Source organism: Bicyclus anynana, chromosome 7, assembly GCF_947172395.1.
Source record: "Bicyclus anynana chromosome 7, ilBicAnyn1.1, whole genome shotgun sequence".
NCBI lineage: Eukaryota > Metazoa > Arthropoda > Insecta > Lepidoptera > Nymphalidae > Bicyclus > Bicyclus anynana.
In genome coordinates this window covers 6,243,583-6,385,734 of record NC_069089.1, presented here as the reverse complement: position 1 = coordinate 6,385,734, position 142,152 = coordinate 6,243,583, and the positions used below count along the sequence as shown (strand labels likewise).

The 142,152-nt window shown below is 35.9% G+C and overlaps 17 protein-coding genes across 17 annotated transcripts; 2 read left to right on the top strand and 15 right to left on the bottom strand.

Annotated features, from left to right (window-relative positions):
• Positions 1–3,185: 3,185 nt before the first annotated feature.
• LOC112058194 (uncharacterized protein DDB_G0290685) lies at positions 3,186–5,163 on the bottom strand. Its single transcript, XM_024098903.2, has 4 exons — positions 4,814–5,163; positions 4,422–4,547; positions 4,166–4,332; positions 3,186–4,047 (listed from the first exon to the last, which is right to left on the bottom strand). The coding sequence occupies exons 1-4, from the start codon at positions 4,823–4,825 to the stop codon at positions 3,273–3,275; spliced, it is 1,080 nt and encodes a 359-aa protein (XP_023954671.2). The 5' UTR covers positions 4,826–5,163; the 3' UTR covers positions 3,186–3,272.
• Positions 5,164–8,008: 2,845 nt separating this feature from the next.
• Positions 8,009–15,088, bottom strand: LOC112058183 (cuticle protein 19-like). Its single transcript, XM_024098892.2, has 4 exons — positions 14,975–15,088; positions 13,790–14,050; positions 11,162–11,328; positions 8,009–8,180 (listed from the first exon to the last, which is right to left on the bottom strand). Exons 1-4 carry the CDS (start codon positions 14,981–14,983, stop codon positions 8,117–8,119), a joined length of 501 nt encoding a protein of 166 aa, XP_023954660.2. The 5' UTR covers positions 14,984–15,088; the 3' UTR covers positions 8,009–8,116.
• An 8,962-nt stretch (positions 15,089–24,050) lies between these two features.
• LOC112058178 (cuticle protein 8-like) lies at positions 24,051–27,056 on the bottom strand. The gene is made up of 4 exons (XM_024098888.2): positions 26,908–27,056; positions 26,198–26,422; positions 25,356–25,522; positions 24,051–24,320 (listed from the first exon to the last, which is right to left on the bottom strand). Exons 1-4 carry the CDS (start codon positions 26,917–26,919, stop codon positions 24,173–24,175), a joined length of 552 nt encoding a protein of 183 aa, XP_023954656.2. The 5' UTR covers positions 26,920–27,056; the 3' UTR covers positions 24,051–24,172.
• A 9,808-nt stretch (positions 27,057–36,864) lies between these two features.
• LOC112058213 (uncharacterized) lies at positions 36,865–40,354 on the bottom strand. Its single transcript, XM_024098921.2, has 4 exons — positions 40,236–40,354; positions 39,334–40,161; positions 38,772–38,938; positions 36,865–37,013 (listed from the first exon to the last, which is right to left on the bottom strand). The coding sequence occupies exons 1-4, from the start codon at positions 40,278–40,280 to the stop codon at positions 36,947–36,949; spliced, it is 1,107 nt and encodes a 368-aa protein (XP_023954689.2). The 5' UTR covers positions 40,281–40,354; the 3' UTR covers positions 36,865–36,946.
• Positions 40,355–44,766: 4,412 nt separating this feature from the next.
• LOC112058185 (cuticle protein 7-like) lies at positions 44,767–47,014 on the bottom strand. The gene is made up of 4 exons (XM_024098895.2): positions 46,892–47,014; positions 46,257–46,460; positions 45,575–45,741; positions 44,767–44,917 (listed from the first exon to the last, which is right to left on the bottom strand). The coding sequence occupies exons 1-4, from the start codon at positions 46,901–46,903 to the stop codon at positions 44,851–44,853; spliced, it is 450 nt and encodes a 149-aa protein (XP_023954663.2). The 5' UTR covers positions 46,904–47,014; the 3' UTR covers positions 44,767–44,850.
• A 2,999-nt stretch (positions 47,015–50,013) lies between these two features.
• On the bottom strand, positions 50,014–51,361 carry LOC112058188 (cuticle protein 7-like). The gene is made up of 4 exons (XM_024098898.2): positions 51,274–51,361; positions 50,560–50,745; positions 50,276–50,442; positions 50,014–50,160 (listed from the first exon to the last, which is right to left on the bottom strand). The coding sequence occupies exons 1-4, from the start codon at positions 51,283–51,285 to the stop codon at positions 50,094–50,096; spliced, it is 432 nt and encodes a 143-aa protein (XP_023954666.1). The 5' UTR covers positions 51,286–51,361; the 3' UTR covers positions 50,014–50,093.
• A 2,616-nt stretch (positions 51,362–53,977) lies between these two features.
• LOC112058186 (cuticle protein 8-like) lies at positions 53,978–58,112 on the top strand. Its single transcript, XM_024098896.2, has 4 exons — positions 53,978–54,043; positions 55,868–56,068; positions 56,991–57,157; positions 57,977–58,112. The coding sequence occupies exons 1-4, from the start codon at positions 54,032–54,034 to the stop codon at positions 58,041–58,043; spliced, it is 447 nt and encodes a 148-aa protein (XP_023954664.2). The 5' UTR covers positions 53,978–54,031; the 3' UTR covers positions 58,044–58,112.
• Positions 58,113–60,983: 2,871 nt separating this feature from the next.
• Positions 60,984–68,600, bottom strand: LOC112058177 (cuticle protein 18.6-like). The gene is made up of 8 exons (XM_024098887.2): positions 68,547–68,600; positions 67,827–68,024; positions 67,025–67,191; positions 66,510–66,564; positions 63,480–63,569; positions 62,385–62,612; positions 61,624–61,790; positions 60,984–61,118 (listed from the first exon to the last, which is right to left on the bottom strand). Exons 1-8 carry the CDS (start codon positions 68,556–68,558, stop codon positions 61,049–61,051), a joined length of 987 nt encoding a protein of 328 aa, XP_023954655.2. The 5' UTR covers positions 68,559–68,600; the 3' UTR covers positions 60,984–61,048.
• A 2,704-nt stretch (positions 68,601–71,304) lies between these two features.
• Positions 71,305–73,670, bottom strand: LOC112058211 (uncharacterized). Its single transcript, XM_052882644.1, has 4 exons — positions 73,626–73,670; positions 72,886–73,203; positions 72,356–72,522; positions 71,305–71,966 (listed from the first exon to the last, which is right to left on the bottom strand). Exons 1-4 carry the CDS (start codon positions 73,668–73,670, stop codon positions 71,498–71,500), a joined length of 999 nt encoding a protein of 332 aa, XP_052738604.1. The 3' UTR covers positions 71,305–71,497.
• A 6,152-nt stretch (positions 73,671–79,822) lies between these two features.
• Positions 79,823–86,466, bottom strand: LOC112058190 (cuticle protein 7-like). Its single transcript, XM_024098901.2, has 4 exons — positions 86,313–86,466; positions 85,192–85,353; positions 81,153–81,319; positions 79,823–80,000 (listed from the first exon to the last, which is right to left on the bottom strand). Exons 1-4 carry the CDS (start codon positions 86,322–86,324, stop codon positions 79,946–79,948), a joined length of 396 nt encoding a protein of 131 aa, XP_023954669.1. The 5' UTR covers positions 86,325–86,466; the 3' UTR covers positions 79,823–79,945.
• Positions 86,467–92,854: 6,388 nt separating this feature from the next.
• LOC112058174 (cuticle protein 7) lies at positions 92,855–98,443 on the bottom strand. Its single transcript, XM_024098884.2, has 4 exons — positions 98,284–98,443; positions 97,572–97,859; positions 95,319–95,485; positions 92,855–93,097 (listed from the first exon to the last, which is right to left on the bottom strand). Exons 1-4 carry the CDS (start codon positions 98,293–98,295, stop codon positions 92,917–92,919), a joined length of 648 nt encoding a protein of 215 aa, XP_023954652.2. The 5' UTR covers positions 98,296–98,443; the 3' UTR covers positions 92,855–92,916.
• An 11,051-nt stretch (positions 98,444–109,494) lies between these two features.
• LOC112058184 (cuticle protein 7-like) lies at positions 109,495–113,452 on the bottom strand. The gene is made up of 4 exons (XM_024098894.2): positions 113,315–113,452; positions 112,346–112,603; positions 110,589–110,755; positions 109,495–109,679 (listed from the first exon to the last, which is right to left on the bottom strand). Exons 1-4 carry the CDS (start codon positions 113,324–113,326, stop codon positions 109,631–109,633), a joined length of 486 nt encoding a protein of 161 aa, XP_023954662.1. The 5' UTR covers positions 113,327–113,452; the 3' UTR covers positions 109,495–109,630.
• Positions 113,453–120,207: 6,755 nt separating this feature from the next.
• Positions 120,208–122,224, bottom strand: LOC112058210 (uncharacterized). The gene is made up of 4 exons (XM_052882522.1): positions 121,987–122,224; positions 121,689–121,844; positions 121,166–121,332; positions 120,208–120,890 (listed from the first exon to the last, which is right to left on the bottom strand). The coding sequence occupies exons 1-4, from the start codon at positions 121,996–121,998 to the stop codon at positions 120,332–120,334; spliced, it is 894 nt and encodes a 297-aa protein (XP_052738482.1). The 5' UTR covers positions 121,999–122,224; the 3' UTR covers positions 120,208–120,331.
• Positions 122,225–123,882: 1,658 nt separating this feature from the next.
• LOC112058179 (cuticle protein 8-like) lies at positions 123,883–125,486 on the bottom strand. The gene is made up of 3 exons (XM_024098889.2): positions 125,435–125,486; positions 124,821–125,078; positions 123,883–124,224 (listed from the first exon to the last, which is right to left on the bottom strand). Exons 1-3 carry the CDS (start codon positions 125,444–125,446, stop codon positions 123,955–123,957), a joined length of 540 nt encoding a protein of 179 aa, XP_023954657.2. The 5' UTR covers positions 125,447–125,486; the 3' UTR covers positions 123,883–123,954.
• A 1,640-nt stretch (positions 125,487–127,126) lies between these two features.
• LOC128198239 (cuticle protein 8-like) lies at positions 127,127–129,822 on the top strand. The gene is made up of 3 exons (XM_052882521.1): positions 127,127–127,234; positions 128,697–128,921; positions 129,484–129,822. Exons 1-3 carry the CDS (start codon positions 127,223–127,225, stop codon positions 129,751–129,753), a joined length of 507 nt encoding a protein of 168 aa, XP_052738481.1. The 5' UTR covers positions 127,127–127,222; the 3' UTR covers positions 129,754–129,822.
• A 2,153-nt stretch (positions 129,823–131,975) lies between these two features.
• LOC112058173 (cuticle protein 8-like) lies at positions 131,976–133,665 on the bottom strand. The gene is made up of 3 exons (XM_024098883.2): positions 133,621–133,665; positions 132,760–133,146; positions 131,976–132,322 (listed from the first exon to the last, which is right to left on the bottom strand). Exons 1-3 carry the CDS (start codon positions 133,630–133,632, stop codon positions 132,053–132,055), a joined length of 669 nt encoding a protein of 222 aa, XP_023954651.1. The 5' UTR covers positions 133,633–133,665; the 3' UTR covers positions 131,976–132,052.
• Positions 133,666–137,725: 4,060 nt separating this feature from the next.
• Positions 137,726–139,743, bottom strand: LOC112058182 (cuticle protein 8-like). Its single transcript, XM_024098891.2, has 3 exons — positions 139,717–139,743; positions 138,578–138,802; positions 137,726–138,064 (listed from the first exon to the last, which is right to left on the bottom strand). Exons 1-3 carry the CDS (start codon positions 139,726–139,728, stop codon positions 137,795–137,797), a joined length of 507 nt encoding a protein of 168 aa, XP_023954659.2. The 5' UTR covers positions 139,729–139,743; the 3' UTR covers positions 137,726–137,794.
• Between the last annotated feature and the right edge of the window lie 2,409 nt (positions 139,744–142,152).

Sequence of the window (142,152 nt, the reverse complement as noted above, 5' to 3'; positions counted from 1 at the left end):
TTTTAATATTAAATATAACAACCAGTGCACGCAGGCCGGTTGCATTATGGTTTGGCTTTGTTTCAATTTGTATTTTGTAGAATAATAAAAAAAAAACATAAAATATATATTGTGAAGGTTTTTTAAAACTCAAAATATGTTTTACTACCTACTTTATTTAGAAATATATTTATTACATAATTAGTTATTAATGTGAAAATGTTGCTACTTCACTTTAATTTGTTAATAAACATTTTTAACTAAATAATTTTACATATCAATAAACTTATGTTTGTTGTGTGTGTTAATGTTATGTTACTAGTGGACGCACGCAATTTTGTCCACTTGAATTTCAGTTTTTTACAAATCCCGCGGATTGATGATTTCAGGATAAAAAGTAGCCTATAGATTTTTCCATACCCTCTTCTATCTTCCAGCGAAAGTTTCGTTAAATCGGTTCAACTGTTCCAAAAATAAGCCCGGACAAACAGAAAGACTGACCTACAAACAAGAATATTAAAAAAAAAACTCGTTTGTTGTAGGCATCATGTAAATAATTATAAACACTTGAGAAAACAGAGTTATCTTGAAATCACTGACGGACGTTTCAATTTTATTTAGGTATATGTATTGATGTATCGATTATGATGTTATAGGTGAGAATAAAGTTTCTAAAAATTAGAATATAAAAAAAAAACATCCACAATGATAAATAGCTGTGGAAGATAAACTAGTCTTTGAGTAAATTTATTAAATTTACGCATGATTCCATAATCTGGCAAAAACGAGCACTCGTAACACATAATTCTGACATAACACAATATAACTTGGACTTATAAGGAAGACTAGAACATATGTATTACATAAAATGATATTAGCAGCATATAAAACTGTCCAAAGAATAACATATTGGTGTAGATGGTATTGATAACGTTTATTTTAATAATTTATAAGACAAGTCTTACATTAAAAATCGGCACGTGGCAAGTAGATTTGATGGATAGCTAAAAGAGATTAAAAGACGACATTTGATCGTAGAATGATTACAAATTAAGTTATTTATTTATTTATTGATAAACTACTTCCTTGGTCTAGTGGTTAGCCTTTTGCAATGGTCTCAAAGCTGAAGGAACGCTCAGGAACGGATCAATCCGATTTTCAAAATACTCATTTTTTAGCTATTAAATAAATCGCCTTAATTACCTTTATCTGACGTGCTGGTTAAGTATTTCATAAGCTTTTTTTTATGTAACCATACCCACCAACATTAAGGGTTAATATTTGGTGGAGGTACGCAACAGCATGAAACTTATCTGACGCGCTCGAGTAAGTTTAAAATCCCCTCTCTTCCAGCTAACATATGGAACTCGTAAATCTGTGACTATGCATCTATGCGATCATTACGCCTGCTGAGTATAGTAGAGCAAATATCCACATTGAATGTCTTAGTATCAAATATACATGTTTTAATAATTAATTGTTTATAAGCCCCGACGTAAAAAAGAGGGATGTTGTAGTAGGGGTTATGTTTCACGTATCTGACAACGCAGTTACTAAACCAATGGACCGATTCTGATGCGTTTTTTTGACAGTATAGGCATTATCTTTAGATGTATGATCATCTGGTCTCATATCGTTATTATGACATACGTTGAAGATCCGATAAACCAAAATGAAGATATCGGCGTTTTTCCAGTATGATGAATAGGTACACGAATTTCTAATATAATAGTCGTTTTCTAGCTATATCGAGTTAAGCAGGATTCTAAAAATGAACCTAATTTCTGTAATAGTTACATACAGATTGAGTAATTGCTGCAAAATACGTAGAGGTATCATCGTTTAAGAAATATGAATTTTGTAATATCTAACTGTTTTATACATAAAAAAGATAATAGTGATCTTATGATATCAGAAGCTTTAGGTAAAGTGCTTTTAATTTAGTTGTTTTTAGCTTAGGTAGCTATTCCCTCAATAAAACTATAATATATAGGTAATAGGTACAGTATAATTAAGGGCCAGATTTTCCTTCTTCATTGGAGTTCAAGCTGCTACATGGCGTGTTGGAGGTTTAGAATGATAAGTGATGATACAATCTAAGATGGAAGCGGGCTATCTTGTACGGAGGAGGATGAAAATCCACACCCCTTACGGTTTCTACACGACATCGTACCGGAACGCGGTACCTACGTCTTTCTGGTAGGGTAGTAGTTAGCCATGGCCGAAGCCTCTTACCAGCCAGACCTTTTTTTTTTTAACGTGGGGAAATCCTCATGGATACCTTCTCGCCACGGGGAGGCAAGACGGTTATGTCGGACTTCAACTGAGTAAAACTCCACGGTGTTCCGACTCGCCGCCTGATGACTGAGCCACGGGAACATTTCATAAACTATCGCAACCTTACCTGCCAGACCTGGACCAATTAAGAAAACCTCAATCGGCCCAGCCGGGGATCGAAACTAGGACTTCCGTCTTGTAAATCCACTGCACATACCACTTCGCCACGGAGATCGTCAAAGCACTCATCATCATCATCATCATCATTGTCAGCCGATGGACGTGCACTGCTGGATTTAGGCCTCTTGCATGGACTTCCGAGCACAACGGTCTCGAGCATCTAGCATCCAGCGGTTCCCTGCAACCCGTTTGATATCCTGGACCTGCCTAGTAGGAGGTTGCCATTCCAGTACCTTAGAACCCCAACGTCCATCGGCTTTTCCAAAATTTCAATCTCCAAAATCGGCGGTCCAAAATTCCTCAAGACGAAAGTCTTCGAACGGTGCCTGTTGCCCGTGATGACCTAAGATCTGAGACATGCTCGCTAACTATGAGCCTTATTGGAAGGGACAAGGGATTCGAAACCAGGACTTCGTAATCTGAAGTTACATAGACTAATCCCTACACCAATGAGTTATCTATCAGTTATCAGTTAAGTTGTTAATAATAAGGACCGGGACCGACGACTTGACGTGCTCTGCGAGGCAACAACCAACTTCCTTGCTCCAGGCTGAGAATTTAACTGTAGATTAAAGCTCATAACCCGACCCAGGATTGGAATTATTAATAAGTTATATAAGTTACAGTATAATCAGTTATTTAGTAAACAACAATTTGTATATAACAATTTCTTATATGTGTTGTGTAAGTATGTGTATTGTGTAGTATGTACTTAAAGTTTATTCTGTCGATAAATAATAAATCAGTAATATTGTTTGGTCATATTTCTTTTATTCGATCCCATCATTAGGAATGTGCATCGAGAGATAAATCTTTGTGCATCACGCTTAGTCTACTTAGTACTTATATTTATACTTAGGGTGATGAATAGTGACGTGGTATTCAGTCTTTATTATTTTACCCTTTTGCTTATTTTCAGAATTCTCGTTGCCATTTTCTTCACCTTCTTTACCTTCTTCATTTTCCTCATTATTTTCAGCGTTTTCGTTATTTTCATTTTTTCGGTTTTCCTGATGGCGTTGTTCATTTCGACCTTCATTACCACGTTTATTGGACCCTTTACCTACGTTATGTCTACGTTCATTTTGTTTATATCCTCCTCGTTTATTTTCAGCACCTTGACCGCGCTCTTGTGCTTCTCCTTCAGAATTTTCAGCACCTTCATTTTCATTTTCACCACGATCTGTATTTTCTTCGTTATTTTCATTGCTTTGTTCTCGACGTGACTCCTCATTACCGTGACGATGACTCCAATCTTTTGGGTGCCAGATTCCAACAGAAGCTTGCAACTCACCACGATAACGCTTTTCACCGTGACCCTTCTTTGAATAATATCGTTTGTTGCCACGACTTGAATCACGTTCACGGTTCTCAACCTGTCTTTCTTGATTTTGAGATTCTTCTCCTTCACCTGATTCATTATTTTCATTTTGTTCTGCTACTTCCCCTTCATTTTCATTGTTTTCATTCTCTTGATTCTCATTACCTTCATTACTGTTTTCAGCCGCGTTGTTCTCCTCCTCGTTCACTTCTTGTTGTCCTTCCTCTTCACCTTCGTCTTTTTTGTTATTTTCTTCCCAGTGTTTGGTATAATCAACGTGCGCCTTTAATCTAAAAATAAAAGTAATCATTGCACATATTAGTAATTAGATAAATATAGATATTGCTAAAATCAATCTCAGTCAATAGGTCAGTTATTCTTTTAGAAATAAAACTGCAAGATACTTACCCGCTATGTTTATCAGCGCGATACTTGACGGTACGTTTTAAACCATCAGGTTGGACGAGCCAGTAATATCCTTTTACTTCATCGCCTTTTCGTTGTTCGTGATGTCCTTTGAAATCATGCGTATGTGGGTCCGACACTTCATATGTGAATTCATAGGACGGATACGCCTGTAAGGAAATAATATTATTTGTTTAAAATTACAAATCACGAAATATTATTGTATATTTTTATAAAATGATTGATATTTTGTACTCACATAAAATTCTTGGGCTTCAGATTCTTGAGATCCAATATGTGAAAGCCAATTCTCTATTTTGACTTTTTGCTCCGACGTAGGAGGTCGGCCTTCGCTTAGCGCAAAGATCGCCAAAAACGTTATAACCTTAAAAATATCATTGATTAATATTTGAAAAATCATGATAATATGTAATTGCAATCTCAATTTACTCGTAATTGTCAAAAACTTCACTTTTCACTTCATCAATAATCATATTGATCAATAACTACAAAAATTGTATTAATAATTTATTTTGTAAATATGTTTGCACATTCTAAACGCCATTATTAATTAGATGTGACGAGGAATTAACACTTTTTTTTTAACTTGTCGATAAGACTGTCATTTATTGGTATAAGAATTGAGAATACCTTCCAAGCCATCGCCTATGATTCTTCCAATAGGTGATGCTAATCTAAATGATATCACGCTATCTTGTGTATTTATACGAGTTTATTGCTATTCATTTTAATCTTCTGTTTCCTATAAGAAATCTATACAAGAGCAATTACGCAGTTTCACGATTTAGCCCACTGGGCGTGTTCGCATTACAATAATTAGTGTAATATATAAAAAAATAGGATGACGTGCTTAACCTTAACTTATTTATTTGTAATTTATTTCTATATAATTAATTAAGTATTGTTAAATTCAATTACTTTACACAATTGTACCGATTTCATTGTATAACTATAGACGATGCCCGCGACTTCGTACGTGTGAAATTAATTCTGTTTTATGTATGTATTCGGGATGAAAAGTAGCCTATATTTTGACTAATAACTTTCTCTATCTTTCAGTAAAAGTCCCATTAAAATCGGTTCAGCCGTTCCAGAGATTAACCCGGTTAAACAGAAAGACGGACAGAATAATATTATAAATGTTATAACATCGTGTACGAGCTACGAGCACTTGTACAATAGAATTTAAGTATCACGTGTCTTAAACGGTAAAGAAAAAAAAATGGTAAGGAACTACTCCTGAATTTTCTTAATTCTCTACGTATATGAAATCTGCCAATCCGCATTGTATTGGGTCAGCGTGATGACTATTAACCTAACCACTCTCATTCTGAGAGTCGTGCTCAACAGTGAGCCGAACATAGGTTTTTAATAATGAGGTCGATGTGGTTATGACGACGATGATGTATTAATAGTAATTATATAATGATTTATTTATTTTGCTATCATCCGCGAAAATTCGGCGAACCCATGCGACAACGTCACCCAGGTCCGACAAAATACTCTCTACGTACGTTTCACCCCGAAACCGGAGCATCCTCAGGAGATGTTGACTTTGCAATTGCACGTTGTAGAGTCAACATCTCCTGAGGATGCTGGTGAGCATGGATTCGCAGCTCTGCTCAGTTAGGGGTTCTATCATTTCTAAATTGACTCAGGTCTGGTCTGGTGGTAGGCATAGGCCGTTGTTAGTTACCACCCTGTCGGCAAAGACGTACCGCTAAATGATTTAGCTTTCCGGTACGATGTTGGGTGGAAACCGTCGAAGGCACGCGTTGTGCCTCTTCTAAGTAAGTCCATCTTAAACTTACACCTGTCTAGTCGCAGTCAAGGGTTTTCTTGTCAAATAATAAAAAAAATAATAATAACTTCATAACAATTTAACATTTTTTTTGTTTACTAATATTTTGTAGTTAAACGTAAAACAAAAAAACTATTGGACGTTCAATACGACTCAACAGCTTAACGCATGGGGAGGAAATTTATGTCCAAAATGGAAAAAAATTCAAAAAAAATACGGGGAATAGCTAGTGTGTTAACATATACAAGCAACCCCTCTCCCTAGTCGCACATGATCTTGAATGGCTATAATGAAATCATCAATACTAGTGTGTTTGTGAAGATTTTACTTTCAAAGATACTACGGACTTATAATCACGCAAATCTATGTAAACTTTAGTCTTTATCATGCAGTATATGAAACACGTTTCTTAAATGTATTAGATTTCTTATGTGGGGTAAAATGTTTTGATGCATTTTTCTTTATATCTATCCCTATTAAATACATTTAAACGATGAGTTCTTGTATATATTTTTCATATGTTATATGTATACTTAGGTACTTATCTGAATTTTGGAAACGACTACAACGATTTTCATGAAATTTAGTGCACACCCTGCACATACCCTGCTGAGGGCGCCGTGGAGTTTTTCTTCTGCAACACCGTGACGTTTTTTGACGGCCGTTTTTTGATTTACAATACGGATTTTCTGGGTTCGATACCCGGCTGGTCCGATTGAGGTTTTCTTAATTGGTTCTGGTCTGGCAAGTTACCATCCTAACGGCAAAGACCCAAGCGATTTAGCGTTCCGGTATGATAACGTGTAGAAATCGAAAGGGGTGTAGATTTTCATTCTTGGGTTCGAGACATGTGTCGGGCTAATAAAAACTGAGCTTTTTTCAGCTATTACGGGAGAGGTCTTGTCCGGGAGAGTAGTGGGCCGTTAAATACGCTGATAAAGATGATGATGATGATATCAAGATTGTTCATAGCCGCTTTTCCAGTTTCATATGCAACCGCTTGTGATTGTACCCATGCAACCGCTACAAAATTTTAAGCGGTTGCTTATTAAGCCAGAATAGTGGCTTGTGGAGCGGTTGGCCGCCCCCGCGGTTTACCGTTATTTCGCTGATAGCTTACTACTCGTAGCACTGGTTCCTATAGCTTAGATTACTGTAGGCTACTGTGGAGTTTGGTTAAAAGTAATAGGTTTAAAAATCGAGATCGTTTATCGTCAAAAACTACAAAGAATAATTGTAGTATATTTTCTTTTACTCTGACTTTCGCCATTTTATAAAAACTAAAATGATCCAGTGAACTTGAACATCTGCATAAACTTGTATTTTAGTGACAAAATCGACTTTTTTCAAATAACTCATTTCTTATGGGGTTTTCACTATTTGTATACATTATTAATATTGTAGAATATTAAATTCTCTACGTTTGTTTAAAACTTTTTTAAACGTTGACTCGTTTACGCGATGAGTGAGAACGCGTTACAGAATTTTGAAACAAAAGTTGAAATTATATTGGTAATAAAAAATAATAGCAAAAAACCGCCCTCTAAACTATTGAAAAGTTGTAATTTGTTGTTGTATTGTGGGCATTAAATTCTCTACGATATTGATAATATACAAAAAGCGAAAAAAATTTTGTAAAAAAAACGATTTTTGTGACATTAGTCCTCAAAAAAGACGCCCCCCAGAAGGCAAGATGTCACCTTACAAGATGTAGGCTTTGAGACCACTTTTAGAATGCCAAAACACAAGTTTATACAAATATTCAGCTGCGTATCTCAAATTTCAAGATTCACATCTAATTGTACTGGGTCAAAAGTCCGTCAGATCAGTACGGCAGACAATTATGGTCCGAGGGGAGTTGGAAGTAACCAGATTTTAAGGGTCAAGACCCTCAACTGTCCGAGTAAAAAACGTATAGTTTTTTATATTTTAATATTTTTTAATATAAGAAATCATATCCCAGTTACCAGTTAGCTTCATGGCAACCCTTTGTCAGAAACCGAAAGGCAATAAAAAAAACGTAGTAAAAGAATAGCGCTATCTTTATTCAATTATAAACTGAGGTATTTTGTGCAGTACATCTTTGTGGTATCTTAAGCTGTCTATTGAAAGTTTGTTGAGGTTGCTCTGGATCATATATGATGCGACAGATGGAAATGATGATGAGGCGACGAATGGTGGACGATAGCGTTGAAACTGAAACAAAACATATCTTTTATATAAGTGGATGCCGTGGTTTATGACGAATGTGGTACTATACCAAAATCCTAGGGAACCAAGGTATACTCCCGTAAAAGTATATGGTTTATAAGTATATGAGTATATATAATATGATTTATAAGTAAGGATCTGTAAGTGTAGTGTAAGTATGATAAGGAAAAGTATGTTTCTTGAAGATCAATACATTTTTTAGAACAAAATGATCGCCGGTGTACCAAAGGAGGTTCTTTTCCAACATTCAAAGTGAGGATGATATTTTCCTAAGCATGTGAAATTGAATTTTTTAATTGTAAAGGAGATGGTCCAAAATTGAATGGAGCCCAGGATCAGTTTGTACCCTGGCAGAAATAATAGAAGATATTTTTTTAACTATTATTGATTATACAAATCTACGAATTTACTTTAATTCTTTCGAAATAATATTAATTATGTCCCAAGAAATGCAACGTTATTATGGGTATTAATGGCGGATAGATGACGTTTTCAATGCATTAATCGATTTGACGTTTGCTGTCAATTGTCATGTCATAGTTGCTCTATGGGCGCCATCTCAAAAACTTGGGGTTTTTTTATTTATTTCTTTTTATTCAGTTAGATTTATACACTTTAATAAATATTAATAAAATCCTTGTTTTGTTTGACGTTTGCTGTCAATTGTCATGTCATAGTTGCTCTATGGGCGCCACCTCAAAAACTTGGGGTTTTTTTATTTATTTCTTTTTATTTAGTTAGATTTATACACTTTAATAAATATTAATAAAATCCTTGTTTTTTTTTTAATTTTAATGTTACGGGGTACAAGAGTGGACCTGAACAGGACCCTCCTTTATGTCACCCGGATTGTATATTTATCCTTCTGAAAAAGGTATTGTTCTAGTTTGTATCTACTTCCAATATGATTTGCTCATTCAAGCTTACTCATTGATGACAGGTTTGCGTTACCTACTTGTATTCATATAATTTTACAATTAAACGTTACGTTTACTTCACAAAAAAGTATGCATTACGCCTAAAACATGCGTAGTAATTAATTGATAACTATAGCTGATAACAAATTATATTTCACTATATGTAACAGAAGTGAAAGTAGTCTACTAGGTACATTATAAAATATTGATGTTTTAGGATTCCGTCCTCTACAAGGAACCCTTATAATTTCGCCATGTCCGTCTGTCTGTCCGTCCGTCTGTATATCCGTCTACGGTTTAACTAGAAATATAACTACTAGAAAGTTGTAATTTAGCATGAGTCTTGAAAAATGGACCCGTATGTAAAATATTAACGTTTTACGTGCTGATTTTTAACAGACTTCAAAAAAACCAAATCTTTATGATTAAAACGGCTTGAATTAATGCATCACTGTTTTGGGACCGCCTTCAAATTGATCAGAAGGTAGCACATACAATGTTATTTTTCACTACTAAAGTAGTGGAAACATTTATGTTATTTTGAAGTCGATTGTTTTTTTTATTTTTGGAGTAAAGTTTTCCTCCATTTACCAGGCAAGCTACTCAGAATTTTCTAAAACTAGAATGCTGAAATTTGGCTTGGTTTAAAAGAGAAAATTTGAAAAATATTTTTTTTGTGGTTCCTTCCCAACATTCAAAGTGAGGATGATTTTTTTATCGTCTATTCCATAGCGTGGGGTATCGTTATCGGTTTTTAATTTAATCTACGGAACCATACTATACCCAGCCATAGCCACGGTCGGAAGACCGGCGTATAATAAAGTCCGCAGCCGAAGGCCGCCCTATTTTTGCGCTTGAGTAAAATGCCCAGCCATAGCCACGGTCGGAAGCCCTATCATAAGTCCCCGGCCAAAAGCCGGTGCACAATAAAGTGCACCCGGTCGAAGGCAGGTGTACAATAAAGTGTATAAAAGTAAAAAGTAAAGTAGTGTAAAAAATTTACAAAGTTTCGTCTTATTTTATCCCCTTGACGTAGAATTGGTCAAAATCCTTTCTTAGCGGATGCCTACGTCTTATCATCTACCTGCATGCCAAATTTCAGCCAGATCCGTCCAGTGGTTTGAGCTGTGTGTTTATAAAACACTATGTATTTGTTACTTGCTGATAATATAGTTTTCCATCGGTGAAATAATTTTTCAAATCGGTTTAGTACTTTCGAAGCTAAATTCGTACAAACTTATAAAAAATAAAATCTAATATCTTTATAATAAAATATATCTAGATTTAGATTTGGTTTTACAGTTTAGCTTGTTAAATTATTCTGCGATTTGATCGATAACACACGATTGGGTGAAAGAGTATCGAAATAACCTTCTAAAGTAAACTTTTACATAGTACCTTGCTCTTGCTGCCTTGTACTCGGTTTCCCAATAGATATTTTAGAACATTTCCTATTTAAGTGATAAATCTTACAGGTCAAGGTCAATGTCACGTGTTATTTAGTGACTGTCGAAGAGATAGGCGGCTAGCGACTAAGTTTTATATTACATAGATCTTCTAATAGAGGTTATGGCTGAAGATAGAAGATTCCCCCGCCAAGTCAAGAAAAATGTTATATGCATAGAGTTATATGCAAGAATTAACAGCTTTTCGCTAAACTCTAGAAGAACGGCTGGATAGAGTAGTGGTGGTCTAAGAAAATTAATATTTATATACTAGCGGACCTGGTCAAGCTTTGCTTTGATTTATGTACACTTCTTACTTACCCCTACCCCCACCCTACACCTACCCTACCCCTACTTACCACTCCTATATTATACTAACCCTACACAAACCTTGTCCTAACAATAACAATAACGATAAAATACATAAAACCAAGAATTATCCAAATTGGTGCAGTCGTTTGAAAGTTATGGGCGCACATACATTTGCAGTATTTTGATGCAGGTGGTTCGAGATTTTAGTGTTTGGAAGTTCTTAAGAGCCTATGTCCAGCAGTGGACGTCCATCGCCTGATAATGTTGATGATTTCACCGAATATTCACTCACCCGGTGTGATCGTCAGCTTTGTACTCTACTTTCCTGGAGCGGCCGTCAGGTTCCACCAGTTCATAGCCTCCTTGTACTACGTCTCCATGCCGGAACTCATGCTGCGACTTCACGTCACCAGTGTGATGGTCGTGTACTGAGTACGCGAATTTGTACTCTGGGAATGCCTGTGGAGGTAAATGGATGGGTAATTTCAATTATAGCCTCTTGTACTATAGTTATGGGTTAGGATTTAAATCTGAGTCTTGGTTTTAATCACATCTGTTGTAGACCGAGATCCTGCGATTGTCATACAAACCTCATTCTAGCAAGGCTCAGCGAATGAATGTTTTATACTATACGTATGTTATGTTCCTACAAAATCAGCGCAGTAAGTGGTGCAAATTTAGCGACTCCGCTGAGCGCACACAAGCATAATTTTGTAAGCATAAGTTTACTAACATTATATATTTATGTATAAATAGTTTTTACACTTCTTATTATGGTATATAGGTATTATGCGTTTAAATAACTTTCGTTGTTTAATAAGCGACTAAATGAAATTAAGACAATTAATGCACATTTGTCCGCCTCAGTATTGATGCGCTAGTGCCCTATTTCTAGTATAAAATATCATTGTTATCAGCCCGTTCTCCTACCATAGTTAAGAACGTTAGCCAGTTTGGAGTTTGAGCAGTGGTGACTATGGAAGGTAGTAGGTAAATATAATTTGTACCATAAAAAAATCTCCGAATTATTTCACTGCGGAAAGTTGCCCCGACTGGTAACAGAAGGGCTGGCTCATTTTTTGTTCAAAGAACCAGTCTGGCTGTCCAACGTGGAAATGCAGCCAGCATTCTTGCCACTATTCCACGTGGGCATGATTAGGATAAGATAGTTTAAGTTCCCTGTTATATTATTTTGTGATATTTTCTACCGGATATCATGAGGAGTCTTGTCTAGTAATTACTAGTAGATATATATTTCGGTGTCAAGATAAACTTTATTGCCAGTAGGTAGAGCAGATGAGCCTTGTAACTAACATTGTTCTTCTTATTCTTAGGCTTCTACTTCTTTTAAACTGGCAATTGAAATTGAATTGTAGTTGTTTCGAAGAAGCAGACGCTCCGCTGTTTATAGTAGTTTGTAGTCTTCGCGTAGTTCCAATTCCCGAGGAAATAACTCGTATTTGCTTATTTATAAACTAATTAATTATTTCAATTGATAATCGTTTTGAAGAATCTTGTCTGATTGTACTATAAAGAAATCCAATAATAATTAATATCGATAAGTGAGGTCGTTGTACATCAATTATTCGGTAATCATTTAACTGAAAATAATTAAAACAATTTAGTGTTTTTTTTTAACAAATTATTCTATTTATTTATTCATCATCGAACTATTTATAACTGATAGTAAAGCATGTTTCAGTATTCAGCACCTTCCTCATTCGAGTAGTTAACTGTTACGGTTAGTTAATCATGCGTACAAACCGAGTATTGTGTCCATTGAAGGGATAAATTTATGTTAATTTGCTAATGAGTAATAAAAAGTGTCTACAGTAAGTTAAAATATTGAGAATATTGCATCCATTCGATCATCGATCATATTTTCATCGATCTTTTACAATCTCTTGTAATTATACTTCGGATTTACAAACGTGAGAAAGGAAATGATTTTTATTTTGTTAAATACTTATTTTTATTTATGAACTCTTAAATAGTAAAAATATTTACTTGGTAATTTAAAAGTGGTATTTTAAAAATTGTTAAATTGTTGAAACAGAAATTGAGTTTTACATACATGTACAGTACATACAAAAATTACGTATGTGTTACATAGGCTTATGTAAAGATACAACTGTATTTTGTGTGGTACTGTTTTTGAACGAAGAAAAGAGATGATGATGTCATAATTTCCCATAATTATATGTTGTTTTGTATCTCGATACTTAATTATTGTTTTTACACAACAGGTTGATATTGTTAAGTAAAAGTTATTTGCAAGCACTGTTAAGTATTGGTATGGGTAAGGCACAATACGATTTATGAGTTGTGATTTTTTTGTGATGTGCTTAATGTCTTTTGGAATGTCGTATTTGTGGAATATACAAAAAAAACATTAGTTGTAGTAGGCAACACAAGTGTAGTGCGTATTTCTAGTAGATAGTTACGATACATCTATGTGTTTTGGTAACGTAACGCGTTACAGCTGAAGTTGGCACGTTTGACACTTGCACTTGACAGAGCGATTTTAATATCACTGACTATTTTAGAAGTTTTTATGTTGTCGCTATCAAAATGTTCTTCACACCTCTACGACAATGTGACTAGACATTAGTGTCGCTGCAGTAGTATCATGGGGCACTAATTTATAATTAAAAAAAAAAAAAATTTGAATATTTATGTTAGCTTACTGAAATCTAGCCTTGCTAATACTGTAGCTTATAAAGTTTATCTAAATATATAAAAGTGAAATGTCACATTTATCGAGACTTACCAACAATTTTGAGTCAGTTTATAAGTTACAGTTAAGTTTTATAGTTATAGTTAAGTTAGAACGGATTTTGCGACAAAGAGGCAAAAAGGTAGAAAAAGGATTTCCACACGGATTTTTTTTTTATTACTAAGAAAAAAACATATTACTTACGTAATGGTCGTGATGCGGCACATGATGGTGTACTGGTATAGGCACATGGTGTATTGGGACGTGGTGGTGGATGGGCACGTGGTGGATGGGTAGGTGGTGATGGATGGGCACCGGGTGATGGATGGGCACCGGGTGGTGGATCGGTATCGGGTGATGAGGCCCGTCGTGCTTGATCACCTCCTGGTGGGATATCGCTGGGTGGTGATGGTGGTGAGGGTACAGAGCGTTACTGGCCGATATAAACGCTAGAATAGCTAATAGCTGCAAATAAACATTAAATATGAAACAAGTATTATGAAAATAAAAACAGATAGACCTTAAAATGTGCGCAAGTGAGATTATAAGGATTCCGTTTTTGTACTACGTACGTTCGGAACCCTAAAAAATAAAATTAACTTCACAAAACACCTAAAAGAGAGGTCAAAGGGTAACATAGATGATTGATGATTGGGTAACATAGATGATTGATGATGCTTCGCAGCTCCTAAAGAAATGGACTAACTATAACGGATTTTATATGTTTCGTAGCTGACGTCATTGATTATAATTTATGAAGATCAGTGCTAACATGCGAAGAATTGGTACTCTCGTAAAGAGAAATAGACAAAATTCAACCAATGGCGGTGCAACCTAAAATACGGCTAACTCTTTCATTGCGTTGGTATAAGAAAGATATGACTGGCATAACTGAGTCACTATTGAACTAACTAAAGATAGCTATGTGGTTAGTCTGTACGCCGTAGAAGTAGATGCCTCAGGATTACTAGCAAAATCTCCCTAGAACTTGCTTAAAGACCTTGGCCTCTCTAGAACTGCAACAAGTTTTATAATAGAACGGATGTAAAAAGCTGCTCTAATAGGAACTTAACAAATTTGACTAGGCAGGGAGAACAACACGAGCGGAGAAGGGGAGTTTTAATTGATTGTCAAGGAATTCCTTAACTCTACATCCGTTGGTCAACTGCTCGGGGTTTTTCCCTCTACCACTTTAATTTCATAAAATGCACATAAATAAAAAATTGGAGGTACATGACCCAGACCGGATTCGAACCTATGCCCTCCGAATTGAAGGCAGAGGTTATATTCACTAGTCTATCACGGCTCATCGATTTTATATAATCACGTATAAAATAATTTATTTATTTAGTATACATTGTTACTTCTATCAACTAAACAAACACTTACTCTATGCATTTTAACTAGAAAATTCAAGTCACAGTAAAGAAAATTCCAATTGGTATCCAAGACAATAGTGGTTGTATGCGACCTGGATCATTAGCTTATATAGATGTTGCTGTGGGAATTAATAGAGCAAAAATCAATTTCTCACCATTTGCTAACAAATCTATTGCAATATCTATATATTGCACGTGTCAGGAAGGCAATTATTTATTGCCTCGTTAGTCCTGTAACGTGAAAAAATTTCGATAACGGTATTTAGTACTTAGATGTTATTTCGTGAAAAACTGATAAACGCGGAGCGTAGTTCCGGTCTTGCCTTGAAGATGAAATATGCTACACGTGATGGCTCGGTAAAGTCCGCCAACGATAATTATTATCTGTACTAAGGATAATAAGACAATGTGTTTTTTGAATGAAGATACTTAACATAGGTACATATCGTCGTTATCAACTCATATACGGCTCACTGCTGAGCTCGAGTCTCCTCTCAGAATGAGGGGTTAGGCTAATAGTCCACCACGCTGGCCCAATGCGGATTGGCAGACTTCACACACGCAGAGAATTAAGAAATTTTCTGGTATGCAGGTTTCCTCACGATGTTTTCCTTCACCGATTGAGACACGTGATATATAATTTCTTAAAATGCACACAACTGAAAAGTTGGAGGTGCATGCCCCGGACCGGATTCGAACCCACACCCTCCGAAATCGGAGGCAGAGGTCATATCCACTGGGCTATCACGCCTCTCAGGTACATATACTGAGAATATATGCTCAATTTTTTTTTATTAACAATAGAACACAGAAAATGGCTTAGTAGTAGAGTGATGCCGTAATTGCACCCTATCGCCGAAAGTGGAGAAACATAACACAGAAGAGAGATCGAAGAAACCACGACCACTCTGTAATTATGTCAAGAGTGCGCCATCCAATGACTACGTTTTAATTGAATATACTGACAATTTATATACTGTCAATAAAAGGAATAAAATATTTTCTGTGTGGCTACAATGCTCTCTGGAAATTTTTAACGAAGTTTTGTGTTGATTAAATTAGGTCTGAAGCAATACAACTTATTGTCCCGATTGAATCAAACGATAAGAATAAAATATCCTGTAAAGCATGTCGTCAAATTCAAAAGATTAAATTAAAAAAAATAGTAAGTACCTTTATTAATCCAAAAAATACGTCTGGCTGTTTGCACTTTACGCAAGAGCGATGGTGAGAATTGGTATATACATTTTTATAATTATACTTTTATAAAGAATATTGTTAATACAATATCTAATAATAGAGAGCCGTGATAGCCCAATGGATATGAACTGTGCCTCCGATTCCGGAGGGTGTTGGTTTGAATCCGGTCCGGGGCATGCACCTCCAACTTTACAGTTGTGTGCATTTTAAGAAATTAAATATTACTTGTCTCAAAACAGTGAAGGAAAACGTCGTGAGGAAACCTGCATACCAGAGAATTTTCTTAATTCTCTGCGTGTGTGAAGTCTGCCAATCAGCATTGGACCAGCGTGGTGGACTATTGGCCTAACCCCTCTTATTCTGAGAGGAGACTTGAGCTCAGCAGTGAGTCGAGTATGGGTTGATAATGATGATCATGAATATCTAATACTAATGAATATCAATTAGCAATGATGTAGGTTTTGTACCTACTCTAAAACCACTATAATATAAAAAATATTTCCGACTGTAATGTTATGGCAATCCGTGTGAACTAAGGTAACGTATGGTAAAAAGTTCGAGAATGTAGGTCTGTACCTACCTGTACGTATACACAATTGTAAATTATGAAACCTTATTATGAATTTGCCAATTGACTCAGTGTTCTCGGAATACCTACTACTTTCTGTATGAAGAAAATTTTTTCACTTCAGCAAGCATAAATAATAAACAAGTACTTAGATAATTATTATTATTGTAACGTTTACTTAATTACATATTTAATAAATTTATGACTATACTACATCTAGTTATTTATTGGCTTAACAGAATTAGGATACGTAATATTAGAGTAACCATATGAAATAATTATAAAATGCAGTACAAATGTAAAAGTAAATCATTGTAGATTTACTTTTACAGTTTACATATAAAATATCATTTGTGCTTCAAAACAGGAAAATTAAAACAGGACAATTTTATATTAGTGAGCCTTTTTTCCTAAGATCCTCTAGGGTAGACCGGTGGGGGGTGCAAATTTGTTATGTTTTGAATTCTTTATTGATAACAACGTCAATCGTATACAATTATAATGGAATTTACGGAAGGTGAACCTGGAATATATGAAAAATGCATTGCAAACGTCAATGAGAAAAAATAATTGGAATTGATGGTGGTTTCAATAAAAAATTCAAAACATATGTACCCCTCCACCGGTGCTATGCTTAGCGCATTTATTAAAATCTTCTCAGGAAAAACGCAACACTTAAAATTCGGAACAAGCTAAAGCACAAACCGGATATGCATCTCATTGACTGCCATCAGAATTAACAAAAACGCCACACATTTTCCGAAAATCCCGTGATCCAAAAATATAATTAATAGGTTAACAATAAATAGGTTTACGAATTCAGTCAAAATCTGTGCTGGTATATGTACCTATTGTGTATAACTCCAAAGTTAGCCAATAAAGATCTTTTACCAAGTCATTATGACTCAACGACAAAGTGTTTCAATTTGTACCCAAATAAAAAAAGTACCTTCGTTATAAATGTGCGCCAGGTATTTTATCAAGTTAAGTTGAATCAAAAAAGGTTTTCAAAATTGAGACAATTTTTTGTACGTTTCGGTTTAATGATATTGGAAATAAATTTCCGCTTAAATCCGCCTTGAATAAAAAATTGTCTCATACAAAAACTTTCATTCGACAAGATTAATTTGAATATGTTGGAAAGAGACACCTAAAGCCGCCATTTGTACATTAGTTTCTAAGTGTTATTATAAGTTATTGTTTATTTTTGTTTTTAATGTACAATAAAGTATATTTCTTCTTCTTCTTCTTCTTCTTCTAAAGAAATATTTAGTTCTGAATACTAAATAAACTTTGCGAATGCATTGTATTTATTATCATTTCATCATTATCAGCCATGGACGTCTACTGCTGGACATAGGCCTTTTGCATGGACTTCCATACAAAACGGTCTCGAATCGCCTCTTTCTCAGGAGATTTTCATAAAGATATATTAAGCGACGTCTGGAGTTTTATATATGATGACTTTATGGCTAGATAGTGATGTATGTGTATTTTGTTTAAGTATATTTAGATATCTACGAAAAAAGATAGAAAAGTATGAGGTAAAAAAAAATATCATGCAATTTAAGTCGGAGGCGTGTGATAGTACAATAATAAATAAGTAGTAGTTAAGAGCGCGCAGCGCGTTGGTACGATATGGATAAAATTCGAAGCGTAAACGAGACGCCGAATTATGACTTTAACGTGAGTGAAAAGCACAGAGCGCCAAAACCATTTTTACCTAATTGCAAGTAAATTAAACAACATGACGAAAAACAAAATGGCCATGTTCAAGATATATACGTAATTTTCTATACAAAACATAAATTTAAGAACATAAGTTTGCTTTTGATTGAAAGTAAAATGTGAGCAAAACATGTATTTTTCAAAAAAAATAAACTATCGAGAAAAGTTTTACAAATTGTGTATTTTGTATAGTCATAACGAAGCTAACACTTTGAAATATCATTTACCTAAATATCAGGCTCCTAACTTTTCCAGAATCTGAGATCCAGAACCATTTGTAACCACCAAATTATATATTGCACACTCTTAAGCAGATATACTAGCAGACAGTTGTAGTACAAAATACATAGAGACAAGACTTTAGGTACCTTCACTTTGCTTTTGTAACGATTTTAAACTTTGTGCGTATGTACCAGTATTGTGGGTCAATGTCTAAATTAAAATGAGATAAAAAAAGAACTGTGGCGGTCGATGCCTTTAATAATGCAAAGTCTTAGGCAAGAACATTTTATTCAATATAGTCTATTATTTTTCGTTATTTAGACAACAACATATCGGGTTTATGTACTTGCAGGTCAAAATTCTGTATTATATTAGCCTATTCGGTGCTGAATGGCGACCCCGCACCGCAGTGTTGGTCGACCCCCCACTAGGTGGACCGAGGATATCAAGCGGGTTGCAGGAAGCCGCTGGATACTCGCGGCTCGAGAACGTTTTGTTTGGAAGTCCATGCAAAAGGCCTATGTTCAGCAGTGGACGTCCATCGGCATTTAATGATGATGATTCGTTGTGGCAAGCTTTTTTCACAACATCACAGAAAAAAATCAAAATTTCACGATGTATGGAACATACATTTTTTTTTACTCTTTACAAGTTAGCCCTTGACTACAATCTCACCTGATGGTAAGTGATGATGTAATCTAAGATGGAAACGGGCTAACTTATTAGGAGGAGGATGAAAATGCACACCCCTTTAGGTTTCTACACGGCATCGTACCGGAACGCTAAATCGCTTGGCGGTACGTTTTTGCAGGTAGGGTGGTAACTAGCCATGGCCGAGGCCTCCCACCAGCCAGACCTGGGCTAATTAAGAAAATCTCAATCTGCACAGGCGGGGATCGAACCCAGGACCTCCGTTTTGTAAATCCACCACGCATACCACTGCGCCAAGGAGGCCGTCAAAGAAAATTCCGTACATAGAAAATTCCAGTAACCATTTTGGTCCGATTTGAATCCCTACGACCCCCTATTTACACTTATATACTTAACCAACGCAGCAGTGGATTAAAAGAAAACATGCCATGTATTGTCCCCTTTTATTTGTCGGAGCACAGTAAATTGATACGTCAATAGGTCGTTTATTATCGTCGATGAGAACCTGCGATAATGAAATAAATATATCAATGTCGTTGTAAGTAATTGAGTTTGTCATGTAGCCGTCAACATAATAAAGGCATATAAAATAATTGTAAACTTTATCTGTGTATTTTATTTGTTAAGTTTTACGAATCTAGTTCATACTGTCATTTAACTATATTGAGTTTATTAATTAACAAGTCAGCAGGCTTATTCACTATCTTTGACGTATGCGAGTTTACATATTATACGAAATTGAGATTTTATGTAACAAACTTTATCCGGTGACTATTGGTGCATATCTTATAAATATCTTAGGTAGATGACATTTTGTCAATAATTGATTTGTTGTTTATTTCACAGAACAGACATCGCTAAGAGCTAACGCTTTTAGGTTTATTTTTATAGGTTGTTCATAAAGACTAAAATAGTGAACCTTTTCTTATATTTAGCGGAGCATAGGATGGAAATCTAAATTTCTTCTACTTTTAAATCAAAATTAAATGTTAGATTTCACAATCTTGATAGATTCGTTTTGTTACATTTTAATTTTATTAAAAATATCTATTAGTTTAAATATTTTTCTCTCTTTCTCTTTTTTTTCAGATTTTTTTTTGATTCTCAGAATGAGAGGGTTTAGGCCTTAATTCCCCACGCTGGCCCAATGCGGATTGGCAGGAAATAGGTAATGACTTAATATGATTTAATTAGAAACGGATCTAAAGGTGAATAATAATGGAAATGCTACGTTTATGTCTCAATTAGAATTAGTACTTATACGTAACCTTAAGTTCTCACGACGTAACTACAAAAGGTAATAAAATGAGAATAGCAAGAATGTTATCCATACCGTGTGTAAATACTACACGTATCTGAGTATGTACGTACCCGAATTGCTCTCACGCTCGGCATGTTACGCTGGTGACAGTTTAAACATAACTTATAACTATATTTTTTCAAGAATATTCACGATAATCTCGAGATCCGTGTTTGGAGTTTGCCTGTAAAAAAATAAATAAATACAAAACAAAATAAGCCTACTGTGAAAATTTATAAACTTCAAACATGACAAACACGCACCGCCAAGCAATTTAGCGTTACGGTACAATGTCGTGTAGCAACCGAAAGGGGTGTGGATTTTCATCTTATTCCTAGCCCGCTCCCATCTTAGATTGCATCATCACTTACCATCAGGTGAGTGATTGTTGTCAAGGACTAACTTTTAAAGAATAAAAAAAAACCTTATTAGATAACGATTGGACAGAACTCCTACCAGAGCTGCTAGTATGTATGGCAAAGGTTCCATAAGATGTCATTGCAAAACCTGATGAATTTTACAATACGTCGAGATAGTATTATATCATTTTATATTTCAGTAAGCCCCCATTCGCAAGAGCGCCTTTTCAAAGGACTTTTAAAAAGCGTTCAAATAGAACAAATGCATTCCTAAGAATAAGTTCACACGTAAGCGTATTAAAAACGCGACGCTATTTTTCACGCTGTGTTACATTTTCAAAAAAAAAAAACGCTCGTGTGAATGGGGGTTAGACGAAGTCGCGGGTCACTGCTAGTTATTTATGATAGGGCAATGTAATGCACTGTATCAATTTTGTGTTGTAAATTACATTTGTCAACCTTCCATGCAATATATTATATACGTCAATCATATAGCATTTCGAAACATAACCTCCGAGGAACGAAGGAAATTGATGTAATTTGCTCCATGGTGATTATGCACCTAATGCGTTTTGTTTGTGTTACTGTGCTATGATTACGTTTAAATTGCCCTCGCCCATTGAGGAAATCATCCTTTTTATTAGCGAGTGACAAGACATGCTACTTAATACATCTAAGTATGTGTTTTGCATATTATACGTGCTTTTACAAGCTTTTACTTATCTTAATTTATTTTTTATTTAATTGACCGGATTTGTATATATGTACTAGTTAGTATATAGTTTGTAGTACAGTAGGGGTAATCTCTGAATCTACCTAACCGATTTTACCGCCGTTTTTTTACGGGAACGGGAACTACGCAGGAGAAACTACGCGGGACGTCGGCTAGTTTTAAGAATGCATAAACAAACGTACAAGTGCCAACTAAAGTCTATGGCTTGGCAAGTTCGTTGATGACACTCCCATGATATGCAGGCGACGGGGGGAAAGGAATGCGCGGGTGTAAGGTCGTACGCCGGGGCAGAGGGAAGGACTGCGCGGGGCATCGCAACTCCCCTCCCAGCCCCCGCGAACCCATCGGAAGTGTTATGTACGAATTTGCGAAGCTATATTTATTGATTATATGATCGTGTTTTATTTAAATTGTTTCACCTTATCGCCAGTATATGACAGCCTCCGTGGCGCACAATTAATATTATATTTAATTATTCTATATAAGATAGTATAAATAGGTAGGCAATAGATCCCTATAAATTTTATACATATTTCAGGTCAAGTTTCAATGCCCCCCATTGCATTATTCCAATAATTGTACAAATTGCATAATCACTCATAATTAAGATATTATATTGTGGTTATAAATCATATGTGTAATCTAGATATACGAGTAAAATTAATAAACTGTGTATAAATTAAAAACCGTTTACCTCTATAATGATAGAACTTGGCCTGCAGCCATGTGGTATACCGATTCTCTTTCTACAATCGCAATCGCTTCGGAAATTAAAAAAAATATGCATGAGGATGACATTCATTATCGACAGGTCACGTGATCAAGTTATCGATCGGATCTGTCATTCCCATATATATATTCCGTTTTCAAAGCGTTTGGTTGTAGAAACATGCGACAAAACTGTAATAGGTTATAGGATACTTTTTGTCGCGAAAATTAAATCAGTAGAGGGTGAAACAGGGGTTGAAAGTTCAAGTTACATTTGGTACGTGTACTTACTTCAAAAAATATTCAAAAAAACTCATAATTCATTAATTACAAATAGGCTAGTTTAGGAGCACCTTTGAAACGTCAAGTTTGAGTATTTGTAAAGATTCTACCACCGGTTCGGAAGGCACATAAAAACAACTAAAATTTTTCAAAATTATACTCCTAAAGAGTTAAAGATGGGTTGAAGTGGTTTTAATATAAATGGTTCATGTTTTGAGTTATGGTTTTGTAAAATGATTAGTGGATTTATTATATTTGTATAAAACTTGCGTAATTATTTCGTTGTCAAGGACTAACTTGTCATTCAATAAAAAACAACTTATCTATAACAATATTTATGTATGTCTACAAAGTATGTTGCGTAAATTTTCATATAGCTAATTAAGTATGGTAGTTATTGTACTAAAACAGCACTGCTACACACGCGAGCGCGCGTGTTCGCTTGATTATACTAATTATTATTTTAGGCCGATGAATAAAGTAACATTTCAAGGGTAACTTTTGAAGTAAATACGTGGTCTAAAAAGAATATAGTTGAATATTATAGTTAGTCGTTCTAGCCCAGAGGATATGACCTCTACCTCCGTTTCCGGAGGGCGTAGGTTCGAATCCGGGGCATGTACCTCCAACTTTTCAGTTATGTGCTTTTTAAGAAATTAAATATCACGTGTCTCAAACGGTGAAGGAAAAACATCGTAAGGAATGCATACCTGAGAATTCTCCTAATTCTCTATGTGTGTGAAGTCTGCTAATCCACATTGGGCCAGCGTGGTGGAGTATTAGCCTAACCTCTCTCATTCTGAGAGGGAACTCGTGCTCAGCAGCGAGCCGAATGTGAGTTGATAATGATGAACATGATTATAGTTAGTTTGTATAATATAGTTGAAGATCCTGTTAAATAATGCAATTTTATAAGTTTCATCTGTGAATTGTATACAGTTTAATGTTTATATTAATTTAAAATTTTATAAAGTATTGATAACCACTCAGCACAATTGACTGATTAAACATCATTCGGATACAAAAATGCTACAATAATTTTTTCTTAATATTCTTAGACTAGTTAAAAGTCATTATGTGGAATGTTTAACAGTAGCTTATTTTTTATTCTTTTATATTTATTTTAACAGATATTTTATCGGTATCGGTATTAAGTCTAGTCAATTTTTAATGAAATCAAAGGTTTATTGTCCTAAATTAATTTCAAAATAGGATATATTTTTTTAGGATATAAAAATATCTAATATTAGATACTCTCATCGTTTCCAAAATGACTAGTAGGTTGTATTTTAGCAAAATATTCTAAATTTATGAAAGTGAAATAATACAAAAAAATACTGATCAGCAATGAGTATTTTATTTACAAACGTTTATTACATTATAGTTACATACACATACATAAATATCCCAAACATCAGTCATCCATCACGAGTACACCAATATTACAGCTATATCGTTTAGTAATGGAGGCCATGATGTCCATGCGCTAAGGGTGCGACGGCGATGTGCGCGACGGGTGCGACGTGCGCGACGTGTGCAACGGGGGCGACGTGCGCGACGGGAGCGGGGTGGTAGCCGTGGGTCTTATGCACAACAGCGTTGAAACTGTGGATGAACAAAAATTGTTACTAATTCTAGTTGCAGTTGAATTATCGTTAAAGTTTGTATAAAGCCTCGATTATTTAAAGCCACGGTTATGAGATGGACTCAAAATTGAGAGGTTGTAGGTTTGATTTCCGGCCAATGGACTACTGTCGTATCGACTCTTAACATAAGGAGGTATGCTGGTCTTATATGCACATGAAAAAGATTTGGCAATATATCGACAAATATTCTTAAAAAAAAAACATCGTGCAAACAAAATTACCTTACCCACCTACCAAATTAATTTTCATTAATTGATTTGTAATTAATTAGTTTAAGTGATTGAGGATTTTTTTGAATCGGTTCAAGTTAAGGAATTAATTCGTATTAAACGGTTTTAATTTTAGTTTCCAATGTAATGATGAAATAAATTTTAACGATTGGTAAATCAAGCGTGACAAATGGTTTTTTTGAAGTGGAATGAATGGAGACAAAAGAAAAGTGTTCCTTTGGCTGTAATTTTGTTATTATTTGATTATGATATGTGTGTTAACTGCCTCGTTGGATCAGTGGTTTCAGATCACGAGTTTCTGTGTTCGAATCCTGAATCGGGTTTTGAGATTCTGAATTTTTCTTTCTTGTAAGAAATTTTCAGTAAATTTTTCTCAGCCTCCTGAGGAAGGTAGGGTTACATCCCTGTGCCTCGGAGAGCACGTAAATCCGTCGGTGCCCATCATTATTATACTGGTTGTCATGAGTTTCATATTATCACCCTAACCTTTCCGCACCGGAAAGCGCAGTGTTGGTCGACCCCCCACTAGGTGGACCGAGGACATCAAGCGGGTTGCAGGGAGCCGCTGGATGCTCGCGGCTCGAGACAGTTTTGTTTGGAAGTCCATGTAAAAGGCCTATGTCCAGCAGTTGACGCCCATCGGCATCGAGCCTAACCATCTCGTATTGGAGCATCGAGGTCTAAGCTTCATATCTCCTCTCCTATAAGTAGTGGCACCAGAGCTGTTCAAATAGGCTAATAATGATGGATGTGGTGTAACTTACCCGTGGTGGTCGTCAGCGGTGTACTCTACTTTGCGGACGGAACCGTCGGGTTCAACCAGGGAGTAGCTTCCATGTACGGCGCCACCGTCGCGGCTCTCGTGCTGGGACTTGTGGTCACCGGTGTGGGGGTCGGCCACGGAGTAAGAGAAGTCGTATTTGGGGTGAGACTGCAATAAAGGGATTTGTTATGAGTATGAAAGTAAAGTAAGTAAATTTAAGATCCTTCGCTCGTATTGTATTGGATGGATGAATCAACTTAAAACAATATAAAGACAATCCTTATACGGTTTGTTTGTTCTTAGATTAAACTTAATAATTGATAGTAATAGATTTCCATTTAATCTGGTAAATCTCATGATTTTAATTAAAATAAAAAACAAACAGACAAAAGTTACTTTCAGGTTTATAAATTACGTGTAACTGAAATAAAAAATAGTCTATATTCTTTATATATCCTTATTCTTGAGTTTCAGCTGTTCTGTATTTAAAAATGGCGTAACAATCTCAACTTTCTTTTATGTAGATTATTAATGTATTGATATATAATTTAGTACTATATTTTTTAATGAAAAACTATTATGTGTATGCAAGGGAGGGTGTGGATTTGAATCCGGTCCGGGGCATGCACCTCCAACTTTTCAGTTGTGTGCATTTTAATAAATTAAATGTCACGTGTCTCTAACGGTGTAGGAAAACATCGGGAGAAAACCTGCATACCAGAGAATTTTCTTAATTCTCTACGTGTGTGAAGTCTGCCAATCCGCATTGGGCCAGCGTGGTGGACTATTTTCCGCATATGGGTTGACAACGATATGCAATATACTATGTATCTTTTTACTTACATGGGCAACAGCGATAGGGGCGGCGTGTACGTAGTGGGCAGCGTGTACCACGGGTGCAGCGTGTACCACGGGTGCGGCGTGTACCACGGGTGCGGCGTGTACCACGGGTGCGTAGTGCACGGGAGTCTCGTGGCGCACGATGGACTGCGATGACACCGCGGACGCGTGGTGGTAAGGCAGGAGGCCAGCGTTGGCGGCGGCCAACACAGCGCTGAGAGCTACGATCTGAATTAAAAAAAAAAAACAATTTGGTTTCGTCTTTAAGCCTTCTTTAAGATATATTTTTATCTGATGATAGTGGCTACTACTCAAACATGAATTGGTTTTTGCACAGCATCGTGCGAGAACGATGAATAGCTTGGCAATATAATTTTATCCGTACAGTATTAGTAGTTCAAAGTGCCAGATTTGAACTGATTCGTACTCAATCTCCTATAGTTAACAAAGTCAGATTAAACAACAGTTCTAGAGACTTCTTTATATAAATTAATAAGTGCTTAAATTTACTCAAAAATTAAAAAAAGGCAAAGCTTTGGTAACACATAAGTATCTAATTAATATAGTAGCCTTAATTAATTTTATAATGAATTTGTTTGTATAGTTAATTCTAAAGAAAACCATTTGTATAGTTAATTATCATTGATAATAGTTTTAAAATTTAATTAAAATGCTCTATAAAGTTTTATGCTCAATACCAAAAGCTCACTTACTTTTGAGAACATTTTGCTGTTGTTAATCAGAGTAGGTGACTGATAGCACAATCGGGTTCGGCTGGACTTTTATATGAAAAGCATAACAGTCGTAGTCCCATGTGGTGGGGCTTGCGGTCACTTTAGTTCCGTAACTTTGACACGGCGAGGTCGTTTGTCGCGCCTTCTGAAACACTCGCCCTCACTTCGTCGCCTGCGCCCTGCGGATACTATCTGCGTCGTTGCGTTACTCTAATTGAACGGACTTTTATGCTATCGATACAATTACGCAAATAAAAGTTTTTATCTCTAATTTAAGTTTGGAAATTCATTAATTACTGGCTGACATTTGCGACTATAAGCCTCATAAGAAGGCTCAGAGTCACACAGCGGGCGATGGAACGAGCTATGTTAGGAGTATCTCTGCGTGATCGAATCAGAAATGAGGAGATCCGCAGAAGAACCAAAGTCACCGTCACCGACATAGTTCAATGAGTTGTGAAGCTGAAGTGGCAATGGGCGAGGCACATAGTTCGAAGAGCCGATGGACGTTGGGGTCCCAAAGTGCTGGAATGGCGACCCCGCACTAGTAAGCGCAGTGTTGGCCGACACCAACCAGATGGACCGATGTCAACAAGCGAGTCGCAGGGATAAGCTGGATGCAGGTGGCTCGGTATCGTGATGTTTGGAAGTCCCTACAAAAGGCCTATGTTCTGCAGTGGACGTCCATCGGCTGATATGATGATGACGATGATTTGCGGTTATGTCCATTGGTTGAGCATTTTTTCGGATAGTTCAATAATAACATGAAGGCACAAAAGTCAAAGTTCATTTATTTCAATTAGGTTTTCGATGAAAACTATAAGGCGGTTAGACTTTTTCCAAAACTTCCCATAATTGCTATTATCGTATTCCTACCAATTTACACAACACTTCTACAAATTTTATACCCTTAGACTAATAACCTATAGATTCGCAACACCTATCAATTTTTAATTCTGAACGTAAGCCACTTCTGTGACTTTGTGATGTGTAACTGCTAACCTAATAGGTATGATGACATTTTTTTAAAATTGTATATAAATTAAGAGTATGGTAATAGTAAAGCTCGAGTCTCCTCTCAGAATGAGAAGGGTTAGGCCAATAATCCACCACGCTGGCCCAATGCGAATTGGCAGACTTCACACACGCAAAGAATTAAGATAATTCTCTGGTATGCAGGTTTCCTCACGATGTTTTCCTTCACCGATTGAGACACGTGATATTTAATTTCTTAAAATGCACACAACTGAAAAGTTGGAGGTGCATGCCCCGGACCGGATTCGAACCCACACCCTCCGGAATCGGAGGCAGAGGTCATATCCACTGGGCTATCACGGCTTATTCGACTATCACTGCCGAATATGGGTTGATGACGACGAATAGTAAAGCAATTTTGTAAAAGTAAAAGGGTATCTGCGATCATTACTTTCGGAGCTACAGGGATTCAAAGGGTCAGATTTGCGGCGCTTCCACGGATACCTGAAAAACACCCCATACAAAATGGTACAAACTAATGACGTCGTAGGTACATAATGATAGTTAGATTTGTATGGGCGTTCAAACAAAATTACTAATATCTTTGTTATTTGTAAGGAAGCTAAAACTGTATGAACCTTCATCTAATTACGATAGAAGATTTTTTCGATGCTTCAAGTGCCCCGATCTCAGGGCACATAAAACGGTTTACGAATCCGACGACTGCACACTATCTATATGTTATACACCTACATTTTTGTAAAGAATCATCTCTTTATTTATTTGTGAAAACCGTATTGAAAGCTGTTCAGAAGTTTTTGAGTTTATCTTATATTATCAGACAAATATACATACAGACGCAGCAGAAGACTGTTTTATAATATGTATAGATGATCACGGCTGTGATAGACATACATCTAGATAGTCAAATCAAAATTACACTATCTAATTACCGACACATATGATTTGCGTGTAGGTAATTTGACAGTTCCAGATTTAAATCTTACAGCTTATATCGGCTCCATCTCTATTTTTGGTACAGTTTAGTTAATGTATTCAATGAGAGACTCCAAGGATATGTATTAATAAACTATGTATATCTTTTATATTTAAAAAAGACAACAGAAACCCATAGTCTAAGCAATATCTAATCTCTAATACTTTTGTTTGGAAACAGTAAATCATTAAAAAAATTGAGAAATCCCCGGAGGTCATGAAATTATCTATAATAAATACTTTTATGCCAGAAATTATTCCAATCTTCAAATGTGAGCCGGATCAAATAATATTGTTTATTTTTATTCCAACAGAATTTTCATGCCCCAATTTTCCCATCACCAATTTTCTCATCCAACAAAGCTCTCTTCAAAGAAAGAACACGCTCTATCAAGTCATCAATATTCTCTTTCAGTGCGCCCTACTTCATTTGAAACCCTCACATTCATTTGAGACTCGAGTATTTTTGCAGATATTCTTCCCCACATTCACCCCCCACAACTTTTAAACTGCTCAACACATTTTCATCATACATGTCTACAAACACTCGTACATATGACATCTATATTATATAGAAAAAATTGTAAATTGTAATCGCTTCATCCGTTCGGGAGCTATGGTGCTACAGACAGACTGACAGACAGATAGATACGTTAAACTTATAACACCCCTCTTTTTGCGTCGAGGGTTAAAAAGCTAGTATAGGCACAGAAAACATATGTACATAACCAATGCAAAACACCTTACTGCGTTAAACTTACTTTTATTAAAGTGTTAACAAATCTGACAGAGTGCAATTAATATAATAATTTCGAGTTGAGAGCCGTTAAGTGGACAGATCGTATCAAAATAAGTGGCGTACAACGTGCATTGCTCGTGTAACGTGTTATTACTACATTGAACGTGTGTAGCGCGCCTTTTCATTGACGGCGTGTTATGATGGTTATTACATGCCAGTGCTCAAGTGTTCATTTCAACCTTAAGTTGGAGCTGTAACATTTTTTTTATTGGTGTTTGCTAAGAATTCCCTTGTAGCCATAGGCAGCTTTTCTAAATGTAGAGATGAAAGTCAGTGAATACAAAATCAACTCATTAATACATTTAATTTAAGGCCTCCGTGGAATTTACATGGCCTGGGTTCGATCCCCGGCAGGGGCGAATGAAGTTTTCTTAATTGTTCCAGGTTTGGGTGGTGGGAGGCTTTCCCCGTGACTAGTTATTTTACAGGCCTAGACGTATCGCCAAACGACTTAGCGTTCCGGTACGATGTCGTGTAGAAACTGAAAGGGATGTGAATTTTCATCCTACTCCTAACAAGTTAGCCCGCTTCCATCCTAAGATGGAATTTCAATTGCATACCATACTATGAGGTGAGATTGTAAGCACTTCCAAATATCTACTATATAAAAATAAGTCGGGTTTTCCTTCCTGACGCTATAACTCCAGGACGCACGACCCGATTTCCACGGTTTAGCATTCGTTGGAAAGATCTCGGTCTCCGTGAGGTTTATAGCAAAAAAAATCAGGAAAAATTTCAACGTAGGGTAGGGATAGGGTAGACGTAGTTAAAAGTTTACATTGAGTTTCACGCGGACGAAGTCGCGGGTGTCCGCTAGTATAAATATATATTCCGAAAAAAATATCGCAAAAAAAGCCTTAGGCCTCGCACGAGAGTTTAAAAAGCGATGCGTTAAAACTCAGCGTTGGCGGGCGTAGCGTATCTTACGAGTATGAAGCTGAATGAAGGTCTATTTCCAACTGAAAAATTGGACCTCCTTCAGACAACGTTAGAATTCTCGCCCTCTGAATCGAAGTCAGAGTCATATCCATCCACACATTCTATATCAAGCTTCTAATATGATATTAGTATGACAGCGTCTAAGCAATTGCGAAATGGTGCGATCAAATGCCCTATGACATCGACCACACAGCGGTCGGGTATTAACATAACCAACACAATATACAATTTCCAAACCTACCTATGTTCGTAATGTGATCGGGAGCAGATAAATTGAGTAATCAAGCAATTGATTAAATAAAGAACATTGTTTATTGGGACACACTTAAATGGGGTCTCATGCTGCGTAGGCCTGGTCTTTCAAATAGTTGTCTAGCTCGCAGATTTAAGTTACGAGATTATGCGTACTGTTTTAGCGTTTCCCATTCGTAAATAGATAATAATCAGACAGCTAATAAATTAAGCTTTTCAGGTATATTTTTCAAAAATAGTTTTGAAATTGTTTTTCTAATCTTTGTTGTTTATTGTGTTGCATTTCGTTTTATCGCGACTTATTTATGAAATGTTCACCACTGAACATTAAGAACTCAAGCTGTGCTAGAGGTGTTAACTGTTTTATTAAGTGACTTAGTTTCACCACTTTCTGAAAGTGTCAAATAATCGAACCATGAGTTGTGTCACTTGTGAATAAGTTATCCGATACATAAAATATTGTAAAATTTGTCCTCATACTAAAACTTCATATATTTTTATTTAAGACTATTTAACTTCCTCATTTTTCTATTCTATTAGATAATGAGAATTGTGGTCCGCCAAATGTAGGCTAATGATCAATGATGATAATTTAAGTTGCTGTTAATTATCAAAATAAATAAACAAATAAAACAATTTTTCATAGAGGTGAGTTTTATGAAACTGTTCTTAAAACCTTAGAACTAGTCTTATATAAAAAAAGTTTGAAAAGCAGATGGCTCAACTGATCATCACACTAATATTATAAACTTCGTGTGTAAGTGTGTATGTTTGCTCCTCCTTTACGCTGCGGCTACTAAACCGATTTGGCTGAAATTTGGAATGGAAATCGATTATACTCTGGATTAACTTACTACATACTTTTCATCTCGAAAAATTCCATGGTTCCCGAGGGATTTGTGAAAAACTAAAGTTAAGTTGATCATAAAACCATTATTATGATATTAACAAGAAAGCTAGAACTTAAACCTACCACGCTGCCCCAATGCGGCTCGTTGGGTTGCAGGTAGATTTGTCAATATTTGAATATAACTAGCAGATGCCCCGCGATTTCACCTACGTAGTTCCCGTTACAAAGGGAATATAGTCCTTGTTACTCAGTGAAGATGTTGTGAGTAACAATCAAAAAATCAAACCTTACCTCTATAAATAAATCTAACTAATATAAATTTATATTTTGTTTTTAATAACATTGTAAGTAATGACGAACAACTAAAACTTGTAATGATAGAATGTCTAATAAACTTTTCATTACTAAAGTATGACATTGGGAAAAATCAATTTCCTCTGATAACATGATTTGCGGATATTTGTGGTATAGAACGCGATCACGATCTGATTGATTTAATAGTGAGTGATTATTCCCGGGAATTTGTCGAAAACGATCGTTAAGTCTGTCAGCAGTCAGGTCCGGCAGTTCATTAAGCCGACGTGAACGTGATTCGATATCATTCATCGTCACGGAAGCGGTAAACCCCTTTCTGTTTATAATAAACACCGTTTACATTGCGTCGATACGATATTATTATAATTTTTTTCTTTATATAAAACAACCTGTTACCGCATTGAATTTACAAGACGGAGGTCCTGGATTCGATCTCCGGCTGGGCCGATTGAGGTTTTTTCTTAATTGGTCCAGGTCTGGCTGGTGGGAGGCTTCGGCCGTGGCTAGTTACGACCCTTCCGGCAAAGACGTATTGCCAAGCGATTTAGCGTTCCGGTACGATATCGTGTAGAAACCGAATGAGGTGTGGATTTTCGTCCTATTCCTAACAAGCTAGCCCGCTTCTATCTTAGATTACATCATCACTTACCATCAGGTGAGATTGTAGTCAAGGGCTAACTTGTAAAGAATAAAAAAAAAACCTCTTTCTCGACTTCAGAGTCAGCACGAAAACGCGTATAATTTCTTTGTGCTAATTGCTTCTAATTGGTTTCTGTTTCCTTTTCTCTTTCCTCTCTTCTTATTATTATTTTCCACCGTACTCTACTCGCTGTATTATTATTTGCAACAATTTCTAAATTGATATATTATATATAAAAAATAATACAGCGAGTAGAGTACGGGGTGGAAAATAATTTAATTTGGCATAGAGATTTAATAACTTGGCATATAATATAGTCAGTACACAACAATGTGCAAACAGTGCTTCAATATAGTAATATTTTAATAACAAAAATAATTTTCTATTTCTTAACTGAGGTAATACATAGTCGTTTAATTTTCGTGTAAACGGTACCTTGTACTAACTGCTACTGACAAGGCTTTTTGTAAAATATAATTGGTTGAAAGAAAAAGACTGTGGTTCAGAGGTCAATCACCGTCAAATTTGACCATGGGCTACTACTACATTAGTCATTACTTTTTTGATTTATGTGGGTGTGCATTTATTTCAAGGACACACAAATAGTAAACTGTGGCTTGGGTATAAACTTAATTTTATTACAAAAAACAAACTATCGGCGAACAAATGACTTGCCACTATTTTTTGTTGACTGGAAGTAATTACTTTTTAGTTATTTGAATAAGTGGCACCTAATTAGATATTTTCTAATTGGTTAAATTCTATATAGCTATTCGAGTGAAGGAAAAATATTTTTCTTTTTTTATACTAATAGCAGTTGCCCGCGGTGTCGTTGCGTGTGAAATATTTTCATGTTCCTCAAGAACAATACCTATACCTACTTTTTATTGCATAAAACTTAAAATAATGAACATTAGGATTATTCATAGGTTATTCTTTTCTTTAATCCAGGGAACATGTGTAGATATTAGCCTCTGACGAGAACTGCAGCAAGTTATTTACTAAAACGGGTATCCAAAGCTGCTGTAGTAGGATCCTAGCTCACTTTGAAGGGAGAACAATACGAGCATTAAAGGTGAGTTGTTGATGCTCGTCGTCAGGGGCTAAACCTACAACCAGGTTACTAATGTCATGACCTTATGATTCATCATAATTTTAAATCGATAGTCGTCCACAGCTGGACGTAGGGCTTTTATATCCAGCTTACTACTAGGAATTCTACTTCCAAATAGCACAGTCCAACGGCGAATGTTAGCCACTTGGTGTCATGGGTTCACCTAGTTGGAGGTCGACCAACACTGCTTTTTACGGTACGGGAATGAATTCTGGACGATAATCCAGCACCTTTGGGATCCCAACATGCATTGCCACTCTTGTGCTTCCCGACTTGTATATTTAAGCTTGGCTCTTTTCAGATCACCTCATTCCTGATTCGGTCACACAGAGATACTTCGAGCATAGCTTAAGCCTTAAATTTTCTTATGGGGCCCATAGCTAGCGATTTGCTCGTAGCTTCTCTCTACCACTTGCTGGATCCGGCACCCGCATGGTGCAAAGATTTTCGTCACTATGTACACAGTATTGTAACAATTCTAGGACTGGTCCTACGGCCGTTCATAACGTTAAAGACCCACTTTAAAGTGGTACTTACGTAAAGCAGCTGTACTTAATCCTGTCAAGTGTCAGCTACACTGGGTCAGTGGTAGAAATGCGGCAGCCAGCTACGGATTATGACACAAAGTCGGTAGAACTGGTCATTTATCTATAGGGCATGGGCGTAAATAGTGAAGGAGAGAAATTTCAGGCAATTTCTCGGTTAGATTTATGTATGCACTACTTTACTAGCCGACTTCAAATTGAAGGACGTATTTACTTATAGACTAAATAAAGTAAAAGTAATACTATAAGTAAAGTAATTTGCCCTCTTAATATCCTGGTTTCAATGTGTTGGAGATTGACTTATAAATGGTTTTGATTTATTTTTAAGGGGGGTTGTTATAACTAACTCCCGATTTGTACATTTCTAGAAAAGGTATTTTCCTTCCTACCTACGGTTAGTTAAGTGTAAGTGTACAAAACTTAAATTCGCTTCGAATATAATAATTTGGACGATTGGAATCCTTAAAATATACATAACATTCTAGGCGGTATGCCTTTAGGTTGGTAACTAGCCATGCCCAAAGCATCCCACTAGCTAGATTCCATTTCCAGAAAATGTATAATTTTTGCAGATGTACAACACCACCACTATGACCCTTACGACTACCTATTTACGTATTATCAAATTTTCGCGAAAAAATTGCAAACAAAATTAAATCTTACTTATTATAAACTAGCGGACGGCCGCGACTTCGTCCGCCTGGAATTAAGTCTTTCACAAATTATTCAGGAACTATGGATTTTTCAGGGATGAAAAGTAGCTTATGTTAATCTAGAGTAATATCTATTTCTATTCCAAATTTGAGCCAAATCGCCTCAGTAACCGCAGAGTAAAGTCAGCCATTGACGGTCAATTATTCTCACGTTTCTGCAGCGCAAACGGCAGCGAAGACGTTTCATAAGTCGAGCCGTCATGCACGCAGTGACCAATACACGATCAGTTATAGTCGTGGGTGTTGAAGAAACGTGAGAATAATTGATCGTCAATGGCGTGCATAAAGGAGAAACAAACATACTTACACACACACAAACTTCGCCTTTATAATATTAGTGTGATTGTACATAATGAAATACTGCAAAGCAACGCCCCTTTCAAATTTGTCTAATCTGTATGTAACGTATTGTCCTACTTAATTACATTGTGTGTTTAAAATATTAAATATGATTTAGTAATCTTAATATTTTAATATCTATCGACAGGATGCTAATTATTCCATTGCAATAGCGGCACAACTTCAATACCACATGATTGGGCTGAACGAGAATCGAGTTTATGTGCAACATACTTTCCGATGTAAATAACAGCCTGGAATGTTTTCGTCAGTGCTGTTTAAGATTATCAATTAAATTGACTTTCGTAATGTGGAATAGTTATGGAATGCGTACTTGTTACATTTTTTTTGTTACGTTTCTTAATATGATTGTTTTGAGACATGAACAACTAAAGGTTATCAGGAGCTGTCACTAAGTAGCTGGTTATGTTATTAATGTTAAGAAAGAACTTTCGAGCGCTTTAATTCACGCGTTGATCAACGTGGCCTTGTGTTTCATAAAGATACTAGTTTGTTTTATGAGGACAATAAACTGGTTTAATTTTGCATCATTTTAGTTTAGATTTTTCAAAGCGCTAATTTTATAAAGCGACAAACATTGTATTAAAATGTTATTTTATTTCATATAGTTTTGAAATTAAATTAAACAATTTTAAATGACTCAGCAATTGTTTTAATAGAATAGTTATTTGTCAATTAGGTTATTTTAATTATTTAGGGCAATCTCGTTTACCTCAATATATGAAAATTGTGATATAAGTGGGTATGACAAAATGGCTCTCAAGCTAATAGGAACAAAATATGGGAATAGAACACTAGAATTAGCTTTGATTTTTCTAATTCTGTAATTTTTTCATCATCATCATCATCATGTCAGCCGACCTCCACTGCAGGACATAGGCCTTTTTTGTAGGGACTTCCAAACATCACGATACTGAGCCACCTGCATCCAGCGAATCCCTGCGACTTGCTTGATGTTGTCAGTCCACCTTGTGAGGGGTCGGACAACACTGCGCTTACTAGTGCGGGGTCGCCATTCCAGCTCTTTGGGACCCCAACGTCCATCGGCTCTTCGAACTATGTGCCCCGCCCATTGCCACTTCAGCTTCACAACTCGTTGAGCTATGTCGGTGACTTTGGTTCATCTGCGGATCTCCTCATTTCTTAATGCTCCATAAAGACCTCAGAATATTAAATGATTCTATAAATAGTTGCAAAAACTATTTTTGCTGTTGATGAGTATTCACAAATGTTGCATAAGTAACTGACCTTAATGCGCCAATTGAAGAGCAAATTAAAATATCTATAATCTACTACCTAATTGTGCTTTTGTAAGCGCCTACAGAATATTTACTGTGGGAATACGATTGATGCTTCAGCAATTTATTTTTACGAGCTCATTATTGCCCACAAATTATTTTTTCGTGTTCTATATTTTCCAAGATCATAAAACAATGGGTAATATTTCAAAATTTATTATAAAAATAATTGAGTATCATTTTGATCACAGCGGGCATAGGGAACACACTTCTTAGGTCAGCTTAATGGTGGTATTGAGCAGAGTAGACGTGGTGGTTGGGGCCGGAGTTTTGTACAACTGCGTTGAAACTGGAACATAATAATATTAATTAATATTTTAAAATTAAATAAAAGCTTTTCATTATGTAGCAGTTTATTTAGTAGTAGAGTTCCTATGACCACAGTAGACCAGCAGGCTACTATATCACTATTTTTGACGTATGCTAGTTGACATGTACGAAGTTGAGATACTATGTAATAAATTTCATCCGGTGCTTAGTTGTGGATATCATATAATAGGTAGATGATATAAATCAATTAGATTTCATGTTTATTTTAATAGGTTCTTATTATCATAAGAACCAAAATAGTGAATAGGTCTACAGTACCATATTACTACAATGTCATCGATGATTCGCAATTATATGTACATATCAGACAGTCAACTTTTAGATCTATATTCACACAGGACAAGTTAAATGAAGTCATGAAAAAGATTACATACAATAACCTAAAACTAAGGGAGTACTGGAAGAAGTATTTCTCAACGTTTATATTACGTTCAGAAAAAAAGTTTAGAATTAGGAAAGTTTTATATATTCGGTTGCAAAGCAACAAATATGTTTTACTTTTTAAGGCTGTTGGAAAAATTACTATATAACATAAGTATTGTACATACGCCTGTGCGATTGGTAGACTGCATGCTACTAGCATGCTTATTCTGTGAGGTTAAGCTACTGACCATCATGATACTTATTAGGCTACATAAAATATTGTATAAAAATGTTATAATATAAGATACTAGCAAAATTAATTAATACATTGTCGATTGGTAAGATCAAGAAATTAAACGAGAAATGTTTTTATAGAAAGTTTGACGGTAACTTTACATTTTAGTCGTATCTATTTCCTCTAATAACAAAGTTCATTGACAAAATTGTCAGCCTTTGTGTATTTTCTATAAATAGACACCTCGAGATTTGTTTATGTTTACATTTAATAAATCATCGAGATATCAAAACTCGTTCTACAACTGGTTCGATACGATACCTGTTCACTGATATGCACTGCGTTGAGCACAGAGGTCGATTGAGGTCATTATTTATATGATACCGGAACGCAAGATTACCGGTTTTACTGCCACGTGATATTATAGCGACGTCATGTTACGCATCTGTTACGTGTTTGAGACGCTTCCCGAGAAAGCAATGTCAAATACCTCCGAGTCATGGCAACTGTGCGTTTTTACGCATTTTTACGCAATTGCTTGTTGAAAGTTTTCTCGTCCTATGTGACTTATTTGTAGTATCATCTCGATTGTAATATAACTAACAACTTCTGCAACTTCTTTCGCAGAAACCATGGACTTTTCTGGGATAAAAAGTAGCCTAAGTTTTTCTCCAAGGATCAATTTATCTGTGTATCAAAATTAATTTAATTTGGCTCCCCAGTTTGGCCGTAAAATGGTATCAGACAGACAGACTTTTTTGGAATTTAATATTAAGTATGTTAGGATTTTAATAAGATTGAACAGGTTTTTGGCAAAATTTAAAATTCGGAGTAAAAGACTTTTTTATACTGCTTAAACTTGCGCTTGACTACAGTCATGCATGATGAAAAGCGATGATGAAGTCTCAGATTGCGCTTGCCTAGTAGATGCCCATTGACTCTCTTCTAAGATGCGCTGCCTACAAGATGCTCATTAACTTTTGCTTTGAAGGTGCTCGTCATACGTAGAAGGGAACGTAGAAGTCTGAAGGACATTCCACATCTTTGCAGTTCTTATTAACAAAGTAGAAATACTACTAACTATACTTGTATGTTCAAAGAAAAATTATAAGGTTTTACCCGTTTTGGTCGTCGGCGGAGTAGGACACCTTCCTGTAGGTGCCGTCGGGGTTCACCAGGGAGTATTCGCCCTTCACGACATCACCGTCGCGGACTTCGTGCTGAGCTTTGTTGTCGCCGGTGTTGGGGTCCTCAACGGAGTAAGAGTATTTGTATTTGGGGTACGCCTGAAATAGGATTAAATTATGTTATTTTATGTATACTATACAAAACAGTAAAATTAATTAATTGTAAGTATATTATCATCATCATTATTAGAATCAGGCTTCCTGTACATCTCTCATCTCATCTCACTCATGCATTTAAAGAGCGGAGATAATATGGAGGTCATACACACCACGTTGCTCCACCGGAATTTTTCTATCACCTTTCTAACACCGAGCTGAGAAAACTTACTGACAATATTTTGGAAGAGAAAAGTTCATTATTTCTTAGCTTACTCGAAAACTCATGAATTCAGGACTTCATGAACCGAAGCCATTTAGTTTAATCACTGGACCAGCAAGGCAGTTCAACGAGGCAAAATATAATTATAACTTACAAATAAATAAATATAACTTACAAAAGTATCTTTAGAAGCACCGTATTGACCAGCATAACCGCCAGCATATCCACCATGAAGACCAGCATAACCTCCCGCAAGAGGACCAGAGTATCCACCTGCTAGCGGACCAGCGTAGCCTCCAGCAAGATGACCGCCATATCCTCCAGCAAGATGCCCGGCGTATCCTCTAGCTAATGGACTAGCGTATCCTCCTGCAAGATGACCAGCGTATCCTCCAGCAAGTGGGCCACCGTATCCTCCGGCAAGATGACCAGCGTATCCACCAGCAAGTGGGCCAGCGTATCCTCCAGCAAGATGACCTGCGTATCCTCCTGCAAGTGGTCCGGCGAGGCCTCCTGCGTATTTGCCGGCGTAACCTCCAACGGCGCCGATGGGAGAAGCATAAGACTCAAGGTGCACGTTGTTGGTAGATGTGGCATGGACTAGAGGACCACGAGCTGGAGCACCGTGAGCTAGAGCACCACCGTGAGCTAGAGCACCACCGTGAGCTAGAGCACCACCGTGAGCTAGAGCTCCACCGTGAGCTAGAGCACCACCGTGAGCTAGAGGACCGCCGTAGCCGAGGGCACCTCCGTGGGCTAGCGGACCAGCTGCACCGAGAGCTGCGTTGTAGCCGAGGGGAGATGCCCAAGGGTTGGCTCCAGCAAGTCCAGCATTCAGTCCCAAGGCACCGTGTCCTAAGGCACCATGTCCTAAGGCTGCACCAGCTGCACCCAAGGGAGCACCATGTCCTAAGGGTCCACCAAGAGCTCCAGCACCAAGAAGTGCTCCATGTCCCAGGTTTCCACCCTGAGCGACTGCTAAAGCCGCAGCTAAGACGACGATCTGAAAATAAAAAAATATGTTATTAATATTGTATTAATCCTTTACCAAAATATTTTTTTTTGTAATCTACTTACTTTAGAGAACATTTTGGTATTTGGATAGTATTCCAAGACTGACATGCCTTTGATGAGTAATCGTGGGTTTTATAAGAATCTTCATGGCAGGCCCGGTGGGGCGTCGAAACATCTTAATGAGTAAATCCACGCGGTCGCAAGGTCACTGCGCTTTGTCTAAGCATTCTCGTGTTACAAACATCGAAAAAAAGAATAGTTACCAAACAATGAATCTCTGTGAACTGTGAATCTGCTCCACATAGCCGGGTCAATGAGGAGCACGTTAACGCAAAGCATCAATTATTTAATAATCGTGACTAGCAGATGCCCCGCGGTTGTACCAGTGTAGTTCCCGTTTCCGAAGAAATACAGGGATAATATAGAATTTATTTGTAGCTTTCTATTGGTAAAAGAATTTTCAAAATCGGTTTAGTAGATCCAGAGATTACCCCCTATAACCTCACAAACTCACAAGCTATTTAAAATTTTATTAGAGATTTAACGTTAATATGAGAATGAGGAACTTATTTTTATTGTAATTTGGCTTGGCTGGTGGCAGGGTCGGCTGTGGCTTGTTACCACCCTACCGGCAAAGACATACCGCCAAGCGATTTAGTTTTCTGGTACGATGTCGTGTAGAAACCAAAAGGGGTGTGGATTTTCATCCTCTTCCTTCCGTCACAACAACAAGTTAATCCGCTTCCGTCTTAGGTTGCACCATCACTTACCATCAGGTGATATTGTAGTCTAAGGCTAACTTGTAAAGGATAAAAAAAAACGTTATGTCCAACTAGAATTTATGAAAAATATACGAAGTAAAAGTAAAATGTTACATTTAAGTTTCAATTGTTCTTGACATAATACAAATATGTAACAAACGAGACGAATGACAAAAATGTTATGTTGCAGTGATAAAATTTTATTGCTATGGGAAGTACATTTGTACTGATTGTGCAGGACATTTTTGCTTTGTTACTCTATAATAGATAGGAATTTTTAGTATATCTAAATGTCTGTCTAATAAATTCAATTAAAATTATGAGAACTTTATAAAGTATCTAGGAAAAGTTCACGATTATGTGTTGTTATTTCCTTACCTACTACGTACTTATCTTTTACATACCTACGTATCGCTAATACTCGTAACAACTGCTTAATAAGATATAGTTTAGATTTACATTTAATTCGAGTTAGGTTTAAATTCAAAAGCTAAGCCACATCTGCAGTTATCCATGGATTTCTCTCGCAGGTCTCTCTCCAAGGTCCAGTTTGACTATATAGTAAAGTTTATCAAAATCGATTCAGTGGTTTGACCGTGAAAATAGATAGACTTCAGGCTGTATTTTTTAAGTCAACCATGAAATTTTTTATAAGGTATACTACTCGTCTAAACCTTATTCTAGGATCAATTGATGAAAACTGCATACAAATCAGTTGTGTATTTAAGCGTACAAACGCGGGGAGCTCCTTTGTTTTATTTTATGTAGGTAATAGGTACGTGGGCTGTTTTTATCCCAATATTCCGAATTAAACGTGTAAAACCACGGGGCACAACTAGTAAATATTAATTTATGAACTTAAATTATGGAATTAAGAAATTGATGTTCTGCAATGACCTTACTTGCATTGTTTAACATTTACGGCGATCTCATTGATGTAAATCAGTATTTTCGTTATGGAACATAAACTTTGAGTTTACTCTTGTTAACAATTACCTTTGCTAATTACCCGTTGGTCAAGTACATTCAAGCTATTTACCTAGATTTATAAAATGAAATTAAAACATGTGAGTGACCAGAACTCGTTGGTCCAGTGGTTAAGCTATGTTTTTTGGGTTCATAAGGTCCTGGGTTCGAATCCTGGGCTATATGAGAAACTTTCTCAGCCCGGAGTTGGGAAGTTGATAGTGCTATACACCCCGTGCCTCGGAGAGCACGTTGAGCCGTCGGTCCCGGTCTTTATCATTAACATCTGATAATGGTGTGTTAAAGAATTTAACATTATCAATCTAAGCATGCCAACTTGAGTCAAATCTCTATATTCCCTATGTCTGCTTTAATTAGGCATGTTAAAATAGGCTGATGATGTGAGTGACCAAAATATACGAGTACTTGCATTCGACTTCGTCCGTCCTTAGACCTCCTTAATCTATTGGAGAATCCGTTTTTAGCGGACACCTACTAAACAAAACTACCTCCCTGCTAAATTTCATCTTTGTATGTCAAGTGGTTTCCGAGTTTTTTTGATGAGTGTCCTTTCTCATTTACTCGTTCATATTATTAAGATTTATATCGCATATGAAGCGATTTAGAGATAAAACTTATGGTAGGTAAAATCAATATTAAGTCATTATCTACATCAACATTAGCCAATGTCTACTGCAGGACATAGTCTTTCTTCTGTACGGACTTACAAACACTATGTTTTCAAGCTGTCAATCAAAGAGAACCACAGCATCTTTTTTTGTCGCTGGCAAATGCGTTAACGCATCTTGCCGGAGACTGCACAGCCAGAGCTGGGCCTGTAGCCATATTGCACGTCGATTCTTTTTCTATAATCGCAAACTATTCGAAAATTAAAAAAAAAGTTATATGACATTTGCTATCTACAGGGTCACGTGATCAAGTTATCGATTAGATCTGTCATGCCCATAATTTTTTTTAGTTTTCGAAGCGTTAGAGTTTGTAGAAAGAGAATCGACGTGTCATATGGAAACAGGCCCTGTAGAGACTACGGTTGGGTAATATGAGACTCGCTGACACCAGAACCCAGCGGGGCCACCTGCGTCCTATTGGTATGCAAAAGGATTCCGAAAGCAGGCAATTTCGCATCCCGACGCGCTCGTTGTTGCACACAGTGGTGTCTACAAGGGTGGAAGGAGATGCGTATATCGGCGCCTTCTACCACCCGTCCTTCTTCTGAGGAGTAGGTCAGCGTCAGGCGCCCGCTCTCTCTGATGCTCCGATGCCTCCATAATGGTCTCACAAAAAACGGCAACGTGAGACCATTCTTCATCGCTGTCGAGAATGTAGTTTCGTCGAGATGACCTACAACAACTTGTAGTATTTTATTAATTATCATAATGGTGCTTTTGCTATTTATAAATAGACCTTATCTAATACTAATAATTTTGTACGATGTATGATAAAATTAGATTAATTGTAACATAATTTGCTAGGGTAACTAATTGAATATTTATACGCCCATAAGGTTTTACGCACTTGGCCCTAATTCTTTAACTATTCGTGACGAAATCGCGTGAAAATTGTCACGACTTGATCTATTAATGTTGATTCTGATTAAAAGCGTAAAATTTATTGCCACTAATTATACAATGTACCTACTGATATAGGATCTCTATTACTTATAGAAGTAACTAGAGTTATATAGTTTTATTTAGTGTAACTTGATGAAACGAGAAGATGCTTTGCCCATCAATCTAAGAAATCGGACTTCTTACTCAAAAAAAAAACAACAATGCCACTTGGGCGACCTGGAGGCAAGAATAACTGCTTTTAATAAAAGCTTAAAGCTTGCTAACTCTAAATGCTAGCAAGCATTTTCATTTAACTTGCTCTGTAGTTTTAGTAAGTGTATTTGTGGGTCAAATTCTAAAAACTATACCAATATGATTCACTTCCTTTAAATTTAGGACTTTAAAATTGAACATGTTTCTCATTGTCATTTTTCAATTGGCAGTTCTTAACTTGTTGCCGCAGTCGGTCTTGTTTCCTCGGAAGACTAATTCTTCATCAGTTAGTGGTACGGCCACAAAATCTTTTATTTTACGAGTAATACCAAAAATTATCTCTGCGAAAAATCCATGTTGCGACCAGGAATGTCTCATGGTATGGATATGAAACTTTTCATACTTTTATTTATTTATTTGCCTGTGTAGACCACAGGATGATTTGGTTCTTTAATAATTTTTGCAAATAAAGATATTTTTATTTATTTATTTTTCTTTTTAAAGCTTTAAATAAAAGCTTGTTAAAAGATGTTAGTTAACTTGCACTGTTTATTATCATGGGTGAAAGCTTGGTAACTCAAATATGATTGGTACACGTTCGTCGTCGTCATCAACCCATATTCGGCTCACTGCTGAGCTCGAGTCTCCTCTCAGAATGAGAGGGGTTAGGCCAATAGTCCACCACGCTGGCCCAATGCGGATTGGCAGACTTCACACACGCAGAGAATGAAGATAATTCTCTGGTATGCAGGTTTCCTCACGATGTTTTCCTTCACCGATTGAGACACGTGATATTTAATTTCTTAAAATGCACACAACTGAAAAGTTGGAGGTGCATGCCCCGGACAGGATTCGAACCCACACCCTCCGGAATCGGAGGCAGAGGTCATTTCCACTGGGCTATCACTGCTCTGGGCTATCGCTGCTGGTACACATTATCTTAATTAAAATTGGTACACTTGCATATTATAGAGTGATTGTCACTCTGTAATAGGACCTGGACTGTAGTTGTAGCGCAAGCGCAGGTTTATACTTATTCATTTTTGTTGTGGTTAAACAAACAAATTGAAAATTCGATATAAGGTATGAAGGTTTATTTACTTAAATATATTTACAGATGTTGGCATTTTAACATTATTATCACAAATAAATTAGAGTCTTAACTAATTAGTAATGGTTGTAAGCAGCCTGGGGGTGGACGGACGGGGCAGAGTTGTGTACGACCGCGTTGAAACTGAAATGAAACAAAAAACACAAGGCTAAAAAATATCATAGTTCTTCAATTATTAACTACTAGCTGACGCCACGCGGTTTCACCCGCGTGGTTCCCGTTCCCGTAGGAATATGGGTATAGCCTATAGCCTTCCTCGATAAAAGGGCTATCTAACACTGAAAGAATTTTTCAAAACGGTCCAGAAGTTCCTGAGATTAGCGAGTTCAAGCAAATAAACTCTTCAGCTTTATAATATTAGTATAGATAGACCCAGACAATATACTTAGTTACCAAGAGTATAGTAGTTTAGTGGCTTAATGTTAATAACAGATCCCTAGATGTCTTAAATTACTAATCTTCCTTGTCATATCTAAAAACTTTGGAGTGGTTAGGGTTAGGGATTAAAGTTTTAAGGAAGTTTGTAATAAAATCAAACGAATAAAGCTCGTTCGAATCGCATTTCATAGAGGTCTCAGCAAGTAGCGATTTTGTGTCGTCTACCACTTAATGTAACCAAGTTAATTGAGCCTTAGTGGGTAATCTGGATTAGCTTGTACCACATAACTTTTCGGAAACAATGATAATTTATCGGTTTTGAATTTGGGAGGGGTGTGTTTGCTAACAAAAAAAGGCTAGACTTTGTTGTCGTTGTGGGAGTCGGGTACTGAGTGAGCTTACCCGTTGTGGTCATCAGCGGTGTACTCGACCTTGCGCACGGAGCCGTCGGGCTGCACCAGCGAGTAGTAGCCGTGCACGGCGTCACCGTCGCGGCTCTCGTGCTGTGACTTGTGGTCGCCGGTGTGGGGGTCGGCTACTGAGTACGCGAAGTCGTATTTAGGGTGGGCCTGAAAAAAAAAACAATGTTTCAGTGATGTGTGAATACTTACTTGCAGTAATACTAGACATCATTATACGAAAGCATCATAATTATATTTGGATTGACTACTGACTGGCTGAAAAATAGGAATGTATCGTATCTGCTAGGCTGTATGTATTCAACTTACATCTGTCAAACGGCTTTAATAACAGATTTTCGGGGAAAGTAGCCAACTTTATTTAATTCTTTTTTAACACAAAAATGTCTTACTTAACCAAATGTAATAAATCACACTAATATTATAAAGGCGAAAGTTTGTGTGTAAGTGTGTATGTTTGTTATTCTTTTACGCTGCGGCTACTAAAGCGGCTAAAAAAATTTGGAATGGTAATAGATTTACTCTGGATTAACACATAGCTTATTTTTCATGGCAAAGGCCATGGTTCCCGCGGGGTTTGTGAAAAACTGAATTCCACGTGGGCGAAGTAGCGGGCGTACGCTAGTAGTAAATAAAACTAATTTATTGTTAATTAATTTACTTACGTATACGTCGTGGCCGTCATAGTGACCTCCGTATGCGGGGGCAGCGTAGGTCAATGGGGCAGCATATGCCAATGGGGCAGCATACGCCACTGGGGCAGCGTAGTGGCCCTCGTCGTGACGAACGATGCTTTGAGAGGAGACAGCGTGGCCGTGGCCATACAGACCAGCGTTGGCAGCTGCCAAGAGCGTTCCGAAGGCAATTACCTGTAAAGTAACATATACTTACTGATATAGTTACTATAACTTACAATACTAATGCAGAAGTTTAGCTGGATGGGATGGAAAAATGAGTGAAATTTATTTCTTAATACCATAGAACCATAGAACGAATCTGGATGGCCTATGGTAGGGAAATTCCAAACATCACGATCCTGAGCCATCTGATTTTATACAGCACATAAATATATTACTAAAGTATGGTGAAACAAATACGCTAGGTACTTTTAATACCAGTATCCCCATTTGAGGACTTTTCACATTATAGTAAAAAGTCCACAAATTATATTTTTTTTAGGAAAAATTCCAATAGAATAGAGGTAAATGGAATTTGATGGTTAGCTACAAAATTTTATTATTTAAAGTAATTGATCAAATGTACCGATATAATGTACCGATTTGTTAGATATCTGACTTACTTTGGCGAACATTTTGTTTTGTTTTTTCTTTGTTCGATATATTAATATCAATGTCAGTTAGTGATTGATATCAACAAGTGCTGACCGGGGCTTTATATACAACGTTTTTGTCAACTAAGAAAAAGTGGGGTGACATTGCTGCATGCGTGCCTTGCAAATTTGGCTATAAAGACAAAGGCCATGTTACAGTTATTACCCAATGTCCATTACCTTTATCGAAGCTGTCTATGTTATAACAATATCTAATCTAATATTGTGTTATAGCTAGTGGACGCCCGCAACTTCGTCCGTGAAACATTCAGTGTGAATTTTTGGAGTTTACCTTAAGAATCGATTTTTCATATATAGCCCCCGGTATGGAATTAAATATAGGCAGTAAAATTCGATGAACGAATGACAGCGTTAAGTTTTTTGTGCGCAACCTATTCTGCGCATCTTTTTGTCTCATTTCTAAACCCATAAAAATTAAAAGAAGAAACCCAGTCTCTATATAAAATCGGGCCTAAATTATACAAATGGTACGGTGCTAAAAATTTGCCAAAAAATAGGACAATTAAGGAGAACTCATGAGGCCAATTTTTAAAGAAACCTATATTTGCCTAATCAGTTAAATTACTTGGGTTCGTAACTTCGTATCCCTTTGATATAAAATTCATTGCATTATCAGTGTCGGACTGACAGAATACATTTTTAGTAAGGATTTAACACAACACGTTTAGTCAAAATACGACAATTTGTTTAGTTAGTTGATTGAGACATTAAAGTTGTCAAGTGCCCATTAAAGTTTATAATTTCATGAAAGTGATACTCAACTTTCAGTTTCATTAGGAGCCTCAATGTGTGATTGCAACTCCTCCTAGGCATTTTTATATTTTTGTTTTGAATCATAGGGTGTCTGCGTATTTTTTTTGATTAATATATTTTATGTATTATTTTCAATAGTTACCTACCTATATTTCAGTTTCAAAATATTAAGTATTTTTGTCATCAATTAATTATTTATTTATTGTTGCCAGTTACCTACGGATCTCAGACTAAAGACAAAGTATGGACCTCATGTGGGCCATGGAGCGAACAATGCTTAGTTATGCTTATGCTTAGTTTCTTTATGTGATCGAATAAGAAATGAGGAGAACCAAATCTTCAGTGAGTCACGATGCAGAAGTGTCTTTGAGCATTTTTAGCCATATAGTTCAAAGAGCTGATGGACGTTAGGGTCCCAAGGTGCTGGAATAGTGACCCCGCATTGAAAGTAAAATGTTGGCCTTCCCCCTACTAGGTCCAGCAAGGTAATCAAGTGGGTTCCAAGGTGCCGCTGGATGCTGGTACTGCTGGCGGCTCGAAGCCGTGTTGAAAGTTCACGTGTTGCAAGAGACCTATGTCAATCCGCTGCTAATGTAAATTAAAAAAAATAATGATGAATGATGATATTTATTAATTGTAGCTACAGTAAAAGGACAAATCTTGTAGCATATTATGAGTTACGCTTGTAGGTATGGTTCTGGTCTGGGGCTAGTGTGATCAACGTAAGCAAAGTTTTACAGTTATATTCACACAAAAGTTCGAAAGTCTTTATAAACTAAGCCTAATTGAAACATTTTGTCTTTGATTTTGACACTGAAATATAAAGCGCTCATTAGAGCGGGTAACTTATAAGGGCCAGACCTCCTTCAATTCAAAAACAGAAGATTAGGCTACTGCGGTATACTTCGGGAAGCAGCAGGTTTAAAGCTTTAACCACAGGCGGTAATCTCGTAAAATCCGGGAAACGCAATTACGTAAATGCTCTAAAAGTACTGTCTTCAGATTCCAGTTTAGTTAGAGTCCACTTCAAAATGCTAAAAGTGTAGTGAGTAAGGGTATGGTCCAGCTATAGCGGCATTGAGGCATGGTATATTAGTACTTTTTTTCAGGCGGTTAAACAAACATTTCTACAATAGCTGTAACACACCATTTAGAAATAATATTAAGTGGGTAATTATTTAATTATATCGAGTCTTATTTGAGGAAACGCCATTCATGCGTGATATCATATGTCATAGCTGTTAACAAACCAAGAACGCAATGTAAACCTTATAACTTTTATGTATCAAGTACAAATAGGTGGGAAAATTTGTAATATCCGCAGTCAGAAACATTTGTCTGTAAGTACGAGTTTTGACAACGTTAAAATATTCCAGAGCTTCATATTCTAAGAAATTAAGAAAAAATATCAATCACTCAGCTTCAATTTCTTTTCTAGATGTGATAGTGGACTCCTTGGTGAACAACAAACAAAACCTTGGGTCAGGTCTGGTCTGGCAATTGATTACAATATTATTATAAAACCTATACTGATACTTTTGTACGCAATTAATGTGAGTTATGAAAACTATACATGGCGGGTAAAGAAAACTCGGGCATTCCTTAATTTTTTTTCTCCCATTTCTCAATATAAAACCTCAAATCATATAACATAGCTGTTCATTCCTACAGGTCGTTTGATATAGCTCATTACCACACGGGTAAACCGTGCTACAATGATTTATTTTAATTTTTAAATAGCTCCATGTCATTGGCTATAAGAATTCAGGCTTCCTTATAAAAGACAAATCTTATATAAAAGACCACGGTGAGACCAAATCTAAAACATAGTCCAAGTATAAAACATAGTTTTTTTTATATTTATGACATTTTTAAATCTGTTTTTTTAATTTATTTTAATTATTATTATCTTAACTTAAAACTAGCCTTACATGCAGACATACAGCATGCTTCGCTAGCTTATTAATTATTATGTCTCCAATTATCAGACCCTTAGCTTCGAGACCACCCTTCGCTAGATACCCACAACGATTGGGCGGTTGAGTATGAGGCCCTTGAAACATTCCACCTTCCACCACCATTATCCAAACTCCTTAATTGGCTAACTAGGCAACCTGTTTGCAATGTGTCAATGTGAATATTTTCTATCATAAGTTTTTTATCCGTAATGATTAACAGATGAGGGTAATATTTATTTCCTATGCCGGACGGCTAATGTAACAGGGTTTGCCTGACGCTGCAAGATACGTAGGGATGGCACTGCCATTATCATAGGGTTGTCACTATATAACAGGTATACAAATAAACAAGGAAAACAATGTTTTTAGATAAAAGAAAATTTAATAAATTACATATTTACAAGAGGTATTTCAACATTTTAAAATTTATAAAAGACTTATTAGTAATGGCTGTAGGCGGGCTGGGGGTGCACGGCGGGGGCGGAGTAGTGGACCGCTGCGTTGAAACTGAAAAAGAGAATATATTGTAAAAAAAAAAGTAAAGTGCTAGTTCATTAAAGGCTCACAATATGATCGCGATGTCTAATTGTGTACTGATTAGACCAAAATTAATAGAGCTTACCCGTTGTGGTCATCGGCGGTGTACTCGACCTTGCGCACGGAGCCGTCGGGCTGCACCAGCGAGTAGTAGCCGTGCACGGCGTCACCGTCGCGGCTCTCGTGCTGCGACTTGTGGTCGCCGGTGTGGGGGTCGGCTACTGAGTACGCGAAGTCGTATTTGGGGTGCGCCTTTAAAAAAAAAACAATGGTGGTTTTATTACACTGTTGCAGCCATGTAAAACTTTAAGAAATTAATCCCAATTTCAATGTGAGAGGAACTTACTTAGATACTAAGTATTAACTTACGTATTCATCGTGTCCAGCGTAGGCTAAGGGAGCAGCGTATGCTACAGGAGCAGCATATGCTACAGGAGCAGCGTATGCCAACGGAGCAGCGTAGCCAGCGTCGTGACGGACGATGCTTTGCGAAGACACAGCGTGACCGTACAGGCCAGCGTTGGCCGCTGCCAACATAGCTCCGAAAGCGATGATCTGAAAAACAATAAATAGTTTGATAATGCCCTTATAAAATAGATAAATTCAAGGTAGAGCTTTTGTGACTGAGAAACTACTATAATACTATTTCTAGCATAAAAAAGCATTGCTAAAGGAAACAGGGCGCCTTTAAGGGACGGTTTCCTTGTACGCCCCTCGGAGTGTTGCTCTGTTTATAGGTGATGGTTTTATTAACCGTCAGATTGGCCGTCATTGGTCCATCAATTAATACAATAAAATATAGACATACATGTATTGTAGCCATATTTTAGGTGTACTTTATTATATAGTACCATAAAAGTGTATAAAAAGCTTTTGATTTTGTGCAATAGAATTGCCAATACCGAGGGGTGATGTGATTGATATGGACGGGTTCCTTTTTAAACCAATCCAGAAGGTCACGACTAATTGAATTGATTAGAAAGAGCTCAAACATATTTACTAAAAGACTAATCTAGTTTATGTGGCGTAATATCGCTATTTAGGTAATCATAATTTGAAATTAAATTACATTGTAACACTTACTTTGCTGAACATTTTGTTTAATTTGTGTTGAGTACAACTCGACAAGTGATATCAGCTGGTTCTGACCGTGAGTTTATATAGTCCGTTTTAAATAAGAGCAAGTGGGGTGACATTAGTTCATGCCTCGTAGAAATAACAATAACAACAAAGGTCGCGCTAAAATAATTTCTCAACAGCAATTACACGTGGCGTATCTGACTATATCTTAGTTAGATACGACTTTGATATAATGATATCGATGTTTTTTATTAGATAACCACTTGGCGTAGGTTCGAAATTTATGGACCGATTTTGAAAATTCTTTTTTTTGTTTTGAAGGGTTTGATTCCTGGGTGGTCCCATTATTATGTCAGGATCTGATCCTGGAGAAATCGAGGGGAAATTTCGAAAATCGTAGAAACGTCTAGTGCGTTTGTTAGTGTTTCCATAAGGTATTTTAAACCACTACGATTTTCAAGAAATTAAATATCACGTGTCTGAAAAGGTGAAGGAAAAACATCATGAGAAAATCTGCATACTAGAGAATTTTCTTAATTCTCTACGTGTGCAGTCTGCAAATCCACATTGAGCCAGCGTGTTGTACTATTAGCCTAGTCTCTCTCATTCTGAGAGGAGACTCGTGCTCAACAGTGAGCCGAATATGGATTGTTAGTGATGATGATATTGTTTTTATTGATAACACCTGATGTGTTAGATAAGAAGCTAGAGCAAATACAGGTTTTTTTCCAAGTTTTATTATATGTTTAGAAATGCTTCTTTATTTTTTTCAACAATTTGTAGGGCTTGAGAACGAACTCACCAGTTATTTTAAGTTCCCGTAAGTATTAAGTATTAATTAGTGTTAATTATGGACGTAATGGATTTCGCTTTGTTTTCGAAAATCAAGTTTTTGACTCCCTCCGTGGCGATTGAAATTTTCTTAAATGGTCTAGGTCTGGCTGGTGGCCCTGGCTATTTACCACCCTACCGGCAAAGACGTACCGCCAAGTGATTTAGCGTTCCGGTACGATGCCGTGTAGAAGCCGAAAGGAGTGTGGATTTTCATCCTCCTCCTAACAAGTTAGACCGCTTCCATCTTAGATTGCATCATCACTTACCATCAGATGAGATTATAGTCAAGGGCTAACTTGTAAATAATTAAAAAAAAAAGTTTTTATCGGATTTCGACCTTTCAGACTTTACCTATATTTACGAGTAATTTAAGAATGTAAAAATAATTAATTTTTCAATAAACCTCCCAAATTATGTTAAAATTAATTCCTCTACAATTTAACCCAGTTTGCAGTCAGATTTAGAGAAATTTAAAAAACAATGAATTCTAAAACTTTGTCTTTTTGCAAATTTTTTTTATGACCTGGAGGGTGAATCGATTTACGATTATTTTTGTTTGTATTTTGGAAATACATACATCGCTAGTCTACTTCGTTCGCGTGGAATTCAGTTTTCACAAATCCCGCAGGAACCATGGATTTTTCCATGATGAAAGTAGCCTATGTGTTAATGCAGAGTAAAACTATTTCCGCCGTAGAGTAAAGGAGGAACAAACATATACACTTACGCACACATTTACGAACTTTCGCCTTTATAATATTAGTGTGAAGAGTCATGTATATCTATAGAATTTCACTCCTTATCGCAGAGGGGATTTGGAGCTTAATCCCGCCACGCTGCTCTAATCCTGATTTAAGGTAATAATTTGTTTTTTTTCTTAAGATGACTATCAGATGTTAATGTTAATAACCGTGATCGAAAGCTTAGCGGGATTTTCCGAGGTACGCGGATGAAACACGAAACACTATCAAGTTCCCAATTCCGGATCGAGAATAGGGGATACACATTTTTTTAATAATCTTAAATATCGTTCATTATCGTTCTACTACATTATTTTTTTTTAATATTTTTTCAAAACGTGATTACATGAAAATTTTTAAATATGTTTTTTGACAAAACGAGCCAAAACGCCTGACGGCCATGACAGTCTATATTTCATGTTTCATGACGTCACTATAACGAATCCCTTACAAACGGAGCGTTTGACAAAAATACTAGTTAACAATTAGTTTGACGTTTAGTACATCAAGTAACATTGCGACGTCACAAAATGGACGACAGCGTTTTTGACATTTGAAAAAATACATGATTTTTATATTAAGTTTTATTTTTATAAGAAATCCTTAAATATTATTAATTATTATTAATATCGATATACTTCGGACCCTTATTCCGTACTTTGCGAAATAAATATTGTTTATATTAAATTTGATATAAGTCAACTACACTATTCTTTGGAAGGAAGAAAAGCTTGGTAGCTGGACCCTATTTACACTATTTAACTATCCACACAATAAATGGTAAAACTGATAGAAAATACCTTATGGCATTAAGTTTCGGTTTGGCACATTTTCTTTTGGGTAATAATGATTTAAAACAAAAGGACGTACCACCTAAAAGTTACAAAACGTGCCTAAAATCAATCTCAAACTCCCAAAATGGAGGCCAAGTTTATCACACTACACTATCACTTACAGAAATATGGAATAATTAAATTAAAATAAAATCGATGTCATTCCCAATTAATATGTATCAGGTATGTCCCAATCCTAAAAGGATTGTAAAATTGCAAATATTCTAATTACAGAAATACCGATTGTCTTATAAGCGCCCCACTTATGAACGGGTATATTGAGTGTTATATGATATAAAAACCGCGGGTACCTCGCTATCCACATCAATCACTGACCAACTGCAATACAGAACAATGTTCGCTAAAGTGAGTGCCACATAAATTAACATAATTGTTATTAATCTTAACATAGTTAATACTAATATTAAGAGGAAGGATTTGATTGCTTGTTTGAAATAAACAGGCACTGAAACTAATGGATCGATTTGAAAAATTCTCTTAGCATTAAAATCCTCTATTATCCCTGATTAACTTATTCCTAAACTATATTTTTATCCCCGTATTCCCACGGGACGGTAATGTCGCGGGCGATCGCTATCTTAATATATAAATGCTAAAGGTCACGAAATCTCAAAAACCGCTTGACGCACGAATATGTAATTTGGCAGGGAGGTAGTTTATAGATAGTAGAAGTCCGCTAATAACGGATTTTGCGAGAGGGCCGGATTAAGGAGGTCTAAGGGCATCAATCATCGTAGTCGCGGGCGTCCGCTAGTTTGTCTATATGTATATCAATTGTTCGATCAATTTTAATATTTTTTTATTTATTTTGTATATCACAAAGCTTAGAAATATAATTCTAATTAATTACCCAAATAAATATTAAAACTAAGCTGTGTACGTAAACCATTAAATCGAAAATGGCTTAAGTTCCTACCCATAGATTAACATGCTAATACTAATACTAATACCCTAGTCAAACACTTTTTTCAACTTCAAAAGTCATTTTCGATTAGTGATCTTCTTTCTCAGGATTATTTGTGTGTGCAACACTAAACACGCAAATTATACAAACTTGATTACTTCGGCCTCGACAAAAAGTGTCCACAAGTCCTAAGGGTTGGCGGTACATTTTTGCATCTATAATATGCACGCTATTGATACTAGTTAGCATTGTGGTTTTATCCAAGTAGATCTAATTTCTATGGGAATTGGAATATGGCTTTCTAAAGTTTTCTGAAATTTGCTGTGCCATTTTCTGATAATTGCGTTACGTAAGAGTATTAAACAAATTAATAAAGTAAAATAGGGATTAATTTAGTCAACCAATTCAGAATTCTATAAAAATAAAAATAAAACATTTGTGAAAACGGTGTTGTGTGTTACCAATGCAATAAAACGGTTGAATTTTGCGTCGGTATCAAGGTCAAGTTTATGTGATAGGTAACAATTTTACAACCGATTTGTGCAATCGAGGTCAGGGTTACGGTGCCGTAAGTGAATTATAGCGCAGATCTTAGTAATAATCATTCATATCTTAAACAAGATGTTGATTGTATTGAAATAATAGTGTAATAAATACGCAAAAGTAATCCATTATTTTTGTGTGATACAAGTTTTATGACCTTATTTGGGCAGTGTTAATTTTATTATGGTTGCATCGATATATGGACGAAACAAAATAAATATATCTATTTTGACACGCTTATATTAGCTTCACTTGTAATTATATGTAAGAAAATAAAATCTTGGAATCTTAATTTGACCCACTTCCCGGTCTTTGATTAGGATGAAATTTTGCACACGCTCTGAGTTCTGTTGACAATATATGACTAGCATAGAAACGTCATTACAAATCAAATATGGCGGCCTCCCCAAGATGGCGGAACAGCTGAAATCCACCCCCATGGATATCAAGAGAAAGGGTTTACTGTCAGTACGAAAAAAATATGTGACTTAAATCCAATATTTGTAATTTTTAGTGCATGCTAAAAGCGTGTTTTTAGTATTTTAAACTATTTAAAGTTATTTATGAAAAAGTGACATTAATACAATAGTTAAGAAGTTCTTAATTCTTTTTGAATGGATATTTTCATATGGATAGAGTTTATAGGAGTGTACTTAGTATTCGGTAGTTCCAAACTTTAAGCAAATTGTATGGATATTTTGCTTAAAAATGTTTGTTTCTAGATCGTAGCTTTCGGTGCCATGCTGGCCGCGGCCAACGCTGGTCTGATTGGACACGCTGTTTCCTCCCAAAGCATCGTTCGTCATGATGAGGGACACGTTGGCGCTTCGTTGGCGTATGCTGCACCTTTGGCCTACGCCTCTGCTGCCTACGCTCCTGCTGCCTACGCTCCCGTTGCTAGCTATGCTGGCCACGACCAATACGTAAGTATTTACTTTGGTGACCAAGACCAAGTGTTACTTTGGTCATAATTTATTCAAGTTAATCACGTAAGTAAGTGTGTATGTTTGTCCTCCTTTGCGCTGCGACTACTGAAGCGATTTGGAATGGAAATAGATTTTACTCTGTATTAACACATAGGCTACTTTTCATCCCAGAAAAATCCATGGTTCACACGAGATTTGTGAAAAAGTGAATTCCACGCGTACAAAGTTGCGGACGTCCACTTATAGTTAAAAATAATATAAAGTAATTTCTAGATTCAATGGAATTGTTTGTTGTTTGATTTTCTATATTACATTCCTTGGGTAGTCTGAAATAATCGGTTGCTAATTGCTTTAGCTATCAAGTAACAGCAGTGAAGCGACTGGATCACAGAACATACTTTTAAAAAGCTGACGCTTTGTGGTCTGGATGATGCTGATTTTTAACCCCCGACGCAAAAAGAAGGGTGTTGTACTCGTAAGTTTGACGTGTCTGTCTGTGTTTTTTTTCGTATTAAAGGTGATTTCGGGCGAGTGTTCTTGGACTTGTTTGATGAAAATCGGTCGAGCCGTTTAAAAGTTGTGGGGGTTGAAAGTGGAAAAGAACAACCGAATGTCTCCAGATATTCTCGAGTGGGGTCTTAAACGAAAGCGTACTGAATGAGAATATTGATGACAATCGAGAGTGTAATTACTAATTAATAATAGTAATGCGGTTTTAAAAATCTTTTAATATTTTTGAACTACACGGTCTCGGTATGCTTGTGACTTGTCGATTGCATATTTTAGTTATGCCCTGTAGTTTTAATCAGTGCGAATGATTTTCATCTCATTGATCCATGTTATTCGGGTGGTCATTGCTTCATCTAGTTGGAAGATGTCCTTCGATCCGGTTGTGTATAAATTAATTGTTTTTTTTCAGGCCTACCCCAAATACGACTTCGCCTACTCAGTAGCTGACCCCCACACCGGCGACCACAAGTCACAGCACGAGAGCCGCGACGGTGACGCCGTGCACGGCTACTACTCGCTGGTGCAGCCCGACGGCTCCGTGCGCAAGGTCGAGTACACCGCCGATGACCACAACGGGTAAGCTTTACTCAGTAGCTTATCGAGTTGGTTGAGTTACGAAGCTGTAGTAGAGGTAGCTAGCCTATAGCTTGCACCACCATATTTACTCTATAGGTGGATGGCGAATGCCGCGGGCTGAGGTGGTAAGAGGGGTTCAGCCATTAAGACGTAAAGACATGACGCTTAAGTGTGGGTGACCGCTATAGTTCCGTCCCTTACCAATGCGGAGTATAGATAAATTTGTCATATCCAATGCGTTAAAAAGGTACCTTGCATCAAGAAACGCAGCATAAATGTTTACTTGAACACCACGCGGCTCCTTGAGATACGGTACACTGTAGATACGACAACATAATAACTTGAGGGTACGATGATGCTCTACAAACTATGATCAAATTCCAAAGTACATTTGTATAGACGACAACACTTTGTGGAGATTTATGTTATGATTTATATTGTTTTTGGTTTATTTCCAGCTACTTTTTTTTCGTAGTGAAACGTACAATACAATTGTTGGTCACATTTTGCGGAGAGTAGAAAAACATTCATTGCTTTCTTAAAGTACTAGCGGACGGCGTTAAAGAGTTACAAACATCCAAATAAAGATATATCCATACAAACTTTCGCGTTTATTATATTAGTAGGATAGTAGTTAGTAGGATTTTCAAAATTTTTAAACATATTATCTTATCGTTAAACACTAGATTCTAAATTGGTTTTTAATTAGAAGTATAGTTCTCAATGATCTACTATGCCTATGGAAGGGCCTCAAAGGTGTTTAAATTTTTGTCTTTGTATAAAATATATAAACTTTATTATTAATTTCTTTTGTTTCAGATTCAACGCCGTCGTCCATAACTCCGCCCCTTCAGTACACCCCCAGGGTTACTACTCCCACTACTAAGCGCAAACCAAAATCAGTATTATTAATGGATAATGACTATTTTTTAATTTATTAAACGTTTTTTATATACCTCTTCTTGTTTTCTTTAAGTTATAAACATTTTTTTTTTTAAGAAAGGAAAGCTAGTCCAACTTAAGGTTTATTAATTAATATTATTCAAAGTAGCGGACGCCCGCGATTTCGTCTGCCCTTAGACATCTTTAATCCAGCTCTTACAGTAGTATCGTTGTAAAAATTGGAGTAACTTCTCCCGTTTTCCCAACATTTCCTTTCACTGCTCTGCTCCTATTGATCGTAGCGTGATGAAAAGTATACTATAACCTGCCCAGAGCTATGAAGAATAATTGTACTAAGTTTCGTTAAAATCAGTCGAGTAGTTTTTGTTTCTATAACGAACATACAGGCAGAGGACAAAAATTTTACTGATTGTATTTTTGGCATCAGTATCGATCACTAATCACCTCCTGAGAGTTATTTTGGAAATATATTTCATGTACAATGTAATTGAGCTCTCCACAGATTTATTATAAGTATAGATAGAAGATATAGATTAAGCTATCAATGATACAAGTATATCAACTTAGAATGAGTTTTAAGAATTTTAATTATAAAAATATTTTTGAACGATATTTTTTTATTTTTATGATAAATCATCACTCAACACTCATTCATATAAATAAAATTGAAGTGGCTGTCTATAATTTCGAACTAACTGTATTTTATCAAGTGCTTATAGCTATTTTTAGGAAACTAAAAGGAATTTAAACTTTTTTAATATTTTTGTATATCTTTAATCTATTAGTCTGGGTTAATTTCTGGACTGATTTCTATAAGACTATTACTAGAAGATGGAGGTTAGGGGATGGAGGTTATTGAGCAATATAAAGGCTATTTTTAACCGACTTCAAAAAGGAGGAGGTTCTCAATTCGGTCGGTATTTTTTTTTTTTTTTATGTATGTACACCGATTACTCAAAGACGCCTGGACCGATTTCAAAAATTCTTTTTTTGTTTGAAACGGTATAGTCCCCATTTGGTCCCATTGCCATCATGACAAGATCTGATGGTGGAATCCTGGAGAAATTGAGGGGAACTTTCGAAAATTATATTGGTGTCTAGTAAGTTCGTAAACTTTTCCATTTAGTACCTTTAAGAAATACAAAATTATGAAGGTTTAAAATCGATCTGATGATGGAGTCATAAAACAGACGAGGGAACTCCTTGGCGATTTACAGCAGTTACCTTGTGTTTGGGCTTGATTAATTTGTATTAATGAGAACTTTCCACATAGATAGGTTGTGACTGTCATTTAGGGGTTTGGTGATGAAGACCAAGGACAATTAAGGGAACTCCTTAACAGTTTATTGTAACTACCTTGTGTTTGGCCTTGATTAATTCGTATTGCTGAGAACTTTCTACCTAGATGAGTTGTGTCTGTTATTAGGGGTCTGATGATGAAGACTAAGGTCAATTAAGGGAACCCCTTAACGGTTTACGGTAGCCACCTTGTGCTTGGGCTTGATTAATTTGTATTGCTGAGAATTTTGTACCAAGATGGGTTATGACTGTCATTAGGGGTCTGATGTATTCGTTTGAGATGAAATTTTACACTAAAAATTGAAAAATAATAAAAATTTTAATAAAAAAAATACAACCGACTTCAAAACCTAAAAACGTACCCACTAAACTAAAAAGCGAAAAATAACATCCTAATATGTTCTACCTGCTGATCAGTATGAAGTCGGTGCTTAGCCGGTGTTGTCTTAATTTAAGCCATTTCTGACAGGTCCACATGAAACAACACTGTCTGCAAAATCTAAAACTATAAGATATGCTCACATGGCTTGAATTAATACATCACCGGCTTAGCACCGCCTTCATACTGATCAGCAGGTAGAACATATTTGATGTTATTTTTCGCTTTTTAGTTTAGTGGGTACGTTTTTAGGTTTTGAAGTCGGTTGTATTTTTTTTATTAAATTTTTTTTATATTTCTCAATAACAAATCCATGGTTCCCGCGGGATTTGCGTAAACCTGATTTTCATGCGAACATATCGTGGGAACCCGCTAGCTAAGAATAATCTGTCATTGACTAGAAGTACAATCTATGAAATAAAAACTTCTTTTTATATTATTCTGTTGCTGAGTTCTTATAATATCTTAAGTTTTTAATGTAGTTTTTACTCTATCAACTTTTTACACTGTCCTTTATTTCCGTCGGTATGTAGCATCAATTATATTGTTAGTTTCAAGGTAGTTTAAAAAGGTATTTTTATTTTTAGATGTGTTGATGGCCTTAATTTCAGTCGTATTTAGAGTGATTGTATAAGAAATATTTTTTGAGACATACACAATAAAAACAATAACAATAGTTTTAAAAAAAATGTTAAACGATATTGTTCTGAATCTTCTAGACCATAAAAGGCCAGAAAAAGTAGTAGAAGAAAATTATTTAAAAGATTTGATGCTGAATAAAAATTAGACATACACTTGGTCTGTTTTGTTTTACAAATTGTTCGCGAAGACTTGAAAAAATTGTCTTAATCCATGAGAATGTAGATAAAACAGTATAAATAATAATTTCAGGGTAACTAATTCGGTTTATTCGATATAGAGGCTTTGTTATATCTAGTTTTATTTAATTTTTGTGTATTCTTCTATATAATAATAATAATAATAAAAACATTTATTCAGCCAAAACAACATAACATAAATAAGAAAAAAATACATGAGAATTAATACTAACTTAATACTAAGGCTTCGGCTGAATGGGGCGCTGCCTCAGCTCTATGCTACAGCTAAGACGCTAACTGTAGCGCTGATTTTCAGGCATGACCCCAGGGTGAGCTCACGGACTGATATAACGTTATGAAATATTTTTTTTGAAGCTTAAGTTTTCTTGTGAAATAACTAAAGGAACAATAAAATAAACGAATAATATTTCAGTGTATAAATTTAATAAATAAATTATTTCATATATAAATTAATTTTAAAAGTATCTTGAATTAGTAGTGTGCATCATAGACCGGTTGCGGATGGATCGAGGGTGCCGAATTGTGGACCACTGCGTTAAATCTGTAATTATAATAAATATTTATGTTACAAACAAAAATACACCACAAAATTTCGGTACGAGACTGCATTTGGATACAGTAGATTCTGATAACTATAGATACTAGATGCAGATAATAATGTTTTGAGCACTTTCTGCTTCCGACCCGTAACCGAGAATGTACACTATACAGATTTAGAAAATCCGGGCAGATTGTCGATTTCACACTGTTCGACGAGTAGTGCGGAATTTGCTTGTGGATTTTTATCGATGGTCATCTTGGATTCGTAATGTAATAAGTAGTGCACCAAAGTTCAGGAGGGCCATTCTGTAACGACGTTTTGTATACCTCGCGCACACGATAACTATTATATTTTCTAAAAAAATGGTCACGTACAATGAATGCTAAAACCGATTTTCTTGTGGCCGCCGGTGTAGTCAGAGCCTCTCTGCTAGTATAACTATACCTACTCATGTATATAATTGCTTGCACTGCATTGCAATATAACAGAGGATATCATTCCTTACCCGGTGTGATCGTCAGCAGTATATTCAACTTTTCTGACGGAGCCGTCGGGTTGCACCAACGAATAGAATCCGTGAACTGTGTCACCGTCGCGACTCTCGTGCTGCGCTTTGTGGTCGCCGGTATGGGGGTCGTCCACTGAGTAAGCGAAGTCGTATTTGGGGTATGCCTAAAACAATCATTAGATTAGAAGAATCCTCTAAGATTGAGTAGAAAATCGCTTTTATTTTCGACTTTGACTTTGATGGAATCATGGATGGCCTTAAACCAAACTAGAAAAATTCATCAAGCTTAGGCTCTTTAGGTAATTTGGTAAACATTCTATGATAGAGCACCTGTTATATTGTATAATAAAGGCTTGTTTTTAAAATATTATTTAACAAACGATGTTACTGAGGATGCTATTAGAAACTTGTAATAGACATGCTTCGTAATTTATCAGTTCTTCAGTAGATTTGCTGAATTATCTACTTCACCCAAAAGGCACATACAATATATATTTGTAGCAAGAATTATTGAAACAATGTATTAAAGTAGTGCGATGTAAGCTTAGTAAACTAGAGCTACAACCTTTTAATCTTAGAGTGATGAACTTAAATTAACAGAAATGAAGCAGAAGTTTAATATGCTTCATAATTAAGTTATCATTTGTTGATAGGTGATAATGCGATGAGAATTGAAGTGACTCTATTAGGGGATTAAATAGATTAAAGACTACTTAGACTCACGAGCGGCAGTATGATGCGAATCAAAGACTACTTACATATTCATCATGGCCGACACCATGTACGTCATAGCCGGGGTATATCGCCGGCGCAGCGTAATGTGCCAAAGGAGCAGCGTGTACTAGAGGCACAGCGTAGTGAGCAGGGGCAGCGATATGGCCCAAAGCCAAGTTTGCGTCGTGCCGAACTATTCCTTGAGACGACAGTGCAGGACCTGGGTAGTAGACAGCGTTGACCGCAGTTAGGAGAACTCCGAACGCTATGATCTGAAATTTGTATAATTTGAGCTTTGTCTCATCGTTATCAGTGTATTTTAACGGTCCAGAACACGACCATGCCTCCTTTATAGGTTACCATCAACTCCGGGCTGAGAATTTTTAGTGTAAATATCTTAGAAGAATGAAAACCTCAGTCAGTATTCCATGACTCGATCCAGGATTATCTTGATCGGAAGCCAGGCTAACCACCGGACCACCATCTACATAATGCAAAGTATACAATATTACTGAAGGATAACTAAGCTAACATTAAAAGAGCTTGCGCCTAGCCCTTTCTCGTCATAAACCAGTTCGCATGCCTGACTATCTGTAACTTTTAGATTTGAATAAATTCATTTTCTTTCATTCATGCGGCTTCACTTGGTTTAATGTGAATTTTATCCGTATAAAGTAATATTTCTATCCCGGAGGCAAAATACCTTTATTTCTGAATATAGATACCACAACATCACCACGTACGTAAAGTGAGTATCAACAAAACTTTGGGAATGTAATTAAACATTTATTATTTTTTTTTTTAAATCAGAAACATAAATAATGATAGATCTTGTAAATATTGTAAAAACCGGAAAAACAACCCTAAAGATAGATTGAAAAAAATTGATGGAAAAATAATGAAAAATTATAACAGATGGTAATAAGGTGAACCCAGCACAAATAGGTATCAACTTCACCAGACTGTACTGATCTAGATACACGATAAGATGCGATAAAACCGTACGTCAACAAAATAACACCAAGCGGTAAGCTCTAGTCGCTACGGTGTTGTATTACTCGCGGTCACTTCACATGATTTTCACACGATTAAGTTAACGACGTGTCTCGTTACACGTGAAACGGTTTAGTCACACTCACTTTATTAAACATTTTGATGTTGTTTGATACACTTCCAGGCGTAGATTGATGAGATATGTTTCTTGACATCATTTTTATATCATAAATCATTCAATGACAATAAATGTGGTTGCAGCAGACCATGGAGGCCTTCCATGCAATGCTCTCCGGTAATAATGACAATAGCAAAGGTCACCTCAAGACCCTCGTTTGATACCAATATCGATTTATGTCATGGTACATAACTTCAGCGTTATGCGCACGTTTGGAGTAGCACGCGACGGTGTAAAAAGTTGCCAAGGTGTTAGTTGTGTTACGTAAAATGCGTAATTGTTGTGAACTTGTGGTTAAGATTTTGTCGAGTTAAATTCTTGAAGTTAGTCATTTCTCTACATCTTTATACCCAAACCGAATCTAGAGTCGTTGCGGACAGTTAAACTTGATGTATCAAGAGTATTTTTAATTAGCCCCTGATGTAAATATAGTCAAACTTGACGTATCAAAAGTAACCCCAAATGTAAATTAAAAAAATAAATACAAGAATTAAAGGAACCCGATTGCATAAAATATTGGAATTAAAAAGAGAAAGGTAAGTTCTGATCACACCTGTAGAAAGCAATTAAAAATAGTCTGGACCAATATATGATAAAATGATTTTAGTCTAGATTGTTTTCTAATGGCCCTTCATAGCAGTCGGGTAAAGAAGGGTTACAAGTATGTGTTATAGACCAAATGAAGTGTAAAATATATCGCCTAATGTGTTTTCACTTTTGGTTGGCAAATGAAATACAATGAAAAATTTTATAGCGTAATAACTTTTATATATTGTTGTTTTTATTAGCTTATTACCTACTCTTGTACGCATACACATAACATAAAAGTTGCTTGTTTATTGCAGTAGGTACGAGATGCTTCGAAAATTATGGCAATAAATTAAATATGTTATCCATATCCATACGCTATTATGCTATGTAAATTGGCGGACTTTCATATTACGTGATAATAAATATTCAATTGAATACTCCTTTATAACAAACTGCCAATTTGATTTCGCAAGTCTCGATTAGTTCAACTAATAGGATTTGTCAAGCAAGCTTATTGATAAGTCCTATTATAGAGTAGTTAAACACAAAAGCGTGGATGTGAACCTACTGCAAAAATGATAAAAAAATAGTTTGGAAGTTTTGGAATCGCTTACCTATGATGTTAAGTTCTAAATAAAATTGAGAGATATTAAAAATGAACAATTATTTGGCGGAGTTTTTGATGCTTCTAAGCGTTCATCTTTTGGTGCTTGAAATATAATTAAACTTTTAGATACAATTTAACGTTTCATATTTCTGTTGCCAAATTTTATTATAAGTGCGAATTTAATTTTGTCCGTCAGTTAATCTGACCTTAATGATTTTTGGTTTATAGATGCCATGGCTTGGAAAAGAACATAGTCTACGTTTTGCTGGTAAAATGAAGGTGGGTCCTTATTTTTAAATCTTTTGAAACTGATTCAGATTTGCAAATTAAATTCATGAAAATTGGCGCATGGACTATTGGTTTAATAATAAATACCTATGTAATGAATGTCCAATTGTCCACCCAACCAAAGTTACGAGTCATAAAGCTAAAATGGCACGTGGGGCACATAATTTGAAGAGCCATTGGGCGTTAAGGTCTCGTAAGGGTCTCGTAAGGGTCTCGTAAGGGCGGTATCCATTATCCAAGCAAGTAGGTATGGTATCAATGGTAACCACGCGTAAAGCGCAATATTGGTTGAGATGGACGAGGCCTAGGACATCAAGGGTTGCCACTGGTTGCTGGACGCAATTCTTGTTCAATGGACCGTGTTGTTTATATACTGTGTCAAGAAACAAGAAGCCTTTTTCCAGCAGGGCCTGGTAAGCGTTCACCAATAATAAGCGGTTGTAGGCGGTATTAAAATTAAAAAAAAAAAATGTTTCAGCTCGAACGATGTCAAGGACTTCACTAGTTTCATCATCATCATCATATCAGCCGATGGACGTCCACTCCAGGACATAGGCCTTTTGTAGGGACTGCCAAACATCACGATACTGAACCACCTGCATCCAGCGAATCCCTGCGACTCGCTTGATGTCGTCAGTCCACCTGGTGGGGGGTCGACTAACACTGCGTTCACTAGTGCGGGGTCGTCACTTTGGGACCCCAACGTCCATCGGCTCTTCAAATCACTAGTTTAGATGTAACGTTTTGTCAACTTCCCTATTGTCAAACTAGATCCGTAAGATGACTCATACCTTACTTATTGTTTCTATTTTTGTTGTCGTTGAGTAGGTACTTGTGTATTTGTAAAGTAACTGACTCGGTGAAGGTAGCTAACAGAGCAGTTTAAGTTTTTGTTGGCAAAAACAAAATGTATTTTATGCTAATTCACTGATTTTGTGGTATTATAGTAACAAGAATCTTATTATTATTCTTATACTAGCTAACTACTAGAATCCGTTTCCGCGTAATTGTTTAAAGGTACATATAGGTCTATACTATTATTATAGAGAGGTATTGTATGGAGTAAACTCTGAATCTACTTAATCGATTATGAAAGTTTTTTACCACTAAACAACCACGTTATTTGTGAGTGTCATACACTATATTTTTTCCCGTGTTCTCACAGGAATGGGAACTAAGTGGTGTATCAGTTTAAATACACAAAGAAATTCTAAGAATAGCAACAATACAAAGGGCAAAAGTTTTTCTTGGTTTCTAAATTATTGGGTTTCATAGGGTTAGGTATAAAAACAACAATACTGGTGTTCGTTTTTATCATAGCAAAAATAAACAACACAGCGTTTTTGGGTAGCAATTTTGGGTTTAAGAGTTGTGTTTAAATTGAGTTTGAGAATAGTGGAAATAAAGATAAAATACCTTATTAAGACATCATCATACTTTATTTACACGCACATACATTCATAACATTTATAAAACTATAAATTTATAAACGAAATTTTGATAATTTCGATATTTAAGGTACATGGACTGTAAGTTTATATTATTAATACTGAATCCCTAATGATGGTAGGCAGGCGCGGGCGCGGGGTGCACGAATGGAGCTGAGTTGTGGACGACAGCGTTGAAACTGAAAGATTAGAATTTATTCAGTAAATAGGAGATTTCTTGGTGGTAGGTCATTAAAAAAATAATGTTTTTGTTGTTTATCCATTGAAGACAAATGTATGATTATCAAAGTACAAAAATAAAATTGGAATCCTAGTCAGCAGTTGTAACACGTTCGCTGGTACGAGGTCGATCGACCCCATACCCTATCGACCCCATACCCCATCGTACTTAATACCGCTACTATAATATAGACTTCCCTGTGGTGCGAAGGGCGTAACTTAAATCGGCTTAGCATACGGGGTCTTTTTACTCTGTATTAAGGTAGCGGCGTGATGAGCGTTGTGGTCAGCGGTAGTGTACTGGAACTTGCGCCGTCAGGCTGCACCAGCGAATAGTAGCGGTGCACGGCGTCATCAACATGGCTCTCGTGCTGCGACTTGTGGTCGTCAGAGTGGCGGTTGGCTAGTAAAAGAGCTTACCCGTTGTGGGCATCGGCGGTGTACTCGACCTTGCGCACGGAGCCGTCGGGCTGCACCAGCGAGTAGTAGCCGTGTACGGCGTCACCGTCGCGGCTCTCGTGCTGTGACTTATGGTCGCCGGTGTGGGGGTCGGCTACTGAGTACGCGAAGTCGTATTTGGGATGGGCCTGGTTATAGAATAAAATTATATTATAGTATTTTTACTCAATTACAAACAGATAATCGGAAGAGCTCTGTTCATTTTCACTGCGGTACGGGGCTGAAAGACCCCGTAACATAACTTTTTACTGAATGGTCTGATTTAAATGGCTCTTTTTTAATGGAAAGGGTACTTTGAAGTTGGTCTCACGTAAATTTGGAAAAAAAAATACTTTAAGGAAAACAGGGGATCATTGAGTGTTTACACATTAATTGTAATTTAAGACCACGCATAACTTTTTACAGAGTTGTCCGATTTTGATATTTTTTTTATTGGATAGGTTTAGGATTCTTAAATTACGATTTTTTATTAGTTTCGTACGTTTATGATCAATAAGTTGCTTGTTTATTTTTTCAATATTTTCATTCTATATAGTGTAGTCTAACTTTGCGAATACCACATTTTGTTGTTAGGAGCTATCCTCTTTATACCATACCCAGGGTAATAGGAAAAGGCATTATTATGATGGTCTTAAACTGTCTGCGAACTTCTATATTTATTTATCTTTATGAGTGTTTCCTCATAGAAATAATAAATTAGGAGTGCAGTCTGTGCCTCCCAATAATAAGAGGGCAATCACAGTTGTGATGAAGTATAACTTACGTATTCATGATGACCGTCGTAGTGACCATCGTAGTGACCACCGTGACCAGCGTAACCAGCGTGACCACCGTGACCAGCGTAGGCTAGTGGGGCAGCATAGTGACCTTCGTCGTGGCGGACGATGCTTTGGGAGGAAACTGCTGGGCCGAGTAACAGACCAGCGTTGGCCGCCGCGACGATAGCGCCGAATGCTACTACCTAAAAGAATGAAAAAGTATTTTCAATTACTATATGAAAAATTTCGTTTCATCCTCACCATGATTTTGATTGATCCACCTACAGGGCCTTTACTCTTTTTATAGAAAGTAGCAGACGCCACTTTCACTTGCGTGGTACCCTTTCCCGTAGGAATACGGGGATAAATTATTATTTTTTTAAATGGTTCAATAGTTTCAGAGCCTATGCAATGCAAACAAACAAACAATATTTTCTCTGTATTATAATTATAGATGAAATCAAAGCTGCCAACTCCGGACTGAGAATTTCTGAGACAAAGCTCAATGTTTTTTTAACCTGATCCAGAATTCGAACCCGGAACCTCATTATGCAAAGCCACATACTAACCATTGAAATAAAGAGTACTTTTTATGCTATTTTGTCAAAGGACTGATAAGCGTTAGCGTGAGATTTTTAAGCGTAGTTAGCTTTTACAAAAGAAATTACTTTTTTTAATGATTTTCTTATACATTTAATAAAAAGCTTAATTTATTAGTTACTTACTTTGCTGAACATTTTGTGTGTTTAGTTCAATAAATGAGAATTGATTGATGTCAAAAAGCTAGTTAGAATGGTTTTATAGAACGCCGCCGTGTATGTATGGACCGTGGTGGGGACGGAGAAATGCCCCAGCCTTGACTCTTAGAACTGCCAAGGTCAGTCTATACCTACCAACATGCAGTGAATGACCATTTTAAATGCGATCGTTATGCTTTTACTTAGATTATACAATTCGATATAAATTACTTTGTGTTTCCGTTTTCAGGAATTGATTATTTTTTTTTAATTACAGATAGCAAAATTATAGTTTATTAGATTTATATTTATAATTTGTTGCGCTGCCTTATTTTCGGGTTATAACCCAGCTGTATATCATGACCTGATAAAAACACAAATAAGTAGTCAGTTTATACTCTAGTAATAATCTCCAATATGGACATTATTGGATTTAGGTAGATATCAATCCAGAAGGTTCTCTTTCCTTTGAAATGTGAAGCTTTCAATTTTTAGGTTAAGGGGTATTATTAGAATATATTGAAAATACCTTTTAAAATAATTTTACATAATTATTAAATATTATATTTTCTAATCTATACCTACTTATGTTTTAAAGACCTTAAGTTTGTGGTGATGTAAAGGGTAATAATCTCTGGATCTACTAAAACAACTTTGAAAATTCTTTTACCAGTAAAAAGCCATGTTATTTGTGAGTGTTAAAGGCTACATTTTATTCCCGTATTCTTACTGGAACTGTAACTGCGCGGGTGAAACCGCGGGCGTCGGCTTGTGTTTAATGAAAGGGAAGACAAGTTCACGATTTAGGAAATAATTAATTACACTAAAATTACATCTGAAACGTATGTGTATGTTATATTTGATAAGGAAATAGAGGCGTTACATTAAAAGCAAATTTCAACTGCTTCTATTTCGACACCTCATTTTATATTAGCAACTTAACGTGTCATATTAATTAATAGCTGCCTTTGTTTCATAATTGTGCATTGATTGAAGTTGGATAGTGTGTTAAACTATGTTTTAGGTATGTGGGTCAGATTTGATTGAAAAGCCTCAAGGAAAAGTCTTTGTTAGCTAGTTAAGTAATGACCACGTTTTTTTATTAGATAAAATATTATATATACTAGTAGAATTGTTAGAGATATTTTTTCATGAAACGGTGCAAATTATATATAATACCGGAACATTCGTGAAAATATTTGTCATTCTAATAGTCAGTCAGCGACATTACATGTAATGACAAATATTTTTTACGTTCCTATTTTGGTCTGATGTTGGAATTTAAATGTATTGTAGGTACGTTTATCGCAATAAACATTCAATAAAAATATGTGTTGTTTGTTTCCTTTTGTAATTCTACGCACAAGAATAGAGGAAAGGGTCGGCCTGGCCGGTCCTACGTGGAAATGCAGCCAGTATTATTGCCACCATTCCAGGTGGGCATGATTTGTACGGAATGACGACCCCACACAAGATTAACTTCCAGTTCTGAACCACTATTTCTTTTGTGCATTTTCCGCCATCTCTGAAAAAGAAGTTAAATTCAGTTTTTTAATAATACCTTTTCGGTACTTCGTTGAGTTAAGAAAGACTTTTTTGTTGCTCTTTGTGAGGTCTACAACTAAGGTTCTTTAAAATTTTCACCTATTGCTAATCGTTATTGGAATATCGATCGAAAAAGTAAAAAAAAATCCGTTTGTCGCCAACCCCTTTTCTGAGGAGGAGAAAATGTAATGACCGAGAATTTGAAGTTAAGCTTTTCTAGGCTCTCTAGTCTAGTCACTTCCAAAATTCATCTTTCTCGCTTCATTTGAATTTCTTAGCCGAATTTTCTGACCTATCAACTGTAGTAAACTTCCATTTAAATTATAAATGTATTGAACAAACAGCAAAAAGTTTCGTCTGTGGATTTTCAAACTATGTTTGCTTATGTTTCACGCCTTGAGATTTATTATGTGGATGGTGTAATTTTAGAGCATTCCATTTACCTTGTTTTATAAATGTAAATGTAAGTTTTGTAACACGCAAATGCGTTATGTGAAAGTGGAACTGTCATTACACAGTTTATGATAAATAAATAAATTATTATTAGGTTTGTGAGTTACCGTTGTACAAGTAGGTGGGCGGGGCTATGTTAATTTATTTACACAACTTAACAATATAATAAATATATATTGACGGTGTAATTACAGGGACATGAGCCTTAATACCTACGCCTTAGATTTATGGATACAGTGCAGTACTTTGAAAGACGTGTTGCCCTGTATGCCCTGTATGAAATAGATTTACTATCGAGTATAATATGATATTATTTGTTATATTACCGGACGCTCGCAACTTTGCCCTTCTTAAAACGGTTCTGTTGCAAAATCCGTTCTTAAAGGACGTCTACTTAATGTAAACTACCTCCCTGACAAATTTCAACTTTGTACGTCAAGCGGTATTAATATTTCGTGATAAAATTATCTTTTGCTTATAGGTATAATATTTACGAGTACATTATTCTTTGGTTCGTTGTAGAAAAAGCTAATTACCATAACCTAATTGAGGATTTTTAAGAGGTTGAGCCAGGTAAGGTAGTTAGCGGATATTTAAGAAATGAAAAAATATAACAAAGATTATTTCTGTAAATTAAAACAAAGAGACATGTTAGATTATTTTTTTATTGATACTAAAAAATTAAGTATAAAATACTAACTAGTAATATCATATTAATTTAATCTTAGAACTAAAAACCTTGACTTTTATAATGTTATCGTAATTTCATTTATCATTGCAATAATAATCATACTATGTTATATGCGAGAATAACGTTACTTTATAGATCAGTATCGTGATACAATTGCTTTAGTTTTCGTTTTTATTTTTTTGGACTACGTTGATAAATTACTTGTCCTCTTCAAATAAATTATCAAAGATTAATCTCTATTTCTATAGTTTTAACACGGTCCTTGTAAAGAGGGAATAAGTATGTAGGTTAAAGGAGAAATTGCGCTTTTTGCACTTATAAGTTTAGTCTGAAGACATTTTATGATATCGTTGTAAGAAATAACGTTGTTGAATAAAGTAGGACTATTTTCAACATTGCCTACAGTTTGACGAGGTTCTTCTCTAACAGGTTTTTCCTTTTCAGGTTTTTGTTCCGGCTTGCTTGGTTTTTCTTCTTTCTTTTCTTCGCTAATTTCGATATTCTTTTGCACACTCTTTGGTTCAGTTTTTGGCTTTCTTGATGGTTGCTCAAGTTGTTCAACTTCTAAATTAATCGCTTTCGACGACTGTTTGGGAGTTTCACTCAGTTGCGCATTTTGAGGTTCTGGACATGGTGGCGGTTGGGGTTTCGCTACTTCTTCTTTGCCTTCTTTGGGTAGTTCTGGTTCAGGTGAAATATTTCTTACTACTGCGTTAAATCTGTAAAGAAATGTGTATTTTAAATGGAAAATAAACTAATATTTGATAGTTTTTTGAGATTGGATCGGCTTTCATTTTCACACAAAAAGTAGAATTAAAGTTATTCAATTAAAATTGTAAAGAATGATGATTTTAAAAGAACAACTGTTGAGGTTGTTGCTGGTTTTTCTCAGCTGAATCTGCCTTCCGAACCGGTAGCCGAGTCTTTACAAATAGTCAAACTTAATTTTTGAAAATTATGTGTAAATTGAAAGAGCGAAAATTTTGATTTTAATATTAATATAGATTGAATAGAAAACTTTGTTTAAATGGTGTCTTAGTAAATGTTTCGTTTACTAAAAATCGTTATAAAATATATTAAGTATAAAATTATGTTATTTTCGCGATACCCTTTCAAATCATCGGCGGTGTAAACAACTTCTCGACGGTAGCCATCCGGTTGGATGAACGAATATTTCCCTTTTACTACTGATCCATCGCTTTGTTCCATTTGAGATTTTTTGTCTCCAGTATTGTCATCGTAAACAGCATAGGCGTATTGGTAAGCTCTAGGGGCCTAAAATGAAAACAGCTTATAAAACATTGATAAACAAATCATAATTGGTAAAACTTTCAAAGATTGCTTTGAATTTTCAAAATGAATGTTTGCAAACAACCATAGAATTTTTTATATAATTATCAAAAAATAAGACTTATAGATGAAGCCTCAAGAGTTCCACGTCGTAGGGGATCAGAAGTAATTTCGAGGATAATAAGATCGGTTGGAAAGTAATGGTTCGATCCTCAATCGTTTGTCGGACTATTTGTTCACTCCTAATACTGTATTTTTGACAAATTGGAGAGAAAAATGTATATTGGTCATAATTAGCAATTCTATTAAACATAAACATAAAAATATTGAAGTCCTAAACATACCCACCTCTTTATTTGTCATTATAACTGGAACATTAGGAACTGCTGGTTGGTATGCTATAATTTTAGCATTCGCAGACGCTGGTATTGGGGCCAGGCCTTGACTACCAGTATCAGGTATGATGCACGGTGCCAAGCAGCCTACTACTGATTTCAAGGGAATCGCAGATATCGGGGCCGCTTGTGGACCGAGAGCTAGTGGTGGATTGTAGTTAATGAACCCCGCGGGAACAACTCCGTCTCTTTGCACTACCACATTTGAAAACGAGCCACCAGCTATTCCTTCCAACCAAACGACGGTTACAAGTAGCACCAACAATTTATTCTAAAACAAAACGTTAAGTAACTAAAGGCACCCCGATAATGATCACACATGTTTGTCAAACTTGACTTTTCACTGAGCAATGTTTGTCAAACGCTTGAACCAAAGCCGAAAACGATCAAAATATTTCACTATTTGACAAAAACGTTTGATTTGACAAGAATTATGATCGTTAACGAGGTGCTTATTGTTAACGATATCTTAAAATTTCAGTGAAATATCATTTTATATTTTAATAGCATTAGCAAAGAGTCCTTCATTAACTATAAACAAATTCTTATAAATTTGAGTAGTGATACGTTAATTGTTATATTAAAGGTTTACATGGTGTTAGTGTACTTTGTCTTTAATAACTTTAAAACGGTTCTCGATGTACTGTAATTTTTTTCAGTGAGTAGTGAGGATATTTACAAATAATCACTTACCCTAGGTGTCATCTTTCTTGCTGGTTCACTGAAGACTACTGACATTTTTAGATGCTAGCTCGTCTTATAAGTAATGCTTTGTTTGTCCTAAAAGATGCTATTCGGCAACACCGAAACAAACTGCCAATGTCGTTGAATAATTGAATAGCGGTGAACAATTAATATGTTAATATAAATTTAACACCGACTCTTGTTTCTATCCTGTATTCGAAACACGGTGTATTATACAAAAGCAAGAAATAATACAGTGTGAAAAATGGTTTTGTTTCTAGCCTCGACTAGCTGTTCATCACTTATGCAATTCCAGGGAGTTTTATACGTTTTGTTCTTGAAATACCGTTTGATATTATCCTTTTACTTGACTGCCGGAGAATAATATTGTATTTGATATATTTCCATAGCAAAGAAAGTTTTGTAAGAAGAATATATTATAATCTACTGCATACCTAAGACTCGTTTTTTTCTCAAGAGTGCATCTCCAATTAAATAAAAAATAAAGTAGCCGAATGCGAGGGGATTAGTCTGATTGATTTTTGCAACTCTTCGAACTATTATTATGACGTTGGGGATTAAGCGATAATTTTTGTTAGAGTCAAGTATCCCCACCCTCTACTGGGTAAACGGTTGTTTATGGTTACGTGAAAAAAATTACAAGAGTAGGATATATATTGAAATTACAAAGAAAACTACAACAGCTGAGAGCAAGTGGTGATTTAAAAAATAATAGTCCACCAACTTAAAAAACGTAATTGAAAATCGAAAATTGCATACTAATTCCGTTGTTAATTAAACAGATAAAGTTTTTAGTGCGATAATTCAGTGTCTGTAAAATTCGAAAATTTTGTATGTGTGTATGTAATTACGTCTATAAAGTGGTAAAAAGAAAAATTTAAAAAACAAAACAAAAAGAAGGTACTTTTAATCCCTTACTCGATTGATCAGGCTTGCCTTCCTGTTGACACAAATTTTTATCTTCTTGGAGGATGGAAATATATTAATTTACTCTTTGATGAAATTATTGCCATGCAAGAGATTTTTATTGCTTTGTTTATCTTTATTTTAAGATTATGGACCATCGCTTGCTATATTTTAAAGTCAATGTTGAATGATTGTAGTTTTACTCTAAAAAATGACCAGGCGTTGTCTTTAAACTCTGATACTCTGATGGTTTTACTGTAGGTACTTTGTTTTTTTAAGAAATTAATTATCACGTTTGTTTGATTTGAGTCAACGTGGAATACTTGGTACTTTTGCTAACAATTCATTAATAACTTTTTAGTTGGTTTACCGATCAACTCACATTGCGATTTTTTTTATAGTATAACTATAAACCTTGATTTTTGCCTTTCTTGTCTTAGCAAATACTCTAAGCATGTATATATATTATAAAAGCTTAGATTAAAATTAATTGAAACTAAGAATTAACAGTATATTCAATTTGTAATGAATAAAATATTTATAAGAAATGTCACCACACACAATCACCTGACGCGTGGACCTTGGATTATGCTTGTAAAATCGAAGTATAAAAAGAGACGAATATCTTAGTCATGTATGGATTCACCGTGCGGGTGCCGGGTCCATCGCGTGGTAGAGAGAAAAACTCCGAGCAAAGTCCAGGACTTGTGACCACTGGATGTAGGGTTAAGGAATTTCTTGACACTCACACACTTAGATCTCGAAATAGCGACATTCGCTGGAATTTTATAATGTTTCTCATACGTATCCATTAATAAAGTCCAATCAGGTGCAGAACCTAGGATTGAATGCTTTGATGAAGTTAATTCGTCTTTTATTTGTAGTCAATTCTTTTTGAGCTCTAGCTACTGAAAGGCTTATAGCTTCACGTATTACTATTATTAGTCATTACTGTAAGTTTAGTAAAAGATGTTTTTGAAACATTATGTTAATACTAAATTTGGTTTATACTTGTCTTTTAAATATGTAATTTAAAAATATTGTAGAGTTTACAAATGTACTATTAAGTAACAGGTAAACTAAAATTTTTAGTAATATATTTAGAGGTTTAACAAAAAATCGATTAACCTACTTTAGGTAGGTACCTAAATAGTTTATGCAGTAAAAAAGTAGTCGTGTTCCGGTTTATAATAAAAAGTAATAGCAATTACAAGTTTCCATGTAAACGTGTGATATTACCATTCATTATTAGATATATTTTGACCAATTACTTGTTTCACTATGAAAAATTAATTAATTGTTTTTGTTCACGTATATATTTACTTGGATAAAATGACCAGCTGAAGCCACGGCTAGAGGCTCTACTCCAGATCCCCGGCCGAAGGCCGGTGTATAGTACAGCGATTTTTTCACATATTATATTTACTTAGGTAAAATGACCAGCCATAGCCACCGTTGAGGAGTACCCTTAACTCTCCTTAGTTTTCATCATCAGACCCATAATAACAGTCACAACATAACTAGGTGGAAAGTTCTCACCAATACAAATTAATAAAGCCCAATCACAAGGTAGCTATTGTAAACCGTTGAGGAGTTCCCTTAACTGTCCTTCGTCTTCATCATTAGATCTTTAATAACAGTTACAACATATCTAGGTGGAAAATTCTCATCAATACAAATTTAGGAAGCCCAATCACAAGTGAGTTGAGGAGTTTCTTTAAGTGTTTTTCGTCTCCATCACCAGATCCCTAATGACAGTCACGACCCATCACTAAGTAGTTCCTAAGATTAGCTTGGCGCGTTCAACCAAATAAACAAACAAATTGGTCAGCTGTTGAGTATAGAATATGAGCCTTAATATCGATAGTACACAGTTATAGTGGGAAACTTGTTTCTCCTTTGAGCTTAACATTAATAACAGATTGTTAGACTTGGTTTTTTGCAACGAGACTTGCACCGTGACCTCATGTTTGCATCCACTCGTGTCTGAAGATAGTCATCATAAATCCCTTGACATAGAAATATCTTTAAACAAAAAAGAGACACTAAAAAGTAACACTTTTATTAAAAAAATGTTCTATAAATCTGACTTTGATAACATAAATCTATGTTTAAATTCAATAGATTGGGACAAAACTTTCTCGACTTTATGTGCTGTTGAATCCAGAGTTAACTATTTCTATGAAATTCTGTATGACCTTATTAATAAATATGTACCGCAACGCGTTGTCAGAGACTCATACAAGTACATGATATACCAAGGAGGGTTCCTTGGTATACCCGTTCACTTATTAAGGTTAGCAATGAAAAACGAAAATATCATGGAAAATGGAAAACATATGGCAACCACATAGATTATATACAATTCTCTTATCTTCGACGAAGATTTAGGAAAATGGAACGTGATTGTTATAATACCTATAATATTATTTCGGAGGATAGGATAAGATATAATCCAAATTTTTTCTGGTCTTACGTAAAATCTAAATATAATAATAGTGACATACCAGAAAAAATGATTTTTGACAGTAAAATTTATACACACGGTAATGACATTTGCACAGCATTCAACACATACTTTCATTCTGTTTTCATACCACAAACAAATAATTGTCATTCCAACACTACACTTCCTGTGCACTGTGACTATGCACCCATTGTTGACATTAATTCTATTAACCTTAACGATGATATTATATTAAAGGAGCTTAAATCTGTTAATATTCGTAAAAGCGCAGGCTATGACAACATACATCCCATATTAATCTCTAGGTGCGCCACTGCACTATTGAAACCTATTTCTTATATTTTTCGAGCTTCTATAGAATCTGGTATATTCCCCAATATTTGGAAACAAGCTCTTATTACTCCTATACCTAAAAATACACAAAAACACCTTATCACTCAATATAGACCGATTTCTAAATTATGTATTTTTGGTAAACTTCTCGAGAAAATAGTTTCAAGTCAACTTTCCTCAGCTATTCGGAATAACGTTAACGAAAATCAACATGGTTTTATAAAGTCTCGTGGTGTTGAAAGTAACCTAATTATGTTTACAGATTTTTTATCTCGGTCGATGGATAAAAACATCCAGGTAGATGCCCTGTATACAGACTTTTCCAAAGCTTTCGATAAAATTAACCATGATTTACTTTTAGAAAAGCTTTGGAAATTAGGAGTTCACGGTAATCTGCTCAGATGGATTGAATCTTATATTAAAAATCGTAGTCAAGCTGTTTGTTTGAAAGGTTTTCGCTCAAAATTTTTATTAGTTCCTTCTGGCGTTCCACAAGGCTCCCATTTAGGCCCAGTGCTCTTCTCATTATACATAAACGACATAGGAGACTACCTTGTTAATAGTAATTATCTGCTATATGCTGACGATACAAAACTATATAGAGCTGTAACATGTATTGTTGATTGTCAGAAGTTACAGGAAGACCTCGATAATCTATTAGATTATTGTGCACATAATCAACTTTTTCTAAATTCTGATAAATGTAGTATTATATCTTTTACTAGAAAAAAATATCCTTTGAAATTTAATTATAAACTTTGTAATAACACTCTTATGCGTGTAAACCAGATTCGTGACTTAGGTGTATTCTTAGATGATAAACTTACATTTAACTTACATATAGATAAAATAATACAACGATCATTCAGAAATTTGGGCTTCATTAACCGAATTACTAAACCATTTAGTAAATCGATCACTTTAAAAATATTGTACTTTGCATTTGTTCGTTCAACACTAGACTTTTGTTGCATAGTTTGGAGCCCATTCTACAAATTTCATATTGATCGTATCGAAAAAGTTCAACGTAAGTTTATTAGAACCTTAAACTTTCGTTTTAACTTCCATTGTGATTCCTATGAAAATTCCTTAAAGCATCATCGTATTTTAAGCTTATTTAATCGACGAAAGCAATTTGATATCACATTCTTATATAAAGTAATGAACGGCATGATCGACTGTCCTTGGTTACTATCTAAAATTAATTTTTCATACCGATTAAAACTTCCTAGTCGCCCCAACCGTAAATTTAATTTATTTTCACCTCCCTACTTTTATAAAAAATATACACGCAACTGTTGCGTTTCTCGAGCTATGAGATTATATAATGTTGAATTTTCTCATTTAGACCTAAGTTTTAGTTCTTTAGATGTAATTAAAAAAGCATGTTTTAAAAAATATCAATAATAATACTTCGATTATAACTTCTGTACCTACTCACTATTTCCGATGTTCAAACTCTTTTTTATATTTATAAGTACTTTTTCGGCAATGTATTGTCTATTTTGATTGTATTTTCTTATAATTAGTAATATTGTTTTGTAATGACTGTTTTTGCCAAAATAAATAAAAATAAATAAAATAAAAAAAATAAAAATAACGCATGTGAATCAATTTGAGCAATTCGGTTTTTTCAAGATAACTTTTTTTGTATAAATCTGATTTTAATGAAACAAAGCCTATATGTTGCCCTGGACTATGCTTAATCTATTTGTGAATAGTGATAGATACTGTGCACAGCTGGGTGTTGTGTAGTGAGCTAGATTTATTGTTGACGCAACTAGCTTTTTGAGCTTTTTTGTATATTTATCGGTTTATACGTTAAAGCATTACTCATAAACGAATGGACTGCTTTCGCATCACTTGCTTTTCGCGAGTAGATAGATAGATAGTAATTTAATTTAAATAAGGAATTTTATCTTTTCTATCCACAATAAATGGAAAAATTTGTTGAAATATTCTGTAAACGATTGATTTTGGAGGTCTATATAATATATATTTGGAGGTAATATATTTAGACGATTTTAAATGTTTAAATATATTAATTTTAAGACACAAGAACCTATTTACATTTCGGTAATCGTAAAATATTGTGTATTCGTAGAGCATTTGTATCTCGCGTCGCGATGATTGTAGACTTCTCCAAATCGGCTCGACCGATTTTGGTGTTTTTTTTTGTATATTCGGTAGGTTTTATTTTTAACGTTTATCAATGATCTAACTGGATGGTAAGTGTAGATACAGTCTAAGATGGAAAACGCTTGCTCTAGTGCCTATTCACTCTTGTTGAATGAGAGAAGGCTGTAAAATATTGTTCTCCCAGCATGCAGCATGCAGCAGTAAATTTATATGGCGGAACAACGTTTTGATGGGTCATTTAGTTACCTATAGATAAAACGATTTTTGTAAGAAGAACATTCACCTATATGTCAAAACAAAGATAGCCGGGTTATTTAGTGTTTAAATAAAAATACCAAAATTGGGTTTTCGAAAAGTTTATTTTCGCCGCAGTCTTACATTAAAAGTTCGTTGTCGACTAAAGACTATCTATAGTATAAAGGTACAGTAATATCACATGAGATTGGCCTCCGGCCGGTAGAGATTAGTGGTGGAACTCAGGGTGCACTGGGGCTGTGTTGTGGACGATTGCGTTGAAACTGAAAAAAAAGAAACATTCAGTTTTATTCTTAAAACTCTATAATAAATTATTTATCTTTAAAAAATGCTAAGTAGAGATATAAGAAAAATAAATGAATAAAGGTTGGAGAACTCTTTTTTAAATCACCTTTACCTTAGTATGTAAATGTATACTAAAAAATAAAATTAGTTTTGAGTGTGAAACCTAATCTCTGAAACAGCTAGACTGATTTTGACGAGACTTTCACTTATAAATAACTGATATTAAAAGGAGTAACATAAACTACGTTTTATTTCCCTATTCCTACCGCCGATCCCGAAGGAAAGGGGTAATAGTAATAAAACATAATATTCGTAGTCTAGTTATTCTGGGTCCGTATTTATAAGTTATAGAAGATCTGAGATTTTAATTATATAAATTATAATTGTTTTCGATTAGGTAAATGTGTAAGGTGGCAATTAACATATGTCGCACATACTAAAAGAAAAAGTAATAAACCGTGTATAATAAATAATGTTAAAGTTTATCATAGCTAAAAATGTTAAAAATGAGGCCAATAATAAGGTCTTTTATTCAGAATCTGGGTAGGTAAATATAGATGGACTGAAGACATCAAGCGGGTTGCATGGAGCCGCTGGATGCTGGCTCGCGATCTTTTTGATTGAAAGTCCATGCAAGAGGCCAATGTCCAGCAGTGGACGTCCATCGGCTGTTAAAGATGATGATGATTCAGAATTTATATCATTGTCGTCTATGATAAAGACCCCCAATCTTTTCCACAATTTCCGATGACTTGCAGAATTGGGCCAGTTGCCACTGACACTAATTCTAATTCTTATTAAAGTCTTATTATAGTGTTTATAAATGATAAAAAAACTTGGTTTTAAACTCTATTATACGACTGTGTGCTTAGTGTGCTTAGTTTTAAATAAGTTTGTAAAATGGTGGTAAACAAAAAAAATAAACCTTGGCTGAGTGTGTTGTGGGCTCTTCTCGGACCAAGGCGCGTTTGGAACCCTCGTAACTTTAATTTTAAGTTTTCGTCTGTTATTACCACCATTAGATTAAATTAAATTTTGACATATACCTGACCTTTCAAAAGTGCTTGTAAACTAAGCCTAATTGAAATAAATGAATTTAGATTTTTTTTTTAATACACAAGTATATTTACCCATTATGGTCATCAGCGGTGTAGGTGACCTTGCGGAAGGAGCCGTCAGGTTGGAGGAGGGAGTATTCTCCCTTGACCACGTCACCGTCACGGGCTTCGTGCTGCTCCTTGTGGTCACCGGTGTGAGGGTCGGACACGGAGTAGGAATAGTCATATTTGGGATGTGCCTGAAAAATATTTTATTTTGCTTAAAAAATTCGACACCGTTCGAAACAAAAATAAAACATTTTCATTTAAAGTATTTCTTCAACACTATCTACCTCTACTATAGTGTTCTACGTGAGTCCTAGTTTCAATTAGTTGTCTACTAAAGGTAGGCGTCCAATAATCCGCATTGAATGTATCGGACGAATCGCATCAAACGGATTATTAATTTTACGGTAGATTAAATCAGTTCGATGCGGATCAGTGGACGTACTAGTATGACTTTCTATACAAAGAATACTAAAATCCATTTGATACGATGCGTACGATACGTACGATGTGGATATATGGACGCCTACCATAATACTACATTTTATTCATTTGTAGGTTTATTTAAATTCATTGAAATAAGTTGACATTTATTTACTATTGACGCAATATTCAAACAAATGCTTTTCGTTTAGTTTAATTTCATAAATTATAACGAATAACATTTTAGTATACCTAAAAATATTATCCCCGTGAAGTTCAAAGGCTGTTTGGCTAATAGGTGTTTATTCATGTTTAAGTTCAAGATTTCGTCTAATTTATTGTAAACATGACATTGTTAAATTACTAGCTATGAGATCAAAGGCTAGCTTTAAGCTTCTCATTATTGTAACTTTACTGAATTAAAGCCCAATTATACTAGTTATAAGATTGTAAACAAAACACTTTAATACTAGTTTACATTGAGATGAATCAGACGAGCCTAATTTACACTTCGTAATCTTAATGGCAATCAAAATATTTCTATTAACAGCGGTAGGTATAGTTTACGCAATTGAATTTGGGTCGACTATAACAATCCACATCTGCTATTAACTCGAGCGTGAGAGCACGCGTTGGTTTATGCAAACAGACTATTTCGCGAATGCATCATGACAGTCATTATGTCCTCTAACTGCTGCAGTTTCACAATATCCTGGGAAACGAGCTTATCGGCCCTACAGTCACGACGGGATGCTGTGATGTAACCAGATTATAGCTTACACTCGCGCTATGACAATGTTTATAGTAAGAGAGCCTGCGAGTGCCAGATATCCCTCAATTTTAAAGGGCTTTAAGTTTGGCTCCTACCAAATACGGTAGCCAATTATGAATATATAGTGGGTAGTGGTGACTTTGGAAGGCAGCAGGTTTAAGTATAAAACATGACATCGTAGGAATAATTTCACTTGGTGTTAGACTCTTAGTTTCGTGGTAATTCTCTGCTAGATTAAAGTTTGATCTTAGTCGATGATTATATAAAAGTTGCCGCGAAACTAAGTGTGATTGCAGTATGAAGATATGACTTCTCATTTAATTTTTTCATTCATTCTTTATGTCGTGCATTTTATTATAAATACGCATTCTTCTTACACAGTTGGAGGTCTGGAGCCTTCAAAAGTTAAACCTTCTAAAGTAACCATAGTTCAAACTCCATAATTGGGATACATACTTGACTATGGTATGGTATACTATAGTCCTCATTTTATAGAGACAAATTGTAAATCATTAACATTTAGTCTATATAAAATGAGGTATGTCTGGCTGTTGCAAGCTCTAAGTCCATCTATGACAATGTTCACAAGTATCTGAACCAGATCGCGATTACTCATACCTATTCTACTATCTACGGCCTACTTAAATACAATTTGAAAGGCTTTTCAAGTTAAAATTATAGTTGTAGAAAATGATTATTTTTCAATTGTTTTAACTGACATTAATAGAACTTTATCATGTTACTTTTTTATTTCTAAAATAGCTATGGTGTCAATTTTTATCTATGGCATTATTTACAGATACTGGTAATTAAAGTTTAATTTGATAATCATTGCGCGTAATATAAATTCTTAAACTTTTATTGATAGAATCAAAATTCAACGACCGTAAAGTAATATTTATTTGTGCCATACTATCTACTTATTGTATTCAATGTTTGAAATTGTATTAGCAATATATAAATATTATATATACCAAAGTATGTTGCAATTTTTTTCAGTGTTTTGTATGTATAATTACTTATTAACTAGTGCTACTAATATACAAGATTCCTGTAGTGTTATGTATTCACCCAGATATTCATAAACCACTAATGAAATCATTTAGAGTTGTGTCGAAAAACTTGCTCCGTTTCGCAACACTGTAACTTGAAAAAAATAGCACGAGCTCTTCTAATTACTGTAATTCATAGGAGTACTCATAGTTCGCGTGATTACGTTATTGGTGCTGATAGCTCGTATTTATACTTGGGACCTATTTATCGAGCACTGTCGTGATGTAACAACCTAAGCTGGATTGTTTCATAGATACCGTATCCCGGAAACAATCGGTAAAGGCAACACTTGCATATTATGCAAGCTATCAATTAGCGCTACAATTGTGTTACAACATCGCCTATGGGATCGAACTGGTGCACTATTATACACAAATATTTATTTATGCACAGCGATTTTAATTGCGGAGAAATTTTAATATGCACAAGTGTTACAAAACCGGGTTGCGTTTTGGCATAAATTAACAAATTACGTATGCAATTACTGTTTTCACGTTAAATGAAAATTGAGTTGTCATCGCGATTTATAACACTGACTACAGTAAAATATTTAGTTGATTTTATTAATGAGTTGTATTGGATGAAATAATTTAAAGTGTAGGCTTTAAATCTGGGATCGACTTCATTAAGTAAAATGTATGCACATACTAGGATAGTGTTAATCACTATGTTGAGAGTTCTCCTTTGTTCAGGACAAAACTTTGCAATGAGTTTCTGCATGTTATGTTTTAGACAAGATTTTTTACTGATAACCTAATATCATACTTATTTATTGACATTAGTGTGTAATGAACAAAATTTTCAACAAAATCTCGAAGAAATTGTTAAAGTGGGGTACTGTACTACTCATATTCACTAGGGTTTTAGTTAAAATTTCATTTGTACGGGCAATGGCAATATTATAATGGCTTGTTTATGGTGTAAAATATTTCTTACTTATTGAATATAGTTGTGTATTTAGTTAAGTCTTTCAATAAGGACTAAATAAACTTCGCTTTTGAAAACCAGTTTAGTTTTTGCAATTAATATGATTACCTCACCTGAACATTTATATATCTACGTCGTCGTTAATCTTCTTGGTTGCTGATGCAGCTGATGTGAATCAATTAAGTTTGTATGGTAACTTACGTCGCTATGCTCATCGTGCGCCGCTCAGTTTTCTACGATCGCTAACGCTTGGAAAACTAGAAAAGTGTATGGGAATGACATTTGCTATCGACAACGTGATCAAGATCTGTCATTCCCACATTTTTAAATTTTTTCTAGTTATCGAAGCGTTAGCGATCGTAGAAAGAGAATCGACATGCCACTTGGCTAGGGGGGCAGGTTATAAGTGTCCTTTGTATGCTTATTTCCCCACCTCATTAAGTACATCGGAGAGCACGTAAACTCATTGATCCTGCAACTTATCTCTTTGCGGTCTCGACGGTCGTCCATCTCATCGAACTAAGTGATTTATTCGATAGTACACCTGTATTTGCGCACGCACTTGTGCACTTGAGTTTTAACACGAGATCGAACTGAGGCTATGATAGCCAACTTAAGAAGAAGTTAAAACTTACGTAAGTCGACGTGCTAAGAGAAAACAGAGACGAATGTCGTGGCAAGCCATGGATGGATTCACCGTGCGAGTGCTGAATTCATCGTGTAGCAGAGAGAAAAACACCAAGCAAAGTCCTGGACTTGTGGTCAGTGGATGTAGGGTTAAGGAATTTCTTGACAATGGATTAACACTCCCCATCTCCGCTCGTGTTGGCTCTCAAATTTGGTAAGATTGAGCAGCTTTGGTTTGACGTGCCCAGCGAAAAGCTAACTTACGTGATAGTCGACGTGCTCTTCCTGTGCTTCGTAGTGGGATAGCTGGGCTACTGGGGCGTAGGCTACAGCTTCGTGGCCGTACCCCTCACCACCGCCGTATCCATGGGATAACTGGACCACTCCGGCGGTCGCCAGCGCCACCAGGGAAAGGACTACTGCGGCCTGGACAATAAAAAAAAATATTAGCTTTTTTAAATTATGACAAACATTCCTTCAAACAAGTGAAAAGCCTGTGTAGGTGTAGGAGTGAGTATGACAATAGTTCAATGACCAGGGATCAAACCATAGACTTATAGAACTGAGTTTTGAGAGTCAATGCTTAGGCAGTGTTTGCCTCAAAATAAAGGCTTTCATAGCCTTATTAACCCTACGGTTATCGGACCAGATCCAAGAGGTCCTGGATTCCTATCCTGGGTTTTTGTCGTACCCCTCCTAGCAAAAGGCTTTTACTTAGAATAGAAAAGGGAATATAGGTCATGTTTAAAATTTTAAAAAGTAATTGCTCGAGAATCTTCTTCTTTGAAGAGAACATGATTTCGTAATACTATATTCCGATACAAGAATATTTCGAGATCATGTCCTAGAGGATTAGAACGCCAAGTTTCTCAGCTGTAAATATTTTTGTGCCAGCGCTTTCGTCTTTATATATTTTTTAATTACTCTTGACACGCCCTAATGCGATTGAAGTAATTCCAGAATCAAAACTTTAAACAATGATTAGTTTTTAAATTAAAAATAAGATAAAATAACTCATAATATTTAAATAATAAATTTTGAGGCGGCTGATTATGGAATAAAATTAAAAACTGGAAAAAAATTAAATGCGATCACTAAGTATATGTTTATCCATCAATATAGAATAAGTTATGCCATTCTAGTTTATCCTATCACTGAAAGGTTAAAATATCACGTACATGAGCTTATTTAGGTTACCACAATTAAAAAAAAAAGTTCAATTTCCAAAATAAATGTTAAATAAATATAGGTAATTCGAAACATAGAGAGATAGTTTACACTACCGACAAGTTTGGCCGAGCACAAGGAATCTATCGCATTAAATAACGCCTCGCGTCCGATCCTTTCACTATACTTCGCAACGGGATAGAATCACAGGCACTTACTTTAGCAATCATTGCTTTTGTGTAAGGTTTACTTCGTCTCACCGACCACACACAACTGATGCAGACCACTGGAACCACCGACTTTTATATTACTTTAACCGGCGAGATGCAAAGTCGTACGCGCCGTCTACGCAAGAAAACGGTAGTTTGATAATAATATAGCAATTACGTAAAATTATGTAGCACTTCACGCAGTTCAAGGTGAATTAATCATGTGTGTCTTGAAACAATTGGTGTTAGAGAAACAGAGCAATCGGCCTAATGAAGTCCATCATTAAATGACGTGCGACATGCCACATTCAATTGTTAAGTTCAGCACGACATTATGTCGATTTCTAAGTTGTCATATCTTTTAATTATTAAAAACGCAATTTTTTTAGAGATATATTTCACCGTTAGTTAATAAAATACGAATGGTGTCTCGGTTTTTTGTAAAACTGGGCTGAAGAAAATAATTTCATATCATTATTTTCTTGCAATAATAATTGAATTAATTTATTCTTTATTAAGTTTTAGTTAGTGTAAATTACTTGCACTAACAAGAAAAAGTATACTGTAAGTGATAGTTAGTGTAAACTAAGTAAACACAAGTAAACTTACACTATTTCTAATTTACTTACACTAAAAGAATTCTTTTACTTCTTTTGACTTGCTTATTTGCAGTGATGTCTGTTGTATTTTTGCAAATGCAGAATGCCCATTTCAATCCTCCTTTGAGTTAAATTAAATTTTCTTTATTTCGAAAATAATTTGTGTTAATCTTCTTTAAAAGTTCCACACGTATAAATTTAACGACAAAGATTAAATTGCAGTGAGCAAATCTTAGTTTGTTACATTGATTGGGTGAGATCATGGAAAGGAAATTGTCATCGAGTAAGACTATTTCGATAGAGTTAGTTTGTAAAAAGGAAATGAGGTAAGTCATGTATCCGATTTGTATCTTTATTGCATCTTTATATCCATTACCTAATAGAGAATATTTAAGCATCCAAAATAGGCTCATCACAACTAATCTCAAGCACGTTTTACGACTGTTGTGACTGTTTTCACTTATGACCAGTGTCTTTTTTGTAAACGTGACACTGGACTTAAATTAACTTGAAGCTTAAAAGTCATATAAGAAGACTAGCTGACGTCGCGTGGTTTCAGCCCCGTGGTTCCCGTTCCCGTAAGAATACGGAGATAAAATATAACCTATAGCTTCTCTCGATAAATGGGCTTTCTAACAATGAAAGATGTTTTCAAATCGGACCAGTAGTTCCTGAGATTAACGCGTTCAACCAAACAAACAGACAAACTCTTCAGCTTTATATATTAGTATAGGGTAAAGAAGTATAGATGATAGAATCAAGTTACTCTTCAGGTTTTAATACAATCAATGTAGAAATATTTAAAAAATAATAACCTGACCTAGACCAATTAAGAAAACTTCAATCGGTCCAGCCGGGGATCGATCAATCCCCGGACCTCCGTTTTACAAATCCACTGCGCATACCACTGCGCCACGGAGGCTGTCAAATATCATTTAATTAAGTCATTTGTGGTGTGTCTGTCTGTTTATCTGAACGCGATAAACTCAAAACACACACTTTTCATACTTGTTTTTGCTAATGGATTTGCTTCATGTTTTTATTTATTTCATTAAAATATTGTATAACATGACGATAATTGTAGAAATTTTGGAAAATATAATAGTACCAACGGAAATAAGCTCCGTGATAGCCCAGTGGATAAGACCTCTGCCTCTGGAGGGTGTTGGTTCGAATCTGGTCCGGGGCATGCACCTCAAACTTTTCTGTTGTGTGCATTTTAAGAAATTAAATATCACGTGTCTCAAACGGTGAAGGAAAACATCGTGATGAAACCTGCATACCATAGAAGTTTTTTAATTCTTTGAAGTGTGAAGTCTGCCAATCCGCATTGGGCCAGCGTGGTAACCCCTCTCATTTTGAGAAGAGACTCGAGCTCAGCAATGAGCCGAATATGGGTTGATATGATGTCACTGTTACCCCTCTGGATGGTAAGACTTATCCTTTTGGCCAAATAAGCGCCAGCTCTTGGGTCACCTGACGCATGGATCAATTTGTCAGACATATAATTATATCCTTGTTAAATTAAATTGGTCTAGGTACTTCTAAAATTTACGCAACCTATATGTCAATTCGGAGTAAAATGTATTTCAAATTTCAGCCAAACCATTTTAGTAGTATGTAACTATGTAGCGGCGTTAAAGAGTAACAAACATCCAAACAATCATACATCCATCGTTTATAACATTAGTAGGAAGTAGGTTAAGATGATTTTTCAAATTATGGTCCAAATCCAAACAATGTCATTGTTTCATGATTATCTAACCATATCATAATGTCATAAGCACCACATAAGACATCGTGATTGTCGTGATGTTTGCCGAAATTGGAAGTAGGAAACGAGATATATGAGCCAGTTGGTTGGTTAAATTAATAAGGACACTATTGCATGTGTGCAGTGATACGTGCTGCGTTGAAACCCAATCCTGAAACGTAATTAAGAAATTCCGTCTAAGGCCAGCCGTGAAATTTAAATCCACAATCTGTTTCGTTTCTTGAAATGGCGACAACGACATTTGATATACCTACCGTAGTGCTTGTGGTTTCGTTCACTGATTCTTTGATCAATACATATATACGAAATTAAAGTGTTTGTCTGTGATTTTAAAACAATTATGTTTTCTTACTTATTGTTATTTAAACTATAATACAACACCATGAAACGGTTTAAAAGTTTTTGTCTGTCTGTATGTCCGGGATAATCTTTCGTCTAGACCGATTTTTGACGGTCTCCGTGGCGCAGTGGTATGCGCGGTGAATTTACAAGACAGAGGTCCTGGGTTGGAACCCCTAGCTGGGCCGATTGGGGTTTTTTTAATGTCTGGCTGGTGGGAGATTTCGGCCGTGGATAGTAGACCTACCGGCAAAGACGTACCAATCATCAAACGTTAATTATTGCTTTACTAAATCTGAGCTTAGACATTGAAACTTTGACTTTGAGACTGAGTGAGATGAGTCCTACAAGTATCACTCCTGTAACTATGGACTACTGTAACTAATCCACATCCAAATAAGACATTTTCCCTGGAAGTCACTTAATATCACATAACGCGAATGTACGTTTGCTCACAACGAGTATTTAAACGAAGTATACTGTCTGTAGGCATCATAAACGCTATTAAGATAATAATTAATTATCTGAAGATGATCATTAACCGTAATTTTATCACTATAATTATTTTGAGCCTCTTCATTCATTAATTCTTTATTTCTACATACCGGATAGTTATAATCGATCTTGATCTCATTCATTTTAGGTTTAATTAAAGACGTTTGATAGGTAATCTGATCTAAGTTTACATTATTAATGCGAAAGTTTGGATAGATGGACTCCAGCTCTATTTAGTTGAAATTCTAAACTGGTATCAGACATACCTATACTTTTTATGCCAATAATCCCTTAGTAATTGAATCTCGATCAAGCAGAGAAACCCCAAGCATAGCTCGCTCCATCGCCCGCTGAGTGACTTTGAGCCTTCTAATAAGGCCCATAGTTAGCGACCAAGTCTCGGATCCGTAGTTCATCACTGGCAACACGCACTGTTCGAAGACTTTCGTCTTCAGGCACTGAGGATGGAATCGGAAATGAGGATATCCGCAGACGAACTAAAGTCACTGATATAAAGCTCAGCGAGTCGCGAAGCTGAAGTGGCAATGGGCAGGCCACATAGTTCGAAGAGCCGATGGGCGTTGGAGTCCCAAGGTGCTGGAATGGCGACCCCGTACCGGGAAGCCCAGTGTTGGTCGACACCCCACAAGGTGGCTGGCGGCTTGAGACCGTTTTGTTTGGAAGTCCATGCAAGAGGCCAGCAGTGGACGTCCATCGGCTGATAATGATGATGATTCACATGAATTGAATCTATATGCGAGAGAGACTGTGGAGCTATGTTATGTTAAAGTTTTATAGTAGATTTCAAGTTAACACTTCAAGTATTTTGATTTTTTGGAGCGACATTAATATGTCTTTACCATACTAACCAGACCAAAAAGCCTGTATAAATATTATCTCATAAATGTATGTGAATTATACGCAAGATGCGGGGAATTAGAGCGAGCGACGTGGTAACCTAAAAGACAATATAATGATGGTGTGACGACCTTGATTAACGGCAAGGAGATCGTATTAAGTTTGCTTCGAGTTCAAATACATTGTATGCAATACATTATCATGACTAGTAGACTTGAGTATTGTTTTTGCATTGATTTCTCATCTAAAACATCGGTTGAATTGCAATCTCCTGGCAATTGAGTATTGTAGAGTCGACATCTTTTGACGATGCTCTGGCATTTGCGGAACACAGCAATATGAATAAGTTATTCACTATTCATATATTTTCTGTTGAACATTATGTATAATTAACATTAAACTAGGTTTCAAATTAACAGTTCATCTTTAATACGAAAACACGATCTCACACACATCCACACGCATACACGCACACAGACACGCACACACACACGCACACACACACGCACACACACACACACACACACACACACACACAAATATAAACATTTCTTTGAGATCCTTGCTCATTTTAGTTTAGACCTATCTGCTGCTCCAATGCGGGTTGGCGGGTTTTTAGTGTGATCTTGAATTAAGGGTTTTTAAAGAAAAAATCTTAGATTAATGAAAATTCGGGCATCTTAGATAATGGGGGGACACCCGGACTAATAAACTCGGGCCAGAACGGCCCTCTAAGCCGAGTCTGAAAGGAGATACCATCGGAGAGTCGTTCTGTCCACCTCTTCTGCCTTCGAGCCCCATAAAGCGATGCTTCTACGCTCGTTGAAGCCCGCCAGTGACGCCGCTGAGGTTCCAAAGCCAACGCTTACACAATCAGGAGATGTTGATCACTGCATACTCGTATGTTAACCACTGGACCAACGATGCAATTAAAGTACCTTATGTAGAAGTTTAAAATTTTGGATTATTTTAAGACTTTCAATATACATAAATACGTAGGTGTAATACAATCATGGTAAATAGATAAAACTAGCAATAAGTAAAAGTAAATCAACCTTTAAATAGTTAATAGGTTTGTTTATATTATTTGTGTTTAGATACTCGTATAGAGAACATAGTTATAAATACTTTTTATTACGATTTTAATTCATAATCACATGAGAAAACACTAATATTTTATTAGAGTATACAATGTATATATAAAGCTAGTGTTTAAAATTTACAGACATGGGAAAAATTTGTCGTATTTTAACGAACAATATCTCGAATCTATGTCTTAACAGTGTTTTTGTGTTACTCTGTGGTTGCGCAAAGTAAACGAGTGCGTTAGATACAAGTCTAAAACAATAGGGAATCTTGGTGTTGAAACACGTTAGATTTAGGTACGGTTTTCGATAATAGAGAACATGTGCTTTTGTAGTGTGTTTATCTTTTGATCCAGGCATCTAGGTATTGCAGTATTGTATTTCTAAAGGCGTATTGCATCATAGTGCACGTTTGAAGTAATACAAGATCCACGAAATGCGAATGTAAAAGTAGTCCTTTATAGTTTTTTTGAACGTTAAAACTTGTGTGGTGGATTCTGGCGGCTCGAGTTTGTGGTTGGAAGAGACAGAAGCCTGCCGAAGACATCTACTGATAATGATTATAATAAACTTAACTTATAACAACTCACTTTCACATACTGATATATGAAAAAATGGGACCACCCTGGAATCAAACCCTTCAAAACAAAAAAAGAATTTTCGAAATCGGTCCATAAATGACGGAATTATCGCTGGACATATATAAAAAAAAATACATACAGCCGAACGTAGAACCTCCTCCTTTTTGGAAGTCGGTTAAAAATAAGTTGTTTCAACCTCTAAATCCTTAAGCCATCATGTTTTCATACCCGTAATTTTGGATACAGAAAAGAAATAGAGTATTTATCTACGTAGAAATTTATTCCCGAGGATAAACAGACGATTAAGCACGGGCGAAGCTGTAAGGTGTAACTAACCTTGCACGTTATGGGGAGAATAGTGAAAATAGTCTTTATTACAGCGAAACTAAGGTTTTACGTAAAATAGTTTTAATTTCGTAATCAAGGTATTCAAACTATATTTATTGAAATGCAATGTTTTTTTTATAAATTTATTAATTGCGGTTACTGTGTACCGCATTTGATTAGTTTTGCGGAGTATGGTCTACAAACCTAACCTACAAAATTAAGATATATATTGTAGTTAGATAACATAAACTATGTATTATATTTTTTAAATATTGTAAACGTTGTGAAGATCTGTAATAAGTTGAACATTCACCATTGGGCACAACGTTTGTAATAAATATGTATACACGATTCAATGTTGGTCTTCCTAAATAAATATATAACCCTTCTCAGTCTAAGAGAAGACTTCAGTTAGGAGCCGAAGATTGTAGGGAGGTAAATAAATATGACATTACTTAATAAAATGTTTTTAGACAAATAAAAGTAATCCATATAAATAATTAATAACGATATATTTCTAATAGGACATTACAGTTTAGCGTATAACATTAAGAATTAATGGTGGGCCAGATATTGAGCAGCATGGAGAACTGGCGCTGTGTGCACCAGGGGAGCACCGTGGACGAGTGGAGCAGCGTGCACCACTGGAGCAGCGTGCACCACTGGAGCAGCATGGACTGCAGGCGCTGGGGCAGCATGGGCTGATGGGGCAGAGTTGTGGACCACGGCGTTGAAACTGTAGACAAACAAATAATATCAGAACTGTGACAACGTCTTTTTTTTTATTTTTTACAAGTTAGCCCTTGACTACAATCTCTACTAGTAAGTAATGATGCAATCTAAGTTGGAAGCGGGCTAACTTGGTGAGGATGAAAATCCACACTCCTTTGGTTTTCTACACGACATCGTACCGGAACGCTTAATCGCTTGGCGGTACGTCTTTGCCGGTAGGGTGGTAACTAGCCACGGCCGAAGCCACCCACCAGCCAGACCTAGACCAAATTAAGAAAACCTCAATCGGCCCAGCCGGTGATCGCACCCAGGATCTCCGTCTTGTAAATCCACCGCGCATACCACTGCGCCACGGAGGCAGTCAAGCAACTTTATATGGTACTAGCAGAACCTCGCGGTTTATCCCACGTAGTTACAATTCCTGTGGGAAAACGGGGATATAATATAGCTTATCTTACTCCCGGGTAATGTAGCTTTCTACCAGTGGAAGATATTTTAAAATCGGTCCAGTAGTTTTGAGTTTATTTGTTAGATACGAAAATACAAATCTTTCATCTTTATAATATTAGTAGATATGGATATTAGTATTGTGCCAACATTTCAGTGTGGTTCATAATGCAGTATATTATAGTATTTTGTTCAAAGTTTACTACACATAATAAATAAGCAATATCTTAATGTACTAGTTGACCCAATTTTTTAATTGAAATTAAAAGATGGTTAAGAAAAATCATCAGTTTTAATTTTGAGACAATATTAGATAGCTTATGCTATTATTTAAAGTCTGGAAATTGAATTTGCTTACAAACTTGTCATTGATTTCATTTAAAATACCAAATAAGTTGAATCGTAAGAAGAATATTGCCTCAGATTATAAATTAGTCTTCCTTTGTATGATTATTGCGACTTGCGAAATTAAAGTAAGAATATATTATATCATTGCGACGATCTTATCGAATTTATTGACCAAAACCACATTTTCTTATTCAAAGATAAATCAAGTCCTGCGAGTTGTTAGTCTCGCTAGCTTTGCCGCTATTTACTGAGCTCACATGAATGTTCTTACGCAATATTACGCACTCACGGCAAGTTCATGCATGTGATAATGGAACGCATTCATGCTCCAAATCAAGACCACGTTAGTACATCACTGTTTTCGATCTAGAGCAAGTTATGCAGTTAGGTTTACGCTTACGTCATGAATTATAAATAAACTGTAGAACGGTAACTATAATCTTATCTATACCTACAGTCTACACTTACAGAGCAATTCATTGCTCTTAGTTAATATCGCTTAAACTTAAAAACAGTTTGGGTAAATTAAAATAGTATAAATTTAAAGTAGTAGTTAAAATATCGAAATGTATGGAAAATATACTTTGGAAATACATAGTATTTTTTATGGTACATATTTTAATAACTTGCTTCAGCGATTAACTGTGACCTGGCCACGGATTATTAAGGATTATTCAACTCCTGACTGGTTTTTACACGTCAACGTACCGGAACGCCAAATTGTTTAGCGGTATTAGTTACTAATAGAGAGCTAGGAATCGCACCCAGTTTCGTAAAGTAGATACCTATATACAAACTCAAGACATCACAGATAAAATCTTTTTAACATATAAATGAACCGACTTCAAAGACGTATTTCAGTTATTTTGATTTTAGCACAAAATTACGAAACCGATTTTTATGAAAATTAAATGAAACCAATTTGGAAGTATACTCTTTCAATATAAAAAAGAATTTTTGAAAATTATACAATGTTATGGTTAAGTTATTAATGACGGAGTTATTATGAGGTAACAAATACTGAAAAAAAAACAAACGCGTCGAATTGAGAACCTTCTCCTTTTTTTGAAGTCGGTTGATAAACTAGGTACTTTTTCTCGTTCGTTATAATTAAGAAATACTTTTACTGTACTCTACATTCAGTCAACAGGCGTAGAGTGATACTCGTATATACTCATATCTCTGCTGTTACCTATTATGATAAATTATGAAATGAGCAAATCTGCACAGTTACCAATGTATCTTAAATTGCTGAATAGGTGACCCTACACTGAAAAGCTCAATGTAAGTCAACATTTAGCTAATCTGTAGACATCAACGGGGTCACTAAGATGTTCGGCGAATTCAACCATCTCAAGGCCATGGTGTTTTACAGGACTCCAACAGTGGAGGACAAACAGCTAATGATGACAATGATATTATATTCTTACCCGTTGTGTGCATCAGCGGTGTATTCTACGGTTCTCACAGCACCGTCCGGTTGAACCAGAGAGTATTCTCCCTTTACGACGTCTCCTTCGCGGCTCTCGTGTTGCGACTTGTGGTCACCGGTGTGGGGGTCTTCGACGGAGTAGGAGAATTCGTAGTGAGCTGGAGCCTGCAAAATATTTTTAGTTAACATATCACTTGCTCACATAAACATCATGTTGACTATCATAACATGACAAATATTCTTCTTTACTCTCCAACTAAGGGAATAGTTTGTGCTAGGAAATGATTTCGACAATAATGTGATAAGTGAGAATCGAATATAATACCTCGTAGATTTGAGTGAGGTTGCTTTGTCGTAGAGCTAGAGGGTTAGTTTAATAGGAAAAACTTCATTTCATTGCTTCTTGAAAGGTTTTAAGACAGTAGGGCTCGTATAGCAGACCTAAGAGTTTGCTTAAGTTTTATGTCTAACTTATGGCATCATAACAAACCGCAAAATCGCTTGAATCTATTTCTATAAACTTTGGCAAAATTTAAATTGACCAGAGTTTGTAGGAATGAGTCTAGAAACTTCTAGATATCTATAAAGCAGCTTCTTCACAACTACATAAAGCTGCTTCAGAAAGGTCTATACGTAATTTAAACGTTGTGATTATATTTTTGTTACTTAATCTTTCTTATTCTAATAATACAATTACGACGTAGATATGCATGGTCTTGCATTCACTCGAAATTCAAAACAAACCAATAAAAAGTATTTGAACTTTTGCGTTGAATTACCAGCAGAATGCAAAATCGGTTTATTTTGCGTCAGAATATTGTCTATTTTTATCTGATTTTACATAGTCACGCCAGGCCCGACAAAGTTTCTTACTAAATTTTCTTAGTAAAATTATTTCACGGCTGAATGGTAAATTTAAACAAATGTTTAGGTAAAAGGGTGTAATTGTAGGAGACAGACGATAATATCATACTTTGAAACTATTCTACATTAATGGTTTATTTCTCTACCTCTTGTATTTCCCTTATCTGTTTTATCTTATACTAGCGGATATTCCGCAGTTTCGCCCGCTAGTTTCCATTCCGCGATGTTTAAAAAATCTCGAGCCATGTTATTCTTGTAGTCATAATATGACCTAGATTTCCTGGTAATAGGAGTTATGGAAGATAAATATTTTCTGAATTCAGTTTCGATTTTCTACTTGTAAAAATCCAATATAGCCATAGCAATAATTCATAACTTATTGATATGGCTATATACATTATAATCATTTTAAATCATTAACAAGGAACTAAAGTCTTTGCTCTGCAATGAATTATGATACACATGGGAGTAACAGGCGCTATGCCAATCATTTAAAATGATAGATTGTAGATTCCATAGTTACAAAACACTATAGTCTTGTATCATAAACATTTCTCAACGAGCATTTAATTGAGCTGTATTGACTGAGGTTATTTTAATCATATGATTTTAGCAAGCCTTTCACTTTCATTGTCAGCAAAATTAAACAAACATAATAATTAAACGTGATGTTTTCAAACAAATTTCCTTGTAAAATTATGAAATTACATGCAAGTGTTTTAAATTACAATATGCAATAAGAAATGTTATTTAACCGCATTCCGGATATTTAGTGCCCTACTTTAATGTTAATCGCAGTTAGAATTTATGGACAAAGTTTATCAAATAGAATAGTAATAAATGAAGGGACTTCCCGATTGGACAAGAAAGTTGTTATTCGTGTTAATTAAATACTGCAATTTATATGCGACGTGTAATAAATCCCCAAATAGTCAACACAGTCACAACAAGGTGTTAAAACCGTATTATATTATGTCACATTGTAGGGCTTTTTTTTATTAAAACAGCAGATTTGAAGCTTAGACCTACCACGTTATGTCGCAGCTTAGGTTAGCTTTAGCAAAATACCTTTGAGGCCTATGAGAGTGCACCAGATTGTCTTGTCATTTCAGAACTATTTTTCTAAAAATGTTCTTCTTAAAATGAACACAATTTGATGCTCAGTTTTTCAATTATTAGAGCGACAAAATCGTTACACCACATACATTTAGCAAGTTAAAAATATGAGTCTTAGATGTTGTAGTAAATTCACATAATAATTGGTATCATGTTGTATGTACTCAAAATTGCATAATTTGTAAGAAATGTCGCGTTATGTGCTACGGAGGATGCGGATTTATGGCTGGTGGCTTCAGAATTTTAATTAAAAATTTCTAAATATACTTACATGCTCTTCGACTTGTTCAGCACGGGCCAGAGCAATTGGGGCATGGGCCACATGGGCCACTGGGGCTACGTGTTGGACGAGAGGGGCAGCGTGGATCAGGGGCGCGGCGTGGTGGACGATGGGGGCGGCGTGGGTCAATACAGGTGCAGCATGGGCCACAAGTGGGGCATAGTGGGTCGCTCCGTGGGTGGGTTGATCGTGTCTGACGATGCTTTGGGATGATACAGCGTGGCCGTGGCCCTCGTCGATTGCACTGCAGGCTGCCACTAACAGGCTGAGTACTGCGATCTGCAATGAAGAATATCCCAGTATTTTAGTCACGAGATTTTAGTTCTTGCACAACTTAGCTGTTAAAAAAAATTCCCATTTTAAGTTATGTGCAGAACTATTGCTTCAGACAGAACAAGCATTGCCCATTTTAAACAGTGCATAAGATATTTTAATAGATATCCGACAAAGTGCCACCGTATAGCACGTCAAAAGCATAGGTTTTAAACCTCATGTGTCTGTAATATCAATGGCAACCATCAAACCGAAATACTGCTTGGTGGTAGAAATAAAGATAGCTGTAATACTTTTCAGGGCAGAATCCATCACTAAGTGGTCTAGTACTATTATATCTATGTTGATTTGGTTCGAATGCAATTAGGTATAATTTAGATAATTAATATTTTTTTTGTAAAGAAAAATAATTGAACAGCTCAAATCTTACTTTGAAGTACATGTTGATGCTGTATTGATTGACTGGACTTGTATGATAGGGTTGTAGGTCGGCTGGTACTTTTTATACCGGGCTGACCATGTCACCCGATTCCGAACCGGCCCAACGCGACACCACGCACTGCGTGTATTACGTCACTACATTGACAGATTGACTTCAAGGTTACCCTCATCGAGAGCTTTCCTGTTTTAATGAGTTATTAATTAATTTTCCGAAGACTTAACTTGACCTAGTGAAGATAAGATTATCCGTCTTACATAACGGCATTCATAATATAATATTCATTACCGAATACATAAATTAACATACATTTGTTATAGTGGTCATATAAAATATTTGTATGGAATAAGTTTATGAACGTTTTAGTACTTTCTTTATTAATTTTTTTAATTAGGTACTTGCTTATGCAAAGGTGTTTATGAAGATTAAGGTTGGAAGTAAAAGTTTATTAGATATTCTGTTTTTATATATGAAATAATACCCACTTTTTAGTAATTAGATCTGTATTTTGTCAAGAGCTGTATTTTTATCATCAACATCGTACATTTTATGTGTAGTCTATTGATGCGTTTAAAGGTGGTGCCAAATAGGTAGTATTCATTATATTTTCAGTTATTTTGTCTAAAGAAACTAACTAACGAACCGACTTTAGAAAAATTTCAACAGAACCAGTAACCAATATGATAAGCTAATCCTTAGTGTACCTACCACACTGCTTCTATATGTGGAATAGAGGATTAATTAATCATAGTAAGTAGTTATAAAATGACTATGGGCCTTATTAGAAAACTCAAAGTCACTCAGCGGGCGATGGAGCGACCTATGCTTTGCTCTGAGTTTCTCTGCTTGATCGAATCAGGAATGAGAAGATCCGCAGAGGAACAAAAGTCACTGACATAGCTTCGCGAAGCTGAAGTGGGCAGGTCACATAGTTTGAATAGCCGAAGGACGTTGGGTTCCCAAGGTGCTGGAATGGCGACCGCACCGGAAAGCGCAGTGTTGGCCGACCTCCCACTAGGTAGACCGAGGATATCAAGCGGGTTTCAGGGAGCTGCTGGATGCTGGCGGCTCGAAATCGTTGTGCTTGGAGGTCCATGCAAGAGGCCTATGTCCAGCAGTGGACGTCTATCGACTGATAAGGTAAGTAGTTATAATAAGTAAATATTAATTGTTTTCATCTGTCACCTTTACATATTTAGACCACATAATGTTGCCTACCGTTAAATTATTTATAGTTTCTTTGTAGCGTATAAAAATGATGATTATGAATTTAGTGCTTGTTGTGTAACATCTCTTGATTTCCTTTTGGATGTACATTTGCGTAACACTAATAGGATGCATTTATAATATTAAAGGAGAAGTAATTCATATTGTAACGCTTCGTTATTAATTGGTCCGGCATTCGGTGTGAACGCGTCCGTGGTATACTTCGGCAAGAAAGTAGCGTTGGAGGTTTTCAGTGTGATCTAGTATTCCATTGCATAATCGTAAGGCTGCGTATACATTGAGCTTTTAGAAATGCTTTTGAGTTCTTTTTTTTATTCTTTGACTAGTTAGTGATGATGCAGTCTAGGATGGAAGCGGGCTTACTTGGGAGAGGCACAATTCTATTTTACTTATAGCTACCTCTGTCATTTTCTACGCGACATCGTACCGGAATGCTAAATGGCTTGGCGGTACGTGTTTGTAGGTAAGTCTAGCCATAGCCATGGCCTAATTTTCTACTACAAAACAAGACCTGCGCCTATTTAGAAATTATAAAATCGTAAACTGGCCTAAGCTGGGAATCGAACCTGGGACCCACTGTAAAGAACCACAGCACATCCAACTGCGCCAGAGAGGTCATCAAACTCGACTATCTCGTGGATCTAGTAGTCAGCCTTTTTAGTTACAGATAATGAAGATCTGAGTTCAGGATCAGAAAATGAGATAATTGGGATTTGTTTGAGCAATTACAAGGATAACTGTTAAATTGAGTATAGACTTCTGACCAGAACACAGCAATGCTGTTTTGCTGCTGAAATAAGAATAACGGTTATTTTCACGCTTCTGCTATTAAAAAATTACAGATAATGAAGGTCTGAGTTCAGGATCGGAAAATGAGGTCATTGGGATTTGTTTGAGCAGTTACAAGGATAACTGTTACATTGAGTATAGATTTCAGACCAGAACACAGCAATGCTGTTTTGCTGCTGAAATAAGAATAACGGTTATTTTCATGCTTCTACTACTAAAAAATGTTCGCGAAATGTTACTATTAATTATTAGCTTATACTGGTAATGTCGACCGTAAAAAACAATAAAATGTTTTATGCTTGGTGTGATTCACCGCGCTGCCATCATTTTATGCATCGGTATAAGTAGGGTTAGCAGAAATTCAAATAAAGCCGGACATAGATAATTCTAAAAAATACATTAGTTTAAACATATGGGTACAGGAAAATGAAAATAGTCACATGAAACAACAGTATACATTCATCATCATCATGATATGACGTTCACTGCTGGACATAGGCCTCTTGCATGGACTTTCAGACTCAACAGTCTCAAGCCGCCAGCCTCCAGCGACTCCCAGCAACCCGTTTGATGTCCACCTAGTGGTGGTCCAACACTATAAAGTGCTGAAATTCCAAGACTGAACAGAGAATCTATGTTCACCATGATATTAATGAATATTGGCAGAGAAAGCTTTCAATTTGCGCTATTAAGGTTAATTTTATAGAAGACTAGTAGACGCTGCGCGGTTTCACCCGCGTGGCTCCCGTTCCCGTAAGAATACGGGGATAAAAAGAAGCCTATAGCCTTTCTCAATAAATGGGCTATCTTACACAGAAAGAGTTTTTCAAATCGGACCAGTAGTTCCTGAGATTAGCGCGTTCAATCAAACAAACAAACAAACTCTGCAGCTTTATAATATTAGTATAGATAACCTGTGAAAAAGGAATTACCTACCCGGTCATCCAATACACAAATGGTTGTACAATAAACGGGATTTTAAATATAAAGAAGAGAAAAAAAATGCATATATTAATTAAAAAATTAAGAGATTAAATAAAAAAAAATAAGGTTGCATTGTATTGAATTGCCTTCTAAAGCTCGGGTCGTGAAAATGGCTCGGCAAGTAACTTTTATACCGTGCGCACAGTATCCATTTAACATTCTAACAATGGAATTCAGTAAAAATATCGTCGAAGTCTGCCAATCTGAAAATCTTTATTTTTATTATTGGTAGGTACGTCTGGCCAATTCACCTAAATGTCCGGTCCGCTATCCGGTTATTTGGTTTTACGGCATGGCAATCCTAACTGCAAGTAATAACGATCAAACCGCATACTTCCCGCCCGATCAGATACCCGTTTAGTGTCAGCGCAGACTATTTATGCGCACAATATCTACAATTCCTCTAAGTAAATAGACAGGTAAATTACTCGTGTCAGTAAACGATTGTTGTTAAGTAAATTACCTAAGATGTGGCCTATAAAAATCTTTTATGCATATATAACACTAATCTAAATAACGGGATGATTATTCATTTTTGAATCACATAAAAAGTAAGGACAAAACTAAAATTCGACTGATAAAAAAAATACTTCTTTAATTTTTATTTAATTATTATTTACAATGTCGTTTATTTAGGCAGCAAACAACAAATACATATTATTAATTAAATTAAAATAGATTAAGACTAAGAATTAACAGTAGGTATATTAAATTTAAATAAATAATATAACAAATACAAGCCATCTACTCGTAATTGTTCACCAATAGGCAAGGTACCCAATACGCTGGATGCTGGTATTATTACACCTCTGGATGGCAAAGCTTATCCTTTGGGTCAAATAAGCGCCAGCTCTTAGGTCGCTTGAAGCATGGATTATTTACTTTTTTTTCATTTAGGTTTAGCTGTCATGAATATGGTATCATAAGAAAAGGCAAAGCGTCCTTCGGTACATATCTGTTTTTCTAGATGAAAGGTCTCTGCTTTCATATTCGCCTGACATAGTGTATGAACTTCCACGGTGATAGCTTAAGTAGTTAAGGTATGAAAAAGTATCAAAACCACAAATCTACTCTCGAAGTTAAAGTATTATTTAAGTTATTCATAATTATTCATAGTTACCACCCTACCGGCAAAGACGTACCGCCAAGCAGTTTAGCGTTCCGGTATGATGTCGTGTAGAAACCGAAAGAAGTGTGGATTTTCATCCTCCTCCTAACAAGTTAGCCCGCTTCCATCTTAGACTGCATCATCACTTACCATCCGGTGAGATTGTAGTCAAGGGCTAACTTGTCAAGAATTAAAAAAAAATGCAAGTAAAGCTAGTAAAGTACAGAAGTCTGAGCACGCCTTAACATTTCCCGAAGGTCAACAGTTGAACACGATATTGGTAAATCAGCCAATTTCATGAAGCCTTCGACACCGTTTATTTTTTTACGACGATTTTTATCACACACTCGAACGGTACATCATGCCGCTGCGACGAAATTCCCGACAGACGGACAAAGAGACCGATCTGATATAATTGGTTGTTACGCTGACTTTGATTCATACATCATGAATAACCTTTGCACACCGGTTGCCAGATGTTGCTGGCTTTTTTATTTAAGTATCTCGCATTTTTACTTTTATATAATGGGATAATCTTTGATATACATCTTTAACTAACTGACGCCGCGCGGTTTTACCCGAGTGGTTCTCGTTCCTGTAGGAATACGGAGATAATATATATATATCCAGCACACAGATGAGCCGTTAAAAATTAAAATAGGCTGATAAGGATGAATGGACCATAAAATAAAAGATAATTATTTTCTGTAGTTACCTGTAACTTGATAACTCGTGTAAGTACCTGTAAGACCTAATTAGCGCAGTTTTATTTTTACTATCGTTATAATTTTCTATAGCAGTAAACTGTACACATCCAAAATAACCATAAACTGAGAAACCTGCATAACTGAGAATTTTCTTAATTTTCTACGAATGTGTGACTGCCTGAATCAGTAGCGTGCACTCCATATATGCAATAATGCGTTGCCTATCCATGAGGACTCATTACAAACCTGTACTGAAGAAGGAATTTTCTAGTTTGTGCAATTTGTATCTACGTATACCCTAGTTAAGAGCCTTGTGCACTAGCGTGCTTAACTGCTGCCAAGCCACATTGGGCCAGCTTGGTGGACTATTAGCCTAACTCCTCTCATTCTGAGAGGAGACTGGTGCTCAACAGTGAACCAAATATAGGCTGTTAATGATGATGATGACATTTCTTAAACATGAACAAATTACCGAAATACCTGTATTAGGAGTAAAAATGACAATAGTCCTATGGTAGGGGATCGAACTGTAGACTTTGGGATTTGAATCCGGTCGCTTATGAAGATGCTCTGTATAGTAACTAATTTTAACCACAGAATACGGTTAAAAAATTAATTTGATCTTGGAAATGAAGTAATTAAACGAAAAAAATGTAACCGGTTACATATTTGCACTGAATTTTAAGGCTTTCGTAAAAAGCGTTTCACGCCCTAGATTCCTTTCAAGGACGAAGTTATTAATGTGCGATAATTAAACGTATGTGAGTCATGTCCGTTTTACAGGGTCTGTAACTCCTAATTTCGATACGCTAGCCTAGATAGTATCGTAGCATCATCAATATCAGCCTATATTCGGCTCACTGCTGAGCTCGAGTCTCCTCTAGGAATTAGAGGGGTTAGGCCAATAGTCCACCACGCTGGTCCAATGCAGATTGGCAGACTTCACACACGCAGAGAATTAAGAAAATGCTCTGATATGCAGGTTTTCTCACGATGTTTTTCCTTCACCGTTTGAGACAAGTTATATTTAATTTCTTAAAATGCACACTGAAAAGTTGTAGGTGCATGCCCGGACCGGATTTGAATCCACACCCTCCGGAATCGGAGGCAGAGGCCATACCCACTGAGCTATCACGGCTATCGTAGCATATCATTTATAGCCTCAATAGCTCAACGGTAAGAGCTACTCTGTAACCCTTAAAAAGAAAGGGTGTACACAGCATATATGCCGTGTGCTATATTTAAGTAATCTAATCTATCTGTGGTTGGAACGTACGAAGTCATAGTACATTCAAAGTAAACCAATTGCTACATCTCGGAGTATTAAATATGTAACGGAGTTTCATTGCAGGTTGTCCTGTGGTTCGCTAACGCAATTGCTTTCACTGCAAAGCTCTACTTTGAATAATTTATTGAAATCCGAGCATATTGCTGTATGGATTGAGTAAAAATATATCGCTTCTTTATACTAGGTTTCAGTTTTGGCCAATGTGATCCGAAAGTAGCCTCAATAGCTCAACAGTAAGAGCGGTCGGACTCATCACCAAGGGGTGGTGGTTCGAACCTCGCCCCGTTGGTCTATTGGCGTACCCACTACTAATACAGTCTTTTCCGACTAGTTGGAGGGGAATCAGAATATTGGTCATATTGAAAAGATGTAGCAAATATTCTTTTTTTTTTAAAAAAAAAAGCAATGTTCCCGTGGTTATGAGGGTATTTGAACAAATAAAATTTAGTTATACTGCATTTTATATTTAATTTTTGCGGACATCCAGAAGTCCGTTTTCGTGAATTTTCTTCCAGGAATCATGGATGTTACGAGGATAAAAGGGCGTTAATCCAGGGTTTAATTTTTTTTTTCAAATAAAATTCGTTAATTCAGGGTTTTTTTAACATGCGGGACGAATATGTAGCAATCATATTGTAAACACAAAATCTTCTGGCTTTTAATATTACACCAATTTTTAGCAGACTTAGAAGTCGATTCCAATGATAAAAAAACCAATGTCGAACAAAGGTTTAATTCACAATATTTGTCAGGACAACTAATCAACAAATCAAACTGTAATCAAAATAAGAGCCTAGAATGGCAGAGAATCACCTTGAGTGGAGTCACGAACTTGTGATCGTTGTATGTAAGGTCTAAGGCGCCTTTGATAGTTAACTAACACCCCCCTTTTCCAATCAAGTCACTTTCCCCGCCTAACCCAAGTAACCCATAAAGAATAATACAACAAGGAATGTGGACGGCAGTCGTTTGCTACCCTTATCGTTATAGTTAGCCCGATCGCTACCCCTCTCTAACTCCCAACTCTTTACGGAATCAAGTCTCGGCACGAGCCAACACGAGATCGAGCGAAGTCATATCCGTCTCAGACTACTATTTCCTACACTAATATTATTTTATTGTATACTTGGTAGCTTAAAGCTTCATCCGAATCCAGTTTAATAAAATTAACATGGTATGGATAATGGATTAATTGTCCATACTAGATATTAAATAAACACCTAAATTCTAATTTAAAAATTGGATTAACGAGTTACGTAATCCGACAACCATTAATCCAATATTTCTTCATCAATGCGAAAAAGGTTCCGTTTAAAAAGTTCCTATGGAGTTTACGTCTACCTGTATTAAAAATACACATGAAGAGAATAAAGACTGACTTTCTCAGAAGCGGTTAACTGCCCTATAGTTTAAGGCCAAATTATGTCAGAACTGGTTTGTTTTTTTTCAACAGTTAATCAAAGAAGCAGATGGGCCTCAAGACTTCATGGCCATGTATGGAATATACGTCCTATAAAGCTAAATGTAATACGATATTATGGAGCCACCAGCAATTAAGTACCTACATATATTTTCATAATCGATATAGAGTTACAAAATGGTTACATTATTATACTTTTAAACCAACTTCGAAAAGGGGGTATTAAATAATATTATAGTTTGTTTTGGACGTAACTTTTTATTCTCTTCACACTAATATTAAAGCGAAAGTTTGTGTGTATATGTGTGTGTAAGTATGTTTGTTCCTCCTTTGCGATGAGGCTACTGAAGCGATTTTGCTGAAATTGAAACGGTAATAGATTGTACTCTGGATTAACACATAGGTTAATTTTTATCCCGGAAAAATACATGGTTTCCGCGGGATATGTGAAAAACTGAATTCCACGCGGATGAAGTCGCGGGCGTCTGCTAATTGTAGTATAACTTATGTAATGAGCTTCAATAGCTCAACGGAAAAGCAGTCGGACTCATCACAGAGGGTTGTCATACCTACAGTCGTCCAAAAACAGTCTTTCCCGACTTGTTGGAGGGGAATGAGAATATTGGTCATATTTAAAAAAATATATATCAAATATTCTTTTGAAAAAAAAAATCATACATTCATGTATGCTAAAACTTATCATCAGAACGTTGCACATAATTAGATATTGATAGATCATGAGCCCAGTGGATATGACCTCTGCCTTCGATTCGAAGGGCGTATGTTCGAATCAGGTCCGGGGCATGCACTCCAACTCCTACTCCAACTTGTAAGTTGATGTGCAATGAAAAAACATCGTGAGGAAAAGAAAAAACATCGTGAAGAAACCTTCATACCTGAGAATTTTCTTCTCCACGTGTGTGAAGTCTGCGAAACCGCATTGCGCCAGCGTGGTGGACTATCAGCCTAACCCTTCTCATTCTGAGGGGAGACTCGTGCTCAAAAGTGAGCCGAATATGGGTTGTTAATGATGATGATGATGATCTGCAGTTTTAGTTTTACCTCAATTGTACACGTAGTAGGCTTTAGTACTTCAAATGATCATATGAATGACAATAAGTTGGTGACTCGTATGAGCTTGTGGTAAAGTAAGATTACAACTAAGCGAATGGTGTACAGTGCAATGAATGAATATAGAATGTGAATGGTTTGCATTCTTCCTATAGTTTACCGAACGCTCTCTTCGATATAAAGATGGTTCCTTTAGGCTGTATTGTATCTAGTGTACGCTCTAAAGATTGATTATATCTGTACAAGTAGTTATTATAACTAACTGCTTCGTTGGTCCAGTAGGGGCTAAGTCTGTTCTCTGGCTTCTGATCATGAAGTCCTGGGCTTGTAGCCATGGCATCTCTTCCGACAAACGTTAACGTTTCGCTAATGATTCGAAAACTAACAAAATGTATGGGAATGACAGTTATGATCGACAACTTGATCACGTCATCTGTCGATAGCAAACGTCATTCGCATACATTTTTTAATTTTCGGAACGTTAGCGTTTGTACAAGAAGAATCGTCGTACCACATGACTAGGTTGGTCTATCGAATAATAGGGTTTTATTTCTCAACAGCACCCCAGAGTTGGGCAATGCAGTGTACACTATACAAGGTAATTACGTAAGTAATCATGGTGGATTTAAGCCCCAAGTATCCCTCACCTATAGAAGAAATGATCCCTATAGATGACTGGGCCATTTAAATCAATCAGGTGGTAATAAAGAAAGAAGATACATTTGGGGTTGCGTTTTTAGACTAGGCCGTGGGACAAGAATGGCGCCCCCTCAAACTTGGTTTTAGCTTTCCATTGACTCTCCCTACACATCAAAAACATAAAATTGAGTCCTGTAAAACGCAGGGTAAGGCCTAAAAATGTACCATTTCTATGAACTATCAAGATTTCTAAAAATTTAGACTTTGTGTAGAATTTTCTGATAAAAGTCAAAATTTTAATATGCATTACACAGTTCCTAGTACAGATGTACTGGAGACAGTTAATAAATATTTACATAGTATATAGGCAATATTGGCATTTTATCTTGTTACATAAATATTTTCGTAAGTCGTAAAAAGTTACCCTTGACAAGTTAACGACACCCCAGTCTTCTTTCGCAACGTTTTTGAGTTATGTTCGAGCATTGTGCTCCATAGCAACAGTTCGACCGCTTTGCAAGTAATACGTACTTTATAATGCGATTATCGAGATCGTTGTAGTAAATTATATATAGCTAGTTTTTAAATGTTTTTAAATAATCATAATTCACTACTTACTAATGTACAACTTGAGAAGAGCAGTAATGGCCCTATGGAGCTATTAACCTCTTTTTTCGATTTTATGGTATTGGTTTGAAACCGACCGGGGGTACCTCCAAATTATGTGCATTTTATGAAATGAAATATCACGTGTCTCAGTCACGAAAAGTTGCAGGTGCATGTCCCGGACCGGATTCGAACTCACTGCCTTCTAAGATGAAGGCAGAGGTCAATCGGCTATCACGGCTCCTCTTTACGGCAATCCCGCAGTCGGGACGGCAAAGACGTATCGCCAAGTGATATAACGTTCCAGTACGATGCCGTGTAGAAACCGAAAGAGGTGTGGATTTTCATCCTCCTTCTAACAATTTAACCCGCTTCCATCTTAGATTGCGTCATCACTTACCATCAGATGGGATTGTAGTCAAGCGCTAACAACTGTTGTAACAAATGTTGTTCTACTGTCAGCTTATTTTATAAAACCAAATATAATTTTAGGCTTCAACGTAATCATACTGTAATGATATCGTGCTTGTTTACGATGGTTCATACAGAATTTTCAAAGTGAAATTATTGTAAGTGCGAACAAAACTTTTAGCTATTGTAAATACTTCGTTCTCTGTTCGATAATCCAAAAAATGCCTGCCGATGAACAATGAAAAAAGTCTCGATAGCGTCTATTTCAGAAATAAGTAACAAAAATGAACTTTTTAAACCAACAGTTAGTTTCATAAAAGCTCATTTAAAAAGTAAAAGGTACGTGATTATAATCTAGATTCTAACACGAAAACTGGTGATAGGTAAGTTGCCTACAGATGGTAATAATGGCTTGCGATAGCAAGGAGGTTTTGTTTGTGGAATCTTTTGTTGTCACTTTATTATAAGGCGTACCGCCAAGCTGTTTAATGTCCCAGTATACCTTGATTGTCCAGTCGGCAATTGATTCGCCTTAGAATCACGTGTTTCTGAATTAGAATCCTGGGTCAGGTTATTAAATATTGGTTTTTCTTACTTTCAATATACCGGTCGGGATTTTGGAAGTCGGTGGTGTGAAACTGTCGTGCCTCGGATAAAACCTCTTATGGAGGTATCACTCACCTAAAATCTATATCATCCTTATAAAAAGCATTTTAAGATAAAATACTTAATTACTTATTAATTACTATTGATTATACTCACCTCAGGATAACAAAATAAATTGAACATCGCTCACTCAGTCATATCGTGAGTGTGATTTATCGATGAGTACAAAATTTATTTTTATCATTGTCATTTATTTATTCAGTGTGAAAATAAAATGTAATAATTGTAAAATAACTTGAATAAAGAGAACTTATTTAAATTTTACGCTAAAAATAAAATACAAAAATAATAATAATACATTTTTTATTAATATAATAACGAAATACTATGTACAATCCATACAAAAGCCGAAGATCTGAAGGTGTAATGTGTTGGAAGAACTAAACTACTTATGCTAATATCACAGTTGGTTTGACGAGCCTCTAATGATGATGGATGACAGGCGGTGTGTTGTGGACCACGGCGTTAAATCTGTTGAGAAAAAACACGTGAGAATCAATGGTTTTTAACTATACTCCGTACTTTAAGAACTGGAAATAAATTACATTGATCTTTCGGTGGGTAAAGCAGGGGTGAAAAACTTTTTATCAGTCTGCCCGCCTACCATGTTTACAGGAAGTTTTTGAGTTCTATTTGAACGTAAAGCATTCGCTCTATAAAACAGACAGTAGTTTTTAAGTTAATTAGTAATAAACAGATAAAAAGTCAAATCTTACATTTACTTACTATTAGTTTGGATAAAACATGTTGATTGTGAAACTTTGTTCTCGGCTTAATAATAGGCCTACCTACTCGAAACACGAAATGTTTTACCACATACATAATTATCAGATTCTTCATAATCTCAGGGTTACTCTTATTAAAGTACGAGTCAGTTTTTGAAAATTAGAACGAATGAGCAAATTATTTATTAACGTTCGCGTAAATGTAACAAAAATTGTGTAAGATTTTGAGCATTTTTGTTATAAATTGTGCAATAGGCTTAAGAGTAACATAATAAGGTAAATGCGCAACTTTTAATGTTGTGATGTCTTAAAATGTTTTCTCTATGGTTTATTTTATGATTGCTCTTTAAGAGTACAGTTCGTGAGTTGAGGTATGGGGGTTCTCATCTCTGGATCTATGTATATAACCGTTTTTGAAAATTCTTTTACCAATAAAAAGCCATGTTGTTTGTGAGTTTTAAAGGCTATATTTTATCCCCGTATTATCATGACAACGGGATGTCGGATAGTCATTTAGATCAAAATTATTTCTGCTGCCTTGGTACTTTATTTGGAGCTTCAGTATGAAGCTACGTTTGCTGCCAGTTCAGTCTTACTGTAAGCCGCGTAAAAGAACTTCGTTCTACAAAAATGTTAGGACTCTTTGTCTCCTTACCCATTGTGATGATCAGCGGTGTATGTCACTTTGCGGAAGGATCCATCGGGTTGCAGAAGAGAGTATTCGCCTTTGACGACGTCACCGTCGCGTGTTTCGTGTTGGGACTTGTGGTCGCCGGTGTGAGGGTCCTCTACTGAGTAAGAGTACCCGTATTTGGGGTGAGCCTGATAAAATAAAATAATCGAGTTATAAGGTTTCTTAGTACCTCTAAATTGCACACAAAACCGGTAAATATTTAAACTTGGATGACGTCATTGTCATTAGTTTAAAATTTGATCCTCTCGGGACTTGGAAAAATACAGGCATAAGCACTCTAAGCAGGCCTATGTCTTCTTAACACACTCATATAGTACAAGTAGATTTTTATTTCTGAATATCATATTACCAACTAAGATTCACACATAACATATTAGTTGCATTCATTTTAGATGTTTAAATTAGCGTTGGATAACAACAATAATATTATCATTTTATTATTATCAGCGAATTTTAAAGGTCCACTACAAGTCAGGTTTCACTCCTCCTAATAGAGGTGATATGAAGCTTAGACCCACCACGCTGCTCCAATACGGGTTGGCGGGATTTGGGGGATAATGATAAATTAACGGCTACTCTGGTGCTAATAACAATGACCGGTATCAACGACTTAACGTGCTCTCCGAGACACGGTAACAGTAACTCCATCAACTTTTACCAACTCCAGGAAGATAAATTTTTCTGAAAAAGTCCTAGCAGATAGAGAAGCTTATTAGGTAAGTACTCCACAACGTAAAGTTCGTTGAAATATGTTAGATGAAAGCCAAAACTTAAATATTACTTACCACTTATAACTAGTGGCTCATGCTTTTAATAATATATCGAGATATGTTCACCAAAGAAAATACCTAGTAACCTATTTAAAGCCTTTAATTATGTAAAGATAGATTTAACAGTGCATAATATTATTTCAAAACTTCGCTCTTGTCTTAAATTACGGAAGTTATAATGGAATTTAGAATGAAGTGGCAGGTAATGGTTTCGGTTTAGAATGTAATTAATTTCCTTGCTCTAGTCTTTAGGCATTTCTATGCTGTCTTGCTCCGACGATCACGACGGTGAAATGATTAAGTTATTGTTTGAATAATCCATCGTTGTTTAATTGATTGAATGCAATTACTAAGTCGTGATAAGTCACAAGTCAAATCTTAAAGTTAGATTTTTCTTCAATTATAAATTTAAGCACGGTAGTCTCAAAAATAGTTTTTTTATTATTCTAGTGGTGGTTCATTATCTTTACATCTTATATAGAGTCAAACATTACATAACCAAAGTTCAAAATTTACTAGAAGCCGGGAAGTTAAATATATCAGCCTATTTAAGACCTACCCCTATAGTAGACCAGATCCCCCTCTATATAGGAACAGAGATATGGAGCTACCACGCTGATTCAATGTGGATTGGCCGGCAATAATGTTAAATTACTGAACGACCACTATCAGATGATGACGTCCGAGATGCACGGCTTAACATGCTTTTCGACGTACGGGAGTGTAAAACCGCCAACTTCCCAAGAATGACATTTTTTCTGAAAATTCTTAGAAGAATGAAAAACTCAGTATGTATCTCGACCCAGGACCAGGACCCAGTCCTCGTGATCTAAAGTCATATAACCACTGGACCAACGAGTTGATCCTGTAGTAGACCATTCAAATAGTCCAATAGTGATGCTAGCTAAATAATCGATTACCTAGATACAAAATCATTGAAGTACTTACAAATTCACCAACATAATGATCGCCTTCATAACCGGAGCCATGAGCAGCAGGCGCGGAGTGGACCACAGGCGCGGCGTGAACCACGGGAGCCACGTGGGACACCGCAGTGTGGATCACCGGTGCCGCATGGTACGATTGGGCAGATTGGGCCGTATAATGCGCTGGTACTTCGTGGTGGACGATATTGTGGGACACCGCTGGCGCATGGTGGATGTAGCCCGCATTGCAAGCAGCTGCCAAAGCGCATAGTACTACAATCTGTAAAAATTACCATTATTAGACATCTTGATCTCTATAGTTACCAAAGCCAACGCATCGGTGACTCTTCTGGTGTTGCAGATTTTATGTGCAGTAATCACTTAATATGAGGTGATCAGCATCATTATTTGTCTGGAATTAGTATAATTAAATAAATAGTAACAAGTTTAAGTGAATATACAATTGGTAGATTATAAAGTTCAGAGTTTTCAAAAAATATTGTTGCACATGTCAATTAAATAGGTCGGCAAATTTAATAGCTGTTGAGTGATATGGACTGATAGCCTGCAATAGTTAGACATACTCGGTTTGTGAAGGTTAAAAGTTTGTCAGCCTATGCTCCTATGGTAGGTAATTACAGTAGCTAATTATGGGACCGTGTTGGCTTTGGCAGGTTTCAGGGGTTTCCCCTCAACCGTCCTATTATAATGGTCCAAACTCCATAACTGGCTACTGTACTTACATATGGTGCTCGTAGAAACATGTGCTGACAAATTTTCAGTCTTCTTAAAATGAGGTTTGTTTGGCTTTCACAGATTCTCGTTGTGTATTCAAAACTTTGTCACAGTCATGAAATATGATACGTAGAAAATTGTAGTCAAAGCTGTCTATGGTTTGAAAGCTTAGCGACACCATTGCGTTAACGTTTAGCTAAAACTGTCCCAGTTACGTAAATATAATTATTGTGTCTATTCCAAGAGGTATGCTTACTTTGGAGAACATTTTGCTTTGGCTTGTATTAGCTTGTCGACTGATGCTTGTTAGTTAACGAAGTCTTTTTATATAATAACAAAACAGAAGCAAGCGGTGGGGGACCTATTCCTGGCGATATCCGATCGGATAGCAGTAATTGCTGCATTGCCAATCTCACTTTATCAGGTTACGACACCTGATATGGATATAATGTGTAGGAAAAATTAAGTGAGAGGCTAATGTTATTGTTACGATTTGTTGGTAATCTCGTGAATTCCAATATTTGAGCTGTTTGAAGTTAAAGTTATGCAATCGCTTTCGATGCGTTTGTTGTCTTTTTGGTTACGATCCAATTATATTTTAATTGTTATAGTTGTACGAAAATATTTTTCATGTAACGTTTGGAACTTCGGAGCTAATTATAATTCCTTTGCGGAATCATATTGTTGAAATTGATTTTGCAAAAACATTCTTTTAAAATTAGCATAATATAATTAAGTAGGTATCCCTTTTGCTATAATGAGTGGGACTTTAATTGAATATTCCTATGTATGTAATTATGGTACATATATGTCTTAGAGTGTTTTGATACAATCTCATCAGGGCCATGACTACCGCCACGCTTCATTTTGATGGTTTGCCTTTTGAAAGGTTTGTTCGGGAAATTATGGGCACTTGATTTGTGACCTAAAGAGCATGAAATATAAAATTTTATAATATATATTTTCGAAAACATAATATGTACATTTTTTTTTCAAGAAGTTGAAGTATATAAATTAGTAAGTAAGTAGTTGAAGTTAAAGTAAAAGAAGTTAAAGTATAAGAAGTTTCAAACAATAAAAAGATTATTTACTTTTCAGTTTGTAGGGTTACAGTTTTAGACCTGTTTCTTTTTATTATTTGGACACCACAAATTATATATCTTCGTAAGAAACATATAAACTTTGCGATTCCATTATTTTCATGGTCGTTTAAATAATTAGCAATTAAAATGTTTTAGATACACACGATTTTAGCAATAATTGTGTTGAGCAAGCGAATGCTTTGACTAGACGAACGTAGGCACACAAATCATTCTCAGCCGATGGACGTCCACTGCTGGACATAGGCCTCTTGCATGGACCTCCAAGCATTACGATCTCGAGCCACCAGCATCCAGCGATTTTCTGCAATCCGCTTGATGTCCTCGTTCCACCTAGTGGGGGGGTCGACCAACACTGCGCTTTTGGCTCTCCTCTTTTTCTGAGAGGAGAGCCGAATATGGGTTGGCAGTGATGAAAAAAGAAATACTGAGGATGTCAATTGTACATACCAAACTGTATACTGTATTATTACTTTATGTAGCAATTTGAAATAATACTATTGTAACTATGGATATTGGGGGTGATATAAGAAAAGTAGCAGAACACAAAATTGTCATTTTTTTACTGTTTGTCTATCTATATACCAGTTTATCGTAATAAAAGGATTTAAAAGCCTTTTTACAGGTAGATAAAGCGTAGATTGAAAAATATAATAAACACATTTCATTGAGATCTTATCTAGTAAAAAACGGTTTTTCATCTATTTAACGCGAACAAAGTCGCAGTTCTATATTAACAAAATTTTGTAGGTGTGTCTAGACTGTCGGTGAGCATGCATTAAGTAGTGCTACATACAGATTACCTGCCTAGATACAATAGCCTAAATAGTTATGTCATCCGATAAAATTATTCAAGAGCCAAGAATGCTGCCCTTACGTAAATAAACTCCCGAGTGAAACACGAGTAGCTATGGCTAATTAATATTTCACCGTGGTATAAGTGTAATGGTTTATGGTTTCAAGTGATAAATTAATTCCATAACTTGGGCAATCGATTCAAAAATGTATTCGTATGCAGAGAGCACGGGGTAGTTTGGGTAAAAGAGATGGTCCAAAATTGTATGGAGCCCAGGATCAGTCATTGTACCCTAGCGGAAATAAAAAAAGATATTTTTTTAAACTATTTTTGATTATATAAATCTACGAATTTACTTTAACTTTTTCGAAGTAATATTCATTATCTCCCAAGAAATGCAACATTAATAAGGGTAATAATGACGATGAATGACATAAATAGATGACGTTTGCAGTGCAATAATCGATTTGACGTTTGCTGTCAATTGTCATGTCATAGTTGCTCTATGGGCGCCATCTTGATATAACTCAAATATTTGGGTTTTTATTTTATTTATTTCTTTTTATTTAGTCAGATTTATTGACTTTAATAAATTTTAATAAAATTTTAATTTATTTTTTAAATTTTAATGATTTGGGGTACAAGAGTGGACCTGAAATGGACCATCTCCTTTCCAAAACTTTGTTTTATTATAAATAACTAGCGGACGCCCGCGACTTCGTCCGCCCATAATCCGGTTCTATCGCAAAATCCGAAACTATCACCCTTCCAAAATTCATCAAACATCACCCGTCAAGTGGTTTTCGAGATTTCGTGATGAATTACATTTCACATATCTTATGATTAATATTAATGTATGTAAATTAATTAAAATAAATGATCAGTGTTAGACAAGCAAGCGTCGTTTTATTATAATGTGTTAGCATGACATCGATAAAAGTAATTTTAATAGTTTTAGGAAGTATAAAACCAAATTATGATAGGTTTAAAAAATCACATTATAATTGGTCTATTATCATAATAAGTTTAGAAGCTACGAGTAGTATGTATACAGCGTCCTACACAAAGATAAGTGTCAAACTCATCTTTTTTTCGTCGTAGCTTTAAAATATTTGTCGACTTCAAATCTCGGTGATCAGTTAATATCACTTTACGAGGCTACCACTCGACTTCCTTCCTACTACGGTAAATTTGACATCAATTAAAAACAAATAAAAATCTATCTTATTCGTAGCTAGAGTATCGGTTACGTTGTGAAAGATTTTTATGCGGATAAATATTTTTCTATGAACGATTTAATTGTAAAGCTGGGTAAAGATACTGATAACTAAATATTTTCTGTCATCTGTTAACGATCTCTGTATATTGTGTTTGTATTATCTAATAACAATTTCTATTTCGGAGGCGTTATATTTATTGTCGATTTTTAGAAAATGGTCGTTACATTGCAATTATAGGCTTTTATTAAGTTTTATCGCACACAATCATTAGGCTACTTACTTTTCACTTTTTAAATATACTTGTATTAACCACTGGTCCTTCACCCGCGTAGCTGCCGTTCCTGTGAGCATACGTGGTAAAATATAGCCTATGATTTGATTTGGAATTGATTGTTTCAGTTTACCTCTTTATAATATTGAATTGTATTTCGGGTCTTTAACCATGAAATTATTATTCTGTATTCTGTGCCTTTATTTTATTTTAGTTTAGAATTAATTTGATCATGCCCCGAGTTAATTTATTTATGTAAGACAATCTAAGAAACATAATTATCTCATCACCATCATTCTTCATTAGCAACCCATATTCGGCTGACTGCTGAATTCGAATCTCCTCTCTCTCTCAGAACTCAGAAACTCAGAAAGTTTTCTGGTTTCCTCAAAATGTTATTCCTTTACCGGTAACTTTAATTTCTTAAAATGCACACAACTGAAAAGTTGGAGGTACATGTCCCAAACTGGATTCGCACCCTCACCCTCCGGAATCGGAGGCAGAGATCATATCCACTGGGCTTTGACGGCTCTATACCATAAATTTTTCATTCTGCCATAAATATTATTTTCTCTATATGTTTTTACTACGATCAATATTCCCCGTTACCTCTAATTAAGTAGGCAATAGCCCAGCTGTCAGTTCAAACCCATCACCTCTGGGCGTTGAATCTTCTCCTTTACCGCCGAGCTATTAAAGCTTAATGTAAACTGTGAGGTCTAGTAGCCTAACCTAACCTAACCTAACCTGTGATTTACTTACAGCTAGAGCTTCGGACCGCAAAGTCCCAAGTGGCTATAAAAAATTTGGATTCTACTTCGTTCAAGAATCGCTCAGAAGCAGAGCAGAGCAGAAGCAGAAGAGTTTTTTGATGAACTCTGTGGTGCAGTTCTTAATAGGTATTATGGTTCTCAACAGAGAGGTCCAGGGTTCGATTCCCAATACGGGCCACTTTAGGATTTTGTAATTTGTAAATTGGCTCTGGCGGTCGGCATTAGGCCGTTGCTACTTACCACCCTACCGGCAATGACGTGCCGCCAAGCGATTTAGCGTTCCGGTACGATATCGCGTAGAAACCGTCGGAGGTACGGGTAGAATAAACTTGTGCTTCTTCTAAGAAAGTCTGCTTCCAACTTTAACTGCATCACCATTTAATATCAGGTTTGATCGTAGTAAAGGGCTAAATTGTCAAAGAATAATAATATAAAAAGGTAGCTGGAACTTAGAAGATAACAATGGTTCATTTCCGTGTCTCTGGGAGCATATTTAGAATGTATTGCGTTATTCTTTTATGTGTACATACATTTAATTTTATTTGTAAGTGCATTTTGGAATTCAAATGTACGTTTCATAAAAATATTGTGGAACATGAATAAACGCGTAAAACACGGTAATTATCAGACCATGAGCATAGCACGTTGTGTTGAATTAAAATTTTATTATTTCAATGTCAGCATGAACATCATAATGCTAAGTTCACACGGCAGTATTTTATTGTTCTATCTTTACTTTTCTTATATACTCGTCGATCACTTAAAAAGTAATTCAGAAAAGGAAGTTTGTATTTTTCATGTTTGTTACCTCCTTCGTCATTTATTAACCATTTTTTTAAATTTCTTTTGTGTTTCAAAGAGTACCTATGCTTCCATATTGATCTCATTTAATTTTCATAAAAATCGGCATAGTAATTTTCTGTTAAAATGAAAATAACGTACTGTGGCACTTTCGTTCACTTTGTAGTATTTTTTTTTTTTTATTCTTTACAAGTTATCCCTTGACTACAAATCTTTTTAATAAAATAATTCAACCGACTTTAAATCACGAAAATAAACTAAAAAGCATAAAATAACATCGTTTGTGCTGTGCTACCACCTTCTGATCACTTTCAAGGCGGTGCCAACACACACACACATAACTCGAGCCTTTTAAAACATAAAGTTTTAGGATTTTCAGATAGTTCTTTTCCGTGGTTCTTTCAGAAACGGTTTTTAATTAATGCATTACTGACTTGGCACCACCTTCAAGTGATCAGAAGGGTTCACACAAGATGTTATTTTTCGGTTTTAAGTTTATTTTCGTGGTTTTGAAGTCGATTGAATTTTTTTTTTTAATATTTTATGTTGTATGCCTGTCTAAAAGTTTACTGCAAAGTTGTTGTTGAGTTGTAATTGCTATTGTCGAACAATGTAGGTCAAGTAGTAGGATGATAGTGGTACAGTCTTTTTTTTTTATTCTTTACAAGTTAGCCCTTGACTACAATCTCACCTGATGGTAAGTGATGATGCAGTCTAAGATAGAAGCGGGCTAACTTGTCAAGGAGGAGGATGAAAATCCACACCCCTTTCGGTTTCTACACGGCATCGTACCGGAACGCTAAATCGCTTGGCGGTACGTCTTTGCCGGTAGGGTGGTAAATAGCCACGGCCGAAGCTTCCCACCAGCCAAATCTAGACAAATTAAGAAAATATCAATCTGCCCAGGCGGGGATCGAACCCAGGACCTCCGTCTTGTAAATTCACCACGCATACCACTGCGCCACGGAGGCCGTCAAAGCCGTGGTACAGTCAGTGTAGATTTTTTTCTTTTTAAAAAGAATATTAACCAGGTATTCCGAATAGATTTTTTGTAAACGGATTTGATGTTATGTTTTTTGTAATTAAATTGAACAATGCGTTACCGCGGCTCTGACATTATTGAACACACAATTCCTTTTTTACTGCCACTTTATGACATCTAAAACACCTTATTCTTGAAATAGAATAAGATTTTTATCAGGTATCATTAGGTAGTTAGATATTGCAGAGATCTGCACCGCTACGTAGTCATTGTCCCTTAGAAAAATACCTACTAAACGGTTTGGTTGGTCATTACTATTATAGGTACCATGCAATTATCTCACACCTTCTTTTTTTCACTCTCACCACGTTTAAGGTGGTTTTTCTTACGATTTTTTCAAGTCAACTATGAAAAGGCAACTTTTTAATAAGCGCGTATCACTATAGGCTACAACTGCTCATGCTAAGTATCAGACATGATTGCAATTAAGCGCTTGCTTGTATGATAATAGCAGGAGCCTCGCGGTTTCACCCGTTTAGTTTCCGAACGTGTAAAAATACATGAAATATGTTGCCCATGTTACTCGGAGAAGGTGCAGATTTAGTACTAGTGGTAAAAGAATTTTTAAAACCGGTCGTGTAGTTTTGCGTTTTGTCGTTCCAATCAAAAATAATATATTTCCCCTATAAAATATTAGTTTAGATAAAACTTTATTAGTTCATTTTCTACGAAGTAGATAGAAGAAGGTGAGAGAATATTATGGTCAGAGACGGATTTACCAGCAGGCAAATTAAAAAAAAAAATACGAAAAACTGATGTAATTAAGTTTTAGATAGAACATAGGTTTTAAATTTGCAATTTTGTTGAAAATTTTAACTTACTAACTTTAACTACTCAAATTATAGAGTTCCAGCAGGAGCGGCATAAATTGAACAGCCTACTGGCGGGAAGCTTGTAAATCCGCCACTTATTCAGTGTCGGATGTACTAGTTATTTAATATTTCGCATACAATAATTTTATGTTCAATATTGATGTGTGATGTGTTTTAAAGATAATTTAGTTTAGACATATGTAAAATACTAAATTGTGAATTCTTTATACCCCCAATAGATAAATATTTAATTGGAGTATCAAGAATTTTAAAGTGATTGCAAATACTCTGTTAAAACAAATAATAAGAACGGTTTAGAAATAATACCTTTATCTTATGTAACAATTTTATTTTCAACAATAACAATTTTACCTACATATTACAATTTCTAAATTCATAAATATTTAAAAAGAATTATATAGTATGACACGTGAAAATATTTAATAAGTTTTTCGGAATTAATAACCTACGTAATATATTTTCGAGTGATAATATGATGATGCTACTTCAGAGTCAGTATGATCATGGTGGTTTTCTTGATGATGGTGGTTGTGTACCTTGTTGTTGTCAATTAGTTTACTAGGATAAGCAGCAGAGTTTTCTACAATAGGCATTGGGCTAACAATTTCTGCGTCTTTGTTAATGTTCTCATCCTTAATGGCAACAGGTAAAGATGCTTCAATTGCTTTAACTGGAACTTCTACTGACTCTGCTCTAGCAGCTTGTTCTACAGTCTCTGTATTATGTTCAGCCTCGACAATCGACTTCTCGGTAGTTTCGGTCTCGTTTTGTATATTCAATTCATCTTCTTTAGCATCGACTTGTTGTTCGTTAACAGGTTTATCTTCAGCATTGTCACTGCTGGCTTTAAATTCTTGATAATGATAATTCTTGCTTGGGAAAAACTGGTTAATCTTGATGCCGCTTCCAATGGGTAAGAAATGTCTTGTGTGACCGAAAATAGAGAAAGCGTGATCGCCATGTTTATGCACACTCTTACTCACCACGGCATTAAACCTGAAAAAAAGAAACAAATAGTTGTTGAAATAAGTAGTAAGAACTTGTCTATTTTAAATCAATTCATATAAATTCAATTAAAAAGTCTTTGATGTATCAAAATAAAAGTGTGTTCTGAAGTGCTTACACGACACTGACACACAAAAACGTGAATGTAAAGTAGTTTATTCTATTTAGGTTAAATATTACAAGACCAATTTTTTCAGAAAAGTTCCAACACTATTAAACAAAAAGCTTTCCATTTAGAAAAGCCAAGAATACAATTTACAACATACCCATTATGATCATCGGCATCATATTCCACTTTCCTAAGAGAGCCATCAGGTTCTACAAGGCTGTACGCCCCTCGAACTCTGTGTCCATCTCTAGTCTCGTGATGTTGTTTGTGATCACCAGTCTTCTTGTCTGATACAGCATATTCAAACTCATATTTTGGATAGGCCTGAAAATTATAAGACGAAAATATTAAACTTACATTTAGCAATCACCTCTTTGTAAATAGAATTGCTTCTTGATAAACTCGAGATACACTTGTTCCGATGAAGATTTGATAGACCAGGCCTAAAAATAAATAATTGAATTTTTGTGTCCAAACAATGATCAAATCAAAATTGTTCAAATATATGAATACTACGCCATAACAATGCTGGCTGTCGATCTCAGTCATTATAATTTTCGACAGATTATAGCCGTTGCTGAAACAATAACTATAGGCTTTAAGTATATTTCTTCATTAAAAGTAGAATCTTTAATTAAGTAGATGATGAGAACTTTTAGAAATATGCCATCGTCACTTACGTATGTATCGTATTTGAAAAGCGGCTTAGCCGGATACAATTTTACCGACTGCCATCCATTTGCGCTATCTGAACTGTAGGACTCTTCTTTAAGTCCATCACTAGTGTCAATTAGGACAGCGGAGGTGAAGCTGACGATGCAAATGAAGATGAACATCTGTAACAAAACAATGTGTTATCAAGGTGGAATCATCCAAACTGTTTTATGAATCTATGTCTTGGTATAGACTTAACTTCTTGGCAAGTAGGCTTATTTAGAAATATAATTTATCAAACAATGTAAAGTGAGTAATATATACCTTAGAGAACATTTTTAAAAACTTAGGAGGAACCGTCGCTAACGGGATGTACCGGCGAACTGTTGATTTACCGATTCATATTTTACCATTTTATACTTTTCTAATTTGTATTATATAAATTCGGCAAAAGCTTATCAACTTGGCTTCATCAATTCGTTTATTGTGTAAGAATAATGTGGATCCGATTCATCTGATAATATCAATGCTTTCTAAATACAAGTTAATGTAAAAATAAAAAAAAAATATTAACTGGTTTTTGTTGTTGTTACACTCCATATTATTATGTCGTGTAAGTAGATCATCGTAATTGTCAACTTTGTCTTAATTAGAAGATTAATATTGTTTTGTCCGTAAGAAATACCTAAATTTTGGTTCCGTTGTACGAGTAACATCAATGTTCTGTTATTTTGTTTGAAATTATTTAGTTAAAAATATAATTACAGATTTTGGTTCGTACGACTATTTATTAAGTACTTGTTGTTTTGTGACTATGAACTGTAAAAAGTGTCAGTAACTATGACATGAATCGATTTAATATAGACTTAAAAACAACGGTCTAAACTACAAGTTGTCTGAGGTACAAGTAACGTAGTATCAGATAACATCTTCAAGTAAATTTAGTTTATCGGAATATGGCTATAATCATCCTTAAAATATTTATAATTTAATTTAGCCATATCCATATTATGCTAGCAACAAAATGAATATTAATCTCAAAATCACGATCGTAGGATTGTTTAAGACCTACCTATTGAGGTTTATTTATTTAGGCTAAAAAGATTTACATGATAAGCTAACTTAATTTGCAGTTTTAGGAAATTGTGATGTACTTTCATTTAGGCTTATCTTATTATGTTTGGTTTCAATTTACCTCATTTTCAAATTATATGATAGGCACTAATGGAGTATTGAAATTTGTTCAATATTGTTTAATTTTAATTTAATTATATTCAACAGATAACTTTTGATTACTAAAGGGGAAGGAAGGGGAAGGAAGGGGAAGATAAAAAAATTGTTTCCAATATTAATGATATATTTGGATGATCATAATGATGCTTGGAAAGGTCATTAAGCTGTTGGATCCCAGTAATTTTTATTCACATCTGAAAGTAATAGTAAGATCCCCGACACCACCCTGGAGAAGAGAGGTGGGTCTAAGCTCCAAATTTCCTCACATGTATGTAGAAAGTCTTAAATCTACGGTGGACCATTAGAAATAGATGATCTACTTTTAGAATAATATATGACTTCACGACCACATTTGATTTAGACACGATCGATTCGTAAAAGAGAGCGAACGCCGGCTCCGTTATCACTCTATATCTTTATAATTCAATAGGTGCGATAAATCCATTGTTAACGACTTCTTGAAACATACTTTCTTTGCCTACATACTTTCAAATACAAAACTACAGCTATTTAAAGTTATATATATGCTGCTTTAAAATATCAGAGCCCTAATAGTGAGCCCTAGTAGTTACTGATACAAAGAAATCTTTCAAAAAAGCTAAAAATGAGTTAAAAGTGATTTAAAACTTAGTTTGGTACTAAGGCGTTATATTAAATAATAATAGTCTTTTTTCGCTGTGTTAAGGCAGCCCGTTTTATTTTAACACTGGGTAAGTTGTTGTTGTTAATGACAACCATGTAGGTACGTAAGCAATGCATCTCTAAATAAATATAATTGGTGATAAGTACAAGAACATTTTGATGTTTATAATTATCATGTATTGTGCTTCCTTTAAATTTTCATAGAGTAGGCAGTTTATTGATATAAATAATGCGCAAATTATCTTATTCGTATATTGCAATAAATAAATAGTCGGAAGTTATTTTTTATGCATTGGTTGTCTTTGCTTAGTGGTGGTAGTGGTGGTGGTAAAAAAAACTAATGTATAATTGAATTTCATTTCTATATTGCTAAAATAAATAGTTAACAGTCATTTGGTAGAGGGTCTATGGTAACGCTTAGTGGTAGTAGGCGGGGGCGGCGTAGGCAGCCTTGACGAGCACGGGCGCGGCCTTGACGACAGCGTGAGCTGGGGCGGTGTTGTGTACGACGGCGTTGAATCCGTTGTGGTCATCGGCGGTGTATTGCACGGTCCTGATGGAGCCGTCGGCCTCGTGGAACGAGTACGAGCCCTTCACGACGTCGCCGTCGCGGACCTCCTGTTGTTGCTTGTTGTCGCCGGTGTGGCCGTCGGCGACGGAGTAGTTGTACTCGTATTTGGGGTAGGCCTGCAACAATTGAATAACTTACTGGAGTAAATCTTGCACTAAACTGGGAAAAAGTATGGTTATCGTAATTATTGCAGTTTTGATGTCATTAATTTCTTTTACTTTGACTCTTGTTGAATTATTAATATTTAAATAACAGTTTTTATTGTAATTTATAAGGTAATTTAATACGATATATCATATCCATATACAGTGGCAGGTTTTATAGATGACATAAGAGAATAACTAGATGGCATAACTAGCCATTATTCTTGGTGTTTGGGGACTATATAAAGACTTTATCTGTTGATAGTTCACCAACATCAAATACATTAGTAGTTGGTAGACTATTAAAAACCAATGTATGTGTCGCCCTTCCGTCTTCTGTAAAATTTGCCGCTGCGTATAAATATGGTATTGTTACATTTTAAATGATCGCAAAAACTGTCACTCAACTGGATCATAATGTTGTGTTATTTTCATTAGTCTAATGTAAAACCTGTTTCTGCGTATATGTATGGCATTACATCTTTAAATACCGTTAAAACTGTCACTGATCCAGTGAAAAGTAAATCAACTAGTCATTAGGAGAGAAACAATTAGGCATAAACACTTACGATCTCTTCTGGTTGAGCGATCACTTTGGCAATGGGGGCATGGTACGCGATAGGAGCGGGAGCGGCGTGGTAGGCGATGGAAGCGGGAGCGGCTTGGTAGGCGATAGGAGCGGCGATGGCCACCTTAGCGCCGATGGCTTGGGGCTCGTCGTGGCGAACAATGCTCTGGGAGGAGACAGCAGACGCGGGCGAGTATTTGACAGCCACTGGCAGGAGTCCAGCGGAAGACACCGCCACAACGGCAAAGAGGGTTACGAGCTGGAATATAAATAAAACATTAAATTATTTGTTTATTGCTGAGAACATGAAAATAAATTGATTATTTCCCATTAGTGGTAAACTTTTGCAAAGCAATAGATATTTATTCTATTTTCAAAAAATAATATTAAACTACGTAAAATTAAAAATAAAATTGAATTTAATGATGTAATTTTTTAATTAATAAAACATCAGAGAAAATTGGCTTTGTCGTGATTTTCTAGGCCGGAATGCTTTGACAGTACATTATTACTAAATTTTATTTGCATTTATTATTATTAGATGGCAAGATATTTTTTTAAATAAATTATTCAAATTAATAAATCATATTCATAGTATATGAGACGTGAACTCACTTTGGAGAACATGTTTGTTTGTCTCAAAATGTTGAGGTATGAATGATAAGTATGTGCCCTAGATCAAGAGTTTTTATACTCGGTATACAATTATCAGATTAGTAGTGGAAGCTGTCAAACTCGCTCCACGACCTTAGTCATAGCAAGTTCAATGATTGATCCATTCTCTTGAAATATATTTAGGCAATTTGCAGTAGGCGTATATTAACTAATAATAGTAATGAAATATTTGTGTGCGGATAGTTACGGGAATTTTTATTGCATCGTTTTATCTGATTGATTCGTTTTATTAACTGTTTTATCGTATTTGTTGATCTATTGTCAGATTTTTGAGGTCCTTGGTTTGAATTATGTATTCAAGCAATCATTTATACTAGGCTATTCTAGACCGATATTTAGATAACTAGAATATCCCATAATTTATGCCTTTAACATTAGGTATCTAAACTGGGAAAGGAAAAAATGTCCAAATCGATAATTTGTAGAACTAAGTGAAAAAAGTTGTCTATTTCAAATTTTTTATACAACAAACTTGCACTTGATAACAATTATAAAGTTATGATGTGGTCCAAAAATGAGGACTAAGCTTGAGCATGCTTATCTCCTAATGAAAGCACGCTCAAACTTACTTTCTCATTTTTGGATCACAGCATAACTTTACATATGGCATGATTGTTATCTTGCTTCAAAGGTGCACAATTGAATCCTGGCAAGAAATACATTAAGCGGTAAATTTTCATCATCATTTTTTTTTTATTCTTTACAAGTTAGCCCTTGACTACAGTCTCACCTGATGGTAAGTGATGATGTAATCTAACATAGAAGAGGGCTAACTTGTTAGGAGGAGAATGAAAATCCACACTCCTTTCGGTTTCTACACGACATCGTACCGGAACGCTAAATCGCTTGGCGGTACGTCTTTGTTGGTAGGGTGGTAATTAGCCACGGCCGAAGCCTCCCACCAGCTAGACCTGGACCAATTCAGAAAACCTCAATCGGCCCAGCCGGGGATCGAACCCAAGACCTCCGTCATTAAATCCTCCACGCATACCACTGCGCAACTAGGCCGTCATGATTAGATGATGAACGTTCACAGCTGGCCATTGACAGGGATTTCAAAACACCACAGTATATAGCTGCCTGCATCCAGCAGCTCCCTGCAACCTGCTTGATGTTATCGTTATTCTATTTAGCTATTCTAAGTTAGTTAGGATATTATCGTCGTTAATATTGAAATAAGTAATACTACCTACTAGTAGATGATCGCAACTTCGTTCGCGGGTAATCCAGCGGGAACCATGGATTTTTCAGGATAAAAGTAGCTTATATCCATAATGTCCTATATCTTCCAGTGCTGAAAGTCCCAATAAAATCGGTCCAGAGATCAGGTCAAACAAACAGACAGACGGACAGACGGAAGCTCTCGATTCCTGTAGAAAGCTTTCTCGATTCCTGTAGAAAGCTAATAATTTAAGTGTAAAGAAGAAGTATAATTTTTTCATGTACCTATAAAAAAATAAAAAAATTAAAAAAAAATCTCCTCTTTCATAATATTAAAAATGTATAAGCCATGTTCTCCTGCATATCTTAAAGCGACATACCAATCATTTTTGTAGTGCTTCATTAGAGAACGTTTGTCTAAGCTTGCAATGACCCGAGACAGGGTCAAAATTAAAGCCTGCATATCAAGTTCCCCTACCACATTGCGATAAATGAAACCTCTTTCAAGTATATAAACTTAATACTACAACGTGATATTATCAAACATCTATTGTTTTAGAATCAATCATGTTCGCTAAAGTGAGTTGAAATAATTATTTATTATTATTTAAATCGAATTTCGGTATAGATTTTAGGTTTTACTGTGGTTATAGTGCGATAAAAGTTCTAAAAGGAAAATAAAGTTTTTAGTGCAAAAACTCAGTGATAAAGCAAGCATAGTATAAAACCTTAAAATTCAGTGAAAATCTTTACTTAGACTAAAGTTCATTCTCATCATCAGATTTTTTCTATTGGGCACCAGCTCGAGTAATATCATTTACGGCTGAGTGCCGCAGTGGGTAATGACCCTATTTGCATTCGAATTCGTGGGTTCGATTCCCACAACTGGAAAACATTTGTGTGTGTGTAGGTGGATGTTTTCCAGTGTCTGGGCTAATGACACATGTTTTATTTATTTCATCATATACCAGACAAGTTAAGCTGTGTGTATTGTGAAAAAAGAAAAAAAAACATGGCTCCTCTCTCATAGTCTAGTGATAATTGACTAAACCCACCACGCTAATGAAGTATGAATTATTACTAAAAACTTACTTCTTTTTTTCATTGAAAGAGTGGATTTTAAGCACTTCTCCAGTATGGGTTAGGCTTAGAAAGATTTCTTAGAGGCTAATTTTGTGTGTTATATTTCAAACCAATAACGAAGTGGTATGTAAGCATACATATTGATATGTATTACTCAAGCCTTAGGTATTTATTTTGCAATATTTATACGGGCAACTTATATAGAGCAACATATTGTGCTCATACTAGTGACAACATTGAACTTCTTACATCTTTCAAACAACAGTTAATCATAGGTGCTGTGTGCCTAGTGGGAGTTTTCAATATTTTCATACTGTTACTATCACGTTGACGTTTACGCAAAATATGGAATTGAAACAGTTGTACAGTAGTGTCACTAGATGGCGCTGTTTCAATTCCTTAGAAATTCGCGTTTACGTTACGTGACGGTAACAGTATCAAACTGCCACTAGGCCCTCTGATTTTAATAATACCAATAATGTTAACTGTATGTCACGTTTCTTATTATTAATTATTTAAAATATGTAAATTTTAATTTTGAAGTCTCAATAGCTCCACGGTAAAAGCTTTGGACTCATGCCGGAGAGATCATGGGTTCGATCCCACCCATTGGATTATTTTCGTATCCATTCCCAATACATTTCCGACTAATTGGAGGAAAACTGGAATGTTGATCATATTATATAAATATGGCTAATATTCTATTAAAAAATAATGTGCCTTAGACCACACAACTGAAGTAAAATATCTATTAACGTCCGTTCACATTACCCAATTACACTTTTTGTAACACATTCACTAGTTACTCTCCAAGTTAAGCATGCAAAATACTTAAAAAAATTTGGTATGGGTGTATTATGTACTTTTTCCTTCAAAAGGCTTTGGCTAGCAGTAGACTAGTACTAGCTTTAGTAGCTGATGTGATGGTGATAATATAAAAATATAATATTTTTTATAGGTAGTAACTCTCTGCGCTGTAGTGGCTGTATGCTCCGCTGGTCTCCTGCCAGCGGCTGTGCAGTACTCCTCCGCGGCAGCCGTGTCCTCCCAAAACATTGTCCGTCACGACCAGCCCCAAGCTGTCGCTGCTAAGGTCTTCGCTCCCGTCGCCTACCATGCCGCTCCTGCCCCAATTGCCTACAGCGCTCCCATCGCCAAAGTGATCGCTCAACCTGAAGAGATCGTAAGTAATCATAATTATGACATTTTAAATTGTATCTTTAGTCATTTAAAAATGTATAACAACAATTCAGTATTCAGATCAAATGTTTCTTATTAGGTCCAAAAATACCAGGGCGTCTTTGGGAACTGCGACTATGATTCAAAAGTATTAGTAATTCTTTATATTTACGTTCGATCAAATATTAATAATATGACAGTGTAATCTCTAAATCGTTTTAGACCTAAGATGCGATACCACGACATTCTAATCTCTTGATGAGAGACAGATAAATTTCAACCAATAGCAGAGGAATCAAAAATATTGTTCACTTTTTCATATTATGTTGGTACGAAAGAGAGAGCGATCTTTAAACTTTGCAGCTATTTTTCGACAATATGACTTTTTCTCCTCACAATATAGGTCGACCTACAGAATTAGGTAATAGCGTAATAGGTATAACTAGACTATTAAAGTATCGTCTGTGGTGTCATCATGAAAGATCGGGTTATAAAGTTGATATATAAGCCTATATACTTTTGCAAAGAAGGAAAACAGTTAAATTTTAATTGTTTTACAACCACAGGCCTACCCCAAATACGAGTACAACTACTCCGTCGCCGACGGCCACACCGGCGACAACAAGCAACAACAGGAGGTCCGCGACGGCGACGTCGTGAAGGGCTCGTACTCGTTCCACGAGGCCGACGGCTCCATCAGGACCGTGCAATACACCGCCGATGACCACAACGGATTCAACGCCGTCGTACACAACACCGCCCCGGCTCACGCTGTCGTCAAGGCCGCGCCCGTGCTCGTCAAGGCTGCCTACGCCGCCCCCGCCTACTACCACTAAGCGTTACCATAGACCCTCTACCAAATGACTGTTAACTATTTATTTTAGCAATATAGAACTGAAATTCAATTATCAATTAGTTTCTTTTTCTCCTTAAAATTTACCTAATAATCGGAATTTGACTCTTTATCAGCCATGGATGTAAAGTTATAGGCACTTATTTTATTCAATAAACAGACGTGTGAAGGTCGGTTCTAATCCGGATCGCCAACTATAATGTCTGTTATTGTACAGTTGTTCTTTGGTAGTGGCTAAACACCACCCTACCCTATTATTTATGTATCTAAGACCCTACCTAAAATATCTATGCTAATGTACAGCCACGTTATATTACACTAGCTGACGCCGCGCGGTTTCACTCGCGTGGTTCCCATTCCCGTAGGAATACGGGGATAATATATCCCCGATAAATGGGTGGTTTATAATGGTTTATCTAACACTGAAAGAATTTTTTAAATCGGACCAGTAGTTCCTGAGATTAGCGCGTTCAATCAAACAAACAAACAAACTCTTCAGCTTTATAATATTAGTATAGATTTTGGTAAGACATCACATAGAGTTCAATCTTTATTTCATATCAAATGATAGTCAAGATCGTGATAAACTCAAACGCACAAACAAACATAAATTACCTATCTTTGACTCTATTCTAATTCATGATTTTCCCATTTATGAATTATAGAAAAATCCTAACACAATTTCTCACGAATTCTTTTCAAAATGGAATAAACATACCGGATGGTAATAACAACCCTCCGTTTCCAGAGGGTATGGGTCCAAATCCAGTCCGGGGCATGCACCTTCAACGTTTCAGTAGTGTGCATTTTAAGTAATTTAATATCACGTGTCTCAAACGGTGAAGGAAAAACATCGTGAGGAAGTCTGCATACCAGAAAATTTCCTTACTTCTCTACGGGTGTGAAGTCTGCCAATCCGCGTTGGGCCAGCGTGGCGGTATATTGGCCTAGCCCCTCTCATTCTGAGAGGAGACTGGTGCTCAGCGGTGAGTCGAATATGGGTTGATAATGATGATGATGATGATACCTTTTGTATCATTTTTACAAAAAATATCACGTAAACACAGTTATCACCTAGTACGCTTTTCATGGAAGTATATAACTATGAAAAAAAATACATTTTGTCCAATGGATACCTGTATTATTAGAGTAATATAGTTTCTGTTCCCGATACTAAAGATAAATAAAGATACTATTTAGTCAATACTACCTTGCCGATAATGTATTTCTAATGTAAAATAAGTCCAGTGGTTTGGCAGCATATTCCATACAAACAAACAAATAAACAAAAAGGTCTTGTCTATTTGTAATATTAGTATAGATATATTTTGCACAATGCAGCAGCATTTTTAACCTTTGTCATGAAGTTCATATTACGACATCAGCTAATATGAGATATGAATCAACTTTGCTTGTCTGTCAGCCAAAGCTGTTATACTTTAATATTCTTTGGGCGTAGTCAACAGGTCAAAACGAACATTGATCTATAGCATTTACGCTGAGTAAAGGCTCGCGCACACTAGATCTATAGTTATCCGTTCACCAATCACAAGCCAGGCGGGTTTGAAATACGGTTTGCTCTTGATTGTGAATGGTAAGATATAGGACCTTGACCGCAGACGTCAACCTCAATGCATATGAGGCTTTAGACTATGTTGGTCAATCGGAAGTAAAATGTTAACCACTTATTTATTTATTATCTTTACCTTTTGTAACTGTTCTAGTATTAGAATATCTGCTGTACATATACGAGTATTATTTATTTTTTATTCTTTATAAGTTAGCCCTTGACTACAATCTCACCATGTCAATAGTTAATTTGATGTAATGATGAAAACCAAATGAAAATTCCTACATTATTTTTTGTAATAAGGCCAAGAAAATTAAAAACAAAATGCGGAAAATTGCGTATAGTCATGTCCATATTATGTTCATCACTAATAAGTTGGTGAATTAAAAAAAAAACATTTGCAATGATCTGTAAGTGTCCTGTCCATTTCTAATGCTGTAGTTAGAATTTGTGTCCTGTTTATTCCTGTTGTTTCTGTTTTCGTGGAGATACTGGGATAAAAAGCCCATGTGTTAGCCCAGATTGTAATCTCTTAACCATTTGAATCATAATTTAGAGCTTACTAAACCGACTTAGTTTGTATATTGTAATATTATGAAACTAAGGTATTTTTCATGTAGATAGAAAGACAGAAATCATTAAACTTATTTGTATATTTTTAAATAAATAAACAGTCAACAATCATATCAAAAGTGGAGGGTAAAGCGATCGCTTAGTGGTAGTAGGCGGGAGCGGCGTAGGCTGACTTGACGAGCACGGGCGCGGCCTTGACGACAGCGTGAGCTGGGGCGGTGTTGTGTACGACGGCGTTGAATCCATTGTGGTCATCGGCGGTGTACTCCACGGTTCTGATGGAGCCGTCGGCTTCGTGGAGGGAGTAAGATCCCTTGACGACGTCGCCGTCGCGGATCTCCTGCTGGGACTTGTTGTCGCCGGTGTGGCCGTCAGCGACGGAGTATGAGTACTCGTACTTGGGGTAAGCCTGCGTGATTGGAACAATATTAATAAATTCATAACTTACAAAGTATAACACTATTCAGTTTGTATGAGGCTCTTTTTTAACGATTTCTCTGGCGCAGTTGCTACGAGTAGTACTGTGGTAACAGGGATCGTTTCGGCCAGGTCAGTTTGGATAATTGGATGGTCTGGTCTGGTGGTGGGCATCGGTCGTGACTAGTTACCACCCTACCGGCAAAAACGTACCGTCAAGTGATTAAGTGATCTGGTAGGATCCCGCAGAAATCGTCAGAGGTATGAGTAAAATAAATTTGTACCTCTTCCAAGTAAGCCCGCTTTCATCTTAGACTGCATCATCACTTAACATCAGATGAGATTCAAGGGGTCATTGAATAAAAAATTACGAATAAACATTCTTGACGTCAAAGAATATTGCTTCGTAGATCTTTTGAAATTACTTACGATTTCCTCAGGTTGAGCGATAACTTTAGCGACAGGTGCGGCGTAGGCGAGGCGGGCAGGTGCGGCGTGGTACGCGATCGGCGCCGGGGCAGCAGCGTAAGACAACGGAGCGGCTACAGCCAGCTTGGCAACTGGGGCAGCATCGTGGCGCACAATGTTTTGAGATGAAACAGCGGCGGCAGATGAGTAACGGGCGGGCGCGTGGACGGCCAGGGGTGCGCTGTAGGCGACGGGGGCGGCGGCTGGGGCGAGGAGCTTAGCGGCTAAGGCTGGCTGGTCGTGGCGTACGATGCTTTGAGAGGAGACAGCAGACGCGGGGGAGTAGTGTACGGCTGCGGGCAAGAGTCCTGCTGAGGACACAGCCACTACAGCGCACAGGGTTACTATCTGGAAATTAATAATGATTAATGATTAGCAACTACGCTAGTACTAGTCTAACTTAACTTAGTGTAAGTTATCTAGTTACCGATAGGTCAGGTTGTCGCAAGAGAAATTAAATTTCTTAAGACTATTAACTAACCAAACAACAATATTTTATAATATCCTTTCTGTAAAACGGAACAAAACATCGAAACAATTTGAATGATATCAATAAAATGTCTGCGCAGACATTTTATGTGCTTTCCGCGACGACAAAGATGTAAGCACTGGTTTTCAATTATTGGTTGTTACTGTAAGTTTCCTAAAAGAAACTGTTTTTTTGTTAGACTTATGTTGGACTTCAACATGATCTTATATTCGGTAGCCGAAAAACTAACTACCTGCACGGGTTACATAAAAATAGTAATGGTTTTTCATACTTAAATTATAACGAAATTTACTTAATATGTCATCAATACATTATTTTATTAGTAAGCTTACTTGAGAGAACATATTGAAGAATCCAGACACGAGATGTGAATGATGTTAGGGAGTTGGTAGCGCCGGTTTTATACTCTTGAACCCGAATTAGATTACTACAGATGACAAGTAGTGGAGGTTGTCAAACGGGCTTAAAGTTCAACCTTGCTCCGGGTCATAAACGTACGCATATATCAATCCATTCACTATATTGCATTTAAGGTGATTGCAACATTAGACCATTTTTACCATTGTAGGCGTCCGATCTACTTAAAATTTATTAAAAGATTCGAGTAGCCTTAAATTTCAAAGCACAATTTGTTTGATATGATAAATTATTGTCGTTGTGATAGTAAAACGAATAATAATTCTTAGTTCTTAACTCATTAACATGTTCAAAAATAAAGCTCAGATTAAAGCTTTAAGAACTCCACGATTGTGGGCAGTTTCAATACCGGTCCAAGAACTTAGACTCTTTCTCGTTGGACTATTGTCGTATTCGCTCCTAACAAAGTAGTAGGATAAACTTATGTAGAACGAAAATATTGGTCATTTACGGTTGCTAGAAAAACTTTGGAGCTTGAAGATTTAAACCTGTTTCTAAGGTTGATGGACATAATATGACAGCACATTAGGACGCAGTTTTTTTTATTCTTTACAAGTTAACCCTTGACTACAATCTCACCTGATGATAAGTAATGATGCAGTCTAAGATGGAAACAGGCTAACTTGTTAGAAGGAGGAGAGATCCACACTCCTTTCGGTGTCGTCACGACATCGTACCGGAACACTAAATCGCTTGACGGTACGTCTTTGCCGGTAGAGCCAGACCTGGACCAATTAAGAAAATCTTAATCTGCTCAGCCGGGGATGGAACTCAGGACCTCCGTTTTGTAAATCCACCGCGCATACCACTACGCCACGGAGGCCGTCAAAAAAAGTTTAGAAATATTGTCTGCGAAGTGTTGTTATAACCGATGCCAGTTAACAGCAGTTGGCTTTATTGTCTTTTCATCTATTAGGTATTTTAAAAATGTATAGGTAGGTACTTAAAATTGTCTTACGATAACTATTTTGTGTTCCAAATTTGCGGAGGTCATATTCTAAATCTTACACCTAAAAGTGTTCACATCCATAGTTTGGATGATGCAATAAATCTGTTACACCATTAAAGTAATTTACCTTGTGACCAATTAATGTCAAATGAGATCAACGGTGTACTGAAGAAGAAGTATTTTAATACTATTTGGACCACGTTAAATAATTAAAATTTTCTTTCACTGATGTCATTGATGTCTGTACGCTAGATTTTTTCTAAAGGGCTAAACCAGGGTTCTTTACCACTTATGACTTGTGATGACATAGTTAATGCCTTGTTTGCTTAGTTTGCATTTATCTGCCTCGTTGGTCCAGAGGTTAGCCTATTTGGCTTCGAACCTCGAGGTCTTGGGTTCGAATACTGGGTTCAGTCACGGAATACCTGCTGAGCTATTATGTTTTCTAAGAAATGTTTAGTAAAAACTATCAGTTCGGAGTTGGAAGTTGACGGCATTACATGCCCGTGCCTCGGACAGCAAATTAAGCCGTCGGTCTCCATCATTATTATCAAAAGTCTCCATTATTAACAGCCCTCCATCGAGGGCTGGTAATTTAACATTATCACCCAAATCTTGCTAACCCGCATTAGAGCAGCATGATGATGATGATGATAGTTAATGCTTAAATTAAACTATTCTTCGCGCAAGAAAATTAGAGAAATAATAAGGCTTCCATGTTTTCATTCAAGGTATGGAACCCTAAAAAACCCATCTTTAAAAACTTTTTAAAATATATCAATATTACTGTAATTTGTAGATACACAACGTGGCTATTAAAAATGTTTGTAACCTTTTAAATAAGATTGAATTAGTGATAATACGTGTATGTATTTATTTACAGTGAATTCGCATACTGACCTTTTGTTTTAAAATCAAATCGGAAGGCCGAGTATTGCATTTTCTAAACTAGATAAGTAGCTGACCTAAGTCGTGCCCACGGGCTACTTGTTAATGTATATTATTATTTTATTAAGTATTTTAATGATTCGATATAAAAACAACTATAAAGCTAAAATTTGTCCTAATAGATAAAGTGGACTACGATGTCTAGACGAAAGGTCTACCACGAAGCTCTATGACTGGCGAGGAGAGCATAATGTGTCATTTATGCCTCACAAAAGAATACGCTTTTTATCTGGATAATGGGTCTGAATCCTTAAAATCTTACACCACCATGGTCCCAAATCCATAATTTCTTACTGTACTTATCTATGGTAGTGGTCTGCGATTCCATATTCAAGACAACCTTTACCAACCTGTCTACCAGATGAAAAGTTTTTTATCAAATTAAATTTATCAATAAATAAATTGTCAATGGTGGGTTGCCTAAGTTCAGTACAGAAGATTATTAATTATCAATAAATAAATTCCCAATGGGTTGCTTAAGTTCAGCCCGGAAGATGATTATCAATAAATAAAATGCCAATGGGTTGCTTAAGTTCAGCACAGCAGCTGATTTTAATTTTTTTAAATTTAGAAATAGACAAATTTTAGCCAATGGCGGCGCAACCAGATATACCTACCCCTATATCTTTTGTAGGTACGAAAGAGATGGGACTGGAACAATCCCGATACCATTGGACAATATTTTGTCTATTTCTCTTTACTTGGTCGCATCACGCATGTTAGCACTGCTGTAACTAAAATGCGACTGAAGATATATCTCGTGAAGAGAAATAGACAAAATTTAGTCAAATGCGGCGAAGGTGTCCCAGCCCCAGCCACTCTTTCGTACTAACGGCAATTGATTTCTCATTTATTTATTATTTATCACTGCTATTTTCAAGAACTGACGTCAAAAGTACCTATCATCATCATCATCATTATCAACCCATATTCTCACTCACTCACTCTCACTGCTGAGCTCGAGTCTCCTCTCAGAGAGAGATTAAGCCAATAGTCCACCACGCTGCGGATCCCAATGCGGATTGGCAGACTTCACACACGCAGAGAATTAAGAAAATCCTCTGGTACTCAGGTTTTATCACGATGTTTTTCCTTCACCGTTTGAGACACGTGATATTTAATTTCTTAAAATGCACACAACTGAAAAGTTGAAGGTGCATGCCCCGGGCCGGATTCGAACCCACACCTTCCGGAAACGGAGGCAGAGGTAATATCCACTGGGTTATCACGGTTCTCTGAAGTACCTATAGTAGTGTACTCTTATATATAGGACGTACCTATAGTATCTCAGAATCGATAAGGCCATACTGCAGAGCAAGCTCTTGGTGGATTATTTTGGCTACTTGATTAAGTTTATGCAAGGCAAGTATGCGCCGTTAGCAACGTAAAAACACCCGGACACAATAAGCTTGAGGGACTCCCCAAGACGATGACACGCTCGGCGGATGTCTATTGTTTAGAGCGCCATCTTTCATAAAATATTTCCGGTAATTTCTCGTCTTAATAACTTCTCCTATAATTGCACAGACAAAAATCCCGGTTTCCCCAAAGAGGTCACCGAGTTGCAAGCAAGATATAGATGTTATTTGATCTACATCCGGCCCAATAAGGGCCTGGTACAATCGTCTCAACTCTTAACTCCTTGTTTTTCTATAATATTACACGACCTAAGTTACTAAATTCTATAGGCTTACGCCAGTTCTTTTTGCCAAGGGACAGCGGGGTAAGACCCTTGTCCACTGCAACGACATCAACGACATCCTGAATTCCTATCGGCAATTGTTATTATTTGATTTTTTTTGCAGAACTTTGATTTATCAGAACAATTCATAGTAAGGATTTAGTTACTGTGATTGTCCAAATTATCTGATTTCTAAACCCCAATTAACATTAATATTATAAAGAGGAAAGATTTATACATTTATATTTATCGTATAAACTCAAAACTACTGGACCGATTTGAAAACTTCTTTTACCAATAGAAAGCTATATTATCAGGAAGTGACATTTATTACAATATGCTCATTGAAATGGGAGCTACACGAGTGAAACCATAGGGTTCTGCTAGTTACTTAAAAAAGATAAAGGATGAAAGACATACTCAGACATATTTTAATTTCATTTGTATATTACTATAAATATTGCTAAAATAAATAGTTAACAGTCATTTGGTAGAGGGTCTATGGTAACGCTTAGTGGTAGTAGGCGGGGGCGGCGTAGGCAGCCTTGACGAGCACGGGCGCGGCCTTGACGACAGCGTGAGCTGGGGCGGTGTTGTGTACGACGGCGTTGAATCCGTTGTGGTCATCGGCGGTGTATTGCACGGTCCTGATGGAGCCGTCGGCCTCGTGGAACGAGTACGAGCCCTTCACGACGTCGCCGTCGCGGACCTCCTGTTGTTGCTTGTTGTCGCCGGTGTGCCCGTCGGCGACGGAGTAGTTGTACTCGTATTTGGGGTAGGCCTGAGAAACAAAGGAAAAAATATAGGCAAATAAGTTGATGGTAAGCATAATATTTTGTAGCTTTGGAATCTTGGGCTTTAGGTCTGGGTCTATATACGAGTAGTTATGAATTATTGAGTTGACTTTCTTTCAGATAATTCTCAGCCGTTTCTTAAGCCCTCAATATCATTATTTAGTGATCGTTTCAGAATAAAAAATAACACTCTTAAAAACGCCAATCAGAACCAATGCAGCGCATTATTATCGCCTTCATTTGACTCTGTGATTGCTTGACTATGACTTACAGCCGCCAAAAAAATTTATGCGTCTGAAATTTCATCTTACTGAAATGCTGAATACCACGTTGTACTACACATTATTTACTGTAGGTTGATATCTTATTCGTAATGGATAATCTTAACCTATTAAACTAAACGTCCACAAATTGGCAATTGCTGACAGCAAAATGAGGAATTTTAGTTAATATCAGGATACAAATTAATAATATAAATAGTACTAAATAAACGGGCTTACAATTTCTTCATGTTGCGCGACAACCTTGGCGATGGGAGCGTGGTAGGCGATGGGAGCAGGAGCGGCGTGGTAGGCGACGGGGGCTACAGCGTACTTGGCGATGGCCTGGGGCTGGTCGTGACGTATGATGTTCTGTGACGAGACCGCAGACGCGGGCGAATAGTGCACAGCAGCGGGGAGAAGTCCAGCGGAAGAAACCGCCAGGACAGCGCAAAGGGCTACCAGCTGAAAATTTACAAACATTTATAACACCTATAGTTTTCCTATTCACTAACATTGAGAACTAAGCATAATATATTAAAAAATAATTTAGTCTTTTTTTATAATACGAAGTAAACCAACTAGATCTTATTAGTAATCATAAATCATGTCATTTCGTATTCACTATTTATATAATGCTAACTGATCAAAATTGAGTTTATATGTAGAAATGTCATCTGGCTACTGACTTCCTTCGTGGATATCATGGATATTGCCCAGTTGACATTGTAATTTTCTTTAGCTATGGAATACTAAAAATGCGGTTGCTATTGATTTGATGTTAATTATATTAGGTGGCAAACATACGCTAAATTTAGTGAATTGGCTGACATGCGTTAATGCTATATCTCATGAAGAGAAAAAGATATGTCGATCAACAGCGCCGAGCCGGTAGTATAGCTATATTTATTTATACATTATTTGTACACCACAACATAAGAAAAAACAAATAGTAAGACAGAAGAAAGTACAGCACAGGAGTAGCTTTCTCTTTTCGTTGGAGCGAAAGAACTGAGACTGGGACTTCGCCGCTATTTGTCGACATTTATCTTTTTATATTGGATCCAGTTTAATATTATTTGTTTTAAATTGCATATACTAATCGTACATATTTGACACGCGTAAACTCCATTCTCGTGGTATTATCGGGATTAAAAAGAAAGTTAATTGCTATTTAAGACTAGAAGAAGAAGAAGATATTTTATCTAATGGAGTGACACCCGACTTTGTTTTTATGCTGGGATATTCAGTCTCAAAAAGAAGTGGTGGAACAGAGCTTTTGCACTGCAATTGCACTCATGTAATTCATTAAAAATCTTTATCTAAGACATTTTCGTAATTTCCATCCGACTATTATTATTATTGTTCACATAACTTACTTTTGAGAACATTTTCTTGATTGTTGTGTCGTATTTAGGCACTGAATGATATCTTTGTGTTAGTCCCGTGGTTTTATAGTCACTTTATCGGCGTCATCGGCTCTGATTTTGAAGTTACTTGATCAGTAAGCGTCCTTGCCCCGGGACAAATTTGACAAATCTATTTCACATTCACTATGTTACAATTGCATAACAATAATATATGAATAATTATGCTCATAAGTCAAACAGACAAAGAAATTTCAAGTATCGGCTTAGGTATACTCAATAGTTATTCATTGTACATTGCGAAATTTTTCTTTTACAGACAATAAATCAATCAAGTCTATCTTTTGTTTTTCTAAACTTAACTAATTACTAATATTTATACAATGTTGTACCTAAATATACGAAAAGAAACAAACTTTTATAGCTATTTTTGTATTTTTAGTTCAGAAAGTTATTTAAAAAAAATATTTTGATATACTACTGATAAAAATTAGATGAAAGTGTTTGTTATATTGTTAAGTCGAGTTATTATAATATTTAGATGTTTCATGCTAGATACAATATCCTTTTCCTTTTTAAAAGTAAATCGATGTCGGGCACGAATATTTTCTTATATTTTTTAAAATGGATACGTTTGATGCGTCCGCTTTCTGGCGCCTTATACTCGCCATGAGCAATTTGTCCGTGCGCAATGTTTACATGTATCTTTGGAACTTTAGCGTAGTATGGCTTTGATTCATAGTTCATTTTAGTATTTGCCATTAAAGGTAATCCTTGCATAACATGTCTGAAAAAATAAAATAGAATTAACGTTTCTCCTCCTTAGAAAGTGATCTATAAATAAATTTGTTTGAACGCCTGTCAAATAATTATTAAACAGTAAAGTTTTAGTAGACGCCGAGCGGTTTGGGTGTTATAAAATATAGCCTATGACAGTCACAAAAATAACGTGGCTGAATTTTCCAAATAGATAGACAGATATACTTTATTTGCAAACCAAACAAATACGAGTGAAATAAAAACATATCAGCATACAAAAGATGGCCTCATCGCTAAGTAGCGATTTCTTCCAGGCAACTTTCGGCTTAGGAAAACTTAAGGGCACAGCAGTTAACAGCCAGTGGCGTAAAACCCACAGGGTAAATTAGTAGGATTACTCCCTACAGAGATTACCCTACAACACTACAAACTTTAGCTCTTTTATAATATTAGTATATAAAACATTGGCTACTTACTTGACTGATCTCCGAGGACTTTGAAAATTTGATTCTGGTGGATTCCTTAAAATTGGAATTTTTGGTTGATGCTTCATAGGCAGTATTCCATTCCAATGAGGCAGATGTATTTTTCTTTTCTACAATAAAATAAACATATCATTAGCAGTTTCAAATTATATAAAGCAAATAAATTGCATCATTGTTTCGGCCTATGTGGCTTCAGATCTCGCGGTCCTGGTTTCGAGTCTTAAGTAGGGCTATTAAATATTGAGAATTTCTTTCTTATTTGAAGTTGGTGATATATCCCCGCACCTCGGAGAGCATGTTAAACCATCGGTCATTATAATTAATATTTATTAGTAGCAGTTCCAGAATTATCATCTTTAATCCGCTAGCCCGTATTGGAGCAGCGAGGTGGGTATAAGCTTCTAGGTCTAGCCCTGAAGTGGGATGTTAATGATGATGATGAGCAAATTGTGTTAGTTTTATTAATTTAAACCTCGCTGTTTCATCTGGAATACAGGGATGAAATATAGTCTATATTACTCCTTGTTAGTGTAGATTTTCATTATGAAATAAATAAAAAAATAAAACCTCTAAGGTTTAATTTGAAGTTTTTTTTTTGCAGCTTCAAGTGACTGATCTGTAGTGTGTATTATTGTTGTAATTTCAACTCTATACCTCCACGCATTCTTTTGTTTGTTTTTAAAGTGTTTCTGAATACAACTTTCTGGGGAAGAGTACTTCTCAAGAGCGGATGACGGTAAAAGTATTAGTAGAACTGCGGTTCCCGCGTACGTTCAAGTAGAAGAGACGGAGAATAAATCTTAGAAGTACTCTACTTTTTGCCTTTGGTGTAAGGTACCCTAAAAAATTAAGAACTAAAACTTACTTGAACGGGAATTTTTCTATTGGAATCGTAATTATTATTTCCAAATTCAGGAATATTATATCCGCCAAAGGGTAGCAATGGCGTAGTCCGCTTATTTTGTCTGTTGTTAAAATTATATTGTTCATTCAGTTGTGATGGTTTATTGTAAACGCTCATGGTATTATTATTAGTGTCAGGTTCGTCAGGAAATCCATCTGACTCAGTAGTTTTTCTGTACGTAGAGAGTTCATCTTTTGGATTCAATACCAGAGGAGCGAATTGTATATTTATTCGTGTATGTTGAAATAGATTATTTTTTTGAATGCGATGACCGTTTACATTTCTTTTGAACCTGTTATT

What these genes read in the sequence shown, in the direction of transcription:
- LOC112058194 (XM_024098903.2), bottom strand. An exon ending in CTGAAGCCCAAGAATTTTAT is followed by an intron (nt 4,333 to 4,421) that starts GTGAGTACAAAA and finishes ATTTCCTTACAG; the next exon opens with GCGTATCCGTCCTATGAATT. An exon ending in CGCGCTGATAAACATAGCGG is followed by an intron (nt 4,048 to 4,165) that starts GTAAGTATCTTG and finishes TTTTATTTTTAG; the next exon opens with ATTAAAGGCGCACGTTGATT.
- LOC112058183 (XM_024098892.2), bottom strand. An exon ending in TGCCGCATCACGACCATTAC is followed by an intron (nt 11,329 to 13,789) that starts GTAAGTAATATG and finishes TTACCTCCACAG; the next exon opens with GCATTCCCAGAGTACAAATT. An exon ending in AAAGCTGACGATCACACCGG is followed by an intron (nt 8,181 to 11,161) that starts GTGAGTGAATAT and finishes GTTTTGTTTCAG; the next exon opens with TTTCAACGCTATCGTCCACC.
- LOC112058178 (XM_024098888.2), bottom strand. An exon ending in CCCCTATCGCTGTTGCCCAT is followed by an intron (nt 25,523 to 26,197) that starts GTAAGTAAAAAG and finishes CCTTTATTGCAG; the next exon opens with TCTCACCCCAAATACGACTT. An exon ending in ACCGCTGACGACCACCACGG is followed by an intron (nt 24,321 to 25,355) that starts GTAAGTTACACC and finishes GTTCATCCACAG; the next exon opens with TTTCAACGCTGTTGTGCATA.
- LOC112058213 (XM_024098921.2), bottom strand. Translation starts at nt 40,280, where the DNA reads ATGTCAGTCTTGGAATACTATCCAAATACCAAAATGTTCTCTAAA. An exon ending in ATACCAAAATGTTCTCTAAA is followed by an intron (nt 40,162 to 40,235) that starts GTAAGTAGATTA and finishes TTTTATTTTCAG; the next exon opens with ATCGTCGTCTTAGCTGCGGC. An exon ending in TCCGCCGACGACCAAAACGG is followed by an intron (nt 37,014 to 38,771) that starts GTAAAACCTTAT and finishes ATTATGTTCCAG; the next exon opens with TTTCAACGCAGTTGTACAAA.
- LOC112058185 (XM_024098895.2), bottom strand. An exon ending in ATGACGGCCACGACGTATAC is followed by an intron (nt 45,742 to 46,256) that starts GTAAGTAAATTA and finishes TTTTTTTTTCAG; the next exon opens with GCCCACCCTAAATACGACTT. An exon ending in ACCGCTGATGACCACAACGG is followed by an intron (nt 44,918 to 45,574) that starts GTAAGCTCACTC and finishes GTTTCATTTCAG; the next exon opens with TTTCAACGCGGTCGTACACA.
- LOC112058188 (XM_024098898.2), bottom strand. An exon ending in ACGCTGGACACGATGAATAC is followed by an intron (nt 50,443 to 50,559) that starts GTAAGTTAATAC and finishes TTTTTTTTAAAG; the next exon opens with GCGCACCCCAAATACGACTT. An exon ending in ACCGCCGATGACCACAACGG is followed by an intron (nt 50,161 to 50,275) that starts GTAAGCTCTATT and finishes TCTCTTTTTCAG; the next exon opens with TTTCAACGCAGCGGTCCACT.
- LOC112058186 (XM_024098896.2), top strand. An exon ending in ATGCTGGCCACGACCAATAC is followed by an intron (nt 56,069 to 56,990) that starts GTAAGTATTTAC and finishes GTTTTTTTTCAG; the next exon opens with GCCTACCCCAAATACGACTT. An exon ending in ACCGCCGATGACCACAACGG is followed by an intron (nt 57,158 to 57,976) that starts GTAAGCTTTACT and finishes CTTTTGTTTCAG; the next exon opens with ATTCAACGCCGTCGTCCATA.
- LOC112058177 (XM_024098887.2), bottom strand. An exon ending in ACCGCCGATGCCCACAACGG is followed by an intron (nt 66,565 to 67,024) that starts GTAAGCTCTTTT and finishes CTAATCTTTCAG; the next exon opens with TTTCAACGCTGTCGTCCACA. An exon ending in TGCACCCCGCGCCCGCGCCT is followed by an intron (nt 63,570 to 66,509) that starts GCCTACCATCAT and finishes TATTGTCATTGA; the next exon opens with ATGATTTATGATATAAAAAT.
- LOC112058211 (XM_052882644.1), bottom strand. Translation starts at nt 73,670, where the DNA reads ATGTCAGTAGTCTTCAGTGAACCAGCAAGAAAGATGACACCTAGG. An exon ending in TTATAATGACAAATAAAGAG is followed by an intron (nt 72,523 to 72,885) that starts GTGGGTATGTTT and finishes TTTTCATTTTAG; the next exon opens with GCCCCTAGAGCTTACCAATA. An exon ending in ACCGCCGATGATTTGAAAGG is followed by an intron (nt 71,967 to 72,355) that starts GTATCGCGAAAA and finishes ATTTCTTTACAG; the next exon opens with ATTTAACGCAGTAGTAAGAA.
- LOC112058190 (XM_024098901.2), bottom strand. An exon ending in AAGAGCACGTCGACTATCAC is followed by an intron (nt 81,320 to 85,191) that starts GTAAGTTAGCTT and finishes AATATTTTTCAG; the next exon opens with GCACATCCCAAATATGACTA. An exon ending in ACCGCTGATGACCATAATGG is followed by an intron (nt 80,001 to 81,152) that starts GTAAATATACTT and finishes CTTTTTTTTCAG; the next exon opens with TTTCAACGCAATCGTCCACA.
- LOC112058174 (XM_024098884.2), bottom strand. An exon ending in CTGAACAAGTCGAAGAGCAT is followed by an intron (nt 95,486 to 97,571) that starts GTAAGTATATTT and finishes AATATTTTGCAG; the next exon opens with GCTCCAGCTCACTACGAATT. An exon ending in ACCGCTGATGCACACAACGG is followed by an intron (nt 93,098 to 95,318) that starts GTAAGAATATAA and finishes GTTTGTCTACAG; the next exon opens with TTTCAACGCCGTGGTCCACA.
- LOC112058184 (XM_024098894.2), bottom strand. An exon ending in ATCATTATGTTGGTGAATTT is followed by an intron (nt 110,756 to 112,345) that starts GTAAGTACTTCA and finishes TTATTTTATCAG; the next exon opens with GCTCACCCCAAATACGGGTA. An exon ending in ACCGCTGATCATCACAATGG is followed by an intron (nt 109,680 to 110,588) that starts GTAAGGAGACAA and finishes TTTTCTCAACAG; the next exon opens with ATTTAACGCCGTGGTCCACA.
- LOC112058210 (XM_052882522.1), bottom strand. An exon ending in TTTTCAAATACGATACATAC is followed by an intron (nt 121,333 to 121,688) that starts GTAAGTGACGAT and finishes TATAATTTTCAG; the next exon opens with GCCTATCCAAAATATGAGTT. An exon ending in GATGCCGATGATCATAATGG is followed by an intron (nt 120,891 to 121,165) that starts GTATGTTGTAAA and finishes TCTTTTTTTCAG; the next exon opens with GTTTAATGCCGTGGTGAGTA.
- LOC112058179 (XM_024098889.2), bottom strand. An exon ending in TCGCTCAACCAGAAGAGATC is followed by an intron (nt 124,225 to 124,820) that starts GTAAGTGTTTAT and finishes CAATTGTTGCAG; the next exon opens with GCCTACCCCAAATACGAGTA.
- LOC128198239 (XM_052882521.1), top strand. An exon ending in TCGCTCAACCTGAAGAGATC is followed by an intron (nt 128,922 to 129,483) that starts GTAAGTAATCAT and finishes TTACAACCACAG; the next exon opens with GCCTACCCCAAATACGAGTA.
- LOC112058173 (XM_024098883.2), bottom strand. An exon ending in TCGCTCAACCTGAGGAAATC is followed by an intron (nt 132,323 to 132,759) that starts GTAAGTAATTTC and finishes CCAATCACGCAG; the next exon opens with GCTTACCCCAAGTACGAGTA.
- LOC112058182 (XM_024098891.2), bottom strand. An exon ending in TCGCGCAACATGAAGAAATT is followed by an intron (nt 138,065 to 138,577) that starts GTAAGCCCGTTT and finishes TTTGTTTCTCAG; the next exon opens with GCCTACCCCAAATACGAGTA.